Raw genomic sequence first — 132,780 nt, forward strand, 5'->3', positions numbered from 1 at the left:
GATAACAAGATTAATCATATTGTAGATGATAAATTGAAATATATGGACTTTGATGATTATAAGATTAATCATATTGTAAATGATAAATTAGATTAGATTAACAAAATTTATTTTCTCCTATAATCAAGCTACAAATGGAATTAAGATTACATTGTGGGTGTTTGGGAAGGGGCTATTTTAAAGGCTTTTTGGCTATTTTAGTAGGTTTTAGTTTTTGTATTTTGGAAGATAGGATGGATTTTTATTTGAGTTGTTGTATTGAAAAATATGTTTGAAATGATATTTGAGGTTGAAATGACAAATTCGTCCCTAACTTCACTTTTTCCAAAATTGGTCTATAGAGGCAAAAGTGTCATTTTAGCCTGTGGGACTAGGCTGGCCCTACCCTCTGGCCACTGCTGGCTGCTTTGGTTTTTGTTTTTGTTTTTGTTCTTTTGTTTTTTTTATAAATATAAATTATTAGTTTAGGATATTGTTTGAAACTATTTGACTTTTTTTGTATCTGAGACTATTTTAGCCTTAACTTTGGGTTCCCAAACTACCAAGTTTGGAGATACATTAAAAAAGGATTTTTTTAGTCATTTCGAAAGTTACGTGACTAAATGGAATTGGAAATTATGAATGAGACAAAATGGGAAAAAAGTTTTGAAAAATCTAAAATTTTCCGAGATATTGGTTTGTGATTATATATCAATTTTAAATAGTAAATAATAGTCTCAATTAAACTATCAAAGACAAATCGATACAACAATTCAACGTGAAAAAATCACAATTGGAGTGTCTCCAATTGTAATAAAAATATCATGAGCCAAAGCCACAAAATAATCCACTAAGAAGACAAAAAAGAATTACACAAGTGTATTCTCAATTACCTAGCTAGTCCACGCTTTAATTAAACTGAACCCAATGTGTCTCTACCAACACCGTCTTTACCTAGCGAGTCCACAACGTTGATGTTGAATCCACGATGATTAGCCACTCCGGATTCCACCAAAACTTCAGGCTCAAGTTCCCTAGAATTCACCGAAGAACAACTCTCTTTTTTGTGAATAAAGGAAAACAAACAAACTCATGATGATGTTGATATGAACTTCACGAATCCATTGATCACTCCTAAATCATCAAGAAAACACTCATAAAACATCCTTCAATATAAAACACTTTGTATCTTGTTTCTCTTTGAAATCTAGACGACACAAACCCTAAAAACAACGAACATCGCACTTTATAGAAAACAAGATTGCGCAGACAGCTCGAGCGCACATTTCACAGCTCGAGCGGTATGACTAAAGCAGTGCGAAACATATAAGCTAACAGCTTGAGTGCAAATTTTACTGCTCAAGTGGTAAAACTTTCTTTTCAGAAGTTCAGACGTCCTGTAAAAGTATTGGATGATCATTTTATTCACTGGAGTGCACAAATGACCGCTTGAGCGGTCAAATAACTTCGACTGCATTTTTACTTTTTGCTTTGGGGGTGCTGCGCCTCGACTCTGCAGCAGTGCTGCCTCGGACCAGTCATGAGGCACTGCCCGTTGAACCCTTGCGAGCTGATTGGGCAACTTGATCCCTGTACATAGTCAATGAAGTGGCAAACATGAAAGGATTAAGATCACAAACTCCTCTGCAAGACACAATTCGAGTTGGATTTGTATCTAAATACTCATAGCCTTACTAAAATAAAAGATTGAATAAAATTACAACTGAAAGGCGTTTTGTTAAACAAGAATGCTAATAACAAAAACTTAACAAGTTCTAATTATAGGATTTATGGGTAAAAATCCCAATTTATTATGGATAAATTATATTAACCATTTTTTATAGGGCAAACTTCACTTTTTCCCCCTATGGCTTAGGTCATGTGCGAATTACCCCCCTCACTTTCAAATATAACCACATAACCTCCATGTAGTTAATAGAGTAATGTGCATCGTTAACACCGTGAATGGAAGATGTAAAAAGACCAATTTGCCCTTGTATATATATATCGAAGCTTGCTTACCAGTTTTACTTCCAAAAGTCGTGCATCTGAGAAGAGGAAAGTGAAGAGAACTAGGGTTGTTCAATTGAATGATTCAACAAATTAGGGATGTTCGATTGAATAGTTAGGGTTTCAATCGAACGAAATAGTGTATAGATTTGAGAAAGTAGGGCTTCGATTGTTCGATTGTCATTGATTTGGAGATTTACGAAGCAAACGAGGCCCAAAAGTTCACGAAGAATAAGTTGTAAGGTATTTTTTCGATCATTGCTTTTTATTTTGTGTTTCATTCGGTTCAATTTGCTAATATATATATATGTATATAAAATGTTAGTTGATGTACTTTTTGTTGTTGTATACTGTGGTCCCTTAGGGTTTGTGTGCCTCCATTTTTTGTACCATTAGTGGTTAACTTTTTGTCATGGCACTGTGTACGATGCAGTTATTCATATCCTGTTGCTATGGTGGTTTTTTGTATATATAAAGTTCATATACTGTGGTCCCCTATGGTTGTTTGTTTATTTGTAGTGAATGATGTGAGTGTATTACTTTGTTTGTTTATTGTCATTGTGTTTTGTGTGGGGTATGCACTAAAAATGTGAAGTTTATCTCTAATCCTCAGTGTATTACTTTATTTGTTTCCTTTTTCAATTAACTTTTAACTTTATGCCCGAAGAATAGGTTTTTTTAATTTTATTACTTTATGCTTTTATATTCTGTTTTTGTTTTGTGTGATCTGTTCGAGAATTGGGGATTATTTATTATTTTAGTTTATGTTTTTTACATGCATGACTATATCTTTGTTTAGGGTTGTGGATTGTGGTCCTAAAATGTATTGATGAAAGTCTTTTCTACTTTAGGAGTGAATGCTGAAAATGTCAGACAAATTCATAATTGTTCAAATGCACTGTCACGACCCAAACCCGGCCCTATGGGTTTAGCACCGTAACCGGCTAGTAATCCGAGATTACCGAAGGCCTGTTTAACAGTAATACAGTAAAACAGAGTACAGGGCCTGGCGGAAGCCAATACAGTAATTAAACAATGTCCAATGAGCTGTGACAGTCTGTATGCCAAAAAGATTTTTCATGCATTTATACATAAACAGTACAGAACAGTATGCACAATATTTACATTCATTCAAACTAGGAACTCAACCCTAGATAGCGGTACAGTGAACAGTCAGTCTATACAAAACAGTGAAACAGTACAGAAGGGGGAATTCTTAAAACACCCCTAAGCCTTAGCAGATAGGCTCGGAACCTCGCAGTGAGGCACAAAGGCTGGCTTGACAAAACTGGAGTCTAACCCACGCTCCTAGCTCCGATCTGGTGGCTGAGCACCTACATATATATATAAACAGTGAGCTAAAGCCCAGTGAATAACATAATGCGTAAAGAGGTTAAGAATGAATGTCCTTACAGTATGAAAACAGTTCATTTCAATCAGTCATTCAGTTGTTCAGTACAGTAAACAGTCATATGTGGTACATCCGTTAGCATAACAGTAAACAGTAGGTCTAGAAGACCGAATAGTAATGATGGCCATCAGTCAGTAAACAGTAGTGGTTCCAACAAGGGAACCGACAGAGATCTCTGTAACAGTAACAGTAAACAGTAGGTGCTAAGGATGCCACAATACAGTTCAGAATATAGGACATACATTCATTCAGTAAACAGTATCAGTTCAGTAAACAGTTCAGTTCAGTATTCAGAAGATAATCATTTTGAACATATCTTTACACAATTGTTACTCACAGAGTTCGGGCTACAGTAAGCCAAAGCGTGTCTCCCCAGTCGCCAACCCTACACAGTTAACAGATTGAACACACTAAGCTACATAGTTGGGAAGATAACAACTTAATCCCTAATGCCTCGGTGTGTTCTACATCTATATCCTCAACAAGATGCCTTAAACTAGGCCTAAGAATGCCTAGAATGGGATGAGGATGCAAAGATGTACATTTAAAAGCATTTTCAGAAAAATAGAGTCCCGCTCGAGCGCAGGTTTCCCCGCTCGAGCGGACATGCAACAAAGGTACACGCTCGAGCGTACTGTGAAAGTACTGGATGGGTGAAATCTCCGCTCGACGCCCGCTCGAGCTTGAGACATGACTCCGCTCGAGCGCCCGATCCTCCGCTCGAGCGGACTGTAAAACAGTGCAGAGAGATGCTGGATGCTCGAATTCCACGCTCGAGCGTCACTATACCCGCTCGAGCGGAAGTGCGAAATCTGGAAATTCCAGATTGAACCTTCAAGCTCAAAATCAAGTTGTTAACAACTCATACCGATCCTCTTGGGCTCATTTTCTGGAAAACTCTTATAAACATATAGAATATCATAGTTCAAAGCTCAATTTGAGGAATCAAAGCCCAAGGGTTTTCAATTCAAACCCAATTTCAAATCAATTTCAAGAACAATATGAACATGCAACATGCATGAATTCAAACCATTTCAAAGCTTCGATTTGATGCTCTAAAGAGCCAATTCTTTTCAAAACATGGTGAAATCATGGACTTAAACATGATTATGAACATGCATGTAACCTTTTGCCATGAAAACAACTCAAACATCTACAATACAAACATGCATGCATGAAATGAGCTTCAAATCAACAACAATGAACCAAAATATGACTTAGTTCTACAATGAAGCATGACTCATGCAAGAACTAGCTCAATGGCAACAATAAGAAGGTGAGTTTCCTACCTTAGTCTTGTATTCAAGGTTTAGGGGCTCAAATGTGAAATCTACACTTCAATCCAAGCAATTCTTCAAGATGAATTCCAAGTTCTCTCACTCTCTCCCTCTCTTGGTCGGCTAGAGCAAGAAAATGGCTGAGCAAAATGTTGCCTAAGTGTATATTGAGGCTCAAATATGTTATGTTGAGTGGGCCACTAAGGGTGGCAAAATGGTAATTAAGGCAAACTTTGCAATTAACTTATTTTAATCTAATTCAATCACACCTAATCAGTTTTCAGGTAAATACACCATAAAATCACATTAATTACGAGGGTCAAGGAACATCAATCGGTTTCTAATTCGGCCGCCGACAAGGCCTTCAATTAGCAGTTTAAACATATAAGCATGAACAGATAATCACACAGTTAAACAGATAGAATGCAATTTAACTAACATATACTCAATCGATTCGGTTTCCAATTTCAGTCAGTCAGTTCAGTACTTATAATCAGTTCAATTATCAGTAATCAATGTTTAACGGTAATCAGTGGTGAGGGTTATTACAGTCTCCCCTCCTTATAAAGAGTTTAGTCCTCTAAACTCGAGTTACCTTCATTCTGGAAGAAAACAGGATTCAGTGGAAACAGTTCAGGATATCGTTTGGCCATGTCATCTTCCCTTTCCCAAGTGGCATACACGCCACCGTGGTTTTGCCAGTCAACTTTCACTAACGGGATCTCTTTGTTCCTCAGTTTCTTGATTCGTCTGTTTACAATCTGTATAGGCCGTTCCTCGTAAGTGTAGTCATCACTCAACACTACGTGGGTAGGCTCTATTACATGGAAGGGATCCCGGAGATAATCTCTTAACATAGAGATGTGGAAGACGTTATGCATGTGCTCCATTTCAGGAGGAAGCGCAACTTGATACGCCACCGGATTGATTTTCTCAATAATCTCATACGGTCCGACATATCTCGGCGCTAACTTGCCTTTGACTCCAAAACGAGTCTGGCCTTTCATTGGTGTCACTTTCACAAAAACGTGATCACCCACTTCATACTCTCTGTCCCGTCTTCTGACATCTGTATAACTTTTCTGTCTACTCTGTGCAGTTTCCAGTCTCTGTTGTATCAGCTTCACTTTTTCAGTTGTTTCATACACAATCTCGGGCCCGAGCAAAGGCCCATCTCCAACTTCTGCCCAGCAAATCGGAGATCTACATTTTCTGCCATACAACGCCTCAAAAGGCGCCATACCAATACTCGAATGGTAGCTGTTATTGTAGGCGAATTCAACTAATGGCAGATGACTTTCCCAGTCTCCTTGAAAATCAAGGACACACATTCTCAGTAAATCCTCCAGAGTTTGGATAGTCCTTTCTGATTGGCCATCTGTCTGAGGATGATAGGCACTACTCAGTCTCAGTTCAGTACCCAGTGCAGTTTGTAGGCTTTGCCAAAACCTCGATGTAAACTTCGAATCCCTGTCAGAAACAATAGATACAGGCACTCCATGCAGTCTCACAATCTCATCAATATAAATAACGGCCAATTTGTCCGCATTATAGATTGTCTTGACAGGTAAGAAGTGAGCAGATTTGGTTAGTCTATCAACAATAACCCAAATAGAATCCACACTTTTTCTGGAGCGAGGCAATCCAACGATAAAATCCATCGTGATATGCTCCTATTTCCACTCTGGTATGGGTAGGGGCTGCAATAAGCCTGCGGGTCGTTGATGTTCGGCTTTAACTTGTTGGCAATGAAGACATTTGGACACAAAGTCGGCAATTTCTTTCTTCATTCCCGGCCACCAGAAATTCAATTTCAGATCTTGATACATTTTCGTGTTCCCTGGATGGATAGAAAACCTTGAGTTGTGGCCCTCTTGCAGAACTCTTCTTTTCAGTTCAGTATCATTTGGTACACACAGTCTTTCTTGAAATTTTAGTACATTATTCTCAAATTTGAATCCCGGTCTCGGTTTAGATTCTCTTTCTTCGATGATCTTCTTCAAGAAGTCATCCAGTTGCTGTTTCTCTTTAATTTCTTCAATCAGTGCCGGTTGAGCAGAAATAGCAGCTAAGGTTCCACCTTGTTCTCGTAAAACAATTTCAATTTCAGATTTTTCAAGGTCACAAAGTAACTCTTTCTGTCCTGTAAGCAAACAGGCTAAGTTTCCAATCGATTTCCGGCTCAATGCATCGGCAACGGTATTGGCTTTTCCCGGATGGTATAATATCTGTAGGTCATAGTCTTTAATCAGTTCCAGCCATCTCCGCTGTCTCATGTTCAGTTCTTTTTGTGTGAAGAAATACTTTAAACTCTTGTGGTCGGTGTATACTTCACATGTCACCCCGTACAGATAGTGACGCCAGATTTTCAGTGCAAATACTACTGCAGCAAGTTCCAGATCATGGGTCGGGTAGTTCTTTTCATGCGGTCTCAGTTGACGGGAAGCATAGGCAATTACTCTCCCATTCTGCATTAAAACACATCCCAAACCCTTATGAGAAGCATCACTAAATACAGTATAACCATCCGTACCTGAAGGTAAGGTAAGAATCGGTGCAGTCACTAATCGAGTTTTCAACTCCTGAAAAGCAGATTCTCTCTGGTCAGTCCAGTCAAATGATGTCCCCTTCTGAGTTAACTGAGTCAATGGTAGGGCAATTTTGGAGAAATCTTTGACAAATCTTCTGTAATATCCAGCCAATCCCAAAAAGCTTCGGACTTCAGTCACATTTGTTGGTCTAGGCCAGTTCACTACAGCTTCAATTTTCTGCGGATCAACAGAAATCCCATCCTTGCTAACAACATGCCCCAAAAACATAACATGGTCAAGCCAAAATTCACATTTAGACAGTTTAGCATACAGTTTCTGTTCTCTTAAGGTTTGTAGGGAAAGTCTCAGATGTTGTTCGTGTTCTTCTATACTCTTGGAGTAAATCAATATGTCATCAATAAATACAACAATAAAGTCATCAAGGTATGGTTTGAAAATTCTGTTCATGAGGTCCATAAAAGCAGCTGGTGCATTCGTGACTCCAAAAGGCATAACTAAAAATTCATAATGTCCATACCTCGTTCTAAAAGCAGTTTTATCAATGTCATCTGATTTAACTTTCAACTGATGGTATCCGGATCTGAGATCAATCTTCGAAAATACTTTAGCACCCTGTAATTGATCAAACAGGTCATCAATACGCGGTAATGGGTATTTATTCTTTACAGTTACCTTATTCAATTCACGGTAGTCAATGCACAGTCTCAGTGAGCCATCTTTCTTCTTTACAAACAAAACAGGTGCACCCCATGGCGAAGTGCTAGGCCTGATAAACTTCTTATCCAGTAGTTCCTGTAGTTGCACTTTCAACTCCTTCAATTCAGTTGGAGCCATTCTGTAAGGAGCTTTAGAAACTGGTTGTGTTCCGGGAATCACATCAACGGTAAATTCAATCTCCCTGTCAGTCAAATCTCCTGGAAGATTATCTGGAAAAACATCTGGAAATTCCCTGACTATAGGAATACAATTCACATCAGTTGTATCACTATTATCAGTAGCCACAGTCAGTACAGAACACAGATATCCTCTACACCCCTTTCTAATTAATTTAACAGCTTTCACTGACGAAATCAAATACGGAGGAGGTACTACTCCACTCCCATTAAACACGAATTCAGGCAAACTAGGTGGACGGAAAACAACTTGCTTGGTCACACAATCAATAGTGGCATGATATTTTTGTAACCAATCCATCCCCAATATTACGTCAAAATGATCAATGTTCAATGGCAGTAAATCAATAAACAAATGCATATTCCCAACAATGATTTCACATGCGGGGTACATATAAGCACATGTCATGGATCCCCCTACGGGTGATGATACGGCTAGCAGATAGTTCATGGGTTCTAAGGGTCTATTCAATTTCCGTGAGAAAGCATACGATACATATGAATGCGTAGACCCCGAATCAATCAGTACATATGCATTTTGTGTACAAATAGAGAGAATACCTGACACAACGGTCTCGGTATTCTGGACGTCTCCCGGTACTAGGGCGAACACTCGGCCCTGCCTCATGGGCTCTTTCCCGGTAGCTCTGGGGTTAGGCTTTGGTGCTACAGTTGATGCTGCTGCGCTTGGTGCAGCTTTGCTACTAACTTGCGGAGCAGAGGGACAGTCTCTGACCATGTGGCCCACTTTGCCACACCTGTAACAGGCTCCAGATAGTTTATAACAAACCCCTTTGTGCTTCTTGCCACACTCGGAACAGGGTGGTATGAACCCACTCCCTTGGCTGGGGCTAGTTGTCGACCCGGTATTCTGTTTCTTGTTGGCTGGGTTGTACTTGCCTTTCTTGAATTTGAAACCCAGCCTTTTACCATGCCATTCGGTTGTTGGTGTTTCCGATTGTTTCACTGCTGCAATGTTCGACTCGGCCATCAATGCCCGGTCGAGAACACCCACAAAAGTCGGTAGTTTCAAAACATTTATCCGGTCAAGTATTGCCACATTAAGGCCACCTTCAAATTTTCTGGCCTTCTTATATTCAGTGTCCACCATGTGTGGTGCATATCTGGCAAGTTCAGTAAATTTGGTTTCATATTCGGCAACCGACGTGGTGCCCTGTTTCAGTTGTTCGAATTCAGTCACTTTCCTATCCCTGACACATTGTGGGAAGTACTTTTCAAAGAAGGACTCCTTGAACTGAGCCCAAGTCATAACAGTATTTGTATCACGGGTCAACATCCACCACCTTCTAGCCTCTTCCTGTAGGGTGAAGGTAGCTAACAATACTTTGTTTTCTTCTGAGCACGGAAATACTTCAAATAGTTTCTCTGTTTCCAGAACCCAAGCCTCAGCTTTTAACGGTTCAAGGCCTCCCTGAAAGGATGGCGGTTTCATTTTGCTGAACTTCTGGGTCAGAGCAATTATATCCCCATCATTCACATTCACATTAGGTTCCGGCTGAACCGGAGGAGGAGGAGGCTGTTGGTTCTGTTGTTCAAGTCTAGCAGTTATCAGTTCCATCATTCTTTCCATTCTTTCCATTCTTGCCTCAGTAGATGAGGACTCAGGTTCATTTGCATTGTCCATTTCACTATAGGCAGTTATAACAGTTTTATACATAAGCAGTCATTTGTTTCATAGTTTAACACATTAACAGATATTCAGTCATAACATAGCCACACACTTTTCAAGTTCATGAAATGTCCTAATCACTTTTCTAGGACGCCCTATAGCTCATTTGGACACGTGTGTGCGGTATAACTCGTGGTAAGTATTGCTCTGATACCACTCTGTCACGACCCAAACCCGGCCCTATGGGTTTAGCACCGTAACCGGCCAGTAATCCGAGATTACCGAAGGCCTGTTTAACAGTAATACAGTAAAACAGAGTACAGGGCCTGGCGGAAGCCAATACAGTAATTAAACAATGTCCAATGAGCTGTGACAGTCTGTATGCCAAAAAGATTTTTCATGCATTTATACATAAACAGTACAGAACAGTATGCACAATATTTACATTCATTCAAACTAGGAACTCAACCCTAGATAGCGGTACAGTGAACAGTCAGTCTATACAAAACAGTGAAACAGTACAGAAGGGGGAATTCTTAAAACACCCCTAAGCCTTAGCAGATAGGCTCGGAACCTCGCAGTGAGGCACAAAGGCTGGCTTGACAAAACTGGAGTCTAACCCACGCTCCGAGCTCCGATCTGGTGGCTGAGCACCTACATATATATATAAACAGTGAGCTAAAGCCCAGTGAATAACATAATGCGTAAAGAGGTTAAGAATGAATGTCCTTACAGTATGAAAACAGTTCATTTCAATCAGTCATTCAGTTGTTCAGTACAGTAAACAGTCATATGTGGTACATCCGTTAGCATAACAGTAAACAGTAGGTCTAGAAGACCGAACAGTAACGATGGCCATCAGTCAGTAAACAGTAGTGGTTCCAACAAGGGAACCGACAGAGATCTCTGTAACAGTAACAGTAAACAGTAGGTGCTAAGGATGCCACAATACAGTTCAGAATATAGGACATACATTCATTCAGTAAACAGTATCAGTTCAGTAAACAGTTCAGTTCAGTATTCAGAAGATAATCATTTTGAACATATCTTTACACAATTGTTACTCACAGAGTTCGGGCTACAGTAAGCCAGAGCGTGTCTCCCCAGTCGCCAACCCTACACAGTTAACAGATTGAACACACTAAGCTACACAGTTGGGAAGATAACAACTTAATCCCTAATGCCTCGGTGTGTTCTACATCTATATCCTCAACAAGATGCCTTAAACTAGGCCTAAGAATGCCTAGGATGGGATGAGGATGCAAAGATGTACATTTAAAAGCATTTTCAGAAAAATAGAGTCCTGCTCGAGCGCAGGTTTCCCCGCTCGAGCGGACATGCAACAAAGGTACACGCTCGAGCGTACTGTGAAAGTACTGGATGGGTGAAATCTCCGCTCGACGCCCGCTCGAGCTTGAGACATGACTCCGCTCGAGCGCCCGATCCTCCGCTCGAGCGGACTGTAAAACAGTGCAGAGAGATGCTGGATGCTCGAATTCCACGCTCGAGCGTCACTATACCCGCTCGAGCGGAAGTGCGAAATCTGGAAATTCCAGATTGCACCTTCAAGCTCAAAATCAAGTTGTTAACAACTCAAACCGATCCTCTTGGGCTCATTTTCTGGAAAACTCTTATAAACATATAGAATATCATAGTTCAAAGCTCAATTTGAGGAATCAAAGCCCAAGGGTTTTCAATTCAAACCCAATTTCAAACCAATTTCAAGAACAATATGAACATGCAACATGCATGAATTCAAACCATTTCAAAGCTTCGATTTGATGCTCTAAAGAGCCAATTCTTTTCAAAACATGGTGAAATCATGGACTTAAACATGATTATGAACATGCATGTAACCTTTTGCCATGAAAACAACTCAAACATCTACAATACAAACATGCATGCATGAAATGAGCTTCAAATCAACAACAATGAACCAAAATATGACTTAGTTCTACAATGAAGCATGACTCATGCAAGAACTAGCTCAATGGCAACAATAAGAAGGTGAGTTTCCTACCTTAGTCTTGTATTCAAGGTTTAGGGGCTCAAATGTGAAATCTACACTTCAATCCAAGCAATTCTTCAAGATGAATTCCAAGTTCTCTCACTCTCTCCCTCTCTTGGTCGGCTAGAGCAAGAAAATGGCTGAGCAAAATGTTGCCTAAGTGTATATTGAGGCTCAAATATGTTATGTTGAGTGGGCCACTAAGGGTGGCAAAATGGTAATTAAGGCAAACTTTGCAATTAACTTATTTTAATCTAATTCAATCACACCTAATCAGTTTTCAGGTAAATACACCATAAAATCACATTAATTACGAGGGTCAAGGAACATCAATCGGTTTCTAATTCGGCCGCCGACAAGGCCTTCAATTAGCAGTTTAAACATATAAGCATGAACAGATAATCACACAGTTAAACAGATAGAATGCAATTTAACTAACATATACTCAATCGATTCGGTTTCCAATTTCAGTCAGTCAGTTCAGTACTTATAATCAGTTCAATTATCAGTAATCAATGTTTAACGGTAATCAGTGGTGAGGGTTATTACAGTCTCCCCTCCTTATAAAGAGTTTAGTCCTCTAAACTCGAGTTACCTTCATTCTGGAAGAAAACAGGATTCAGTGGAAACAGTTCAGGATATCGTTTGGCCATGTCATCTTCCCTTTCCCAAGTGGCATACACGCCACCGTGGTTTTGCCAGTCAACTTTCACTAACGGGATCTCTTTGTTCCTCAGTTTCTTGATTCGTCTGTTTACAATCTGTATAGGCCGTTCCTCGTAAGTGTAGTCATCACTCAACACTACGTGGGTAGGCTCTATTACATGGAAGGGATCCCGGAGATAATCTCTTAACATAGAGATGTGGAAGACGTTATGCATGTGCTCCATTTCAGGAGGAAGCGCAACTTGATACGCCACCGGATTGATTTTCTCAATAATCTCATACGGTCCGACATATCTCGGCGCTAACTTGCCTTTGACTCCAAAACGAGTCTGGCCTTTCATTGGTGTCACTTTCACAAAATACTCTCTGTCTCGTCTTCTGACATCTGCATAACTTTTCTGTCTACTCTGTGCAGTTTCCAGTCTCTGCTGTATCAGCTTCACTTTTTCAGTTGTTTCATACACAATCTCGGGCCCGAGCAAAGGCCCATCTCCAACTTCTGCCCAGCAAATCGGAGATCTACATTTTCTGCCATACAACGCCTCAAAAGGCGCCATACCAATACTCGAATGGTAGCTGTTATTGTAGGCGAATTCAACTAATGGCAGATGACTTTCCCAGTCTCCTTGAAAATCAAGGACACACATTCTCAGTAAATCCTCCAGAGTTTGGATAGTCCTTTCTGATTGGCCATCTGTCTGAGGATGATAGGCACTACTCAGTCTCAGTTCAGTACCCAGTGCAGTTTGTAGGCTTTGCCAAAACCTCGATGTAAACTTCGAATCCCTGTCAGAAACAATAGATACAGGCACTCCATGCAGTCTCACAATCTCATCAATATAAATAACGGCCAATTTGTCCGCATTATAGATTGTCTTGACAGGTAAGAAGTGAGCAGATTTGGTTAGTCTATCAACAATAACCCAAATAGAATCCACACTTTTTCTGGAGCGAGGCAATCCAACGATAAAATCCATCGTGATATGCTCCTATTTCCACTCTGGTATGGGTAGGGGCTGCAATAAGCCTGCGGGTCGTTGATGTTCGGCTTTAACTTGTTGGCAATGAAGACATTTGGACACAAAGTCGGCAATTTCTTTCTTCATTCCCGGCCACCAGAAATTCAATTTCAGATCTTGATACATTTTCGTGTTCCCTGGATGGATAGAAAACCTTGAGTTGTGGCCCTCTTGCAGAACTCTTCTTTTCAGTTCAGTATCATTTGGTACACACAGTCTTTCTTGAAATTTTAGTACATTATTCTCAAATTTGAATCCCGGTCTCGGTTTAGATTCTCTTTCTTCGATGATCTTCTTCAAGAAGTCATCCAGTTGCTGTTTCTCTTTAATTTCTTCAATCAGTGCCGGTTGAGCAGAAATAGCAGCTAAGGTTCCACCTTGTTCTCGTAAAACAATTTCAATTTCAGATTTTTCAAGGTCACAAAGTAACTCTTTCTGTCCTGTAAGCAAACAGGCTAAGTTTCCAATCGATTTCCGGCTCAATGCATCGGCAACGGTATTGGCTTTTCCCGGATGGTATAATATCTGTAGGTCATAGTCTTTAATCAGTTCCAGCCATCTCCGCTGTCTCATGTTCAGTTCTTTTTGTGTGAAGAAATACTTTAAACTCTTGTGGTCGGTGTATACTTCACATGTCACCCCGTACAGATAGTGACGCCAGATTTTCAGTGCAAATACTACTGCAGCAAGTTCCAGATCATGGGTCGGGTAGTTCTTTTCATGCGGTCTCAGTTGACGGGAAGCATAGGCAATTACTCTCCCATTCTGCATTAAAACACATCCCAAACCCTTATGAGAAGCATCACTAAATACAGTATAACCATCCGTACCTGAAGGTAAGGTAAGAATCGGTGCAGTCACTAATCGAGTTTTCAACTCCTGAAAAGCAGATTCTCTCTGGTCAGTCCAGTCAAATGATGTCCCCTTCTGAGTTAACTGAGTCAATGGTAGGGCAATTTTGGAGAAATCTTTGACAAATCTTCTGTAATATCCAGCCAATCCCAAAAAGCTTCGGACTTCAGTCACATTTGTTGGTCTAGGCCAGTTCACTACAGCTTCAATTTTCTGCGGATCAACAGAAATCCCATCCTTGCTAACAACATGCCCCAAAAACATAACATGGTCAAGCCAAAATTCACATTTAGACAGTTTAGCATACAGTTTCTGTTCTCTTAAGGTTTGTAGGGAAAGTCTCAGATGTTGTTCGTGTTCTTCTATACTCTTGGAGTAAATCAATATGTCATCAATAAATACAACAATAAAGTCATCAAGGTATGGTTTGAAAATTCTGTTCATGAGGTCCATAAAAGCAGCTGGTGCATTCGTGACTCCAAAAGGCATAACTAAAAATTCATAATGTCCATACCTCGTTCTAAAAGCAGTTTTATCAATGTCATCTGATTTAACTTTCAACTGATGGTATCCGGATCTGAGATCAATCTTCGAAAATACTTTAGCACCCTGTAATTGATCAAACAGGTCATCAATACGCGGTAATGGGTATTTATTCTTTACAGTTACCTTATTCAATTCACGGTAGTCAATGCACAGTCTCAGTGAGCCATCTTTCTTCTTTACAAACAAAACAGGTGCACCCCATGGCGAAGTGCTAGGCCTGATAAACTTCTTATCCAGTAGTTCCTGTAGTTGCACTTTCAACTCCTTCAATTCAGTTGGAGCCATTCTGTAAGGAGCTTTAGAAACTGGTTGTGTTCCGGGAATCACATCAACGGTAAATTCAATCTCCCTGTCAGTCAAATCTCCTGGAAGATTATCTGGAAAAACATCTGGAAATTCCCTGACTATAGGAATACAATTCACATCAGTTGTATCACTATTATCAGTAGCCACAGTCAGTACAGAACACAGATATCCTCTACACCCCTTTCTAATTAATTTAACAGCTTTCACTGACGAAATCAAATACGGAGGAGGTACTACTCCACTCCCATTAAACACGAATTCAGGCAAACTAGGTGGACGGAAAACAACTTGCTTGGTCACACAATCAATAGTGGCATGATATTTTTGTAACCAATCCATCCCCAATATTACGTCAAAATGATCAATGTTCAATGGCAGTAAATCAATAAACAAATGCATATTCCCAACAATGATTTCACATGCGGGGTACATATAAGCACATGTCATGGATCCCCCTACGGGTGATGATACGGCTAGCAGATAGTTCATGGGTTCTAAGGGTCTATTCAATTTCCGTGAGAAAGCATACGATACATATGAATGCGTAGACCCCGAATCAATCAGTACATATGCATTTTGTGTACAAATAGAGAGAATACCTGACACAACGGTCTCGGTATTCTGGACGTCTCCCGGTACTAGGGCGAACACTCGGCCCTGCCTCATGGGCTCTTTCCCGGTAGCTCTGGGGTTAGGCTTTGGTGCTACAGTTGATGCTGCTGCGCTTGGTGCAGCTTTGCTACTAACTTGCGGAGCAGAGGGACAGTCTCTGACCATGTGGCCCACTTTGCCACACCTGTAACAGGCTCCAGATAGTTTATAACAAACCCCTTTGTGCTTCTTGCCACACTCGGAACAGGGTGGTATGAACCCACTCCCTTGGCTGGGGCTAGTTGTCGACCCGGTATTCTGTTTCTTGTTGGCTGGGTTGTACTTGCCTTTCTTGAATTTGAAACCCAGCCTTTTACCATGCCATTCGGTTGTTGGTGTTTCCGATTGTTTCACTGCTGCAATGTTCGACTCGGCCATCAATGCCCGGTCGAGAACACCCACAAAAGTCGGTAGTTTCAAAACATTTATCCGGTCAAGTATTGCCACATTAAGGCCACCTTCAAATTTTCTGGCCTTCTTATATTCAGTGTCCACCATGTGTGGTGCATATCTGGCAAGTTCAGTAAATTTGGTTTCATATTCGGCAACCGACGTGGTGCCCTGTTTCAGTTGTTCGAATTCAGTCACTTTCCTATCCCTGACACATTGTGGGAAGTACTTTTCAAAGAAGGACTCCTTGAACTGAGCCCAAGTCATAACAGTATTTGTATCACGGGTCAACATCCACCACCTTCTAGCCTCTTCCTGTAGGGTGAAGGTAGCTAACAATACTTTGTTTTCTTCTGAGCACGGAAATACTTCAAATAGTTTCTCTGTTTCCAGAACCCAAGCCTCAGCTTTTAACGGTTCAAGGCCTCCCTGAAAGGATGGCGGTTTCATTTTGCTGAACTTCTGGGTCAGAGCAATTATATCCCCATCATTCACATTCACATTAGGTTCCGGCTGAACCGGAGGAGGAGGAGGCTGTTGGTTCTGTTGTTCAAGTCTAGCAGTTATCAGTTCCATCATTCTTTCCATTCTTTCCATTCTTGCCTCAGTAGATGAGGACTCAGGTTCATTTGCATTGTCCATTTCACTATAGGCAGTTATAACAGTTTTATACATAAGCAGTCATTTGTTTCATAGTTTAACACATTAACAGATATTCAGTCATAACATAGCCACACACTTTTCAAGTTCATGAAATGTCCTAATCACTTTTCTAGGACGCCCTATAGCTCATTTGGACACGTGTGTGCGGTATAACTCGTGGTAAGTATTGCTCTGATACCACTCTGTCACGACCCAAACCCGGCCCTATGGGTTTAGCACCGTAACCGGCCAGTAATCCGAGATTACCGAAGGCCTGTTTAACAGTAATACAGTAAAACAGAGTACAGGGCCTGGCGGAAGCCAATACAGTAATTAAACAATGTCCAATGAGCTGTGACAGTCTGTATGCCAAAAAGATTTTTCATGCATTTATACATAAACAGTACAGAACAGTATGCACAATATTTACATTCATTCAAACTAGGAACTCAACCCTAGATAGCGGTACAGTGAACAGTCAGTCTATACAAAACAGTGAAACAGTACAGAAGGGGGAATTCTTAAAACACCCCTAAGCCTTAGCAGATAGGCTCGGAACCTCGCAGTGAGGCACAAAGGCTGGCTTGACAAAACTGGAGTCTAACCCACGCTCCGAGCTCCGATCTGGTGGCTGAGCACCTACATATATATATAAACAGTGAGCTAAAGCCCAGTGAATAACATAATGCGTAAAGAGGTTAAGAATGATTGTCCTTACAGTATGAAAACAGTTCATTTCAATCAGTCATTCAGTTGTTCAGTACAGTAAACAGTCATATGTGGTACATCCGTTAGCATAACAGTAAACAGTAGGTCTAGAAGACCGAACAGTAATGATGGCCATCAGTCAGTAAACAGTAGTGGTTCCAACAAGGGAACCGACAGAGATCTCTGTAACAGTAACAGTAAACAGTAGGTGCTAAGGATGCCACAATACAGTTCAGAATATAGGACATACATTCATTCAGTAAACAGTATCAGTTCAGTAAACAGTTCAGTTCAGTATTCAGAAGATAATCATTTTGAACATATCTTTACACAATTGTTACTCACAGAGTTCGGGCTACAGTAAGCCAGAGCGTGTCTCCCCAGTCGCCAACCCTACACAGTTAACAGATTGAACACACTAAGCTACACAGTTGGGAAGATAACAACTTAATCCCTAATGCCTCGGTGTGTTCTACATCTATATCCTCAACAAGATGCCTTAAACTAGGCCTAAGAATGCCTAGAATGGGATGAGGATGCAAAGATGTACATTTAAAAGCATTTTCAGAAAAATAGAGTCCCGCTCGAGCGCAGGTTTCCCCGCTCGAGCGGACATGCAACAAAGGTACACGCTCGAGCGTACTGTGAAAGTACTGGATGGGTGAAATCTCCGCTCGACGCCCGCTCGAGCTTGAGACATGACTCCGCTCGAGCGCCCGATCCTCCGCTCGAGCGGACTGTAAAACAGTGCAGAGAGATGCTGGATGCTCGAATTCCACGCTCGAGCGTCACTATACCCGCTCGAGCGGAAGTGCGAAATCTGGAAATTCCAGATTGCACCTTCAAGCTCAAAATCAAGTTGTTAACAACTCAAACCGATCCTCTTGGGCTCATTTTCTGGAAAACTCTTATAAACATATAGAATATCATAGTTCAAAGCTCAATTTGAGGAATCAAAGCCCAAGGGTTTTCAATTCAAACCCAATTTCAAACCAATTTCAAGAACAATATGAACATGCAACATGCATGAATTCAAACCATTTCAAAGCTTCGATTTGATGCTCTAAAGAGCCAATTCTTTTCAAAACATGGTGAAATCATGGACTTAAACATGATTATGAACATGCATGTAACCTTTTGCCATGAAAACAACTCAAACATCTACAATACAAACATGCATGCATGAAATGAGCTTCAAATCAACAACAATGAACCAAAATATGACTTAGTTCTACAATGAAGCATGACTCATGCAAGAACTAGCTCAATGGCAACAATAAGAAGGTGAGTTTCCTACCTTAGTCTTGTATTCAAGGTTTAGGGGCTCAAATGTGAAATCTACACTTCAATCCAAGCAATTCTTCAAGATGAATTCCAAGTTCTCTCACTCTCTCCCTCTCTTGGTCGGCTAGAGCAAGAAAATGGCTGAGCAAAATGTTGCCTAAGTGTATATTGAGGCTCAAATATGTTATGTTGAGTGGGCCACTAAGGGTGGCAAAATGGTAATTAAGGCAAACTTTGCAATTAACTTATTTTAATCTAATTCAATCACACCTAATCAGTTTTCAGGTAAATACACCATAAAATCACATTAATTACGAGGGTCAAGGAACATCAATCGGTTTCTAATTCGGCCGCCGACAAGGCCTTCAATTAGCAGTTTAAACATATAAGCATGAACAGATAATCACACAGTTAAACAGATAGAATGCAATTTAACTAACATATACTCAATCGATTCGGTTTCCAATTTCAGTCAGTCAGTTCAGTACTTATAATCAGTTCAATTATCAGTAATCAATGTTTAACGGTAATCAGTGGTGAGGGTTATTACATGCACCATGGGGCCCATTTTGTCTTTTATCCACATGTTGTTTATGAGGGTGGTAGGGTGAATGAAATAATTAATTGTGACCTTGAACAAAATGTCTATGTTTGAGTTAAGAGACCTTTATTATGACTTAATTGGTGAAAAATGAGCAAACATAGATATGTACTATACATGGCCTGGTTATAGTTTAGATGTTGGGTTAAAAGCAATGTACACTGATGCTGATGTGATGAAAATGTTTAAGACTTATAAGGGTTTGGATTTAGTAGTTTATGTAGAGAAGGGTGTAGATCCTATTATGGTTTTGTCATCCAATGGTGACTTGTTGTCAGATCCCAATGGTACAGAACAGGGTGGTAATGCCATAGGTGGTGGTGACACAGAACATGGCGGTAATGTCATATGTGGTACTGACACAGAAATTATTGATATAAACTTGTCTGATATTGACATCATAGTTGATGACATTGGGAATGACTCAGATGATAGTGCAAAGGTAGGTGAGAGTGAGGATGTGGGTGAGGGACGTGAGGGTAGTGATACACAACATGAGGGTAATGATACACAACATGAGGAGGGGTTGCAGCATACTATTGACACTGAGTCTGTAGAAGGTAATGAGGCTGATGAGAGTGATAGTGCATAGAGTGAGACTGAATTTGTGGCTAATGAAAACAGAACTGATAGTGATGATTCTGAGGACTTGGACTATATAGTTAGAGAAGAATATAGTTATACTAAGACTTCTGAGGATAGTGCAGAGGAAAGTGATGATCAGAGTTGGTTGTGTGAAGACCTAAAGGGTCCAAATGATAACATTTTTTATGAAACCTCACACAGAAGAACTGAAGGACCACTACCTAAAGTTAATCTACCAGGTGATGTCGGTTGGTATTCAGAGGTTGATGATGATGATGAATTGAATAGTCTTAAAGGGTCATCAGATGAGGCAGATAATGCTAGATACCCAGAATACAAAGAATGTATGATGAAGAATCCCAAACTTGTAGTTGGAATGAAATTTCCCAATCCCCAAGTTTTCAGAGATTGTTTGAGGGAGTTTAATGTGGTGCATAGTTATGATATAAGGTACATCAAAAATAAGAATGCTAGGATCACTGCTGTTTGTAGGCATGGCTGTACTTGGAGGATAGATGCCTCTCTATTTGAGGGAACCCCAACCTTTCAAATCGAAACTCTAGAGGGAAAACACATATGTGGGAGGAATTACAGCAACAAACAAGCCAACTCTAAGTACTTGGAGAAGAAGTTTGTAGATGAGGTGAGAGATAACCCCTCCATTAACATAGCCTCTTTCAAGAAAAAAAAAATTAGAAGAGAGATAATGGTGAATGCAAGTAGGTTTCAAATATATAGGGCAAGGGAGATAATTACAGGGGATTTGGTAGAGCAATATCACAGGATTAGGGATTATACAGCTACAGTTGTCAGGACAAATCCAACCTCACACATTTCAATAACAACTAATCCTGAAAAGACAGAGCCTACATTTGAAAGAATATATTTCAGACTTGGTGCACAAAAAGATGGATTTCTAGCAGGGTGTAGACCAATAATAGGACTAGATGGTTGTCATTTGAAAGGGATTTTTGGAGGGCAGCTACTCAGTGCTATTGGCAGAGATGGAAATGATGACATATATCCTATTGCAATGGCTTTGGTTGAGATAGAATGTAAAGCCTCTTGGTCTTGGTTTCTTTAGGAATTGATGAGTGATATTGGGAGTGTTGAGGAGATGGGGTGGACATTTATATCAGATAAACAGAAGGGGTTGGTTGAAACATTTGCAGAGTCATACCCTATTGCAAATCATAAATACTGCTTTAGACATATGTATAGTAACTTCAAGACAAAATACAGTGGTTTTGTATTGAAAGACCTATTCTGGAAAGTTGCATCAACTGGAAATGTGCATGAATTCAATTATTGGGTGAAGAAGATTGAAGAAGCTGATCCTAAGACTGGAAATAGGAAGATAGTTGTGGAGTGGTAAAGGGAGACTGACCCTGCTTTGTGGGCAAGGTCACATTTTTCTCCAATGAGCAAGTTTGACATCCTTGTGAACAATTTGAGTGATTCATTCAATTCTTATATTCTAGAAGCTAGAGAGTTACTAATAATCTCCATGTTTGAATGAATCAGAAGGAAATTGATGCAAAGGATTCAAGTTAAAAAGGCTGGAATGGCAAAATACAGTGGTAAAATTTGTCCCAATATTCATGACAAACTTGAGAAGTTGAAGGTGGAATCAAGGAACTGCTTTGCAACCTGGTGTGGACACCACACTTTTTCCCGTCCTAAAGACTTGGATGTCATTGATTGAGCGCTCGATGATTGCGCATGGTTGCCCTCGTTTGGAGTCCCCGGGGTTTTTGGTTACGTGCTTTGCTCCTGAGTCTCTGAACTCTCTTGATTTTGTGCTTGCTTTAAGCCAAACCTTGGTGCCCCTTTTGCTTAGAGGGAGAAGTAAGGGTGTAGACCACTTTTCTCTCCTGCCAGCCAGTTTTCTCCCCTATAGACCACTTTTGGTGATCGGTCAGCTAAGATGGGTGGTCGGTCGACCAGCCTAAGTGGTCTGCAGCCTGCCACCACCTTCTCCTCTCTTTGTAGACCCTTTTTCTCTCCTACCAGCCAGTTTTTTCCCTTGTCGACCACCTAAGGTGGTCGATCGACTAGGTGGGGTGGTCTACGGCCTTTTTTCTACTTTTGCAGATATTTTTGGTGCCAGTTATGCCAACTGTTAGGCACAGAATGCATCCTCCCTATGTAGGGAGGGATTCATGCAAGCTTGTGCTTACATTTTCTTTAAAAGGGGAGCTTTCTCCCCCTTCCAAGAGGTTTAGAAAATTTAGAGGCAAAAATTGACTCTCTCTCTCTAGAATTCTCCCCATCTCTCTCTATATTGTGCTCTATAGTGCTTGGAAGTGAGCTTTCTTCACACTTTTGCACACAACCTTTTAGCCAAACACTCCTACCTTGTTGCTGAGGTGCTTGAGGGTCTTGTGGGAGCTTCAAAAGATTGGTTTTTGGCTCAAGAGGGTGCTGTTGTTGTTGTGCTTCAAGGGTAATCCTATTTCCCCTTTTTAAGCTTTGTTTTGATTACTCTCTTAGCCACATTTGCATGCTATTTTAGGCTTAGCTTTCAACTGAAAAAAGTTCTATTTTTAAGTGTTTAAAATGGTTGTTTAAGGCTTAATTTGAGTTAGGGGTGGTTTACCCTCTTTGGTGGCTTGTTTTGCTTTGCTTTGTGCCATCTCTTAAGGCCTTTGGGACCATCTCTTTTTGGCATTCTTACCACTGAAACTCAGAGGAATTTCAGTGGTAGAAAGGTGGTTTTGAGGTCCCAAATGGGTGGGGGTTGTCCCCCCTCCTCTTCTCTTATTTGCATGTGTTGATGGCCCATCAAATGAGCATGTGTTTCTACTTCTTAGTGGCTTTGTTTAAGCTCATTTTTGTGACTTTTCAGACCTTCCATAACTCTATTTTTTGCTGTCTTGGTCACCTCTTGCATGCTTATTGCACTTGTAGTGTAATCCCACTTGTAGCCTTGCAAAGTAGCATGTCTTTGTGCCTTGAATTTGCTTAGTTCAAGCATGTTTTTAGCCATTATTTTCCATGCCATAACTCTGTTTTAGGTTGGTTTGGTTGCCTCTTGCATGCTCCTTGCACTTGTAGTACAATTTTGTTCACTAGCCTAGCGTATTTGGTGTTTTAGCCTATTGATCTAGCATGTGTATGCTCTACTCCAACACATTTTTGGCTATATTTTAGCATTCTTTAGGTCTAATTTGAGTGGTTTTGGTCATGCATACTTGGCTTTGCATAGCTATAGTGTATTTGGCTTTGCTAGCCTTGCACTTTGGGACCTCTAACATGTCATATTTGAGCTTTTTGCATGGCATAACATCATTTGGCATGTTATTTCAGACCATATACCTCTGCCATATTCCTGCATTTATCACTCTTTCAATGTTTTTGGAGAATTGTGCCTTATGTCTTAATCATGAGCTAATTTGTATGCATGCTTGTCTAAGCTTTTGGGCTACCATCTCAGCATGTTTTTCGTCTTATTTTGCCATGTTACAACTCTGATTTTGGTTGGTGGGGTCACCTCTTGCTTGGTTTTAGTACTTGTAGTGTAATCTCACTCATTGGCCTTGCATGCTTAGTGTTTTGGCTTACTACGCTAGCTTGTTTTGGCTACACTCCATCATGTTTCTAGCATTGTTTTGACCTGCCTTAGGACTATTTTGAGTCATCTTAGTCCTTTGGGGCTTGCTTGATATAGCTATGGTGTCAGTGCCTTAGCTAGTCTTGAGTTTTGAGCACCATAGCATGCTATACTTGTGATAGTTTCATGTCTTGGCATCATTTAACATGTTATTTCAGAGCATATACATGTGTCATGTTCTCACATCGTTCACTCCTTAGAGCTTTTGAAAGTTGTGCTTTTGTGCCTTATTTGTGAGCTACCAAAGGAGCATGATTTTTTACTCTTTTAAGCCTTAGTTTGAGCATGTTTTTGCTACTGATTTGCCATGTTGTAGCTCTGTTTTGGGCTAATTTGGTCGTTTAAGCTTGATATTGCATGCCTCTTGTGTTATACTATTTGCTAGCTTTAATGTTCTTGGCTCTTAGCATGCATTGCATGAGTTGTTAGAATGTTTTAGCATCATTTGTCATGCCATTTCAGTGCTGGAGTGTGTGCCATTGCATCCCACTAATTCACTCTTTCAAAATTAGAGGACTCTCACTTTTGGACTTAACCGATTAAGGGACTAATTGGTAATCTAAAATGTGCAAACCAAAATGAATCAAGTAAAACATGGCCAAGATAATCATGTTGTTTGTATTGCATGTGTTTGGATCGGACGTTAATCCAAACACGAGAAATGTGGGACGTTTCATACTCATAGTGATGAAACATGTCACATTTCTCGGTCGCCGACGCCGACGCCCTTGATTGTGCATGATAGGGTGGAGGCCTTTCGAGTCTTATGTGTGCATTCATTGAGTTTTGCGCAAGCTTGATCCTTTGGCCACCATGCATTGAAAATGCTTAGTTGGCGGCTCGAGAGTCAAGTGCCATACTCCTTTGAGCTTGAGATATGATAATGAGTGTGGAAGTGCATACATTTCCTTGTAAATACGCTGTCTTGCCTCTGTTTGTGCTATGTTGCAGCAACAGGAGGAATTTCATCCCTCAAGGTGTTCTTGAGATCAAAAAGAAGCAATATGGGAATCGGTGTAATTTTTAAAGGTTCAAAAGAGCGCAAACAGAGGCGTCTTGAGGCAAGCGGTGGATTTCCGGGAGGACACAACCGAGCATGCATATTTCCCTCGCCTGCGAGGCCATTTATCGCTTTTGTTAGCTAGTTGTAGTTAATTACCTGTGCTGTAATTAATTTAGCTTAGTGCTTTGTAATATTCTAATTAGCTTAGATTCGCTAGTTATCCAATTTGGTTTGTAATAATTAATTAGCTAGAATAGTTAGTTAATTAGTTGGTTTGTAATAGTTAGCTTAATTAGCGTAGCTAGTTAGCTTTCATTTTATTCAGACCCTCCGTCGAGAGAGTAAATGTTGTAATAAGTGTACGTGTGTGTGTGAATGTCTTCCAACCCCACGTCTTTCTCCTTTTTACTTATCAGCTTTTGATGATTAGTTTAGGGCATGTTTTAATTAGTATACCTTATGCTTGCATGTTTGCATCATTCATTTGTATTGCATGCACCGGGCTCGGCGCATCATTCAAACTGCATTGAATTTCAATACTTACTTGAATACGTGTTTCAAAGCATGTTATCAAGTGTTGCATTCATATGCCATCTTAGATAGTCGAGCCTACATAGTTGCATTTTGCATGTGTTGCATTAGGCATCTTAACACAGCTAGGATCATGCATTGATTTCTAACTAGCTTTTGTTATGGCTCGGAGTACTTGGTGAGTCTTTACACTTTAGCATTTTGCATGTGTGTAAATGATTGCCATAACATCATGCTTGCCATGAGGCTATTTGCTTAATTGCTATAACTGTATGAATGCCTGTGGATGAAGGCTTCATTGCTTGAATTGGAATAATTCATCAAAATGTGAGTTTTAAGCCCACTTGAAGTGGCAAATCATCATGTTTTAAGCCCACATTGTTTAGTGGCAAATCCGTGCTTTAGCCTACTTGCGAGTAGTAATTCCAAACCATTTTCGAAAAACAAACATGAGATGTTTTGTTCCAAATCAAGCGATTTAGTCTATACTTGTGTGTTGTGTGCATCACGTAGTAAGTTAGCTAATAAATCGGAACAAGAATACATGTGTTTTCAAAAACAACATATCATATTTAGTAGAGACCGATCCTTTGATCGGGTGAGCGGGGGTGCTCATTTCATGACCTTCCCCCTTCGTACCCAAGTTCCCGAGCCGAGGCAACTTTGGTGATGACGGACACGTGGCCTTAGGCACGAGTCAGGGTTTCCTAAATTTTTCAAAATAAAATATTTAGGTGGCGACTCTGAAATCTGGCAAAACAGTCCATGTTTGGCACTTTTTTTGATTAAAATCGATTTTCCAAAATGATTTGCCGGATTTGGACTCTTTGGTGATTTATCAGTCTTGCATTGCACTTTGTGAGATTAGATTCAGAACCGTGACAGGAGTCTGAACTATAGTAGTTAGAACCCAATTCGCGCCCTCGCACGCGGAGAGAGTTCGGGCGATCTACACCTGGTGTGGACAATTGGAATTTGAGGTTGATCATTTTCAAAGGAGGTACATGAACCTAAGTACTAGGACATGCAGTTGCAAGAGATGGGATTTGTCTGGTTTGCCTTGTAATCATGCCATCAGTGCAATTCAAATCAATCATGAGCAGCCAAAAGCCTATGTACATAAGTATTATAACAAGTCTAGGTACTTGGATACTTATGGATTCATGATACACCCAGTTCTAGACATGCATGAGTATGAGGAAAATGGCCAGAAATTGAATCCACCATAATCAAAGAAATTAGAAGGCAGACCAAAGAAGTTAAGAGATAGACAAGAAGATGAGCCAAGAAATCCACACAAGGCATTAAGTGTCTATAGAAGGGGCACAATCAGAGGTCATGCAAAAACAAATTGCATCCTAAGTCCAAATTGGTGAAGGATTAGTGTATACTTATGCATTCATTTATTGTACACATGTTATTATTTGTTTGTTGTATACTTAATTTGTTTGTTGCAGCAGAAAATGTACTATTGGGCAATCATCTCAACCTGCATCAACTCCTACTCCTGCTCCTACTCCTACTCCTACTCCATCAACAAACATCCCAACAAATGAGGTAACCAACTTTTAATGTTGACTTGTAACTTTCAGTAGGAAACTAACTGGAAATTTTTTTTGCCTCAGATGTCCAGTAGCATCCAAACTAGAAGAGAAGGCCAAGTAGTATCTCAGCCACCAATGAGTACTGCTTCTATTGGACTGAAAAGGATGAGTACTAGGTCATCCACTAAGGTAACTCACTTGTTTATATAACCAACTTTTTAATTTTGTAACTTTTCAGTTTGTTAACTAAAAATGTTGTTGTAGCCCACAAAACTACCAACCCATGGTGGAAAGACATTAAATGGTCCTTGCAAATGACCTAAAATCACAGTTGGTGGGAGGGGTAAAGGTAGAGGACCAATTAATGCATCTGTATCTGGAGTCAATGTTGGAAGAACTGGAGTGAATGCTAATGTCAGAGGGCATATTGTTTCAGTAACTTCTGTATTAGAAACAATCAAAGCAAGGAGATTGCATAAAAAACTAGCAACTGGGTCAAAGTAGACTATACTTATAGTTATGGTTTTTGTATATAGAGTTATGTTTTGTATTTAGAGTTATGGTTTTTGAGAATGGTTTTCAAATGCAACATACTTCTGTAAATAAATTGGTATTGAATAGCATTCTGAATCTCAGTTTTTTTTTTTTTTTGGTTTGGTATTGAATAACATTGTTTGTGTTGGAAATGTTGGTTGTATATTTTGCATTGGAATGCAGTAAAAGAAATTAAGCTCAGCAGGGTTGAATAGCATTGTCAGGATACTTTTGTTTGTTGATTTTTTTCCAATTAAACTCAACAGGGTTGATTTTTTTCCAATTAAGAATTTGTAAGAATTTTTTTCCAGTAAAACAAATTATGAATTTGTTGGAATAATTTTCAATGTTGCAATAAAAAAAATCATACAAAAATCATGTTGCAATAAAAAAAAAAAAAAATTTATTTTCAAGTTGCAGTAAAAAAAAAAAAATACAAAAATCACAAGTTTCATAAACATAATTTCATTTCTTTCAAACATACATCAAGTACATAAAGCACCTTACAAATTCTTACAAATTCATTTCATACTGAACATTAACATGGGGGAAATGAAACACACAAGCAAAACCACCATCGATGTCTTCATCATCATGGTCAGTGCCTCCATCTTCATCAATCTTCCACTAAACTTCACACCTTCCTCAACTCTTGGCTTCTCATCATCAATCTCATCTCTTCTATAGATGGAAGCATATCCAATTGGGTTGTTCCAAGCCCAGAAATCACAACCTCCCAAACCCACATTTTCACAAACATAGTACAACCTACCTTTTGAAGGCTTCTCAGACTCCACGATTCTAATGGCTGCTTTTCTCCCATAACGACATTTCTTGCTCATGAACCTCAACATTTGTCCTTCTCCACCGCCAATGCTTGAAGATGACATTTTTTCTGGGTAGACTACCTACAACTCAACATATAAAGCAACGAAGCAATATAAAAAGCAAGGTAAGCTTTTATGTTCAACCCTAGGGGCATTTTTGTCTTTTCATTGCGAGGGAACATCATCAGTTCATGCCCACTCGCACCACTCTCGCGTGCACTACACAGCTAGTTAGAAAACATGGAAAAGCTAACGGTACACATTACTTCATCAACCACATGGGGGTTATGTGGTTATATTTGAAAGTGAGGGGGGTAATCCGCACATGGCCTAGATCATAGGGGGAAAAGTGAAGTTTGCCCTTTTTTATATTTATAAAGATTACAATAAGTCTCACAAGTTTCACATAAGTACACTAATTTTTTATAGTAAGGTTTAATCGACTAAAACTAATGTGGATGGTTTTTTAAAAATTAGTGTAAAATAGGACAATAACAAATCATTAATAAAAAAATAAATTAAATGATATACGAATAAAAATTTGGAGGCAGTCAAGTATAATTAAATTAAATTTTGAGAAAATTTAATGTAATTATATTAAACTTTAAGAAAAGTTAGTGTAATTTTACCTATTTATTATTGGAGTAAATTATACTTTGCCCCTTTATATTTTATCATTTTCTCACTTTAGCCTTTCAAGTTTGTTTAGGCTTTGTTTGACACGAGTTAGTTTGGCTAAATTAACCAATAAGACAAAATGTCACATTTAAATCATAATTATTTCAATTTCTCTCTCACAATTATCAAAATCAACTATAAAAAAGCCAAAATTTATCCCAAACATAATTTTTTTTAGCCAAGCCAGACTAAATTAGCTCATCCCAAATGAGGGCTTATTTATTTTATTTTTTTCATTCTGGCCTTTAGTGTTTAAGTTGTTTTTTTTAGTTATTTCTAAAGCTAACTTTTGTTCACAATTAAACATAAAATGACACGTTAATTGTCGCATAATATAAAAAATATATTATTATATTAGAGTTTGGATTTATGTGAGAGATGCAAATTATATGTACTAAAATATTTTTATATCACGTGATTGTTAATATGCTATTTTCTGTCTAATTTTAGACAGAAATTATCTTTGGAAGTAAATTGAAATTTTTTTAAGGATTATTTACACTAAGACCCCCTAAACTATTGAGAAGTATCATTTTGACCCTCAAAATTATAAAAGCGTACAAATAGACATTCTAAATTATTGAGAAGTATGACTTACACTCTACACTATAAAATCGTACAAATGCTCATAAACTATAAAAATGTACAAATTAGACTGTTAATGAAAGGGGTCAAAATGAAACACACCAATAATTTAGGAAGTTTATTTATACGTTTTTATTATTTAAGGGGGTAAAGTGATATGTCTATTTGTGAGTTCTTAAATTTTAAAATTTAAAGTGATATTCCTTAATAATTTAAAGAAGGGTAAAGAATAAAAAATGACATATTTACCCTTCAACTTTTACACATATAAAATAATAAAATAATACAGATATTTTCTTTATGTCATTTCAAGAGAAATAATAATCATCTTCTTTGATTTAACTCACACAAAAAATTGAGCTTTTTAAATTTTTTAAAATTTTCATATTTTTTTATTTTACTATTTTAAATATTTTTTTTTAAATTTTTTTTAGATACACCTAATCTAAATATACTTAAGAAGTAGAATATTTTGTGATTTTTTTTAAATACACCAAATATAAAAAAATACAAAAATTTAATACATTATCTTATTTTGTTATATTCAATGGATTTTTTTACTTTTTTTTGTACAAAATTTATACTTTTTAAATATATTTAGATTAAATTGATTTAATCTAGATATAATAGTGGAAATAAAAATAAAAAATTATATTTATATAAGAAAATTTATACAAAAAATATCATAAAAATGTTGTGATAATGATATAAGTCATATTTATGAGTGTTTTGTTTTAAAACCACTAAATTATATCATTGTGTTTAAAAATTCTATATAAAATTTATTGTTTATTATCACTCAATAAAAATATGTTTACGTAGAATTTAATGATAAAAAGTTATAAAAGAAGAAATGATAGAAAAAAGAGCAAAATATTCATTTAAAAAATTTTAAGATATGCCATCAATAATTTAAACGACAATTTAGGGCTGGTTTGGCAACTCCCATATAATTCAAAAAGTCAAAAAGTTACACAAAAAGCAAAAAAGACATTACTATTCACAAATAAAAAATATTAAAAAAATATTTTATATATGTTTTTATAATACAATTCAGAGAGTGGACATGACAACCGTTGTGATTGAAACCAGGCCATTATACACTTTTTTTTGGGGGAAATTTTTTTTTTCATAGATTAAGTTACAAAGTTTGATAGTAATATTGGACCCTTGGGGACCCACTAAGGGTTTCTTTTTCATAATCCGAATCGTTTAATATGTAGAACTCGTCGAGTAATATATACTTGTAAAAAATCACATTGATCGGATATCGTTAATTATATGATCAAATCAGTTTTGTATAAACAAAACGGATGGTGTGATAGTTAACTATTGAAAAAAACTAATCCGATTATATAGCTATCGATATCCGATCAATGTGATTTTTTACAGGCATATAATACTCGATGAGTTGTACATATTGAACGGTTCAGATTATCAAAATGAAACCCTTAGTGGCCCCCACGGACCGACTATCACTGCCCAAATACTTTGCCCCAGAGGAACCAATTATTTTCTGTGCAGACATGCTGCGGCAGCCACAGGCAGCCGAACGACCAATCAAATTTCTTCCACTATATACTTTATTTATATAATTTTTTATTATACATTTTTTCATAAAAAGATAAAAAATTAATTCAAATATTCATTTTTTTTTTTCAACTTATTAATTCAAAAAAATAAAAAGTACATTTATTTAAAACACCCCAAACAATCCTTTTTAATGAGATTACAAACGTCAACAAAGAAATTTGTGTTTAACCGAAACGTCAAGGGTGTCAGTGTAATTTAACCCAAAAAAAATAAATGTAAAGGGTCAACCCGGCTGAGCCGGACTCGACCCGTGCATCTCATCGCAATAAACTGAAGCTGATTCTCACAGTTGGTCTCTGTCTGTCTGTGTCTCTCTTGGAAATGGCGATCTCAAGGCTGGGAAGGAGACAACAGGTAATACAACAGAGACATGGGCTGTGGAGAAATCGAAATCTGAGAGGCTTCGCTTCCGGAAAATCGTTTCGTTTTCTTCTCCTATGCCTTGTCCTCATTGCCATCCTCCCTCCCATTTTCTTCCACTTTAAACTCAGGCACTTTCATCAGGTTTCTTCTTCTCTCTCTCTCTCTCTCTCTTCATATATAAACACACACATATGCAAATGTGAATATGGGGATTTATCATCTTTTATAGTAGTTTTTTAGACTTTTGATTGATCGATTTATCCCAAATGAGGAGCTGTTATGATGAAACATACATATTAAGAGCAAGTTCTTTTAGATCTCATATCTTGTGTGTGTTTAGATTTCATGAATTCGTATAATTTTTTGAGAACCCCAAACTAGAGAAAATTTCATTTTATCCCCCCAAACTTAAACCCTCAAAGTTCGAATAATTTCAATTTTAGCCCCAAAATTTTGAAATAGAATCAATTTGCTCCCTAAAAAAGTTAAAAAAATGACATTTTAGCCTCAAATTTCAAATTATAGATTCTAACTCACCCTCTCTCCTCTCTGCACCTCTACAACTCCGCTGGCAACCACCGCTAGCGGCTAGCACTCCTCCTCCCTCTGCCACTGCAATAACAAGTGTACCTTAACAACAAAAACCACTACTACAATCAATCCTCACCCAATTTCCATGGGAACTCTTCACTCCAACATGTTCTTTTTTTTCTCTCTCTCTCTCTCTCTCCTCTTCCTCTAATTCTCATCTCTCTCACTTCTCTCACCAGCCTACACTTTACCCAACAAGTACTTCATCAACTGTGGCTCAAACTCCGACGTCTTAGTCACCGGTGCCCCCACCCGGAACTTCATCTCTGATGAGAATTTCAGCTCCTTTTCCTTCGTCGGAAAAACCAGCACCGTCACAGACACCAACACATCAAACTCCTCTCCTCTATATCAAACCGCAAGAATCTTCACCTATGAAGCACGGGTATGGATATGGGTACGAGTACTGGTACTAATACGATACAGTAAAATTAAAAAAAAATAGGGTATGGGTACGGCTTGGTACGCTTGTCAAAAAATATTTATTTTTAATTTAGAGTAATGCAAAAATTAGTTAAATGGTTTAATTTGTTAAGGTCCAACCTACAATTAACATTTAATGCCAAAAATAAATATATAAATCAAAATTAAATGTCAATATATTAAATAACTTACAAATCATAGTTTAATTTTAAAATCATGCTAAGTATAAAACAAAAAATAAAAAAGAAGTCTAGTGAAAGGAGTTTTGTTTTTGTAGTAGAAGAAAATATTATTTTAACTGAGGTACGGTACGACTTGGGTACGTCTAGGTACGCCGAAAATTAAGGAAAAAAAATTTGGGTACGTATTTTGTATACTTGGTATGTATGCAGAAGTACCATATGAGGTACTATACGCCAGTAAGTACTCAGTACGGGTGCGACATGTTTTTCGAAGTACCCATGCTTCATAAATCTTCACAAACCCATCTTCATATGTGCTCCAAATTGACCAAAGTGGCCCTTACACGGTAGGCCTCCACTTCTATGCTTTCTCTTCTTCCGAGAAAAGTCTCTCAAATGCCCAATTCAACGTTTTGACTTTTGGGTTTTCTCTGTTGTCGAATTTCAGTGTTCAAAACCCTATTATAATCAATGAATTCATGCTCACCATCAATGTATCCGAATTTATAATCTCTTTCACACCTACCCAAAAATCTTCTTTTGCCTTTGTAAATGCGATTGAGGTTTTTCTTGCCCCTAACATCACAGATGTTTCAACTCAGCCCATTCATGTGAAGAAAATGAAAAACCCAACAAATTAACAGGAAAAATTGTAGGATAATAGGGTTTGGGGATGAAATTCAACATTTATAGAGAGAGAAAGCGAGAGAGAGAGAGAGAGAGAGAGAGAGAGCTTTGGTTAGTGTTTCCAATTTCAATGTCGTAGTTTCTACAACCATATCGCTTGTGTTCTTTGTGGGTAAGCTCTGTTTGGTTCCTGAGAAAATGGGGTAGAAAGTGAGGTAAGTTTTGGATCTTTCTGGCTGAATTGAGTGAAGTAGTAGTATTAGATTAGACCAGTTGAGTGGCAATTAGAGAATTCAAAACTGAACTTTCCCTCTTTGCTTGCATTTTTTTTTTCAGAAACCATTTGGGAAGTAGGAGGGGTTGCAGTGGCGGCGGAAGGAGGAGGGCTAGCCGCTGGCGGTGGTGGCCGGTGGAGTTGTAGCGGTGTAGAGAGGAGAGAGGGTGAATTTGGGTCGGAGAGGGTGAGTTTGGGTCTACAATTTGAAATTTGGGGCCAAAGTATAATTTTTTTTAACTTTCTCTATTTAAATTTGACGGTAAGGGACAAATTGATATGATTTCAAAAACTTTGGGGGTAAAATTGAAATTATTTGGAGTCTGGGGGGTGTAATTGATCATTAAGGCAAAGTTTGGGGGATAAAATGAAATTTCACTCAAAAATCAATTTGATATGTTTTTTTAATAATATCAATTTTATACCTAAACTATATGGTTTTACCCTACCGCTGTCTATAATCGGACAGAAGTTGTTGGTATGGCACTCAAACTTCATTTGCAATTTTATTTTACCTCCAAAGTATCCCAAAATATCAATTAGACCCCTAAATAAAATAAAGTTTAGGGGTTTAATTGATACTTTAGAGATAGTTTGGGGATAAAATGAAATTTCATTTCAAATTTCAATGTCACTTCCGTTTGATTATAAATGGCAACTAATGGCAGGGTAAAATTGATCCAAAATCAAATAGTTTAGGTGTAAAATTGATATTATTAATAGAATTGAAGTTGAATTGATTTTTGAGTGATAGTTTGGGGGGCAAAGTGATATTTCCTCTAATTTTTATGATTCGTCTATTCTTATTTACTATTATTATAGTATTACATGTCAAAATTCTATGAGTTTACTATTATTTTTGGTTAATTTTTTTTTTTAATTTTTTTTTTAATTTTTTTTTTTTGTAAATTTGGGAAAAGTTTCATTTGTCATTGCTTCATAACTGATGGTGTGAATTTTATGTTTAATTCTTAATTTTCTTTCTATTTCTTGTAATTTTTGGGATAAGTTTGTCATAGTTAATTTTTTATTATTGATATGAATTTAATTCAGTTGAACCTTGACTGAGCATACTGGCAAAAAGGTATTCATGTAATTGACTATTGGGACATTAGGTTTAGTTTAGTTTGGTTTGGTATTTTCCTTTCTAGCAAGCGCCAACAAAAAATAAAAAATAAAATAAAAATTAGAAAAATAGAATTGAAAAGGATAGTTTCTAGCAAATTTGTAAACCAAAACTTGGTGTTCTAAAGCTAAATCTATAGCTGTATATAATATGGTTTCACTCTTGATATAAGTTATTAGCACAACTATTTTAGAAATGACTAACTTATGAACTTCAATAAAATCTTATATTAACTAATAAATATGATCAACATTTCAACCAACAAGCCTTTGTTGCAATTAGTTTGGGGTCTGCTACATTGATCCATTATCTTTTGGCAAAATTCAACCATGCTTGACATCTTTCTTTCTTAAATTTTTTATTGTGAACTTGGTGTGAATCCATATAAACTTTGCAATATTGTTGAACAATAAAATTTAAGTCACAACAAAATTACTAAGGTTAAAACAAATATTAATTAAAAGTACTAGGGTTAAAACAAATATTAAAAGAATTCTAGATATTACAACACCAAGGTACAAGCTAATTTGATACTAAAGAAATTGAAATTGATTCTCATTCTACAAAAAGCGTCCTTTTTTTTTGGGTCTACAATTAGAAGTTTGGGCAATTTTAAGACATAATTCAACTCTAGAATATTTTTTTTTTGCTTTTTAAGATTTTTTTTTTAATTTTTTTTTATTTTTTATAACTAAATTTTACATCTTTAAAGAAAGATAACATAGGAAAAGGGAAAATCCCCAAAGTAGCTATTTCTTACCTTCCACATCTCTCTCTCTCTCTTGTAAGGGATTTTTAGGCATTAATTTTTTTTTCTCTCTTATAGTTTAGGCGAGCCTTTCTTCTTTGCATCATTTGGTGTGTGTGAGGTGCACGGAAGTGGAAAGCATTGAAATTATCTAATTTTTTGAACTTGAAATTTTCAAAATTGAAAGCATTATCCCATATATATATATATTTTTTGGGTTTCAAAGATTTAGGGTTGAATTCTTGAACTCCTAACGTTCATGTAAAACATCAAATTGACCTTAATTTTTAAAATTTCAGTGGATTGCCAAACTCACTAGGAGGTTGGTAGGTAGCTTTGGCCCTCATTGTTAATGTTTAAGACCAAATGGCGTATGAGTCATCAACATAATCTTAAATTTCTTGTGACTACTAGAAAACAAGTAGTGAAGACTTCAAAACTCATTTTAACATTTAATATTGAACAACTATTTTTAACTAAAATACCTTGGCATAATAATCATGAACTATGAGTGACAACAATGATCACTTATAAAAAAATCATGAACTATGAGTGACAAAAGGTAGACATTTTGGCATGACTTACAAGTTACAAGTAAAATAAGGTCTAAGTATAAAAATTAATAGGCTAGGCTATAACAGTTGTAGAATTTGGTATTACAGTGTCTTTGTCCTCTACCTCTTCATTTTCTTACAGGCTCACTAATGTTTTCCCATTATTTATTGGAGGTATTTTTGTTGTGTTTCAAGTCTTTCAAATTTCAATAATCTAATCCTACCCTCTCCGCCCTTCTTTGGGTTTCTTTTTTTAGGAGTCTTTGCCATTCATTGTTATTGACATAATTAAAGATTCTTGAACATTCTGATTGAAGTGGGTTGAAACATCTAGGAACATGTTAATTGAGTTTTCCACCCCTGTTTCATGTTGTTTCACTAGGAAGTAGATGATTTTCAACCAATGGACTCATTGTTTCATGTTGTTTCACTAGGAAGTAGATGATTTTCAACCAATGGACTCATCATTGCAAATTTGGGGAGCTAGTTATAACCTTGCAAGACCTATAATTCTCTATTGAATCGTGATAGAATAGAGCGTGTCTTTCAAATATCAACTTGAAATAAATTGATATGAGTCAATGTTATTTTAAAAGTGAAACAAATATTAGTCAAATAGATTTCCTTCTTACTAGGAGGGTTGATAAAGGAACATGTAAAGATTGTAAAGTAATCTTAAGAGAGAGTCGAACTACATAGCATGGGTTGATGGTGTTAGATACATGTATTAAGAGATGGAAGAGGAAGAGTAGGGGAAGTAGGCACCCGCGAATTAGATGGTGAAGCTTGAAAGGTGAAAATGTAGTTTTCTTCAAGAATATAATGATTGAAAGAAAACAGGCTTTGTATAACGAAATAGGTTCTTGGAGAATGTAAGGAGGTTAAAAAAACTTGGTACTTTCTGTGCATGTTGAATACAAAAATCTTGAAAGGTATGAAGTGGAAGCTGAAATAGATTTTTAGTCACAGTGCCCAAATAACCCCGTTGTTCCACAGTTAAAATAATTGAATAGGAATCTTTTAATCCAAGTAAAACCCTCCATCCACTTCTCCTTTTCCGTGTGCACAAAAGCTCACTTGCTCAGTTTATGAACCCCTTTCCAATTACCTCACTCAATCTCTTTGATCAGATTAATTTCAAATTAAATAATTAAAACAAAAAGAATAAATAGAAAGCAATTAAATGTGACAAGTTCAACAGGGAAAACCCATGAACCCAATGCATCTTGTAGTATCTAAAGATCAAGTACAATTTACACGATCCCCAGTGGCAAATGCAGGAATTGTGCCTAAGGGGGGCCAACTTTTATAATTTCAAAAATTTATAAGAAAGTTCTAATGAAATTATACTTAAGTAGTCAAACTATATAAGTTTAAAATTTGATAACAAAATTCTAATTAATTTAGTTAACCAATTACGTTCTAAATAATTGCTTCTATAAGAAAATGATAAGTGGTGGAGATTAAGTATGGTAGTGTTCGGTTTATCGGATGAAAGTGAAATGAAAGGGAAATTCTATTTACACATTATCAATACACACCATCTACTCACTATTTACTCAGTTCACACTACACACAAGGGCTGATTTGGGAATAGGCTTTTAGTAACTTTTTGACTTTTTACGTAAACATGTGCAGAAAAGTAGAGATGTGATGTGACCTAAAATAGATAAAAAGACAATAAGTATGCTATTGTAGCAGGTTGCCAAACAACCATGAATATGCTAATTTTATCTCAATACACACCACCAATTTTCATATAATACCATATTACCCTTATCTTTTCCAACAAGCCCAAACCCTAATCCTAACCCTAACCACTACTGTCGCCGGCTGCCACTCTCCAGCCTTTCTCCTCTCTCTCCTTAGCTCCTCATTTTTCTTCTTTTAAACAAGCCTTAGATCTAGGGTTTGCAGTGGTAGGGGGAGGAGGTAGCTTGAGCGGCAGCGGCAGCCAAAGGGGCGGCACGAGTTGCAAACGAAAAAGAAGAGAGAGAGGGAGAGAGAGAGAGAGAGAGAGAGATGAGAAGAAGATGAGAGGAGAGAGGAGGCATGACAGGGGCTGGGAGGCAGCGGTCGCCAGAGTCTATGGCTAGGAAGGTTGCATCACCCGAGTCAGAGGTGGTGGGTAATTTAATTAAAGGACAAAATTGTAATAAACAAAATTTAAAAGATGGTGGGTACTGAGTAAATGAGTGGTGTGTAAATAGAATTATACAAAATAAAATTATCATTTCATTAGAATATCTATTCTCACGTTTGGTTCACCAAAAATTAAAGAAAAATACTACATTTAATGGAATCATTGTTCACTATATTGTAGGTAAATAGTCCTAGGGAGCCTAAGAATGACCATTCCACTCAATTCCACATTCATTCTAATGAACCAAACATTGTCTAACATAATTTTAATAACTGCATTATCTAAACCAATCACAATTTGTTTAAATATATTTGACAAATAGCTATTACCATCCAAACGCTTCTCCATTTGAAGTAATTTGCATCATATTGACATTTGGATTTCTGGGAAAATTGTGTAGTATTCTTTAAGATTTTTAGGAAACTTTGCAGGGGCGATGGCCCCTCCTTGCCACCCACTGCGTCCACCGCTGATTTTACCTACTCATAACCCTGAGCCATTTTATAGTTCCTATCTTCAACTATGTCTGTTCTAATCTCCTTTGTACTTTCGGTTTTCACTAGTTGCATCGACACACTGACACGATCCCACTCCAAGCCACAATCAATGCACATGCCACCAAATCTATATTTAGTATGAGCTAAAGGAAAGTTTTTGAACACTGACACTCACAATTGACCTAACAAACCTATCTAAAAAATATGAAAGAAGAATTGTGCACTACATGATGCTCTATCAGATTTCCTATATGCTCAATAAATGCTCTGTATGCTCAGTGTCAATACTCAATCCCAAATGAATACGGAAACCAGAATGACAAGAATTTTGTTTAATATATGCAACGGACTTGCATACCGGGACTTGCACGTGTTTGAATGGTGAATACACTAGCCAAGAACAATGTGCAAAATATTCCGAAACAATAAGCCATGCGTGTGAACTGATCAACGCTGTATTCAAATGGGCAATGTACTAAAAAAGTTGCAAAAAATAATGCTGGTAAAATCCATGTGTGTTTATTTTGGCTAAACTTGCTTTTGAATGTGCAAGGTACTGTTCCAAACCATAATTGAAACATGCTAATGCACAAGTCCAAAAACCAATCTTTTGGGTCCTTAAGTCAAATCGATTATTATAGTCCAAAACTAGATTTTCTAAGGTCGTGAACTCATGAAATCATGACCAAATAGACTAACCTAGATAAAACTCTCTATATGATGATAATGCAATCCATGGATTTTACATTTATCTTAAAATAGAGTCTATTTGTCTGAACATAGCTACAGTTCATCTTGAATCTTCTCTACAAAACTGCTCAAGACTCTACTAAGTTAAACATAAAAAATACAGACTCAATCCTTTTGGAATGAAATTGCAAATGCAAAAAATTAAGGGGTCACTAGACATTTTTTCCTCTCCTTGATATTTGAAGTTGCACTAATTATCGTTGTATTGAACTTATGAGTAGTACAATGAATCTTTGGGGAGAAATGCCATGTATCACCGATTTTTTGTCACCATTTTGTATCACAGTCTACATGCCTACTCAAGATTGGCTACCTTGTTTGAAAATAATTAAGTAATTAATGAAGGCAAATGATTTCTTGCCACATACGCTGGTGATATAGAAGGATGAAAACAAAATGGCAATGTATAGCAGCCCCCATCTTTGGGAGAGAGTAAATTAGCACAGATTAAGTGGACATTCAAATTATGGTCTTCTTAGCTCTTGGGGTTCATCAACCGTATCCTCACGATCCAATCTGCTCAAAATTTGTCTCACTTACAGATGCAAGATGGTAGAAAAATGGTAACTTTTCCAGACATTGCCTATGTTACACCTATTGAAAAAGGCCATGCATTTGGCTTCGCCTTGATTCCTTAATAAGTTATTGTTTGGAAGCCATTTAGCATATGCTTTCATGGACAACATATATTGAGAGATTGGTAATATTGTTAAGTCATTCTAACATGTTATAACAAAAAATTCTGGCAATTTAGTGAATAGAAACTAGTTTGGTGTTGATTTAGATAATTGACATTGCTACTGCCATAAATTCATGCTAATGTTGCGCTGTAATGAAATTATTAGTTTTATCAAATTCTTCTTATCGTTGCCTAGAGAATTCAGGATTCCTTATTTGGGAGGAGACTGGAATGTAGTTTATTAATCTTGCTGCTTGTATTAATGTGAAATGATGCTGCATAAGATTGGCATGATATGATGAACTGTACACTGGCTATAATTTAATCTATGTGGCGTAGTGATGAAATGAGCACTTGTATCTCTTGTTGCAGTCTTGCAGTTACCTTAAAGTTTTCCATTACCATTGGCAAACTAGCATATCTTACATTTATCCATCTAGATGTGGTTTAAGTACACTGTTGTCAAAGATACATGAAGGTAGATTTGAGTTATCACTTTACACCTTGCCCATGTTTGTGCAGATACGATTAAGAAAGTGCGGTTGGCTGAATAATCCTCCTTTAGTATGTGCTCATGGTGGTGACTCCACCAAGGCCTTTCCCAACACAGTATGCATTCTTTGTTCTTTTGATTATCTAGTTTAGAAGTTACCTTTTTGTATGGGTTATAATTTACCAAGGGTCAACTATACTTATTTAACGTTTTATTGTTTCTTTCCAAATTTAAGTTGGATTACACTAGATGGTATAAAGCTTAGCCAACTTGACTTGTGTTTTAGGCACCACATATCAATTCCAACCGTTGTAGGATTTGACAATATTTTATTAGGTTCTGGTGTTCATACTGATATTTCAAATATTTCTAAACTGTAAATTGGATTAGTAGATTATTATTTAAGCATGTCAAAAAGGTTTTAGTTCATCTTTTGGCTGACCTTTCTTGTTAGGTTGATCTCTACTGTAGATAAAAATAGATAATTGAGATTGTTCATTAAATTCTGACTTATTTGTTGTAATGAAGTTTGTTCAGTAGCACCTAATACAGCACTTAAACTGAATAGAGTTGTTGAACTTTGGTTCAATCATCTTTACACTAGACACTGTAGGTAGCACAGGTTTGAAGCCATGTAGATATCAGTATGTGTCATAAAGTACTGTTGGAGGATGAAGGATGCCCTTAAAACTATGGAACAAAGGTATTCTTTCAATATATTGTTTCTATCACTTTGTTTTTGCTCTTTTTCTTTTTTTGGGTGTTGAATTGAAATGTCTGCTTGTTCCATGATAAGTTGACTCTTTATCATGTATTGGTTGCCTCAAGTTTGAGCTCGTCATATGTAGACTATTGGAAGGGCTTTAATACAGCGTTGTTTCAGGAGCTAGGTTTCTAGCTTCCTGTGGAGTATATAGGAGTTATTTATATAGTTATTTATGTTTTTGCAGAGCACTGCTTTGATATGGAGTTTGATTTTTGTATCTGCATCTTCGTTTGAAGTTGTGTATGTGAGATTCCATGCAGTATCCATGGAAAGAAATTGGAAAAATGGTATCTTGCATGCATTATATGCAAAAGGATGTGTCTTTTGTTAAGAGACAAGCAGCTCATTTTCGGCCCTTAGCCTTTCTCAGGAAGTACGTACTTGTGAAGAGTTCTTGCTTTTATTTTTATTTCGTGTGGGATGAATTGGAACCAAGGTGCAAACTTGGGAAGTATAAAAACCATGTATTCTGTATACATCCAGGGCAAAAGTGCTGACACCACTGGGGGTGTGAAATGAAACCAAGAGTTGTACAAAATGCACAAAGGCGCCCAACTTTTACGAAAGTCAATTGTGACAAGCAATAACAATATCAACAACAAAGTTAAAAAGTTTACAGAGAGCATTCTCTTCCTCTTTCTTCTTGCCTTCGAAAATATTTCTGTGTTTCTCCTATTCCAAATTTTCCTAATAATTTCCGAACATAACCTTTTCACTTGAGGCATCCCTTCAAACCCCATCCTTGGCAGCCTTAACTACTCCCCCAATAGAGAGGTATCCAATTAACCTGCATAAAGTGGCCCCCTCCTTTTCCCTTCCTCTTTATCCCCAAAGCAAACAATGAAAATAAGGACAATTGAGAATGCACCTTGATCCATGAAATGGTTCCTGCAAGAATTTAATTTCTGGATGTCAAACAAACTTTGTTGATGGGTCTCTATCGGGTTAATTGTAAATGATGTTGGATTTAAGTTGACCATGTATTTTTAGTGTATATGAAATCAAACCCCAAATGGACCCCTCACTTTTGATGTTGTCTCAGCACTTACACCACCATACCACTGTAAGAATTCTGAAGAATTTCTGTATATTCAATTGTGTAATACAAAGAGTACAACCGTGTTATATAGATCTAATCTAAAAAAGGAAATAAGAATAAACTTATATTTTCTTACAATCAATATAATATATTTACATAATTAGCATAATATTCTCACACCCCCGCTCAAACTCAAGGTGTTTTAGCAGAAAACACTGAGAGTTTGCCAAGAAGGAACTGAAAATGAGTAGTGGTGTGAGTCTTGGTAAAGAAGTCGGCAAGTTGAAGTGTCGAAGAGATGAAAGGAAGTGAAATGGAGCTAGACTGCAGATGCTGACAAACAAAATGACAATCATTCTCAATGTGCTTCGTCCACTCATGGAAGACAATGTTATTGGCAATTTGAATGGCACTGTGATTGTCACAGTAAAGAGAGGTCGAAGAAGACTGAGAGACACCCAAATCAGATAAGAGACAACGAAGCCAAACAATCTCAGTAGTGGCATGAGCCATAGCACGGTACTCAGCCTCGGTAGTGGAACGTGCAACAATAGTTTGTTTTTTACTCTTCCAAGAAATCAACGAATTACCAAGAAACATGCAGAAGCCAGAAGTAGACTTGTAATCAGTAACATCACCAGCCCAATCAGAATCAGCATAGGCCACCAAGTCCACAGGGGAAGTGGTAGACAACAGTAAGTTTTGAAATATAGTACTCTGGAGATAGCGAATAATGCGAACCAAAGCGGTCCAATGTGGAGAACGAGGGGCAGAAACGAACTGGCTAATCACATGAACAGCATAGGCAAGATCAGGGCGAGTGACAGTTAGATAGACTAAGCAATCCACGAGCTCTCGATATAAAGTGGGTGTTTGGGAAGTGGGTTTTTTTGTAGGTTTTTTAGTTGTAGGATTTTATTGGAGATTTTTTTTTTTTGTGTTTGGGAAGATAGTTGGGTTTTTTTGTGGTTGGATGTGATGTTTGTGAGAGAAAAGTGAAATGATTATGGGGTTTGATGTGATATTTTGTTTGGATTAGTTTTTTTTTGGTTTTGTAACCAATTTGTCTTTTAGTGAAAAAAAAACCAAAAAACTTCCTTTCTAAACACCCCCAAAGTAGGATCATCCAGAGGAAACCATCAGTAGTGTTAAGCTTCACGTTAAGCTCCACGTTAAGCTCAATGGGGGTATCAGAAATCTTAGTGTTAGTAAGATCGGCACGGTGAATAACCTTATTTGCATACTTAGCCTGAGACAAAAAGTAGCCTTTAGGAGAAGAAGCTACCTCAATACTAAGAAAATACCGCAAGGGGCCCAGATCCTTCATTTCAAAGGTGCAGAAGAGATGTTGCTTGACCTCAGAGATAGCAGAAGAGTTAGAGCCAATGATGATTATATCATCCACATACAGTAATAGGGCAACCAAACCAGTAGAGGTGTGAAGGAGAAACAAAGCAGAATCCTAACCACAAGGATGAAAGCTAAGCTGAGTGATAGCGGCCTGAAAGCGAACATACCAAGCACGAGGGAATTGCTTCAAACCATACAGAGCACGCTGAAGATGACAAACCTGTCTAGACGAATGGGGAAGGCCAGGGGGGAGACACATGTAAACCTTCTATGGCCATTAAGAAAAGTGTTCTTAACATCCATCTGATAGAGGCCAATGACGAACAGCAGCAGTAAAAATTAAAGTACGGGCAGTAGTCATCTTGGTAACAGGGGTAAGGGTTTCCTTATATCAATACCATACTCCTATGAGAAACCTTTGGCAACCAGGCGAACTTTGTAGTGCTCAAGAGAACCATTAAAGTGAGTCTTGATTTTATAGACCCATTTGCAACTAACCAGATTTTTGTCAGCAGGCAACGAAATTAGCTCCCAAGTAGTAGTCTTCTGCAAAGCAGACAACTCATCCTCCATAGCTCGAACCTAATTAGGATCCTGACAGGCCTCCATGTAAGACTGGGATTCTGAAAATGAATGAATAGCAGACAAAAAGGTGCAGTATGAAGGAGAAAAACATGTTTTAGCAAAACCCAGTTTGACTGCCTGTTTACGGATGCGAAGAGGATACTTACGGTTAGCAAGATTAGTGTCATCAAAAGCAGGGAGATCAGTAGCAAGGGTAGAGACAACTGGTGGAGGGACGAGAATAGACTAACAACGGAGGAGGAGAATGAGCAGGTGGGGGAGGAGGAGGGACGAGAATAGACTAACAACGGAGGAGGAGAATGAGCAGGTGGGGGAGGAGGAGGAGGAGAAGACGACATAGACTTATGGGGGTCAAGGGACAGGGACTCATTAGGTAGGGTGGGACAAGGAGAAGAGAGAATAAGCTCATGGGGAACAACAAAAATGTACTCATCAAGAGGGATCTCAGAAGGAAATGAATCAATATAAACCAAATCCTCTTTGGAAACTGGGGCTGTGAAAGGAAGAAGCTGAAAGTAAGGGAGACGTTCAAGAAATGCAATATGGCGGGAGACATAGGCGATGGGAAACAAGGTCATAACATGGATAACCTTTCTGAGTGAGACTGTAACCCAAAAAGACACATAAGACAGATCGGGTACTTAGTTTGGTCCAATCTTTACAGGCTAAAAGGGCAAAACAAGTAGACCCAAACACACGAAGGACGGAGTAATATGGAAGTTGAGAAAATAGAGCCTTATAAGGAGATCGACCAGAGAGAAGGGGAGTATGTATACGGTTGAGAAGAAAACCAGCAGTAAGAACTATCTCACCCCAAAACGGAGCTGGATCATAGGCAGAGAGAAGGAGAGTCCTAGTTGTCTCAAGGAGATGACGATGTTTACGCTCAGCACGACCATTTTGGGAAGGTGTATCAGTATAGGAAGTTTGGTGAAGGGTACTCAAATTGGCCAAATACTCACAGAACTCAGTTTTAAAATATTTCCCACCCAAGTCAGACCGTAACAATTTAATAGTAGACCCAAGCTATGTAGTGGCCATAGACTGAAAAGTACGATATATCTGGTAGAAACTTATGAGTCATAAGATAAACCCAAATGTAACGAGTGCAGTCATCAACAAATGACACATAACATGCAGAATCCCCGTTGGTGAGAACAGAAGTACCTAGACATTAGTATGAACTAAAGAAAACGGTGTATCAGATATAGAAGTACTTTTACGGAAAGGTAAGACTGTCATTTTGGCAAGTTTACACCCTAACACTCAGTAAGTTGACTAGGAGAAATTTTACTCAATATACCTGACTGAGCTAAAGGCCGTAGGCAGTTAGCATACAAATGCCCTAATCTAGAATGCCACAAATAGAAAGGACTTGATAGAGAATCTAACTGAAAAGAGGAAAAGACAGTCGGAGAGGCAGATGCAAGCTCTCCACCACATAGAGGTCTCTAACTCTACGGCCGGTCCCAATCTGCTGCTTGGACATCCGATCCTGCACAGAGCAGATAGAAGAAGAAAAAATAACATCAAAACCGAAGACATCAAGCTGACTGATATATAATAAACTGACAGATAACTGAGGAACATAAATGACCCGACAGAATAGAGATAACAGACATAGTAGACCGTAAGACAGACCCAACTGATATAATAGACATATGTTGGAAATTTGTGTTAATGCATATAATAAGATAGTGGCATGTATATAATATGATAGTGGTGTTGGTGGTAGATAGTGGCATGTATAGAATATGATAGTGGTGTTGGTGGTAGATAGTGGCATGTATAGAATATGATAGTGGTGTTGGTGGTAGATAGTGGCATGTATATAATATGATAGTGGTAGATAGTGGTAATATATAATATGTAAGTGGCATATAATGGGTTATAATGATGTTTGTAATATCTCCTATATAAGGAGTGTCATTTGGTCTTGTAAAATAAGAAGTTTTGAATATAAGAGAAATATATTCCTTCTTCCTCATATTTTCGGAGTTCTTCTTCCTCATATTTTCTAAGTTGGTATCAGAGCAACAAAAAACACAGCAGCCCTAAAACCGTCATAGCCATGTCGGAAGTCACGTCCGAAACCACTTCAACCCCTGCCGCTGCCATTCCGGTGAAAACGTCCAACTCTCACTCTGTCCAAATCACCACTATATGCCTAAATGGTGATAATTTTCTCCGCTGGTCACAATCTGTCCGGATGTATATCCGTGGGTAAGGAAAGATCGGTTACATCATTGGTGACAAGAAGGCTCCTGCTGTTAATGATCCGCTGTTCGACAGTTGGGACGCTGAAAACTCCATGGTTATGACATGGTTGGTCAATTCCATGGAGGAGGATATAAGCTCTAATTACATGTGCTATCCTACTGCACAAGAATTGTGGGATAATGTTAGTCAGATGTATTCTGACCTAGGAAATCAATCTCAAGTTTTCGAATTAACTTTGAAGTTGGGAGAGATTCGTCAAGGAGATGATTCCGTCACCAAATATTTTAATTCGTTGAAAAGGTTGAAAAGGTTGTGGCAGGATCTTGACATCTTCAACACATACGAATGGAAATCGGTTGACGACTGCAACCACTACAAGAAAACTGTGGAAGACAGCCGTATTTATAAGTTTCTTGCCGGCCTCAACATTGAGTTCGATGAAGTGCGAGGAAGAATTATTAGCAGACCTCCTCTCCCATCCATTGGCGAAGTATTTGCCGAAGTCAGAAGGGAAGAGAGCCGAAGGAGCGTCATGCTTAAGAAAAAAGGTACTGGTGAATCAATTGAAATTTCTGCTTTAATTAGCGATGCTGCGGCCAACAAGGCTGCAAATTACCAGCGCAGGTTTGATGATAAGCCACGGGTCTGGTGTGATTTTTGCAACAAGCCTCACCATACACGCGAAACGTGTTGGAAGATCCATGGCAAACCTGTCAACTGGAAAAGCAGCAAACAAGGAGAGAAGAATCGTGGCTTTCCTACCGCTAATGAAGCCGATTCAGGTCCCTTCAACAAAGAGCAGATTGATCAACTCTTAAAGCTGATAAAATCCAACTCCTCATCCGGTACTCCTAGTGTTTTGTTGGCACAAACAGGTAGAAATCCTAAAGTCTTCTCTTGCCTAAACTTCTCTCTGTGGATCATAGATTCCGGTGCCTCCGATCACATGACTAGTTTTTCCCATTTATTTAGTACCTATTTCCCTTGTTCTGGTCATGACAAAATCAGAATAGCCGATGGTAGTTTTTCACCTATTGCAGGAAAAGGATTTATTAAACTAACTGAGAAAATTAATCTCAATGCTGTTCTTCACGTCCCCAACTTAGCCTGTAACCTTTTGTCTGTCAGTAAACTATCTAAGGATTCTAATTGTCGTGTTACATTTTTTGAATCCCATTGTGAATTTCAGGACCAAAACTCGGGGATGATGATTGGGCGTGCTAGAATGCTTGAAGGTCTTTACTACTTTGATGAAGTACCTGTTAGTAATAAAAAAGCTCAGAGCTTTAATAGTACTAGTTCAATCTCTGTTCGAGAAAAAATAATGCTATGGCACTATAGGCTAGGACATCCTAGTTTTCTTTATCTGAAACATTTATTTCCAGAATTTTTTAAAGGGATTGATTGTTCTTCTTTTCATTGTGAAAGTTTCATTTTTGCAAAATTTCATCGCTCTACTTATTTGCCAAAACCTTACCAGGCTTCCAAACCTTTTTATTTGATTCATAGTGATGTTTGGGGGCCTTCTAAAATCACTACTCTTTCTGGTAAAAGATGGTTTGTTACATTTATTGATGACCATACCCGCTTATGTTGGATTTATTTGATGAATAAAAAATCTGACGTGAAAAATTTATTCACAAATTTTTACAATATGATTGAAAACCAATTTCAAACCAAAATTGGTATTTTACATTCTGATAATGGAACAGAATATTTCAATGAGCAGTTGGGTGAGTTTTTGGAAAAAAATGGGATTTTTTATCAATCTACATGTCGGGATACCCCTCAACAAAATGGCATTGCAGAACGAAAAAATAAATATCTACTTGAAGTAGCACGCGCTATAATGTTTTACATGCATGTTCCTAAATATTTATGGGGTGAAGCAATTTTAACAGCCTCTTATTTGATAAACAGGATGCCTACAAAGGTGTTAACATACAAAACACCTTTCGATTGTCTCAAAACTTTTTTTCCTGACACGAGGTTGTTTTCTGATTTACCCGCCAAAGTTTTTGGATGTACTGCCTATGTTCATGTTCCCAGTCAATTTTGTTCAAAACTTGACCCCCGTTCTATAAAATGTGTTTTTTTGGGTTATTCCTCAAACAAAAAGGGGTATAAGTGTTTCAATCCTCAAACCAAGAAATTTCATGTGAGTATGGATGTGTCATTTGTGGAAACAAAATCCTATTTCCCCAACACTTCTCTTCAGGGGGAGACAAGTGGAGTAGAAGACCGTTTTTGGGATATTTCTATCCCGCTCCCCAATGTCATTTATCCTACACAAAAACCACATCTGTCTGATAATGATCACTTAGGAAAACCAAGTTCTATGGTGCCTAGTCAAGAAGATTCTTGTTTAGGGGGAGAAGTACTACAAAATGATCTAAATCCTGAGCTTCAGGTTTATACTAGGAAGCGATTTCATCTGAGGAATAATGACCCGAATGTCCATCCTAATGACCCGAATGTCCACCCGAGTTCTGGCATCGAAATTTTAGGTAATCCTATTCCTTCTATTTCCGACCTTGATGTTCCTATAGCAATTAGGAAAGGTGTCCGAAATTGCATTAAACATCCTATTGCAAATTACCTCTCCTATCAAAGACTGTCTAAAAACCATATAGCTTTCACATCTAGGATTTCACACTTGTTTGTTCCAAGGAATATACAGGAAGCATTGGATGATCCGAATTGGAAATTAGCAGTCATGGAGGAGATGAATGCTTTAAGGAGAAGTGGTACTTGGGAGATAGTTGATCTACCCAAAGACAAGAAAACAGTTGGGTGTAAATGGGTGTTTACGATAAAATGTAACGCAGATGGAAGCGTTGAGAGATACAAGGCGAGACTGGTGGCTAAAGGCTTCACTCAAACTTATGGGATCGACTATCAGGAGACGTTTGCTCCTGTTGCTAAAATAAATTCCATCAGAGTACTGTTATCTCTTGCAGTAAATTCAGATTGGCCTCTACATCAACTTGACATTAAAAATGCATTTCTCAATGGTGATATTGAAGAGGAGGTGTTCATGAGCCTAACTTGAAGTTACAAGCTGCTAAGGCTGAAGAAGTCAAAGAGAGGGACCAATATCAGCGACTTGTCGGGAAATTGATTTACTTGTCTCATACGCGGCCTGATATTGCCTTTGCAGTCAGCATGGTAAGTCAGTTCATGCACTCACCAGGGGCAGAGCACTTTGAGGCCGTTTATAAGATTTTAAGATATTTGAAAGGAACTCCAGGGAAAGGCTTACTGTTCAAGAAACATGGACATCTTCAAGTTGAAGTATACACAAATGTAGACTGGGCAGGAAGTGTTACAGACAAGAGATCAACATCCGGATACTGCTCCTTTGTAGGTGGGAACCTAGTTACATGGCGGAGTAAAAAACAGAATGTGGTAGCTAGAAGTAGTGCAGAAGCAGAGTTCAGAGCTGTTGCCCATGGAATCTGTGAAGTAATGTGGATTAAAAGAATTCTTGAAGAATTAAAGCTTTCTCACCCGACACCTATGAAGGTCTATTGTGACAACAAAGCAGCTATATCTATAGCTCATAATCCAGTTTTACATGATCGCACAAAACATATAGAAGTGGATAAACATTTCATCAAGGAGAAAATCAATGCTGGTATAATCTGTATGACCTACCTTCCAACAGGTGAACAATTAGCTGATGTGCTAACGAAGGGACTACACAAGAAGCAATTTGATAAGCTGACTAGCAAGCTGGCTATGAAAGATATCTTCAAACCAGCTTGAGGGGGAGTGCTGGAAATTTGTGTTAATGCATATAATAAGATAGTGGCATGTATATAATATGATAGTGGTGTTGGTGGTAGATAGTGGCATGTATAGAATATGATAGTGGTGTTGGTGGTAGATAGTGGCATGTATATAATATGATAGTGGTAGATAGTGGTAATATATAATATGTAAGTGGCATATAATGGGTTATAATGATGTTTGTAATATCTCCTATATAAGGAGTGTCATTTGGTCTTGTAAAATAAGAAGTTTTGAATATAAGAGAAATATATTCCTTCTTCTTCATATTTTCGGAGTTCTTCTTCCTCATATTTTCTAAGTACATACTAGACCCATTAGCAGCATTAACAGTAATAAGAAAGAGAGGGGGAATACAATTTTGAAGTAAGAAGAGATGAGGAGTCATATGATGAGAACCACCAGAGTCAAAAATCTAGACAGACGGAGAGATACCTGAAGAAGACCCAAGTAAACCTAAATAAAGAGAGGAAACAACCGAAGCAGACGAGGAGGGTTAAGAGGTAGACAGTATATACTGAAGTTGACTAATCTGAGCCCTCAAGGAAGCCAAGTCAGGAGCAGGAGTCGGAGCAGATGTAGTGGAATTGACGGAGGGACGAAAAGTACTCAGAGGAGGAGCTTGAGATTGGGTTTGAGAAGACGTGGCAAGCAGACATCCCTTCTTGGGACAGTGATACTTCCAATGGCCCTTCTGATGGCAGAAAGTACACTTAACTGAAGCCAGAGATATCATAACAACTTGAAAGCTAAGGGGTTCAAGTGTAATAAACTCTATATAGAACAAAATAGCCAAACCGAGGGTAATAACCAGTGTAAAACAAAAATCTGATAGGGCAAAACAAAATAAATCCAACATCACAGTGTAATAACCAGAAGAGTGTTGGGTCTCAACATAAAATATAATAACTAGTTGGGGTCAAAATATAATAATTAGATTTTCTTGAAGCCGAAGGAAGCAGTCTGAAGTCGAGAGAACCAAATTAGAGAAGAGAGAGAGATTGAAGCCAAGAGAACTTGAAGCCGAAGTCGCGTTTGATGGAGGTTGCGTCTGAAGGTCACAAACCAGAGGAGTTGCGTACTAGATGGGTTGCATTTCCAACCCTAAATGGTTGCGATTCCGGTGATAACAGATCTGGTACAATCGAGACTCTAGTGACTGAACCAGGGAGAGAACTCGGACGAAGGTCATGCAAGAGCCAAGAGAACTTTGATCAATCAGAGAACTTCGAGCTTCGTGAACACGACCAGAGAGAGAGAGAGAACCTTGAGAATACCAATCATGATTTTGGTGCTCTATGACTTGCGACTCAGACGGATAAAACCAGAGGGCTGATTTCTGAGAGACGATCGCGATGAAGAAGAGCACCTATGATCACGACTCAATGAGATTTTGATGAAGAAGACGACACAGAGACAATTTCTAGGGTTTCGGCTCAGAGACAACTCTGATACAATGTAAGAATTTTGAAGAATTTTTGTATATTCAATTGTGTAATACAAAGAGTACAACCGAGTTATATAGACCTAATCTAAAAAAGGAAATAAGAATAAACCTATATTTTCTTACAATCAATCTAATATATTTACATAATTAGCATAATATTCTCACAACCACAATGGCTTTGGCAAGAAAAGGTCCTTTTCTGCATTTTATTATTTTTTGTCTTATCCATTTGATGCCTTGCACTAGATTGAAGTGGGGTTACCTTTTGGGTTTTGTGGTGGAAGTTCTTCTGACCATAATATGGTTCTTTAATCTTTGATGACTCTTCTTTGTCATTATGAAACTAGGAACCCTCATAGGAAAATGAGGATTCATGCTTATGTTTCTTATCTGTACTCAGCCAGGTTGTGTTGGATTGGAGACAAACTGAGTTCAGTTATAAGGCTTGGTGATGGAGAACTTGCATGCTGTAAATTGGCATGGAAATTTTTATTTATTTTGCCCTATATTTATTTTCTAGGGGTAAATACACCAATGGCCAACAAGAAATAAGTCAATGTAATAAATAAATGATACATTGGAATAAGCAAATGATGGATCAATATGAACAAATGACAAAGCTAATATGTCAAATACAAGCAACTTTGGATAAATTGTTCCCTCATGTTTTAGAGGATAATTTAGGAATTCCTCAAGATTATAATCCAATGGAAATACTTTATCCAAATGTTCCCAAGCACGAGAAAGGTAATGCGGATTTGACAAACTTCAAAAGAGTTCGTTGCAGTGCAAGAAAATCTCACGTAGAAAGTGGTTTTGCCAAAAGAAGAGCGTCCTATTGACCCACTACCAAATGATTCTTCAATCAAAAGTTAGGAAGTGTTGATTTTATTGGAGTTGAAGATTTTCTTTACGCGATCAATCTATAAGTCTATTAGACCTCGTCAATACCTTGAGAATTGAGATAAGTTGGCTTAGGAAAAAAAATAAAAATAAAGAAGCTAGCCTATTCAAAGTACTTGATTTGTTGGCATGGTCTAGTTCAATATTTCAAAGCAAACTTGAGGTCGAGTTCTTTTCTCAATCGGAAAGAATGATGAGGAACATGGAACCTCTAAGTTGGCATGAAGATTTTATTTATTTTGTGAATTTATGTTTTAATAATTTTGTTTATTTATTTTTATTTATAATTTAATTAGGATCTTGTGATCTTAATTTTCTTATTTCATTGGGGATTAAGTTTTCTAATAATATTATGATTTAGTCTCTTATTTTGAATTAGGGTTTCTAGCCTATAAATATTAGGTCTTTGCATTGTAATAGTTAGCTTTGGAATAATATTGAATGTTTGAGGTTGTGGCCGTTGTGTGTAGGCTATGAAGCATGGATACTTCTAAATGGGAGTTGTATCTATATCGTATTCATATTGAATATCGATACTTCTTCGATATACTCATGAATATCTTGATATTAATTTTGTTTAATTTTGAGAAGTAGCAGATATTTTTGGGATACTCTAGGTCACGTGTCCAAAATATTTTGAAATTGAGATTGCAATAATTTTTGCATAACATTATAGAAGAAGAAACCAGTGAAATTATTGTTTGGTTTTTCAATTTTCAAGTTTTCAATTCATATTTTTTTGTTTTTAGTTAATTTTTTAATAAGTTTTTTTTACCTTTCAGATCCACGTAATCTTGATACACTTAAAAAGTATAAATTTTGAGAAAAAATTCACTAAATACAAAAAAAATATAAAAATTCAGTATATATATTGTATTTATTGAATTCCTTTAGATTTATTCACAAATATTTTACTTTTTAAGTACATTTAGATTAGGTGCATCTAGAAAATAAAAAAAAAACAATTGACTAAAATATGAAAGAAGTTCACTAAAGACAACAAAACACGAAAAAAAGAAAAAAATTATTTTTGAAAGCTCAAAACCAAACGGAGTAGTATCTTACTTTTTCAAAACTTATTAAATTGATTTATCCTTATAAATGTGTCACATATGTATTTCATATCCTTACATATTACTTTTTCAAAATGTATTGAATTGATGTATCCTTATAAATGTGTCATATTATATGTATTTCATATCCTTATATATTACATTTTGGAAAAGTAAGATAAATTAGAAAATATGATTAGTTAAACAAGCAAGTAAACTAGCATACAACACTTTTGCATATAACACATCTAAGTATGAGAGAGGAAAATATAACGGTAAGAAAAACAATTTAAACTTTTTATTAAAATGAAAATTTCAAAGGGCTTATAAAATAAGTAATGGTTGGCCATTGGCTCTTAAACTAATACCTAATTTTTAATTTCTAGATAATGATCAATTATTTTTTGTTGACCTTTTGTATAATAGAATACTAAAAATTATAAAATTATTTTTTTCATAGAAATATCTTGACCGTACATCCTATTTTTTTTTAAAGTTTTGTCGTATCGTTGTATTTGTATCCGTATCCCTACCTGTATCTTGTATCATACCCGTATCCGTATCTGTATCCATGTTTCGTAGTGTGTAGGGCTATGGTCCTTGCTCTTCTCTCTCTTTTTTCCTCTTCTCTTTTCGTGTAGTGCTCTTCATCACTTGGAGTACTTGCAGATGTGTTGGGCTTGCAGTTCTTACCCAAGTCTTTGGGTTAGGTCAAGTTGTTTGGATTCGGGCATAATTATGATTTTTGTCTATAGCACTGGTGTTTTACCTTTTGTAAGAGAGAGAGGAAAAAAGGTAAAACACCAGTGCTATAGCACTGGTGTTTTACCTTAATAAAATACTTCTCAAGTATGTTTTGTAGTATAGGATACCAAGGATAGGGGTTGCAGCAGTTGTAAAATAGTAGTAGAAAGTTATCTTGCAACTATCAAATTAATATATATGATAATGTAATCAATGAGATTGAGTGAGAAGCATGAAACCTATTAGAGTCATAGCTACTTATTGTAATTTTAAATAATCTTGTTCCTTAAGAAATTTATTTATTTTTTGGTGATTCCTGTCTGGTTTGTCATCAATGAGCATTATATATATATATATATTTTTTTTATCTAACACATATAAATATTCTTTTTCATATAAAACATGTTTAAAAATATTACATAGGGATGATAGAGAGATTGAGTTGGACTGTCTTAGGCCCCATCTGATGTGCGATGGACTATTGGTTTTGTTGGAATTTTCAGACCAAAGTCCCATGCAAGTTTCAAAATTGTATCCTAATCTTGCCTATTGGTTGGGTTTGGCTCTTGTTCAGCTTGCACATTTGTTGCTAGGATGATGAATCTTATGCATTCATTATGTGAATGGGAGAGAAGTAGAAACTTGATTCATTAATAGAACTTCGTTAAGTTGAAAATTCATTAGGCTGTACTATGTAGTCCTGTAATATTGAGTATTCTTTGACATTCTTAAATGAGTGAAGTCTGCAGCTTCTAATCAAGTTGAGTCTGTTACTACCTAAAGGATCTAATTTAATAATTTTACGTTGGCATACTCTGTTTAAGAGTTTGAGCTCAAATTTTCCATTTTTTCCAACAGATGGCTGCATACCATACTGCTCTCCATTCACAAGTAGACTGCATTGAGATTGATGTTTCTCGTTCTTCAGATGGAATTTTGTTCGCTCTTCATGACAGGTATATGTATGCTCTCATCTGTCTACAGAAGGTTTAAACAATGCCTGCATCCTAATTTTGATTTATACCATGAATAACCTTTTTTTTCCTTGATAAAAGGCAATATTATTAATGAACAAGCATCAAGCTGATGTGAAAGAATACAGAGGAACAACCAACATTGATTTATAAATTAAATTCATGATGAGCTCTCCATGATTATACTTTTCTGTAATACACTTCCCATATTATTTCAATTTTTATTGCTGTTGCACCCCCCCTTTTTTTTCTTTTTTTTTCCCCCTTCAACAATAAAAAGTAAATTTATAAATGAAAATCTTTAATTATTTCTGCAACACTTCAGTTTATGATATGACTTTTTCCTTGTAGTAGCATGCATGAATGCCAAGATGTTGAAATCTGATTTTAGTCTCTAAGTTGTTTGACTAACAATGTTGTGCATTTGTTGAACTAAGTGGATAAACAAATTATCCTAGTTGTCAATCTTCTAGTCTAGCTTCGTAGGATCTCCAGTCATGATGATATTGTGCCGAAACCTTAAGCCTTGATGGCAAACTGATGCAAGACAACCCCCCCATTGAAAAAGTATAATTTCTTCTTAATCGGATTAGGGTAAAATGGGGAAGGAAATAGATGGGTGAATGTTAATGGAGAATAAATAAAAAAAGGAAGAGGAGTTAGATTGATTCATCCTGCCTTGTATCAAGAAAAGTCCTAGATCTAGAAAAGCCACCCAGGGGCTATTGGGAATCTCAGAAGTGGTTCAGACCAAGTCTCATCTCATTTTATTATCTGGTTTACAGAAAAACCAACTCAGTTAATTTGAAGAAGAATTTGTTTTCTGCCAACTGATTTGAAGTGATTTACCAAACAAAGGCCAACATAAATCTAGTCAGCATTATCCTCAGCTGACGTGATTCTTGAGAATAAGATCAACCTCCTAGTTTCTCATGCAATCACACATAAACAATGTATATAACACATCATTAGTAAAATGGCTTGAAAAGGTCTTTTCATTCAATTCCCTTTCATAAGAAAAACTAATACCCTATACATAGGGCACTTTAGGAGTTCACTTTATATACAAGTCTTGGTGAGAAAAGAAGTCTACTACATGACAAGGAGGTGAGTAGTACCTGCTAATGTGGTTAACTTAAAATTAAGTAAATCTTCTAGATGTTGACTAAAATCACTAAAATACTGACGAAAACTCATAAAATTCATTATGCATTCTGGTTTAAATTTAGCAACAATATTGTTTTTAAATTTTTTTAACATTTTGACGAAATCAAGCTCTTTGTGCTCCACCTTCAAATTAAACCTGTTTTCCAGATTCTTTATCCTTCAATATATATATATATATACCTTACCTTCTTTCTCCTCTCTTATAGCCTGCATAGGAAGACTTGTCTGAATGCGATGTGAACCAATTTTTAAGGGTTGTTATTCCTTATCTGATTCCTACTTATAAAAAAAAAGTTATTCCTTATTCGATTCCTATGCGGATGAAATACATAGTAAAACGTGTAAACTTGTCTTTTATATTGGCCTTTAGAATTTGTAGGTTTTTGGAAAACATATCAGGAAATTTTTAAAAGAAGAAAGTAATTCTTGAGCATTTATCTTGTTGGAAAGAGTTTAAGACTTTGAGTTATGTGCGATAAGTCTATTTACACGTCTGGCTGTTCAACAATCTGACTAAACTGTCCGAACCGAGAACATTTTGGATGGTTTGGCTGAAAGGAACGGTCGGCTGCGGTTTAAAAATGCACCAGATCTCGGTTATACGGTTGGACATCAAGTTTGGAGAAGAGGAACTGCTCAAAACTGATCCGACCAATTTTTATATTAAAATACTTTAACTTTGCACATATCTCCATATTATGTACTATAGCTGTCTCTGTTGTCACTTTTTTTTTTTTTTTTTTTTTTTTTCAGAAGTTTACCTTTTGTCTGCCACTATTCAAATCTTTTCACATATCTCCATATTATTTACCGTAGTACACTTGTCATGTCTATGACATTTTTTTTTATTTAAAAAATTCACCCTTATCACTTTTTCATCCACTGTTCCTTTCATCTCCCCAATGATATGATGATAAAACCAATGTTAGAAACCCTATTCATCTTCTCTCTTCCTCTTCAAGCATCTTTAAGTCCCATCTTTCCAACAATACGATAATGAAACCAATGTTACAAACCCATTCCAGTGTTTTTTAAAGGCTCAAGGCGCACCAAGACATTGAAGGTCTCTTAGGGCCTAGGTGCAAGGCGACGTGTGGGCTTTATTGAAGTGAGGCACACAGTCTTAGTAAAAAAATAGATAAATTAACATAGACTAATGATTCATAATACAATGTGTGATGTCATGAATTAATTATTTGTATTTTTTTTTTCTAGCAGAGACTCAAAACAAAGACAATGACATAATTGCAAAAAAAAAAAAAAAAAAAAACAAACAAACAAACAAGCAGAGTAGAAGAAGAAGAAGGAAAAGAAGACATGTGCTTGCTTATACAAACTGTTGCTATTCTCATTTTTGCATTATTCCATGTGTGAAGCAAAAAAGAAAACAGAGAAGGAAAAAAAAAAAAGAAAGGACAGGAAAAAAAACCTAGCCTAGCAACAGACAACAAAGAAGAAGAAGAAGAAGAACTCTACTCAGCAGAAGAGAGAGAGAGAGAGAGAGACACACACACACACAACAAGTTTTCGAGCAAATACGAGTGGAGATTAGGGCATTTCGATCGATTTGGGGCTAGGTACTCTTCTATATAGCTTAGAGTTGTAATCCTCTGTAATTCGAGCTTTTAAAAGCACGATTTGAGCCGTTAGATTCATTCAGAGATCCAAAAATAAAAGTCGCGCCTAGGTATGCGACTTGAGCGTTTTCTCACCTTGACAAGTCGCGCATAAGGCACACGTCTCTTTCAAGTCGCCTCGCCTTGGGTACCTGCGGACGCAACTGTTGCGCCTCGCTACGCCTAGCGCCTAGGCGTCCCTTTCACTGTAACGCCCCAATTTTCAAGCCCAAATGATAATACAACAATCATGGCTCTTTAAAGGAAAAACCAATTATACATTCCCACACTTGCATTACATGATATAAATAATCCTCATGCGATTATATATTTAATCCAATAACAGTTAAATAAACAAATAAATACTCCCAAGGGTTTATAAGATTTTAAGGCTTAAGCCCGGTTATAGGAAACGGTTATTCAAACCCACACAAATATAGCCCTTGGCTTACAATGAGAGTCACAACAACATGAGAGCATTATGCTCCCAACACACACATTTCCACGCCCTTAATTTGGCGGAATCACCACGTCTTTTCTTGCACAAAAATCCCATAGGGTGAGTATAAAACCCAGTAGGAAATTCTAAACAAAGTATATACATTTTGTACAAGTCTCAAGAGGTGAATACACATGCCATGCTATGTTCTTTTGAAAGTAAAACATATCTTCATCTTTTGAAAACCATCATGCTCAATGATGCTATGCAACTTCAATTGCTTAAAATTTATTAGTTTAATTTAAGGGGCGGTAAATACAATTCTGGTAATCTCTAGGTACGTATCTGCAAGTAGACTACACAAGTACTACCAATTTGTCATTTTTACCGGTATTAACCGGAAGGCTCGACACCTATCCACGCGGATTTTTCGGTCTTTCACCTCGGACATTCAGGCTAACTTATCAATTTCATCTACACTACCTTTCAAGACTTACCATTGTATTTACCCCAAAACCATTTCATGAAAACTCGTTTCCCAACATTCTTTTCTCCATGCAAGGTTTTCAAATCAACGATCAAATCTCGACATAATCAAATGAATTGATATGCCTATGTGATGATTAAATGCAATACAACATTTCTTCCATTTTCAATCATTCCACACAATAATTCCATTGTGAACAAATCTCCCATTTCTCTTTCAAAACAATAATATCACAAGATGAATATATATAAACTTTGATTTCCAATTCATCCAAGAAATAACATAATTTTCACATTTAGAGCATTCTCAATAATTTAGTCATTTCAAGACTACAATAACATTTTGAACAACAACTTCCAAAATCAATTTCTTCATATTTCATGAAACCCATCATTTGTATAAATATAAATCAAGCTTTTCCAAAACATTCCTCCATTTTGACATCCAACGAAATATGGCTATTTTATCTTATGAAATCTCAACATCTTTTAAAAACTCAAACTTCAAGGTTTTCTCACCAAAACCAACCATCTCCAAGAAATTTTGAAGAAATCTCCCCAAAATCAATTTTCATCAATCATTATAGCTCAAAACCCTCAATTTCTATTTTGAGAAGGAAAAGAAAGTAAACCCACTTTCAACATCACTCATCTTCTTGAATCAAAAATTAATTTTTCAAAACTAATCAAATGATGATTTCAAAAATCATCTAGATCTTGTAAAAATATATATATAACTTAGAGAACATCCCTATCTCAAGTTTTGAATGAGAAAAGAGGCGAAACCCCAAACCAACGGTGTTGAAACTCGATCTTCACCGTACACAACGAACTCTCGAGATGTTAACCGACTTTGATGAAGAAACAATGGTAAAACTCTAATGGATCTTGAGAAATCAAGGTTTTTGATCTAGTTTGTGCAGGGAAATGTAGAGAGAAGGAAGAGGAAATGTTTTTAGAGAGAGAGAGAGATACCACAAGAATGAGACACACTCAGCCCAAAGAGAGAAAAGAAGCCAAAAATTCGGATCTCACCTACTCCAGCATGTGTGGCCCTCACCCCCGCACGTGCGGCGCTCCTCCCCTGCACCTCTAGTCGCACCTGCCTTTTTAGCAGCCTGCTTCACCTTCCTCCCTTGTTTCCCGCATGCGCGACTTGGCCTCCTGCACGTGCGGCCACTCTCCCACACGTGCGGCCCAAGGCCCCGCACGTGCGGCCCTAGTCCTCGGCCCGGAAGTCCCTTGGTTCAACTCCCGACGCTCCGGACCAACCTCGCACCCTCTGGAACAAATGAAACCAAACACTGGAATCAACAAGAACAAGAATTTTTGAAAAAACTTCCGAACACAACTAACTCGAACAATCAACAAGACTCCAAGTCTAACCGTCACTCTAACAGGGTAAACCGGAAGGTAAACAGAAAGGAACAAAAGACGCACAACGAAACCAGTCATCACATTCACAACATTGACCCATTCATCTTCTCTGTTTCTTTTCAAGCATATCCCTTAAGTCTCTCATGATCGCTTCTATTCTGTGTCTTAAATGTCTCTTCGGCTAAGTGGCAATAGCATTTGATGTTGGCTGATCAAATGTCTAGAGGAGTACTGGCGACGGCGAGCAATGTTATTACCAACCATCACCCAATCGGGAGTCTCTCTCTCATTTTATTTTCTTCACTCTCATTTCACTCTTCTAGATCAGTGATTTTTTTTCATATCTTCACACAGATTCTCTCTCTCTCTCTTATTTTCTTTCACTCTCACTCTTCTAGATCTGTATTTATTTTTTTTCATATCTTCACTCAGATTCTCTCTCTGAAATCCTTAGATCAATATATGTGAATTGACTGTATTTTGACCGTCAATTGAATGAAAGGACGGACAGTTTCGAATAGACTTACGGTCGGCAATGGTTGGTTGGATCTCCAAACTGAATGATTTGGAGTGCCAGTTTCCTCTTTAAACCCGAACTGCCCGACCCATGAACAGCACTAATATTGGCCTATAGAATTTGTAGGTTTTTGGAAAATATTTCAAGAACTTTTCAAAGAAGAAAGGAATTCTTGACCATTTATCTTGGACAGAACTCAAGAGTTTGAGTTATGTGTGAGAAACCTTCAATTGGAAACTTGTTTTGCAACCCAGACTACAGTACTGTATATTTGAATTGGAGTGTTATTATCCTAAACTGTCTTCATGTATGTTATCATTGAAGTTCTTTGGAGACTTGATTATCACATGACGCAGGCAGGGACTTGCAGCAGATATCAGGGAACAGTACGTCCAAGGTTGGGCACTTGAGTGTGAAAGAGGTAAAATTTTTGATTTACCTATATTGTATACAGACTTCAGTTGTTTCTTGTATCCTGTCATTAGAAATATCTTATGCTTCATGCAATGCTCTATTTATTTGTTTTTCAACCACACTTCATTTAGTCTAGTCATCATTTATTTTAATAATTCCTTTGGATGAAAATTCAAATAGGTAAAATGTCAACCAGTCTAACGTAAGGTGCTGAATATGAGGAGTTACGTGGATAAATTAGTTGGAAAAGTGGTCCTTACAAATTACATCTTTATAAGGAGAAGGTTAACGCAAATATCAGAAATAGCGGGCTGAGCGTAGGGAAAAATCTTGGACAAACAAAAACTACTTGTGTTTAAATATAGACTTAAGTGGGCTATATGATCCTGTGGAAACTTGAAGGGGAAAAAATACAACATAATAATAATAAAAAAAAAGTATGAAAAGCAATTGATTTTTGTCTCTTCTGTATAATTAACTCGTAGGAATTGTTGATCCATCCCTAGAACAGTTTTTTGGAACCATAGAGACTCTTGACGCTGGAAATATTGTATAGTAGTCATCATGTTGTTGTTCTCTTTAGTTGTATACGTGTGGCATCACGTTGGTAACTTGTTAATAATAATTTATTATCAAAAACATAAAATAAAATGAAAACAAGGGACTTTTACCCATTGCAAGAACCAACGAAACACTTTTAGACTTTGTAGATAACTCTTCACTAGGCAATAACTAAGGATCCCATAGATAACCTGGTCGCGCAAGGGACATATTCTAGTAGATTCAAAGTGCCTTTTATGTCTAATGGCAGCAGATTGTTTGGACATAATGACAAATTTGGTCTGCTGAGGTAGGCAAAAAAAGCGTTGACTGACTAGCTAGACAAGGGCCTGCATCATCCTACTATTAATAAAATAGTCAGCTCTCAACTCAAAAGCAATTTTTAACATTCAAGTTTATTTTATTTTTTGGTTGTATTTCTCATTTTTCTAGTCCTGTTCTTGATTGGCTCTAGGGAATTTAGTAATATCAGTACTTGGGCTTCATTTTTAGTAGTGGTTGCTTTATACTCAGATGCATAAAAGCTTGACAAACAATCAGAAATACGTACAGAAAGATTTTATTTAAAACTGTGATACTTCATTATTTGTTATACTATCTAGGTTCCTACATGGTTTCAACTTTATACAAGTCAATTGTGAAAATTTATAAAGGACTTTTAGTTCCAGCAATTCCTTTTGCCTTTCAGTATGGGAATGTAACTTTTTTCTTCCAGCTGTGTTCTATCCTGTCAGCTACATTACCTGATCTTAGGGCATTGATACAATACTTGTAACGTAGCATGGCTGCCAGAGAATTGTTGAACTTGTAATGGACAAATAAGGGTCCATTTGATCACATTACCAGATTTCGGTTTGTAGAAAATGGGAGAAACATTTTTGTTTTTCTTGTTGGACAAAAGCAAACAAAATATTTGGTACAAAATTGTTTTCAAAACAAATATAATCAAAAACAAGAAAAAGATTAAAGCAATCCAAATGCAAATCAAAGATCAAATTGATAGAGAGAAGACAAATGCCCCAATTAGGGGTAAAAACCCCAAGGGCTAGAGAGAGAAACCAAGCTCTACTCCGATCACAATGTGTATTCCTTTAATCCAAAACAAAGTAAAATGGTATTGCATCACCTATTATAGATTATGACTAAGCTACAACTAATAGGCCACCTAGTCATAAACTTTAGGTATTTATTCTACTACATCAGTACTCCCCCCTCTCTGAAGAAACTTGTCCTCAAGTTTAAGCGGCCACCAAGTAAACTCAATGTAACACTACTCATGTAACCATAAGTGAGGAACAGGTGCTGCGTTTCCTTGCTCAAGAACAAACATGATTCTCACAACTTAGCCATCTGCAAATACAGCGAACTTCATCCTTGCTTCCTTGGCTCAACAACCATATGTGTGTCCATAATCTCTCGCAAAAAGTCAGACAGACCCCCACTTCGAATCCCTTCACCTCTAACCTGCATATGTGCTGAAGCGTACTCATTAGTTCAGAATGAGACCAATGGGCTGGTAAATGACATCTTCCAAAGCTAGGCTGAGAAACAGTGACACAATGATAGGATGGATGATGCTTCCACTAGGCAAAACACATGAGAATAACTGATCACGAGCTGGAATTTGGCATTGCACGCCTTCTTTCCTGCCTTCATTCGAACACAACGTACTCAACTCAAAACAGCTTCCTAGAGACGAGCATGAAAGGAGTCCCAACAATAAAGCTTCAAATAAATTCTTTGAAGCTGTCAAAAAATATCAAAGTCGATTTTCAATGACAATTGATCAACTCATTTGTTTCAACTCATCTCTTTGATTATGAGTTTGATTTCGGTTAGCATCATTACTCCTTCCAATTGAGAAATTCATCTCAGTTTCTTAACCAAAATTCGCAGTATAAGCTCTACCTTGGCCATCTCATCTTCCTCGCCCTCTATGAACCATCACATAGGATATCCAGCACTTGGAAACACACTGTCAAAGTTCATAGTGCTAATATCACAGCCAAAATGATCCCAAACCAGAGAACTTTTGAACATTGGACACACAATGAAGAACTTGAACCAGAATTTCAAGTCAGTCACAGCGGCAACAAAATTGAACCAGATTCGAACTATCAAACCAGAACTCAAGCAGAAACTGGAGACTAGAGTCGAATCCTTCCAAAATTGAAGAACCAAATTCATGACTGATATTCTAGAGCTTCAGATTCGAGTTTGGATCTCTTGTGGCATTTCAGATTGAAGTTCGGATCTCTTCAACTCCACTTCAGGTTAGCTCTTTGATTCCAGATCTGTAGAACTGGAGTCAATCAAATGAAGATCCATAGAACTGGAGGCAATCAAATATGAATCAGAGGAGCCGATTGAACAAGAATTAGAATCGATGGGGTCAAATCGCACCAAAGTCAAAACAACAGAAAAAGGAATTGAAGTACTCGACTTCCAGAAATGAACACAAGACTCAATTTCAGATTTGCAAGTTACTCACAATTTAAGCCTTCATGACAACCTTGAGAGAACAGCCAGTTTTTTTGAACAATCCGGAAGAGTTCGTAACTCTAAAACTCAACTTTAGATTGTGCGGAAGGCTAGTTCGCACAAGATCAAACACCAAAATAAACTCTTCAACTTCCAGAGTTTGTAATCAAACCAAGAACAACAGCAGGTTGGACTGATTCACTCCAGGTCGCGAGTTGATTGCAAAGGTTCGCAAAGTTGACTCAGAACTGCAAAGGTTTGCAAAGTTGACTCAAAACTGCAAAGAAGATTCACTAGTTGTGAAGGAAGCCCAAGATCAGATTCTAAAGAGTCTGGATCTGTATTTCAGAGTTGACGAAGGGTTGTGATGTCTGATTCAACAACAAACTAGAGTCGCAGGACCAAACACAGATCAAATCTCTATCTGCAAAGTCAGATCGCAAACTCAGTTCATGATTGGATTCACAAGCCGACAAGAACAGCTTTGCGAAGAACTCCAACCAGTTTGCAAAGAAAAATACTTCTATCGAAGGTGTCAATCAACTCACATGTGGGCTGCGAAACTGATTGGCAAAGAAGACCCATGATCTAGAACCAAGTAACAACTCTGAATCTAGGTCAAATCAGAGTGGAACATCAGTGAACCCATATGCTCAATTGATGCAGATGATGAAACCATGACCAGCCAAATCAGGCACAGAATCTCAAACTCTGATACCAAATAATGCAATCCAAATGCAAATCAAAGATCAAATTGAGAGAGAGAAGACAACTGCGCCAATTAGGCGTAAAACCCCCAAGGGCTACAGAGAGAAACCAAGCTCTACTCCAATCACAATGTATATTATTTTAATCCAAAACTAAGTACAATGGTATTACATCACCTATTTATAGACTACCACTAAGCTACAACTAATAGTGTAAAAATATATGTATTATTGATTGATGAGTTGATGATTGATATATGATTCTGTTACAATTGATTGATTATATAGATGTAGGTTAGGTGGTGGTAGGTGAGGAGTAGGTGAGTGTAGTAGGTGAGTGTGTGGTAGGTGATGGTAAGTGTGTGGTAGGTGTAAAAATATATGTATTATTGATTGATGGGTTGATGATTGATATATGATTCTGTTACAATTGATTGATTATATAGATGTAGGTTAGGTGGTGGTAGGTGAGGAGTAGATGAGTGTAGTAGGTGAGTGTGTGGTAGGTGATGGTAAGTGTGTGGTAGGTGATGGTAAATTCTAACAGCCCCCCGCAAACTCAAGGAGGATAGAAACTAACCAACTTGAGTTTGGAGAGAGGAACAAAACAAGAAAATACATCAAAAATAAAATAAAGATAGGAGACACTGTATGGTCGTGTCAGACCGTTGGTGAAGACACTGAAAGGTGGTGCCATAACGTGGTAGAGGACACTGGATGGTGGTGTCATAACGTTGTAGAGGACACTGTATGGTGGTGTCATAACCATGTAGAGGACAGTTTATGGGGTCATGTCGGACCGTTGTAGCAGACAATGTTGTGACAGTTGTTGTGACAGTTTACGGAGTCTTGCTGGACCCTTATAGAAACTAACCGGAATCAATGTCGGGACAGTTTACAGAGTCTTGTCGGACCCTTGTAGAAACTAACCGGAATCTATGTCGGGACAGTTTACAGAGTCTTGTCGGACCCATAAAGGAGCTAACCGGAATCAATGTCGGGACAGTTTACAGAGTCTTGTCGGACCCATAAAGGAGCTAACCGGAATCAATGTCGGGACAGTTTACAGAGTCTTGTCGGACCCCTTAAAAAAATCGCATCCTCAAAAGGTGCGCCCAATTTTTCAAAAAGGCGTGCCATCAAAAGGCGTGCCCAATCCATAAAAAGGCGTGCCATCAAAAGGCGTGCCCAATTCATCAAAAGGTGTGCCGGACATGATGGCGAGGCACGTGGGCGCCTTGGCTTGCGTGCCCGTTTGTCGGCTGGTGGCAAGAGGCGCGCGATGCGCGTGGCTGCCTTGGCTATTTAACCAAGGTTGATGCTGAGGCTGAGGCAGAGAAAAGCTGCGAAAAACCTCTGAAAAAAACTTCGTTGTGCTGAGAGAGAGAGTCTGAAAAACTCTTCGTTGTGCTGAGAGAGAGAGTCTGTAACACTCTGTTGCGAGAGATATTCTGTAACACTCTGTTGCCCAGAAAATGGCCTCGTCCTCGTCTTCCCGTGGACTGCTCACCCTCTTTCCCGACCTTAACGAGTCAACAAGAGAGAGAACTGGTGCGGTGGCACTGGAACCTCAACCAAGCGCCCCGGAGTTTGCCCCGTTGAACTTTCCGATGCGGTCTGTGGAGCAAAGAATGGCAGTGCAATCGGATGTGGAGGCCAATCAGTATACTTTGAAGGCATGTGTGGAAAGCATGACGGCGGTCACAAATTTGTCGAACCGGCTGCAGAGTAGGACAAATGAGGTGCAGCATTTAAACTCCCAGCTGGCTCTGCTCCAACGCATGTATAAGGATGCGCGAGCAGAGATAAGCGTGCTAAGGGCAGAAAACAAGGAGCTGAAGCGGAAGGCCACCGTGATGTTCCGATTTGGAGGTCCGCCGTATGCTGCAGTGGAGGAGCAGGGAGTAGTGATCATGCCCAGTGGAGTGGGAAACACGGAGGCAACACCGTCAAGGACCGCCCAGGACGGAGGCAAGAAGAAGAGACCGGCGGAATAGGCGAAGAAGTGAGGTCGAGTAGTGGCCGGCCGCAGAAAAGAAAACAAAGCTGTTGGTTTTTTTTTTTTTTTTTTTTTTTGTAAAATGGTGATCGGGGTGAACCCCGACATAAATAAAATAAGTTTGGTGTGCAGTTCTTCCGCTTCTTCATTCGGTTTGTTTTTTTTTTTTTTTTTTTTTGGAATCAGAAAAATATATATATATAGATATATATTCTATAGACTCTAGTGGAAGGAATGATGGGTTTACAGCACATTGTGGAAGATGTGGTGTCTGACAAATAAAAGAAATTTGGTTGTAAAGTAAAAGAAACGTGCGTGTGATAAGTGTGTGAATGGGGTGTTGTTTGAAGAATAATAAAAAAAAAAATAAAAGGTGTCTGCCATGTGCATGCGTGTGATGAGTGCATTTTATTTATTTATTTATTTATTTTTTATTTTTTTTTAATGAACATTTGCATAGCTGTCCACCGCTCTCCTGGAAACATCTGTGTGTGTCACCCGAAATAAAGAGGGCTCGTACATTTCTACAGAGAGAAGATGACAAATCCATGGAAAGTAGAGGGAAGGCCCTTGAAGGGGAACACTGGTACGCGATTTCGGCCTATGTATTCGTAGGGAATCAAGCGAAGAACCACCGCTACAAAGGCAGTCACGAGTAAGATACAAACTGAGATTGTGGTTTCGATCGCTGATGTTGAACGCGGCGCCGGAGGAGAGAGACGAGGCCGATCCACCGACAAACATTGCTGATGGACGAAGAGGCCAGCGGAGGTCATGACGGTGGGGTCGACAGCATCGACGGCGCAGAAGGCGGAGACGACGTGGGAGGCGGTTTGGAGGCAGCGGAGGCTGAGGATTCGGAGTTGGGCCAGATTTCCGATTGTGTTGGCCGGAATATGACCCACGAGGACGGCGACGGGAAGGCGGAGAGAGAAGACGAAGGAGCGAGTCGAGTCGCAGACGACGCCGACCCAGTTGCAGGCCGAGTCGGAGGCGTTCCAATACTATAACGGATCAGGATCCGAACCCGATTGGGTCTGTGATGGTGGGGCTTCTTCGGCCATAGGGATTCGAGTACCGATACAGACGATGAAGACTCCGCACGAAGTGGTGAAGACATGCGCAGAGATAGAGAGGAAGCTTGTGTGTTGGAAGATGAGAGGTCCGGCGGGCGGCCGAGGCGAGGCTGCCGCCCGCCGGTGAAGCGAAAATACGAGGTTCTTAACTTGGCTCTGATACCATGTAAAAATATATGTATTATTGATTGATGAGTTGATGATTGATATATGATTCTGTTACAATTGATTGATTATATAGATGTAGGTTAGGTGGTGGTAGGTGAGTGTAGTAGGTGAGTGTGTGGTAGGTGATGGTAAATTCTAACAAATAGGCCACCAAATCACACTTTAGGTATTTATTCTACTACATCAAGGATGTTTGGTGATATGCTAGAGGGGGCAGGGGTTGCCAGAGGGGATGGGTAGGGAGGTGGAGTGGCTGGAAAAAGTTTCCAGACAGGGAGGGAGGAGTGGCCAGAAAGGTTTGCCAAAATGGGAGGGAAATTGCCAGAGGAGGGGGGAAGAGGTGAGGGAATGAAAACTTGTTTGAAAAATAAGTGAACACATGTCCCCATTTTAAAAAATGTTTATTTTTATTTTTTTGACTGCGAAAAGAATTACCAAACGTGTTTTGGTTTCTAGTTTTCAATTAAAAAATAAAAATAAAAATAGAAACTAAAAAAACGTTACCAAACTAGCGGGCCCTAAATATGTTGATGTTGCTTTCATATATTAATGGAAAGAGATAAAAGAGAGCATGGGAGTAGAGTGAGAACATGGATGGTTAGAGAGGGAGACACAAGAAAGGAGATAAAAACAAAGAAGATAAGAGGGAGATAAAGATGTTAAAAGAATTGAGAGAGAGAGAGAGAGAGAAGCTCTTTTAAATATTCAACTTAAATTCATCTTTCGAAAACTAATTTCGTTTTATACCAATAAGGCCAATTTATAGGCTTCATGATCCCGATAAAACACATAGGTATCCTCTAATATTAATATTCCGTCACCTAGAGCCTCTAAAAAGTCTTCATAGAACAAAATTATGGCTGTATTAAATCAAAGACTCCTAACAACACTAATCACTTATTGTAGAATGCACATCAAATTGACTGCATCAACTTGACTTCGCAGAATGACTTCCAATGGACTTGATATAATGATGTAAAAGCTTATTTTCTATGCTAGTTTACACATCTGGTATTGAATTTTAAACATGTGAAACTTTGTTTATTATATCTGTTTCTAATTATACAAGGGAAACATAGAAAGTTCTTGTTTTAATTGTTCAGAAAATTGATTAGATCTTCTCCTTTCTACCCTGCACTATCTGCATTTAACTGAGTTATTTGGAAGATATATATAGATATATATTAATATTCAGCAAGATTACATTCTAGTTTGTGGTTGTAGATTAAAGAATTGGATCATGATCAAAACATTCCTACCGTTGAAGATGCATTGAAGGTAAGTTCTTGATTCACTTTGATCATTTCCATTCACTTGAATCAAATGACATGGTACCATTCGCTATGTACATTGTGTTTAATGATTTTCTCTGACTCCGGTTTCACTGTATCTGCTTCAGTTGATATCCAGTTCTGTTAGACAGATAATTCTTGACGCAAAAGTTGGGCCACCATCATATGAAAAGGGTCTTGCCAAGGATATTCTTTCTGTGGTAAGTTTTTAACCTTTGGCATTCATAATATGCGCACAGGGCCTACCCTTGGACTTTAACGCATGCTCTTACACTTTTCATCCTAAGCTTTCATGATGTGAATAGCATGTGCAAGGCATGTGAGTGTGTGTTAGTGGCGATGCCCATGTCTATAAATGGGTGATGTGGTGTCAAGAAACTGACTTTTGAATCATTTGTAAAAGAATATTTTCTGAGATTGCTCAGAGCTTCTCTTTATAGAGCTCTCTAGAGTTACTCTCTCTTCAGACTTTGATCCCATCATTTTATCATTGCATTGACCAATTGGGCCTACTTTTTTCCATCTATCTAGCTTTACTTATACACTTAAAAAACACAAATGGTATAGTTTATCTTTAGCGTCTATAAGATAATTTTCCAATCTTATATTTAACTTATACCACAAGTGGTCGTGACCAGGCGTGATGGCAAGTTCTATTTGCCCCAATGCTATTGGCCAAGTTTGAGTTGCAAAAACCTCTGCACAAAAAGTAAGCGTAAGATTGGCTACCTATTATCTCTCCCAGTCCCTACTGTGCATTGGGTACAATCTTTATATTTAAGGGGGAACTACATGTAGTTGGGAGTTGGAAAAAAAATTACACACACATGGAGGTGCAAGTGTGTATGTGGTGGGACGCAAATGAAAGGTTGTGGGGCCCTGCCATGTGTTGATAATTTTTTTCCCCAACTCCCACATGCATGTAGTTCACCCTATATTTAACGTATACCGCCATAAATATTGATTAGTTTAAAAAATGCAAGAAAGCTTACAATTTGGAAATGTGTTTCCTAGAACTATATCAGCCATGAAAATAGTTGCAATTCTAATTACAATTTTTGTAGGAAAGAAGAAATATTACAAGTCCAAGGAAATTTAGTAGTGTATCTTAATTGATTTTTTGCTTGAGATGTTTTTTGTTTTATTTTATTATTATCAATTAGATTCTTTTGAGTAATTGGCCCAATTATGCCTTTCCCTTAGAGAACTCCCATTTTGTTGCTTTTCACAAAGCTATTCTCCATTTGATGTGTTACTTCCTTGTTCCAAAGCACGTTGGATTAATGTTGTGACACAGTCTTGGATAGAACTCAACCTCAAAACCCAACTTTTGAAGTGAGGTTGCCTTTACATTTATACATTACACATCCCTTTGTACCCAGGTGATGTGGGTCTTCGATTCCTACCCTTCCGCACGTCTAGCAGGCAAGGCTCAAGATGTGACCTGACCTATCCTTTTGGCACGTCCAACTCTAATATTGGTAGAATTCAACTCCAGAAGCAAGCTTGCGAAATGAGGGAGACCTCACACTTTTACATTTCATCCTTTGTACCTAGGGGATGTGGGATTTTGTTTCTCAAGTGTATCTTGTTACATAACTCGCTATGAAGTGTTGACTTGGCTAGTGGCTTTGCTATTTGCAAAAAATCGCTATTTGCATCTAGGTGTTTTGTTATTTACATGAGTCATTGTGACAAGAAGTGCTTTATCCGTTTCCACACAACTAGCGGAACAAAAGTTATAAAGAAGTAAAAAAAATTTCTCTCGACATATTTGTTGTGTAATTGTGTAAGCATAAAATTACTGATGCCATAGTAGAGGTGTGAAATTAATGCACTAATTGAAAATAAGGTAATGGTGGTGGAATGTAGTGATTATACTCATGTCTTCTGATGGTTGTAACTTGCTTTTCTTTCTTTTTTTAAATCATTTATTTTTTTTTTTTGCTTTTCTATGATAATGATATGTGGGTTGTTTGTAAATTCAAGTGGTTTTGCATCGTTGTCTGGTGAATTCTAGATAGAAAGATTCAGAAACAACCATCTTTTATCCTTAAATAACCTTAAGAGCTACTTCTTGCTATGGAAGCCTTAGGAAACTACTAGTTCCGTAGTTCTCTATGTGGGTCATGTCAACAGAAAAGTGCCATGCAAGATGCCGTCTAGGCTTGTGAGAGATTAGGCAAGGGTTGCATTAGATTAAAAACTATAATTTGAAAAAATCCATACAATGTGTAATCGATTTGAAGGGGCATTGTTTTGGCTTGAAATCTTTCTTAGGCATACCTAGGGAATAAAACAGGATAAATTTATGCGAGTAAATTTAATTGTTGTGACCAATTTATTGTTTTACATTGCATGATCAAATGCTTTCAAGGGTTTTGATGATCCCTATTTTGTCTTTTGTTCCCTTCAGGCTCTTAAGACTTAGTATAAATACCATCACTTTTCCAGTAACAAACATTTTATGGAGCTTTGATCCCTTAGCAGTATAGATATCTCGTGAAAATGAATCATCATCATTATGGTTATTGTTGTTTTATGTTTGTTATATTTGTTCTATATGTTGAGTTGCATTATTGGAAATATTGTACATGTAACGAGAATTGGGAACATCTTATGTCTTTTACTTATATGGATAAGTCGACCAGGTGGTCAAAGGTTCACAAAGAGTCGCAAAACACATCAGAGGCACCAGGGACAAAAGGCATGGCTGGGAGAGAGATAGACTAGTCCAACCAAGATAGAGAGAGGGAGTGTAACGATCAGAACTTTAAATCTATTTTATTATTCACGTGTTCTGCCATGTTTGCATTTGGTTGCGATTTAAAATTGTTGTCAATTTAGAGCTTGACTATTTTGAACACCGTGGAGTTAAATTTTGAACTAGGATGTTTCTTGTTTAAGATTGATCAAAAATCCAAAATTTTGGAAACTGCAATATGATCTCTTTACCCTATTTTGACCATATCTCCTCCTATAGTTGAAATTTTGATGAGAGACCACCTCCATTAAAAACTAGACTTCTAAAGCTTTAATTTAGACACGAAATTTATCAAATTCAGACACCGGTAGATGGAGATATGCTCATTTGAAGTTGAAATGGTGAAGTCTTTTTGGGATTGTGAGCCCAACTAGATGGAAATTGTGCTTGGGCGCAAGTCGACAAGAAATTTGCTTGGAACATTGGACTAGTGTGCTTGTCCAGAGGATAGGGATTTAAAATTTTTTTGAGCTACATGGCTCATTTTGGGCCACATTATCTTACTTTTGACCTATAAACACGAAACTACATCAGATTTACCCTCATGACTAATCCACACATGCTCTATATATTTGTCTCCTCTCTCTCCTCTCTTGATATTTCCTCCATTGGGCCAAGCTCGGATCTTCAAGGAGTGAGGGTTGATCTTGTTAGATAGCTTAATATACATTGTTGGGCTCATTTCCTAATAGCTTAGGCTTTTGGAAAAATTGGTGATTTAATATGGTATCAGAGCTTTGGTTGAAAGAGGTCTTGGGTTCAAGTCTCTCTATTGACATTTGATATTTGGTCCCCATTTGATTTCTTCGTTGTTTGGTTGTCTGCTTCTCCTTCTCTTTGGTTCTCTATTTGTCTCTCCACATGCAAGACGGGGTTGCACGTGAGAGAGGGTGCTAGATAGCGTGATATACATTGTTGGGTTCATTTCCTAATAGGTTAGGCTTTTGGAAAAAATGGTGATTTAACAGATCTATGGGCCAAGACTTAAAGTTGGAGAGCTCAGCAAGGGCTTCAACCTCATTGTTTTGGGTCATCATTTGGTTGAGTCTCATTCTCTAGGGTTTCAGTCTTGTTTGAGGTAGGGAATTTTTCTTCTTCCTTTGTACATGTTAATATGTTTTGCTTAGTTTCTTTGCATTTCTTTCCATGTTACAATGCCATAATGGTTTGGAGGGATGATTTCTTGATTGACATTGATAATAGCATGTTGTAGTTATGTATTGTTACGATTTATGACATATGCGAGCATATGGTAGAGTTAATTGAAGACTTGGGTAAATTTAAGGGAAAAGTCCAAAAATGTTAAGACCCTAGAAATTGTGAAATTGAGGGTTTGGAATAGTTGATTGGAAATCTTGAAATTGAAACTTGGGTAATGAAAGTGTACATGTTAAGAGTGCTAGAAATGCATTTAATTGAGGATCTTGATGGTTGGATGTGATACCCTGATTGCGTGGGACATGGGAGTTGGGTGGATTGTATGAAATGGGCTTATTTCTCATAACTTTGAACTTGTGAGTGTGATGCACATTCGAGAAATGTGGCTGAAATTAAGAACTTTAAAACGAAAGGTATTGCCTTGAAATAATAAGAAAGGGTCTACCATTGAGAAGGAATCATGAATTAAAATTGATAAGTTGGATGATGGGTATATGCGCACTCCCTTAGGGAGGAATTTTGTCATGTTAGGCCCACAGTGCAAGTTGTGAATATGTATTGTTGAAATTGGGTATCAAATGAGATTAATTATGACTGGATTATAGGTCCCCCTGATAGTAACCAATCGGTAAATTCGGAATGGAATGTATCTGATGGGATTACAAGTTCCTTTGGTTAGCAACCAGTAAAGTTAGAATCGAACTTGTCGTTGGCAAAATTATGGGTCCCTCTGGTAGAAACCAGTAAAGCTTGAATTTTACTCGACTTATGCTAAGGCAAGGTGTGAGGAAGGTACGAAAACCCAAGAAATTGGTAGACTCGTTCTAAAGTTCTCAAGGACTTCTACTATAGATTCCTAATCTAATACATCCCTCTCAATTCAACTATTAGTTCTTTTTAGCTATTTGACTCATCACAAATTCACTTATAGACTATTCTATGAGTGTTTTTGCCGCTCTAATTGTGAAGGTGTTTTTGCTTCTTTGATCTACCCTTTTACTCATTCATTTTGTAAGTTTTTTTTTGGTCTTATTGTTAATATCATGGTTATCAAAATCCCGATCCGGATTGCAGGATCTTAAGATCCTACGATTCTAGTTGGGGTAAACGATCTGAATTGTACTAGGATTTTAAATTTAATAGGATCTTAAAGTGACTACGATCCTAATCATAAAATTGTGTACAATCGCACTACGATTCGAATATTACGATCCCGATCCTACTAAAAAAAATTCTTATTATTTATTTCTTATATATGTATGTATATGTGTATATTTATATAAGAAATTTGACTATAAACTCTTTCTCCAAACACCTCCTGTAATTTATGTTGAAATAAAAGGTGCATTATGCAAAATTTATCATTTTTCTTTAATGATTTTAAAATTATTTAAGATACATTATCATTATGGATAATTTTTCATTTTATTTTATATTGAAAGTACAATATTATAATTCTCGATCTGATTTTACATTCCGATCCACAAGCTCCTTCCAACGATCGTACATTACGATCCCGATTTTAACAAAAATAATTAACTTTTCCAAAGACTTCCTTATTAGAGTGGTAAAATTTACATTTCTTTTATTGCAGAACTTTTACAAAAAATAAAAACTCAAGTGCTAATCGACTGGGTAGTTTTATACTATCTTATTTGTGATGCAAAAATTCTTTTGAAGCTGTGGCAATATATATATTTATTGTATTTGATTTGTTAATAATTGTCTTGATACTTTTAGTTCGGTCCCCCTAACTTCAAAATCCTAGCTCTGCTGTATAAGTATGTGAGTGTTGATCGTTGCTTTATGTGATTTGTCTTGAGTTGGTTTGCTTGGTGTGAATGGTTGGGTGCCGCAATCGAGTACCATGCAATTGTGAAGCGAAGTCGCACATCGCCTAAGCATTAAAGTAATGTTAAGCATATAAGCGAGAGGCCACTCTCACCTCAATAGCAAGCTTTTGGGGCTGAGTTTTACCCAAGATTTTGTAACATGATATCAGAGCCGGAGTACTCAAGGATGGGTAGGGGTACGTAGTGCTATCGAGTGAGCATGCTGGGCGTGAGGGAGGGTTAGAAGCGAAGTCCCACATCACCTGATTACTAAAGTAATGTTAAGCATATAAGCGTGAGGGCAACCTCACCTCAATAGCTAACTTTTGGGGTTGAGTTCCACCCAAGACTGTATAACAAGCGGGAGTTGGTGTAATTTTGATGATAACTGGAGAAAGGGATGAACTTGTATAGTTAACCATAAATTGAATTGGGAACCAAGTAAAGAACTTGTCAGAAGTGGATGGTTGTCCATAACATTTTGAAGATATATTGATAGTTGACTCCAATGGATATAGAATGGAACATTATATGTTTATTCTAATTGTGAAGTGAAGTCCCACATTGCCTGAGCACTAAAGTAATATTAAGTATATAAGCGTGAGGGCACCCTCACCTTAAGAGCTAGCTTTTGGGGTTGAGTTCTACCCCAACACTGATGTTTCATTCATGTAGTCATACCTTTACATGTGCAGTTGTCACCATAATGGCATGTAGGATTGTAGAAGATTTTTCTTACTGTGCATGTTGAGGTCACCCTTTAAGTTTTCAATAGCCAAGCCCAAAAGGGCAATCTTGATACCTTTTGTGGCAAAGCTTATGTAACCAATGAGGCAACTAGCTATTTTGAGAGCTTAATTGTTGTGTCCTAAAAATTGTAAAAGTTGAAGAGCAAAAATATGAAAAATGTAGCGTAGGGTTGGAGAAGAGAGAACAAATATGGGGAAGAAGTGAATATTATACGTATGTTTTTAGGCTTAACCCAAAAAAAATAAACCTAAACCATCAGCAAATATTTATATGAGATACAATGACCATACTACCCTTACTCAACATAAAAACTAATGCATGGACACATTCTAACACAGAAGATTTAGGAGTAGGTTTGGCTTCAGCCATGAAACCGAAAGAAGGAACACACGAAACAACCAACAAGCAGTAGCAGAAATACCAAAACAAAGTTGGAACAGCAAGTAGCAAGGCTAAAGAGTGATGAAACACCCAGGAAAACAGACCCAAACACCAAGGTTGAACACAGGTTCAACACAGCAGCAAAACAGAAGGAGAACAGGGCAGTTTTGGCTCAAAAAATGGAAAATCCGACACATCAGCAACAAAAACACAAAACAAACTCTGGGAATCTCCTCCTAGGGCATTTTTGGCTCCCAAGGAGTGATTTCCAACAGTCAAACAACTCTGGGTAAGAAGATTGAGCACAGTTCGAAGGAGGAGCAGCAAAGTTCAAAAAAGATTCAAAAATAAGAAACTCACAGCAGATGGTTCCAAAACAATCCACAAAACTCACTATGAACATCAGGAGAAAGAGGCGAGCATGAAGGGCCAACCTCGTCCATAAGGACTCTGATTCACGCTGATGTCATCATATGGAAGATGACGTCGGCACTCTGTTTTCACCTCTGAAAAATCTCGAGAGTCGGATGAGCTCCTGGCAAGGTTAAATTGATGCCTTGATACCAAGTTGAAGTGCAAAAATATGAAAAATATTGAGTAGGGTTGGAGAGAAGGGGAGGAGAAATAAGGAGAAGTGAATATTATTGAATGTATGTTTTTAGGCTTATGAAATAAACCTAAACCATCAGCAAATATATGTATGAGATACAATGACCATACTACCCTTACTCAACATAAAAACTAACACATATACACATATTCCAACAATAAACACTACATTTACTTTGTACTTTTGTTTTAAAGTGTGATGTTATGTGTTGGAAAGTAGATGGGCGTGGATGTGGGATGGTTCTAACTTTTGTGGGGTTTCTGCCCTATACACTATAGGATTTGGAGTTTTTATATGTGGTTTCAGAACTTTTAGTCCATTTAACTTCTTGTATATTTTTTTGTCAAGGCTTGCTATATAAGCCTTAGATGATGTAAATTTATGAACAGTCTATTACATTATTATGTGTGAATTTAGGCTGTAGGTATGTATGTATCTACAGGATGGGTGTGAGGTCACTTAACATTGTAATTTGGGAAACAAAGAAAATGATTCATTTTTCATAAAAAGGAGATTTTATTGAAAGAAATGTAATTTGATAAATTGTTTTCCCTGGAAAAAGACCACATGTGAACCTTTTGTCATTAATTCATAAAGATTCTCACTTGTTTAAATAGAACTAGTTCAAATAGGGTTATAGTTTACATATCCGGGTCATCAGACCTAGGGCGTGACAGGTAGTGGAGAACTCAAGGAGAAGAGCTCATTCTGAAATGATGCATTCTAAGTTTGAACTGTCTTGTAATGGAAGTATTACCTTCTTTTTATAGGAGGTGAGCATGATTATAACTAATTGTTTGGAATGATGTATTTTTACGAAGATTTTTAGGATTACATGTGGGGTATAACGTCTTGGAGAATCTTCCATGTCTAGTTTCCGAGCCACAATACCCCAGAGTCCTGCGATGTATGCCGAATATTTCAGTGTTACCTAGGTCTTACCTCTTGAGCTAGGCTTGTGAGTTGTGCAATATGATAACTGCGGTGATGGAGCAGTATAACTACCATAACTAAGTGATGAGATGTGTGCTATGACAACTGCGGTGATGAGACTAGTAGTAAGACTACCACAATTTTGAAAGGCTAGATTCTCGACTCTTGTGGGTTGTCAAGTTGGCAGGCTTCGTAAGGGTGAAGTCTTAGGACTTAAGTATACACAAGATGTTGTGAGTCCTTTAATCTCATTCAGTAAATACCAAAGATGTGGATTGTACATTGTTCCTTGACCTGTAAAGCCTAACACGTGTAGGTAGGTCTTTATATCAATGTGCAAGGAACATATTGTTGCCTACGTGCCTACGTCACTTGGCGGTATTGGAGATATCTACAACTTACCCCTCTTCTCCATGTGTTTTTGACTGAGTAATTCTCAGAGATTAACCTGTAATGTTTTACATGTTTTGGAGTAACCTTTCACATAATAATGATTTAAACTATTTTAAGTTAAATGCATCCAATCTTTGTGCGTAATTGTAAGTGGAGTTTTAAGTTGCTAATGGTAGAAGAAGGTTATATCCTTGAAGTGTTTTTCTTAATTTTCTATGCATTTGGGATTGAGAACTTGTAAATATAACGTGTATGGTAAAATTGCATGCATTCATACAATCAAAATTGCTAGGTTGGGCTTTTTATTGCCTTTTGTAGTTAATGCGTTTGGAAAGTTGCTAAAAAAGTTGCTTTTTTGTGAGTGAAAAAGCTGATGTGACATTTCCTTTTTAGCTGGTGACCAAAAGGCTTGGTGGCGTTTTGGCTTCTTTTTTTTTCATTATTTTTTATTATTATTTATTTATAGCAAAAGCTCACTTTTTTAGTATGTTGCCAAACGCCCACTTGATGGTGCAATTGATTTTCATTGCATGCTTTCATTGTTGATGCAGATTAGGCAGAATGTAGGCAGGGAACAAGAATAAGATACATTCACAATCATGAAATCTATGCACTTTGAATATCTAGAATCTTATTTCCAGAACTTCATTGGCCTGATAGTTGGTTTGGTATCCATTAATGTTGCTAATCAACTCATGGTGTTCGTTTCCATGGTTGGTATCTGAAATTAAAAATAAAAAAACATGGCAACATTGAAACATAAGGGATGTGCTCACCCATGTCCCGTAGCTTGCCCTGTCGACTGTAAACATTGCTCGCTTAATGTGAATGAAGCCAAATGTAGTAAATACCTTGTCTACCTCACCTAACACCCTGACTTAGCAGTACTAACACTATAATGCCCCTTAAGATAATGGCAGTAAACTATTGGAACTATGAGAACTTGGTGATTGATTCTTCACAGGACCAAGGGAAGGGCAAACTTCTCTGGTTCCGTAAAGCACAGTAGCTCCACGCCCCAATTAGTTTGAAACTATGCACACCCAAATTCTGTTGCACTTCATGTTTGACTATATGTTTTGCAAGTTGAAATGCTGTTTATATCTGCTGACCCTGCTTCTAAGTATGTAACTATGAGGCTTTCTGTTGAAATTTTATAGGTTGAGAGAACACAATGTAAAAATTGCGTTGTTTGGGCTAAAAGCGACAATTTAGCAAGGGACGTAATGAAACTGTCTCCGGATGTTATGGTAAGTACCAGTTCATTGTTCTCTTGCCTCTCTCTCTCTCTCTCTCTCTCTCTCTCTCTCTAAACAAGCAACTGCATTGGAGATATACAGTTTGGTACTTCATTGCTCAAATCCTTCATTATGCAGTGACCTTGTTCTTTATTCTCATTCTAGATAATGGATTGTAAGGTCGCTCTATGAACAATAAAATTATGTTTGAGAGCAGAATATTTTACCCTTAAGTGCTTTTGTGCATTGAGATTTTTTTCTCTCTCCCTCATATGGTGATTCTATGAAGCCCTAGCCCCACAAGTGCAGTTCTTGATTAGGTAAGGTCTTAATACATTTTTCTTTATATCATTTATCAATCTGAACTATTAATAATGCTACACTTGCCACATTTTTATACCATATTATGCTTACCATCTTGTCAATGCAACATAGTGTAGCATTACTCCTGAACTTTTCACATTTAATGCATATTATCCTGTGTGAGTTTCGTATCAGTGCTTTAGGTTTTGCCACAATGTTTTTGCATGCTCAAATTTAGAGAGATCTGTATGTTTAAATTAATTGATTATCTGTGACATGAGTAACTTATCTGCATCGCCTAACCAATCCATTATTACCGTTGCTTGAAGCTAACATGAAGGATTCTTTGAGTTCAAAGTTATAATATAAAAATCAATAGTAAAGATCAATTGAAAGTGGTTGTGAAGTCTACTGTTGGCCTGGAAGCACCTGTGTCAACTCCTGAATTCATTTTTGAAGATGCTAGTGTCATCCTTCTATCAATCAAAGGATCTCTTTTTTGGGGCATGTTGGTCCAACAATTAATTTTGCTGCTTCAGAAAAATTGAATGATACAATACAATATGAAGAGCAGAAGCCTAAATGTAGTCGCCTTCAACAAAGATGATGAGGCAGCATAGGTTTCATATTTTCAATTTTACAAATTGACGAAGTATTCTATCAAACACTAATGCTGTGTTTGGTTGGGGGATTTGGGGAGGGATTTGGAAATGGAAAGAGAAAAGGTGTGTGAAACTAGGTGAAATATAGGCATGTTTTATTTACATTTCACCTACCTTTTCCATTTCCCTTTCCAAATCCCTCCCCAAATCTCCCAACCAAACACAGCATAAAGCACTCAAAATATAGGGAGACAAAGTAAGAGGACACTACAGAAAGACATTTTGGAGAATCAGTTTAGCATGGTCAGATTAGGGAGTTTGACTAATTTGAAGATTAATGATATAGTCTTTGTTTGTTGTATAAGTAATTTTGTTAGGTTTAAGAGTCTTCAAGGGTAATTTGGCAATTTCAGTTATTTTTACAGTACTCCTTGACAGGTTGCTAGTTTTCAGCTTTTCATAAGCTACTTATGTGCTACTTGTCACCTAGTAGGTTATTTTGTGATTAAGTAGTAATCTCGGGTGACCATATGTGGAACTGTGAGTTCTCCTTTTTAAGCAGTGAATGAATTTCAAGTAGAATTTTGTGGCCTTTGTATTTTGTATGATTAGATGCCATACATCTTTCCGTGGTCTAATTCCACAAAAATCTAAATCAACGAGTCTAGTTCTTCTTGATCTAATTGGGGACCCAAGCCATCTTTCTTTTTTTGTTTTGTTTATCCAAATTTGTCACTCTAGATCATTCACATGTTACTTGTTAGAGCATATTCTCCCTTGTCACATCACTAACATATGCAAAAGATAGGTTTACATATATGCCACAATTTTCCCCCGCAAAAAATGGGAGTAGATATGCTTGGCTGGGCTTTCTGTGCACAGCCTCATCTGTATGATCAACCATTTGGGAAGCAGATAATCTAGTGTATGAGTGCCGATATGGACATGTATAAGCTGGGGTTGAACCGTTGACGTTCAACTATCATCGGCTGAACTTGTCTTAGGTAGGGTTTTGCAATTTGCTTTTTTAGCAGACCTTTTTTTTGTCAATTTTTTCTGTCTTTAGTGAACTTTTTTTAATTTTTTCCAAAAATTTTCACTTTCAGGTTCTATTAGACTAGACTAGCTGGGAAAAAAATTGTTTTTTTTAAATTTTTTTTAAAAGTAGTCCACTAAAGACAATTTTAAAAGGTTTACTCCCATTTTTTTGTTTGTTTGTTTGTTTGTTTGTCTCTAGTAAAACTCTTTTTGGATATTTTTTTCAATTTTTTTTCTTTTTAGATCGTTTTAGACAAGATAGACTTGGAAAGTAAAATCTTTTGACACAAATATTACCAAAATAAAATAAAATAAAATCATTTAAAACAAAAGTTCAGAAAAAACATTTTTAGCTTTTGCCGAATAGAGAACCCATCCCTTGCATAAAAGGCTACTTGGTTGCACTGATGGATCAGTGGATGCATTACTTACATTTATTAATCCATATAACTGGCTGAAATTGAACTTATTTGGATGAAAATTATTGCATAAAAACCAAAGTTTTTGTATACTAGTTGGTGGTGCTGAGATTTTGACTTTATTAAATACAATAATGTATGTTACTGGTGTATGGTGGCTTTGCAGGTAGGCTACATTGTCATGAAAGATCCTTCTACTGGGGCTAGAAATAACTTATTGAGGATGAGAGGTGCTAGTGTTGTTGGTGTCTTCCACCCTTTAATTGACGAGAAACTTATGAAAATACTTCATGGGTATGTCTGAATATTCAATTAATTTCATGTGTTTGTCTGTGTATATACATACATGCACACCTGCATATAATTACATGCATGACAAGCTAAAAAAATTTACAGGAGAAATAAGAAGGTATATGCGTGGACAGTGGACGATCAAGTCTCCATGAAGAAAATGCTGTATGAGAATGTGGATGCTGTTGTTACTAGCAATCCCACTTTACTTCAGCATCTTATGCAAGACATTAGAACACAATGTCTTGAGGAAGGTTTCTCTTTGTCATAACCATTACTCAGAAAATCTCAACCTTGAACTTTTACAAATATGAAAATCTTTCTGTTCTGTCCCCTATTTATGTGAATATCAGGAAAAAAATTGTTGTATATGGTATATTTTTTTTTTTGGGGTACATCGGAAAGGATTGTATATGGTCTTCAATTCATTAATAGCTACCTTAATTTCCTTTGCAATTAATTTTAGTTTGAGGAATACTGCAAACTTGCCGAAAAAGTAGGTGCCTTGTCATTTGTCCAACATTTATGTTGGGTTTGGTTGGGAGATTTGGTAAGGGATTTGGAAAGGAAAAGGAAAAAGGAAAAAGGAAAAAGGAAAAAGTGTGTGAAACTATGTAAAATGTAGGTATATTTTATTCATATTTTACTTATTTTTTTCCTTTTTCTTTCTCTTTTCAAATCATTTTCCAAATCCCCCAACCAAATACAGGAGAGGGAGAGAGCACATTTTTTGTTCTTCATTGCTATTATAAAATGTTGTCACATGTGATGAATTGCCTTGACACAGTTTATGAAATTAGCGACTCTGTTGGACATGAACATTGTACCTTTTGGTCAATTTCTTATGGCCCTTTTTTTGGGTAATTTGTTTTTAGTTTGGACCTTGTAGGGGCCATTACAGTAAGAGAATACCGGTTTGAGTTTGAGAAATGTCACTTTGTAAGTATTTCAAAATTTAGGGTTGTATTTGAGTAGTGTTAAAACTCCTTCATAATGAAATTTTTATGTATTAAGAATAAGTTTTAGTGATTAATTTGCTATATTAAACTTTAAAATGATATAATTTTTGATTTAGATGTTGGTTCTTAATAAAATTTATATTTTTAGAATTCTCTCATCAAGATCTATCAAACAAAATCAAGGTTGAGTATAAAATTCTTAAAAAAAAAAATACTATCGAAATTGACATAGACAAAATTTTACTTTAGAGTAAGGCAAAATCGAAGCATCATTCAGAGTAAAATTTTATTTTGTTTCACAGTAAAATTTACTGTCGATAAGCATATCAACAATCAAAGTTTGTTGTCGTTAATTAGAGTAAAATTTTACTTTATAAAAATTAGAATATATATTAGATGAACGAACAAAAAATACAGATACACAACCTTTCTAAACTTGTAAAATGAAATAGAAGTGGGAAATTGTTGAATTGATAAACAATGATGTTAGCGCAAGCTTAGGGTTGGTTTGGCATAACCTAAAAAAGTCAAAAAGTCAAAAAGTCACTATCCTATTTAAGTCACATCATCTTATTTAAATCACATTATCTCTCTAACACATCACATCAAACCTAACCCCAACCCAACCCATATAAGCCAATAAGTCAAAAAGTATATTTTTTTAGAACATTCCAAACCAATCCTTAGTTTAAGATACATTAGAAAAAATAAACAATGATTACATTCTCTTATCTATTTCTTCAAACTAGACAATTAAATTATGGCTTGCGAGCTTCCCTTTGGTGATTGATGAATGAAGAAGACCACAGATTTTGAGGCTTTCAAAAATAATTCAATAACACTACCAAATCCCAAACAGAGAAGGATTTCTCCGATAGTTACAAACTAAGGAATCCTTGTTGATGCAAATTTCAAATTTATGATATATATATATATATATATATATGAATAATATTGTCTAAGAAAAAAAAAATTAATATTTTACTTTATTTTTCTTCAATTAGGCACCTCATTCTTAGGGGTTTATGAATTAAAATAAATTGGACTGTCCTTTTCACTAAAGAATGGCTCAATGGAAGAGTTTTGGCTAAATTTTCCTTTGTATTTGGTAATTTAATACATGGCTTATTTCACATTACATAAATAACGTAAAATTAATGTTAGATAATAAAAAGATTTCATTGATAAAATACTTAAAAATAAACTACCTCTCTAAAATTAAAGTTAGATAACATCTTAATAATTTAATATAAGACTTATTTCACTCTACATAAACAACGTAAAATTTATCATTTTAAGCAATACATTTATTATTTGAATTTTTTTAAAGTTGAAATAAATGGATTTATTTTTTTCCCTAGTAATTTGCATTACTTATTTATTCATATGTAAAAAAATTATTATTTTATCTTCTCTCAATCATATACTATTATGAAATTTTAATTTTTATCTTTGAGTCATTAAATTTCTAATCGATGCATATTTAAAAAAACACAAGTTAATATTTCTTACGTAATTAAAAAAATTAAAAATTAAGTATAGAAGTAAAAAAAATATAATTGTCTCACAATAAATTAAATTTATTTGATAGGGAATGAAGGATCACAAAAATCATTTGAGAATAATAAACAATTCAAATAATTTATCATTTCTTACACCTAAAATTAAAATTAATCTTTACTTGAATGGAAAAATTATTTGAGAATAATAAAATACTCAATTAATTTGTTATGTATGATAAATCTATTTCGCCATCTTTATTTATCTCATTTAAACTGTTTTTATTAAATTAAATCTTAAAATTAATTTCTCATCTTCATTCATGGTTGAAACATTATTTTATTTATTGTTTATAAAAGTTCAAAAACTTCTTGTGGAAAGATATAGAATCAAGAAATTACAATTATATTTTGCAAAAATTATGAAAAATAAATAATAATTTCATATATATTTAATAGGATAAATTAAATTTAGTGCATTTAAGGTTAAGATTAATGTTGATGATGAATGAGTTTGGTTTAATTGTCAGAAATCTCAGCAAAGGTAAGCTTTTTTTTTTACTTTTACATTTTTTTTTTTGTAATTTTTTTAATAATGTAAGAAATATTAACATGCGTTTTTTTTTTAATTTATTTTTTATATGCATCGATTAGATATTTAATGACTCAAAAATAAAAATAAAAATTTGAGTAATATATGATTGAGAAAAGATAAAATAATTTTTTTTTACATGTGAATAAATAAATAATGCAAATTATCGAGAAAAAAATCCATTTATTTCAACTTTAAAAAAAAAATTCAAATAATAAATGCATTATTTAAAATGATAAATTTAACGTTGTTTATGCAGAATGGAATAAGTCCTATATTAAATTATTATGATGTTATCTAATATTAATTTTAGAGAGATTGTTTATTTTTAAGTATTTTATCAATGAATTTTTTTTTTCATTAAATGTTTTAATAATGTCTTACCAATTTAAGGGTTTTATTGTATATTGTATGAAATTTAAGAATTTTATTAAATAATGCTAAAATATATATGGGTCTTTAATAATATATATATGCAAAACCTTAGGAGAGGCAAAGTGTAATTTACCCGTGTTGATAATGAATGAGTTGATTTATGGGTATTTTTGCCTTTTGCCGTTGGTACAAACTTAAGGAGAATCTTAATAATAGTTTCAAAAGTAAGGAATGTTAGTATAATTATTGCAACCACAAGAGCAATTCTTATAATTGTCAAAAAACTCTGTGAAAGTAAATGTAATTTATCTTTTTATTTTTTTGGTTGGGACATTAACTTTTGAATAAAATTATTGAAATAAAAAATTTAATTTGGAACAAAATTATTTGATTTGTTTGTATCATTAATTACAAATTGATGTAAGTTGACAGGGTCTTCAATGAACTTAAGTAGCCCATGTATCATTGTTTGTATCATGGTCGTCACTTGAGGGTTAATATAGATGCTGTCATTTGTCATTATGGCCATTAACTCAGTCGAATCCACTTAGGGGTGTTTTCGCAACAAGTCAAAAAAAAAAAAAAAAGTAAAAAATCAATTTTTAATTCATTTTAAATTACATCACCTCTCACATAAAACAGTGAAAAAAGTTTTAAAAAAAAATCTTTTAACCATCTTTTCAAAAAACCCTTTTTTCAATATGGCTTGTTTTGGAAAGTTGACTTTTAGTCACTTTTTTTGGTTTGTAGCAAAGGTTAAAAGTTGGCTTTTTAAAAAAAAATTTCATTTGAGAAGTTGGTTTTTAGTCAATGATGAAATTACAATTCTACTCCTCATGGGTAAAAATATGTTACATGAGTAAAATTGTAAATATTTTAAACTAAATGAGGATAGTTTAGTCATTTTATTATCATTTGACATCATAAACAAATATTAATCAAAAAAGCCAAAAGTCACTTTTTACCAACTTTCTAAATTATTTGTCTAAAAAAGCCAAAAATTTGATTAAAATTCAAAGAATCACTTTTTACCATCTTCCCAAAATAGGCAACGTTATCTTCATCATGTGTCCATGCAATGATAGTGTAGTCAATAAACAAAAATAAAATATGCAATGGAAACCATGCCCATTATCCGAATATGCAACATACAAAACTTGATATTAATTTAATTATCAGTATTCTCATTGTCCAGTTATTACACAATTATATATACATGACATGTGATGTTGTAAGAACAGTATAAATAAACATGCAAATGCTCCACGAGTTACAATCAACAATAAGAGAGCCTTGCGCTTACAAAATAAGGCTTAAGGCCCATGGCCAAGTTACCAAAATGATAATGATTCGATGATGCAATAGTAATTACAGACAGATCATTAAAAAATATGTTCCAAATTTTTCTGTTGTAATTGATCCATATTGTGAATTTAGTTTTCAAACCTCAACTTTTAGATAAGGATTTCTAAGATGTAGCGAATAAAAGAACTGTCTACAAAATTAAAAATAAATATATAAAAATTACAAAATAGCAATTCCTTCAAAAACATTCAATCTCTTTTCCAGAGAGCATTTAATAAAGTCCAGACAAGATAGGTGAGAAATTAGATTCTTCTTTCTTTTATTTATCCAAACAAAATAGTGAGAATCATAATCATTTCATTTCATTTCTCACCCCACGATCAAACGGAGTGCAAGTACTCAGAAAGTGAAATTAGTTCATAGTTATTTCCCTGATAAACATGGTGTTAGCTTGCGAATGACAAAATCGCTCAAATGCTTCATAGAGAGCAATCCAACTGAGAAATCCAACATATTTTTGTCTATCACATTGCAAGTCTACAACAAAATAAACAAATTGGCGAATCAGCAGCAGTGTCCCTTTCGTATGTAGCCAATCATCAAATCGAGAAAATCAACACTTTCAGAACTACTCTCATAGACCCCTGCACAAGTTGAAATCAAACACGTGAGCACAAAAGCAACTAGTCTCCAAGATTTATGCAAAATTGGATTTTCTATACCATGCAAACAAAACCATAGAGATCTTCCCTCATAGACTAAACCAAACCAAACCAAGCCTTAAAGAACTAAATAGAAACAATAAAGGCCAAGGCAAGAAGAACAACAGAGAGAATTTGAAGATACTGCCCAAGGGACCATGGAAATAATCCTTGAAAAAAACTTAGGATTGGTGGGCTCAAATTTCTTGAGATCTGTCTTAATACACGCAGACGCAAAATGAGAGGAGGCAATTATGAAATACGAATCCACAGCAAAACTAATCAGGTGTTGTGAGAGTGTGGTTTCTCTCACCTCTCTATTCAAAAACAGCAAAAATAAAATAAAATAAAATAAAAGGACCATGAAATATAAATCCATAGCAAAACCAATAGCAAGTGCATAAAATAATACAGTTACTGACTCATAGGAGTGATTGTGTCTTTATAAAACTAATTATAACTGCTAATTCCTTGTATCTACTTACCAGCACCCACTCATGGTCATCCTATTCTGATCTTGCAGTCCAAATGTGAAATATGGAAATTTATTTATAAGATTAGAACTAGGAACTTTAGATATTGATATGGACATAAAAAATAAACCCAGAAACAGCAAATTCAGAGGTTCTAACCTTTTAACTAGATGCAACAAACCCTACAAACACCAATCACGTGCAAAAGTACAAGAGCTAGTAGAACCAGCAAGATGAGATTGATCAGGTTTAAATTTTAATACAAAAATTATGTGTGTTTGCTATCAGACAGTTGATGACAATTCAGGCATGCAATCTGCCATGGAAATATTAGAGGGATACCATCAACAGCTGATAAAGAGCATTGCTTCATATGACTATATTAAATTCCTTTCAAATGAAGACTACAAATTTGCAGCATTTACACCTCATCCCACCCCACCCCACCTTTTGCCACCTAAGTCGAGGTCAAGGGGGTGATTATTCAGTAATCCAGGGGTACGGCCATGTGGTACTCTATGGTAGTATGATTGGTGAAGAAGATGAGGTATTATGATTTTGTGTTGCTTGATTGAGGAACATGAGGGGGCATAATGAATGATGATTGGTGAGGGAGCATGGCCACGTGGTATTCCAGGAGTACCTAATAATTTGCCCAAGGTTAAGGGCACATATTTACGTGTTTCCATGCGTGCGCGTGTAGAGAGAGAGAGAGAGAGAGAGAGAGAGAGAGAGTACACTAATGAAAAGCTAGTCTATAGGCTACAAACATAGGAAAATGGAACACACAAAACCCCAGTAAATAAACATAAGAGAAATTTTGACCGTTCCAAGAATTGTTCCTAGTATTGAACACTAATCTGCCCATAAAAAAGGATAGGTTACAGAAATAAAAAGCTAAAAACTTAGCTCCCTGCTAGGGACTATAGTCTATGAAATTATTAATGTATGATAAAAGCATGGAGTTTCATTAACCTCTGCCTATGGTATAGGCCTGTGCCTACATAGTTTGAAATAAATGCATTTAGTCGACTCCTACCACCTTTTCCAGTACAACCGTTTAGACTTCACAATTAAGCTAGCTGACACTTACTGCAAATAATGTACAATATAGACTCCAAAAATATTTGCTAAAAATCTTGCCTCATATAAAAGAGCAAAGTCAAATACAAGAAAAGTCCAAAAATGGCAGATAGACAAAGCAGGACCAACTACCAACTAGGTCAGCTTGGCAATTGAAATTCAGAAACTGTTGAATCTAATTTTGTACAAGAAAAAATGGCATATCCAAACAACTTAATTCAGCAAATTTCTAGCGAGAGTAGGCCTGGGTTAATCTTAGGATTCATAGGAAAACCCCCTGCGACAGCACCATAAATAAAAATATAGAGCCAGGTTGCAATAATAATGTAAAGCAAGGTTCAGAAGCATTATTCATTCTGGTAAAATTTTTGGTTCAAAGTGTGAGAATAAACTATTGTCTCTTGAGGAAATAAGTTACAGTCTTTCAACAAGCAGCCTAAATACAGCATGATTTCATTCTTGGTACATTTACTATCCTTCTTTGTTTTGTTGTTTTTCTGGGGGTAAAAGGTGAGCATAGAAGAGAAGAAAGATTTGAGAGCAGCTACCACATCAGAACTTGTAATATGCCAAGAGCTCTTACAAAAAGTAAGCAGAATACCCATCAGGACTAGGGGCTTTGTTATCGCAAAGCCCAAAAACAACAGATTTAATTTCAGCCTCAGAAACAGAAGAAATAAGCAAAGGGAGATGAGATTCAGATAAACAAGGTTGAATAAGCTCAGCAACTTTGGCTTCCCCATCCCTAGGATAATCAACAGAAGAACAAGCATATTTTTGAAATGAGAAGTAATATTCATCATACTTTTTATGCCTATTACCATCAAAATCATCTATAGAGAGAGGATCTTGTTCTTAGCTCTGTCAATTTTCACCTTCTTATGAAATTAGGATGCATTTTGATCCCCAACTGTTATACCATTATACCTGGGCCTTTGGTTTATAAAAATACTCCTCAGCAAGAAGAAGATCAACATATGCAGCAAGGCAGTCTTTTCAGAAGCAATAGCAACAACATGATCAAGATTAGATTGAACATCAATTTGGAGCTTTTCTAACTGAACTTTGGCTTCAGCAACTCTAACTGAGATATAACTATAGTGAGTCTTTTTAAAAGATTTAAGAACTGCTTTAAGGGATTTGAGCTTAGAGACAAGTTGGTACATAGGACTAAAAATTAAAAAGATTGAAAGGCATTCAATCATGTTTTGCTTCAAGCCTAACCATAACAATTCCAGGACTGTGATCTGAAATACCAGGAGGAGGAAAAAATGTCTGTGACACGGTCAAGATGCTAAGCCAGGCCTCATTGACCAAAATACGATCTAGCTTTGTAAATAGAGTATGTCCATCACTATCTTTCTTTATTGTGGAAACCACAAGATGATAAAACTTAAGAATGATTAATTAGCAAGTTAACTTTGCAAGTATGATTCACCCAAGTAAACAATAAACACAAGAACTTTTTACTTTGAACTGCTAAATATTATTGATGTTGTTCATAATTGTTATTAGACATATTATTAATAACACGACTACTTTTACACCTATTGAACAAGAAAAAAAGGTGGGTATTTGTAATCACACATAAGGAAATGCCCCAAAAGCAGTTCTACAAGTATCAATCCCACAACACAGACTAAAAGGATTAGTCTAACCTTTAGAAAGGCAGAGCTGCAAAGGACCTTAACTATTCCTCATCTAAAAGGCTCACACAACGTCAGGGGGAATACAAAAACATACATTATTTTCTCTTTTGAACAAGAAGGAATGGGCAGTTCATAAGGGTCAAATACATCACAAAATCCAAAAAAAAAAAAAAAAAACTAGTCTAACATTCTAATGCATGTAGGCAAAGTAATAACAGAGTACCAAGAGCATCTCCAATTCTTCACCAATTCTTTCATCAAATTCAAATTTGATGAGTAAAGAGCTAAATGTGATATCCAATCATTTCATCAAACTTGTATCAAATTAAGGAAGAGGCAAAATTTTCACCAAATCAAGGATGAACCAAATCCTTCACCAAATTTCCAAGAGTCGCATTTTTATTCAAATTTGATGAAATTTTAAAAAGAGCAAGCATTGGAAACAAATTTTTAGGATAAGTTTGGAATTTTTCAAAAAAGATTTGATGAAACAAAGAGAGTAAGGATTGGAGTGTTCACATCAAGCTTTAACCAAAATTTTCACTTGAATTTGATAATAAATATATTAAGTATAGGAGATGCTCCGACAATGCAACTCTAGCTTGATCAGCAGCATGGTCCATGTAAGTTTCTTAATTCATTCTAACCTTGTTTGATTAGTAAGATTAATAAGGAGGGGATTAACAATCCATGGAACTAGTGTATGATTAGTTATCCAACTAGATTAGTAGAACAAATAATTCCCCCTTGTCCACGTTTATTTTGTAATGCATATTGAAATATATTATCACAATTATATGTTTGAATTGCATTATTAGTTGAACGATTAAAAATTCGCCAATTTTGTTAGGTAGAATGTCCATCAAAATCTAATCTGAATAACACTAAATTGCAACCAAGCATTAGAATGTGAGTCATATAGATTAATAACCTCAATCCTAAGCTATAGTCCGCTTGATCATACAGGCTCTCTAGGCCTTGTTTGATTAACGGGATTAATAGTGAAAGAATTAATAATCCCATGAATTAGAGTAGGATTAATTATTCAATTAAACTAGTGCGATAACTATTTATTATGTCTTCATTTTAATTTTTTTCGTTCATAACTATGATCCCAGCCCCTCTCAATATTAAAAATTTGCCAATTTCGTTTGCTATATATGTAATTCGGTTAATAAAATTTACAATCAAACAGAGGACCGTGAATCCATGGACTAACAATCCCAATCCTATGCTATAATTCTACTAATCAAACATGCCCCTATGTTATTGTTTCTTGGCACATGCATATATGTAAAGGTTACTAAAATTGATAATATATGTGAATCAAAGAGCCTGCTTTGAGGTATTGAGTGGTTTCGAAACTAAAGAAAAGCTTAAATCAGAGGGATTTGTCAGTAATTACCTGACTTTCTTGACGAGGATTGACTTGAGCTTGCGAGCCAGGTCTTGAGACCGAATCTTCCGCTCGAGATTCTTGCGAGCCAAGACGCGCTTCTCCGAGTTCTTGAGGTGATGAGTCTGCTCGCGCTTTATCAGCCGTTCGATCCCGCTTGATTGCATCTTCCTCTGCATGAACACCAACGCCTGTTCCAGGTTTCCATTCCGCACCTTCACTCTAATCCCCCGCCATTGTTGAAGCTCCCAACTTGGGGAGCTCAGCGCTACACCTGGTTGCCCGAAGAGAGTCGATGACACTTTCCTCGCAATCGAATTCATTTCTAGGGTTTTTCGTTTCTGTCTCCAGGGTTGTCGATACGAAACGAAACCAGTAGCTCGAGTTCAACAAAATCGCAGGATAATTACATTTTAACCCCCAAATATGTTAATTTGTGTCATTTTTGGTCTATAATGTTTTTTTTTTTTTAACCTAAGTTCTCAATTTATAAAAAGTATTTTAATTTATTTTTTAAAATCTATGTTCTAGCTCTGAATGAATTTCAAAAATTAAATGGAACACTCAATTTTTAAAATTTTTTTAATACAATTTTGTTTCCTAACTAAATGATCAAAATGGCCAAAACTCTAACCTCAACCAATAACACTATTTGTAGCCAACAATCGAACTTCGACCATCTTTACTGTCGCCATCACTATCATCACCGATAGGCCCACACTCTCATCTTCAACTTCGCTATCCCTAACCATCTCTTCTACAACTCATTATTTATCATCATCTTATTCTTTATCGTCTTTTACTTCGAACCCCAATCGTCGTTGTTGTCACCGCCCTTCCTCTTTTGTTTTATCATCGACAGATGCAGTAATAAGGGTGCTCACTACTTCTTCTTCTTCTTCTTATTATTATTATTACAATAGTTATTTTAACAAATTTTTTTAAGACTAGCTACATTTAAACAACTTTTGGAGACTCTTTAAACAATTTGTACACATAGATAGGTAAATAAAATAAAGAGTAACGTTAGAGTACATAGATAAAAAACGAATTAGATAAAATAAAAAATTACCTTTTTAGTATGTTAACTAGTAAAAAATGAAAGGTATGGCTGGAGTTGCTTTTACTCGAGGTTTGATTTTTTTTAGTGATTTTTTAATTTTTTAACTTTTTAATGAGGTAAAAAAAGTTTATTTAGGAATGACTTTTTTAGTTTAATGAAAAAAATAAATGATTGATGTGTATGTTGAGGGATGGCAATGAGTAGGATATGGGTCAGGGCCCACTACTCGACTTGACCTCACCACACCCTCATTTTCGCCGCTTACCCCCTACTCCCAACCCGACTCTCATGAAACTCTTCCTCACCCCCTCCCAAACCCACAAATGTATTCCCCACCTCCGACCCTACCCGATTCATAACACAATCATAAATTTAACAATAATATAAAACTCAATAGTTAAAACTAGAAAATAATATTTATAATTAAAATATATATTATATTGTACATATATTAAAATTATATTTCATATATATATATATATATATAACATAATAGAAACTCAATAATACAGTGTATATATATTATATATATTTTATAAAAATTCAACAATATACTATACACATATTATATATTTGTTACTATATTTGCGGATTGAGTAGGGTTCAAGTAAAAAATACTCTCCCTCGTTCCCGACCTGAATTCAATCAAAATTTTCAAAAACTTTCCCAAATCTAACCTTATCTTATTCAACAACTCCCAAAGCCATCTCATTAGGGGCGGGGAGAGTTGGGAACCTAGCGGATTAGGGTATTTTGTCAACCTTATGCTTAACTATTTTAAATTTTTTTTTTTTGGGACTTTTTTAAGTCTAAAAGACTAATATTTATTTTAAAATATGTACTTTCAACTTTCAAAATATGTAATAAGGTGAAAATGTACTTACAAAATTATAAATTATTGTCATAAAACTATGTGACATGGGTCATTTTTGTATCTAAAATTGCACATTTAGCACCCGGTTTTTTTTTGGCGCATATTGACATTGTAAGGCTGGAACAAGATTAAAATAAATTTTATATATTTGGGATTAAATTGACAAAAATTAAAAAGTAAATTACACTGTTAATCTCTATTCTTTGACCTTTGTGTCATTTTAGTCCCTGTAATTTTAATTGGATCAATTTTGACTATGAATTTTTTTTATTATTTTGTCTCAAATTGGTCAAATTGCTTCTAATCGTTAGCATTTTTTTTTTTAATGGTAAATGTGCACATAAGTGGCATGTATCATACTTTTAGGAGCAAAATTGTTAACTTGTTTAATTTAATGACTTAACCTCAACCAATTCAATAAATTTTTTTGTCAAAAACCCTATCGACATTATCAATTCGATTAAATTAATGCAAAATCTAAAATTAATGGTCAAAATTGAGTCAATTGAAACTGTAAGGACTAAAATAACACAAACAAGAAAATATAGGGACTATCAGTATAATTTACCCAAAATTAAAATATTGAGAACCAAAATGACTAATTACTCATACTATTGAATAAAAATTGTAATTAATCCAAAAATCAAGTATACATACTACCTTTTCCATAAAACGACTTCTTTGTCGCTAATGGTAAATCCAAAACGGTGGTAATGGTATTTTAGATAGGGATGGCAATTTGAAACCGGCCCGACGGGGACCCGACCCCCTGATCTCGAATGGGACGGTTTTTCCCCGAAAAAAACTCCCCACGAGCCGGTGATGGTATTGAAAATTGAATCCCCAATCATTTTCGGACCGGGGACGGGGATAGGTTACCCGGCCCCGGCCCCGGCCCGTCCCCGCCCCGAATTTCCCCGCATATTCCCCGAAATATTCATCATATATATATAGAAAAATGTTTGGGGGCCCTAATTCTGTGGCTCAAATGTGGCTCAAATGGCCAAAACGACGTCGTTTTGGCCATTTTGATGTTGTTTTGTACTCAAAACGACGTCGTTTTGGCCATTTGAGCCACATTTGAGCCACAAAATTTGGGCCCTCTACCATTGCTGATATATATATATGTTAGTCTGTCTCTCTCCTCTCACCTAATTCATTTCATTTCATTTCTTTCTGAGTCTCAAACTTCAGCCTCTCTTCCTCTCTCTCTCTCTCTCTCTCTCTCTCTCTCTCTCTCTCTCCATTCGCAGGTGGTCTCACGAGGCTCAACCTCAGCCTCTCTCCCTCTCTCTACGCAGGTGGTCTCACGGCGGCGAGCTCCCTCCTCTCATCACCGCCGATCGCCGTCGCCCATTCTCTCACGGCATTGGCGGCGAGGCTTAACCTCAACCTCAGCCGTTGTTCCTTCTCTCACGGCATCGGTGGCGAGGCTCAACCTCAACCTCAGTCGTCATCCCTCCATCTCACTCACCTAATTTTTTTTTTTTTTAGCTCAGATCTGTTTCGATCTGTTCTATATATGTTAAATCTAGTGTTGAATAAATATTTGAGCTCAGATCTGTTGAGTATAGCTCCGAGTTCTGTTGATGATGATGAAGAGATATGATTGTTGTTGTTGTTGATATATATGTTAGATATATGTTGAAGAGATCTGAATATGTGTTTGTTGACAGATCTGAGCTCAAATTGTTGTTGTATTTTATTTTTGTTGACAAATCTGAATATGATTGTTGGTGTTGTTGTATTTTATTTGAGCTCAAATTGTTGTTGCATTTTTTTTTTTTTAATTTTGGTCAGGGAATTTACGGGGTCGGGGAAACCCGATCCCCGTTAGGGGACGGGGGTGGGGGTGGGGGTGGTGAGAGACTCCCCGTCGGGGATCGAGACCGGGGACGGAGAAATTCCTACCTTCGGGGATCGGGGACGGGGAGTGTGATCCCCGGCCCCGCCCCGCCTCGCCCCGTTGCCATTCCTAATTGTAGAGAAACATTAGAGAGAGACAAGAGACTACTCCAATGGCCTTCTTCTCACATATATGAGTTTTTCGGATTTAATCTCAGATCGATCTTAGATTTGACTATGTTGGTTGCTAATCTAAGATGGTGGAGGTTGACGGTAAAGACGATGGTTGACAGTAATAGATCTTTAGATGGTGGTAGCTAGTAGAGACAATGACTAGCTGATGGTGGAAATGGTGAGGACGGTGAAGACTTCAACAACTAGATATTGTGCGTGAAGGTGAAGACTTCAACTGCTAGATATTGCGCGTGAAGGTGAAAACTTCAACTGCTAGATATTGTGCGAAAGAGAGAGGGGGAGAGGGAGAGGGGGAGAGAAAGAGAGAGAGAGAGAGAGAGAGTGTGCTGTAGAAGATATGGGTAAGTACATGTCGAAGTTGTATTTTTTCACAATAAAAAATGAGTCTAATTAATACTTTTGACCTCTAATTTTTTTTTTTGGACCGTCACTTACAAAATTCAAAAGTATCTTTCTAAAACTATCACACCCACCAAAATGCACACCCCTTAACACACCCCCTACAAACCCATCATCTTTTACTGTTGAACTTTCACCGTTGATCTCAAGCTTCCTCTCACCATCAATAGAGCTTTGCCATCAATCTCCCCATTGTCCTTTTCTGCCACAGCGATCTCTTATCACCGACCTCTATCCACCATCGATCTCTTCGCCGCCATGTTCGAACATGTGTTGCCGAACAAATTACCCATGTACCTATGTTTAGACTTATGTTACAAAACAATTTATACATGTTCAGTCACGTGTTACCGAACATTATAAAAACGTAAAGTTTTGCATCTGTAAACAAGTTTGACCCTTCAAAATTTAACAAATAAAGATAAGCATGCATCAACCAGTTTGATTACCAAATAAAATTATAGTTCATCGCATTACCAAAACATAAGTATGCATTAAGGTTACATATCCAAAGTGCCGAACATATAAATAAAAAAGTTCGATCCAAAGTGTTGAACATATATGAATAATGTTCGGTTAGACGTTGTTGAACTAATGCCTTTAATTCAGCCTTGTATTGCCATTTGTTTGACATACATTTGGGAGTTCAGTATTGAAAAAAAGTCGAACCATTTCACAAATTTTTTTTTTTGGTGTGTTTTTGAAAAATATATTATTACAAAGTCAACCTCTACCAAGCTACCAACATCATCCAAGATTTAAACCTCCTTTAAGCTTACATTTTAATGCTCCATTCGTCTCATGGTATTGGAATTGTCAGAAAAACTTTTATTCATTATCATTGTTGGATAAGTGTGTACTGTCCAATAGTTACCGCCAGAAGCCGCTAGAAAACTAGTTGCCGAAGGGTTTTGAAAGTTTTAAGGGTGTGTAGGTTTTGAGAATTCTGAAGTGTATGGGTGGTGATGGAGGTAGGTTCTCTTATAAACCCTATATTATGAGTGAGTTTAATTGTGGACGGGGTGCCGCAAAATAATTCATATCTTTTTTAGTAATTTCATTTCAAATTGTTATTGTAATAAAAATAAATAAAAGAAATGGGAGTACAAAATTTTAATTTTGGGGTGCCAATAGTAGCATTCTAAAAAATATGAGGACAAATTTCTCCAATAGTCCATATAATTTTATCTGAGTTTCAATTTGGTCCTTATTGTTTCAATTGCAACACATTTGACCCTAAATTTTGTATTTTGTATCAATTGAGGACAATAAGAAACAACCATCTAAATTTTTGAGGGAAAATTATCACATGTAGTGCAGTTTTTTGAACAATCACATGTAGTGCATTTGATGTGAATATTTATTAGGGTAAATTTGACATTTCACTCCCGCTGAGTCTTTTTTTAATTCCATCAAAAGCATTCATGTTAAAAAAAAAAAATTGGGGTGTAACGAGGAAGAATTATGTGTAAATAAAGTTATCTTTATGTTATATAATTATCCATCTAATTATTAGTAGTAATTTTACATATTTATCTTTTTAATTTGGATTTAATTTAACATATTTTCCTTCTCAATTGAAAGAAAAGTGGGCGTGATACAGCTTCCCTAAATTCTAGTATTGCCCTTAGTCTTTCTTTATCATAAGGTTAGATCGGCTGGTCCTTTCCAAGGATTTGGATGGAGGAAGCACTTACTTTTCTTGCACCAGTGCTTGCCGCTTATATGGGGCATTGTTGATTCTAGCGGGTCTTTTTCTTTGTGGTTTCCCTGTGTTTCTTGGTGTTTTGTAACCACCCCCCCCCCCCCCCCCCCCCAAAAAAAAAGAAGTGACAATTGAATAATTAAAAAAAGAGAAGGGATGCCTTGGGGTTAAAGTTAACCTTAGAAAATTATTAATAGTCATAAAATATTATATGATATTGTTGATATATAAAATTTGCAAAATACATTAAGTTATTTTATGCCTCTCAAGTTATTATTGTCAATTAAATTTTTTGTTAGGTCATCAATTGGGAAGATGGTCAAAAGTAGATTTTTTGAACTTTTTTTTTTGACTTTTTTTTATAAAAAAAAAAAAACGTATAAAAAATGTGAGAGATAATGTGACCTAAAATTAGTTAAAAGTTGACAGTTAACTTTTAACTGTCTTCCCAAATTGAGCCCAATATAATGATATTATTACATAGATACTATTCGTGACTATTGAGTAAGAGGATAATAATTATTATTTTATATATAGATGGTCATATTAAAAAAATAAATAACAAAAACAATAAATGGATGATATATAATATTTTTTTATTGAATAATTGCTTGTTAAAGGTAGGTCTGGGCATAGGGTTATCCGAACAGCCCAATCCACCCAATTTGAACAAATCTGCATACAAATAGGCAGTTTCCTAGGCACAATGCTAGTGGATGCAGTTTGATATATGCCATGATTACGGGTTGCGGTGGGTTGCAAGTTTAATCCGCACCCGCAATAACTCGCTTGCACTTAGACTTTTTTTTTTAAACATGAACCGTTGATTTCATTCATCTTATTCTAGATATTTTTGTCCAACACACCAAACCCTAATCTTGCAAATGTTTTTATTTTATTTTATGGGTTTGAATTGAATGAAGTTTGACAACAATTTATTTTTATTTTATTATTGCATTTTGAATGAATGTAAAAGTTAATGAAGAATTACTTTTAGGTAAGCTTAGAATTTTGAATGATTTTACTTCAATTGCATTGTTGAGTAGTAGATAGTGAATAAGATTGATGATTTAGTTTAGGATTTTAAAAGATGTGCTTGTGTTAGTTTATGATTTGTTTTAAAAATTTAGGATTTTGAATGATTTGTTTGTGTTAGGAATTGATTTTGTTATGTTTTTAATTTTAGGGATTTTTACAGGTCAGTCTTATTTTCAAGGGTTATTACCCAACAAGTCCTTAATAAAGACTCTTTTACCTATAGGTCCTGAACATTTTTGTTTATTCCGTTTTTGCCCTCAGATTTGTATACTCAGATCTGAATATTTTTGGTGCTTCAAGGGTTATTACTCTCTCTCTCTCTGTGCACATTTCTCCACCAACGACCATCGACATCTCCACCATTGCCGACCACCACTGCCTCTATTGTTGTCATTGCCGGCGACCTCAACCGGCATTTTTTTCCACTTTCACCATTGTTTCTACCTCCACCGACGTCTTCGCCTCCATCGCCACTGACGTCTTCACCTCCACCTCCACAGACGTCGTCGCCTCCACCTCTAGATCTAGGATCTAGGCTCTTTGCTGTCGGGTCTTTTCCCTCTCTCTCTCTCTCTGTGTATATTGGGGAAGATGTAAGTGATAAATCTGTTCAAACCAGTGATAAATTTGTTTAAACTAGTGGTAAACCAATGATAAATTTGTTCAAACCAGTGATAAATTTGCAGTGTTGAGTTTAGGGGTAAAAATAGGAAACATTTTTTGATTTTTTTGAGTAGGACCTGTTGGGTAATAAGACCAGTCCATAGGACTTGCCCGTAACTCCCCCTTAATTTTATAAGTTTTAATTTATTAATTATTAATGTTGGAGCATTTTAGAAAATGGGGGGAAAAGAACCCAAAATTAATATTTACAAAATGAGAAAAAAATTAAAAAAGGCTCAAAAATAAATTTTTAAAGGAAAAAGAACAATTTGCAAACCGCCCGCAATCGCCTGCACATCCGCAAACCCTATCCGCACAAACCGCAGCCTGCACTGCGGGCTATTGTGGGTTGAATTTTTCCTAAACCGCATACATGTGGGCTAGTAGCAAACCGTTCAAATCCGAACCGCGACCACCCCTAGTTAAAGGTAATTTTCTGGTGTGCAAAACACGCTATATGCAACCTACATAAAATTACTTAAATTTTCACGAAATTATACAAATAATCTCATAAAAATACGTAACTTGAATACAAATTAATAGAAGTTTGTAAAAACTTACGTGATTGTTTACTTATATAAATTTGTAAAAATTTATATAATTTTGTTTAGAGTTACATACCGTAAACATTACCCACCGAAAAAATTTGGTACTGTTGTTAAGTCCTAAAATATTGTTAAAGGTGACTTTTAAAATTTCAATTCTTTATAAAATCTAACCCCAGACATTAATGAGTTAAAGACAATTCATGATGTAAAAGTTGTGGTTCAAGTAGTGGCAGAGGCAGAAACTTAAATTAGGAGGGGTACTTATTAATTACAATTTCTTTTTTTTTTTCATAACCAACAATATGAAAATAATAATATTTTTTGAATTAATATTAAGTACAAAAACTTAAATAAATTATTACAAAAGTATTTTTCTTAAAATTTTACACGTAACTTCGAATAAAATCGAAAAGAAAGTATTGTGTATAACTAGTATATCATGGATAATATAAAAGAGTCATATATTTAAGTCTTAAAATAAATTATATAATGGTAAGATAAATTAAATTTTTACAAAATTTGAGTAAAAATTTCATATAGTAGTGATATTACGTCATCATTGACATATGATATCACCAACTACCAATAAAACAACATATGAAAGGTAAACTTCACATGCAAATATAACTAACACTCTAGCAACTTTTACATATATATTGTGAGATTAATTATATTTACATATCAATAATGATGGATATTACTTTTATATTGAGATTTTTTCACAAAATTTTCATAAATAAAAATATAATTTGTTATAGTCCATTCATTTTCAATACAACAATCACTATTGATCTTATAAATTTAGAAATGCCATTAACATTATATTCTAAATATTATTTTGTTTAAAATTTTATTTATATACATATGTAAAATATATAAATAAAAAATTGGAAATCTAAAACCCAAGGGAGACATGTGATCCCTGGCCTCCATGTGGCTTACCCCACTAGGTTCAAGTTCTCATTGCAAGCGATGTGATGATGTCATAAAACGCATTTGGTTGGTTTCGACTGAGGGCTCTTTCAGGAAGCGGGTTAAAAGTTACTTCTCAATTTTTAACCCATTTTGGGTCACATCACCTCTCACATATTTTATTCACAAAAAGACAAAAAAAGTCAAAAAGTTAGCTTTTAACCAACTTCCTAAAAAACTTTATGGGTTTGTCTTGCTACCACATGCCCAATTGAATCAGCAATACATGCCAATTGTAAGAGCAACTCTTATGTCCAGTCAAGCTTTGAATACTTTTTGGGTAAATTACATTTACATTTCTTGAAATTTGAATTTAATACATATCATCCCTTAACGTTTGAGAAATTACACTGACTCTCCTGTTATTATAATTAATATCGGTATAAAAAAGACATTGAATTCATACACTCTCTTTACTTACTTTGCTTTACTTCTATTTTTTTTTTCTTTCTTTTGCTTTACTTTTTTTTTTAAATGTTATTTCCTCTGTTTTTTACCAGGAGTTGTTGCCTTTTATATAAGTAGGAGAGTTCGTGAAATAAGACTATTAACCACAGAGGTGGAAATGTAATTTCTATAATGTCAATGGATGAGATGTAATCGGACCTAACCTCAATGGGTGTCACTGTAATTTACCCATACTTTTTTTATTTTTTTTATTTTTTTGGTATTAAAGTGGGCCTAAGCCTAGAAAACAAAACTACAATAGAGATCTACGAACGGAGCCACCTCCAAGTACATCATTAGCTAACAAAGGGATGACAGTATCTGATGTGTTACAATATCTAGGAGAAAGAAAAAGAATATTATATTGAATGTTATAATAATGTATACAAGACTCTTTTATATAGGAGGAGAGAAACTTAAGTATGGTAATGAATACAATATGGTATATATGATAGACAAAATATATAATTACTATATTTAACACTCCCTCAAACTCAAGTAGGGATACCAACTTGAGTTTGGAGAGAGAAACTAAAATATGAAATAAAACTAAAAATAAAATAAAACATGGATAGATTCAAGGAAAATAGATTGCAAAGTCTAAATGGGAGAGCAAGGGTGCTTGAGATAGATCAGAGGCTGGAGCTAATGTTGGGAGACAATTTTTGATAAGGTTGTGCTGGACCATCATAAAAGAAGCTAGAAACAAAGAAATCTCAACCAGATGACAGTTTTTAGGGTTATGTTGAACCGTTGAAGAATAATTGGATGTTGAATTAGCAACCGTGACACACACATAACTTATGATGTTGTACTGAACAATGATGGCAATAGATGAAGAAATGTGCTAGGGGAGGCTTGGAATGATGATACTATTCGTAACTATTGAGTAAGAAGATAATAATTATTATTTTATATATAGATGCACTACAAAAAATTAAAGTTTTAGAGAACAAAATTTAGGGACAAAATTATTTTTTAGGGACCAAATAATTTTGTTGCAAAAAGTATCGTTATTATATTTTTAGCAACAAAAATTAGACATTAGTGATGAATTATTATCCTTTTGGGACAAAATTTTGTCTCAAAAAACAAACAATTTTGAGACTAAATTATTTTGTCCATAAAAGTCTATTTATTAGTGACATTTTTAAAATTTTGTTACTAAAAGTCTTGTTTTTGACTTTTCGGAACGACCTTTTAGCGACTATCCTCATGACGATAGAAATTGGTCCCTAAATGTCTTTTGCAACAAAATTTTCACTGTTAGAGACCAAAACATTTGGTCCCTAAAACTCTTATATGTTGTAGTGATGGTGATATTAAAAAAAATAAATAATAATAATAAACAAATGATATATAATATTTTTTTATTGAATAATTGCTTGTTAAAGGTAGGTCTGAGCATAGGGTTATCCGAACCGCTCAACCCACCCAATCCAAACCGATCCGCATACAAATGGGCAGTTTTGTAGACACAATGCGGGTGGATGCAGTTTGGAATATGCCATGATTGCGAGTTGCAGGTGGGTTGCGAGTTTAATCTGCACCTGCAAGAACCCACCCCCACTTAGACTTTTTTTTTTTTTTAAACATGGTCCATTGATTTCATTCATCCTATCCTAGATATTTTTTCCCAACACACCAAATCCTAATCTTGCAAATTTTTTTATTTTATTTTATGGGTTTGAATTGAATGAAATTTGACAACAATTTATTTTTATTTTATTATTGCATTTTGGATGAATGTAAAAGTTAATGAAGAATTATTTTTGGTAAGCTTAGGATTTTGAATGATTTTACTTTAATTGTATTGTTGAGTAGAGATAGTGAATAAGATTGATAATTCAGTTTAGGATTTTGAAAGATGTGCTTGTGTTAGTTTATGATTTGTTTTAAAAATTTAAGATTTTGAATGATTTGTTTGTGTTAGGAATTGATTTTGTTGTGTTTTTAACTTTAGGGATTTTTACAGGCCAGTCCTATTTTCAAGGGTTATTACCCAACAGGTCCTTAATGGAGACTCTTTAACCTATAGGTCCTGAACATTTTTGTTTATTCCATTTCTGCCCTCAGATTTTTATACTCAGATCTGAACATTTTTGGTGCTTCAAGGGTTATTACTCTCTCTCTTTCTCTCTCTCTCTCTGCACATTTCTCCACCAACGACCATTGGTATCTCCATTGTTGCCGACCACCGCTGCCTCCATTGTCGTCATTGCTAGTGACCTCAACCGGCATCTTCTTCCACTTTCACCATTGCTTCCATCTCCACCGACGTCTTTGCTTCCATCACCACTGATGTCTTCCCCTCCACCTCTACCTCCACCGTCGTTACTGACCACTGCCGCCTCTACCTCCATAGTCGCCGTCGTCTCCACCTCTAGATCTAGGATCTAGGCTCTTTGTTGCGGGGTCTTCTCTCTCTCTCTTTATATATTAGAGAAGATCCCAATGATAAATTTGTTTAAACCAGTGATAAATTTGTTTAAACTAGTGATAAATTTGTTTAAACCAACGACAAACGAGTGATAAATTTGTTTAAACTAATGATAAATCAGTGATAAATTTGTTTAAACCAGTGATAAATTTGTTTAAACTAGTATTAAACCGGTGATAAATTTGCAGTGTTGAGTCTAGGGGTAAAAATAGAAAACATTGTTTGATTTTTTTGAGTATGACCTGTTGGGTAATAAGGCTGGTAACTCCTCCTTAATTTTCTAAGTTTTAATTTATTAATTATTAATGTTGGAGCATTTTAAAAAATGGATGGAAAAGGGCCCAAAATAAATATTTACAAAATGAATAAATAAATAAAAAAAAAGGCTCAAAAATAAATTTTTAAAGAAAAAAGTCCAATCTGCAAGCCGCCCGTAATCTCTCTCTCATCTGCAAACCCTATTCGCACAAACCGCAGCTCGCACTGCGGGCGGTTGCGAGTTGAATTTTTCCCACACCGCATATATGTGGGCGGGTCCAAACCGATCCGCAAACTGTCCAAATCCGAACTGCGACCGCCCCTAGTTAAAGGTAATTTTTTGGTATGCAAAACACACTATATGCAACCTACATAAAATTACATAAGTTTTCATGAAATTATATAAATAATTTCGTAAAAATACGTAAGTTGAATACAAATTAATGTAAGTTTATAAAAACTTACGTGATTGATTACATATATAAATTTGTAAAAATTTATATAATTTTGTTTAGAGTTACATACTATATACATTACCCACCAAAAAAAATCCGTACTTTTGTTAAGTCCTAAAATATTGTTAAAGGTGACTTTCAAAATTTCAATTCTTTATAACATCTAACCCCAGATATTAATGAGTTAAAGTCAATTCATAATGAAAAAGTTGTGGTTCAAGCAGTGGCGGAGCTGGAAACTTAAATTAGGAGGGGCATTTATTAATTACAATTTCAATTTTTTTTTTCATAACCAACAATATGAAAATAATAATATTTTTTTGAATTAATATTAAGTGCAAAAACTTAAATAAATTATTACAAGAGTATTTCACATAAAATTTTACACTTAACTTCGAGTAAAATCGAAAAGAAAGTATTGTGTATAACTAGTATATCATGGATAATATAAAAAAAAATCATATATTTAAGTCTTAAAATAAATTATATAATGGTAAGATAAATTAAATTTTTACAAAATTTGAGTAAAAATTTCATATAATAGTAATATCACGTCATCATTGACATATGATATCACCAATTAATAGTAAAGCAACGTATGAAAGGTAAATTCCACATGAAAATATAACTAACACTCTAGTAACTTTTACATATATATTGTGAGATTAATTATATTTACATATCAATAATGATGGATATTACTTTATATTGAGATTTTCTCTCAAAATTTTCATACATAAAAATATAATTTGTTATAGTCCCTTCATTTTCAATAAAACAATCACTATTGTTCTTATAAATTTAGAAATGCCAATGACATTTTATTCTAAATATTATTTTGTTTAAAATTTTATTTATATACATATGCAAAATAAAAAAATAAAAAAAAATTGGAAATCCAAAACCCAGGAGGGCACATGACCCCCTGGCCTCCATGTGGCTTTGCCACTGGGTTCAAGTCCCCATTGCAAGCGATGTGATGATGTCATAAAACGCAAGTGGTTGGTTTCGAATGAGTCATTGCAAGCGATGTGATGATGTCATAAAACGCATGTGGTTGGTTTCGAATGAGTCATTGCAAGCGATGTGATGATGTCATAAAACGCATTTGGTTGGTTTCAACTGAGGGCTCTTTCAGGAAGCGGATTAAAAATCATTTCTCAACTTTTAACCCATTTTGGGTCACATCACCTTTCACATTGTTTACTCACAAAAAGACAAAAAAGCAAAAAAAAAGTCAAAAAGATAGCTTTTAACCAACTTTCCAAAAAACTTTATGGTTTTGTTTTGCTACTACATGCCCAATTGAATCAACAATACATGCCAATTGTAAGAGCAACTTTTATGTCCAGTCAAACTTTGAATACTTTTTGGGTAAATTACATTTACATTTCTTGAAATTTGAATTTAATACATATCATCCCTTAACGTTTGAGAACTTACACTGACTCTCCTGTTATTATAATTATTTAGATAGAATTAACGTTGGTATCAAAAAGACATTGAATTCATACACTCTTTTTACTTACTTTGCTCTACTTCTTCTGTTTTTTCTTTCTTTCTTTTGCTTTACTTTGTTTTTTAATTTTATTTTTTATTTTTAAAATGTAATTTCCTTTATTTTCTACCAAGAGTTGTTGCCTTTTATATAAGCAGGAGAGTTTGTGAAATAAGACTATTAACCACAGAGGTGAAAATGTAATTTCTATAATGTCAATGGATGAGATATAATCGGACCAAACCTCAGTGGGTGTAAGTGTAATTCTTTTTTTTTGGGTAAGTGGTGTAAGTGTAATTCACCCATACTTTTTTATTTTTTTGGTATTAATGTGGACCTAAGCCTAGAAAACAAAACTACAATAGAGATCTATGAACGGAGCCACCTCCGAGTACATCATTAGCTAACAAAGGGATGACAGCATCATATGTGTTACAGTATCTAGGAGAGAGAAGAAAAATATTATATTGAATGTTATAATGATGTATACAAGACTCCTTTATATAGGAGGAGAGAAACTTAAGTATGATAATGAATATAATATGGTATATATGATAGACATAATATATAATTACTATATTTAACACTCTCCCTCAAACTCAAGTAGAGCTACCAACTTGAATTTGGAGAGAGAAACTAAAATATGAAATAAAACTAAAAATAAAATAAACATGGATAAATCTAAGGCAAATAGATTGCAAAGTCTAAATGGGAGAACAAGGGCGCTTGAGATAGATTAGAGGCCAGAGCTAATGTTGGGAGACAGTTTTTGATGAGGTCGTGCTGGACTATCATAAAGGAAGCTGGAAACAAAGAAATCTCAACCAGATAACAATTTTTAGGGTTATGTTGGACCGTTGAAGAATAATTGGATGTTGAATCAACAAACGTGGCACATACATAACTTATGATGTTGTGCTAGACGATGATGACAACAGATGAAGAAGTGCGCTAGGGGAGGCTTGGAAGGGAACCATGCGCGCCAAGAGACAGCTTGGAAAGGAACAAAAATGCACCAAGGGGATAGATTAGGAAGTGCGCCAAGGGTGCGACTTAGAAAGTGCACCAAGAGAGGCAACTTAGTTAGTGCGCCAAGGGAAGCAGCTTAGGGAGTGTGCTAAGGGGGCGGTTTAGGTAATACGCCAAAGAGGGCGGCTTGGGTGGTGTGCCAATGGGGCAACTTTGATGGTGCACTAAGGAAGGTGGCTTAGGTGGTACAAGGTTGAAAAGGGATGATGATTAAAATAATAATAATAAAATAAAACAAAACAAAAATTGGATTTTTATTATTATTTTATATTGTGAAGTGGAAGATGACTTGTAAAAGAAAGAGAAGAATTGGGTTTGAAAAGATGGAGAAGTAGACCGAAGGAAAACAAATCCTTGGTGATTGAAAAAAATGGGACTAGCCCATGTGATTGAACAAAAGCAAAATGGCAGCAAAGCCAATGAGAAAGACGGTATGATATAAAAGAAGGGCCACTGAAAACATATGACAAAGTGGTCGAAGTTGTAGGCAGCCACAAAGCAGTAGGCCACCAGATTAGGTGGCGGAGACAAAAGAGTTGAAGCTGTAAATCGAGACAAAAAACAAATATATGACTCGAAACACCAGCGAGCAACAGGCCCGGCCCTGAGATTTCTGGGACCCAAAGCCAATAATCAATTAATAAATTTTTGGGGCCCTTTACATTTTTTTTTTCATTGAATGAAAAAAAAAAAATGAAGATAAAAGACAAAATTTGTGTCAAAAATACTTAGTATTACATTACAACAATTAATAAGTGTCGTTTGATCCTTGCTCTTCTTGCATTTTTAGAAGCAAATAAATTAATCATACTTGCATAATCTATTTTTTTGCAAAATCATTTTCAATGAATAACAATGCTAATTATTTTAAATGGGCCTTTCAATTTTTTAATGGGTCAATTTATTTTAAGTTAGTTTGGGTCTTCCTTAATTTTTTTTTTTAGATTTAAAATATACCTAATATATTACAATAAACTATAATAGGAGGACCCTTTTTTGGGTCTATTTTCAATGGATTACAATGTTAATTTTTTTGAATGGGCCTTTTAATTTTTTAATGGGTCAATTTATTTTAAGTTAATTTGGGCATTCTTTAATTTTTTTTTTAAACTTAAAACATACCTCATATATTACACTATACCATAATAAAAAGGGCCCCTTTTTTAGGTCTATTTTGAGGGGCCCTAGGCCATAGCCTTGTTGGCCAATGCCCAGGGCCGGCACTGGCGAGCAACGAAGGCAAAGTTGCCCACCTCTCGCCAGTAAACTAGAAAGACAGGCCGAATCTTTTAGCTCTAATACTATGTTACAATACTTAATAGGGAGAAGGATAATATTATATTGAATGTTGTAATAATGTATACAAGACTCTTTTATATAGGAGAGAAGAAACCTAAATATAGTAATGAATATAATATGATATGTATATAGTTACTATATTTAACAAGGTGGATGTCGTAGAACAACATTCGTAGCTCACAAGTGCCTAACAGACTTAGCTAAATAATCTGCACAATTATTGCGCATCTGCAATGTGGAAAAAAAGAATATTATAAAAATAATAATAAAGAAAAATACACACATAGTATATATTATTTAATTGGTAAGTATCTTCATTATCTAATTTATAATCTTGATTTTGAGTCTCATCCTTATTTTAATATAATTTTTACATAAACACCAATTATAAGAACATTTTGAAAAAATTCAAAATATGTTTAAACTAATTTCTCATACATGTCGCATTGAGAATTGTTGCTACTTAACATTGAAAATGAATTTATTTTGAGAAAAATTTGGTAAATTTGGGTAAGGGTGTGGTTGTGGTTATTATGTTGACCTGTGTGTCATTGGCGAAAGTTCGGAAACATGCGTAGTTAGATGCCGATCCTTTCGGTTAATACCAGTAAAATGGATTTGGTACCAATTGTATAGTTTACTGGCAGACACGTACCTAGAGATTTCAGTGCTTGTATCCACTGCCCTATTTTCTGATATAAAAGGATTATTTTCATGAATTGACATATAATCTGGCATTGCATGGTTTTGAGAGGAAATGTAAAACGTTTTAACACTTGGCATTGCATGTGCATTCACCTTCTAACTTTGTTAAGATTCATACACTTTGTTAGAGTATCTCTACTAGGTTTTAGCTCATCCTATGTGGAAAATAACTTTCAGGTGCTAATGATATGCCTTTGCCAAGGACATAGCTTGGGAGACTTGGAGCCAAGAGCTTCCTTTTGTGATTTGTTGTAATTATTTTTGTATAAGCCCTGGGCTTAAACTGTATTGAGTTAAACTCACTTTTGTTATACCAAAGCATCGTCTTGGAAAAATGTAGCCATTAAGGCACTAATTTATCTATTTAACTTTTATTCCATTTCCTTCACATGCAGCATATGCTACAAATTCAGGGTTAAGGTTTACGAATGTATATTCGCATATGCCGTCTATTGTACAATTTACTGATATTAATGGAAGGTTATCATTCTGGATGTATGGTTATTTATTAAATATTGTGGGATGGTTTATCGTTATTAATTCGGAGCGTTACACTAAGTGTTGTTTCCTCTCCCTCTCTCTCAAATTAGCTCAAGGATGATGAAGTATAGGAGTGTAGAGAATGTTCTTGAGCTCACATTTGCCTTATATAGGCTTAATTAGCTTAGGTTAATTAATCTTGTTTAACCTTGTTAATCTAGCTTAACTATAATTAATTTATTCTAATTATTTGGATCCGAATCAAATTATAATTAAATTTGTCATAAAACTCTAAAAATTCCTCTGGTTCTATTGACCTAGTTAGTTTCATGCTCTAACGCCGTTAAGGCCTTCAATTTTCTAAATGAAACATAATTCTCAACAGATATTTCTACATCAAACAGATATAAATCCAAATATTATATGAAACACACAATTAACATATAATTCCACCTTAAGCACTTAATTAACAGTCAAAAATAGTAATTAATAGCATATTACGTATCAGGGTTATTACAATTTTACAATCTTATAATTTAATATATACATGATATAAAATCATTATATTGTAATCCAACTACAACATATTTATCTTTAATTTTTTTAATAAATTATATGTAATTTCTATTTCTACATATTTTTATTTTCCAAATGAATATAAAAGAAAATTAAATAGTTAGAATTACTTTTAATTTTATGTTACTAATTTTTCCTATAATTGAACTATTATTTTTAATATCAAAATGAGTATTTATTTTACAATTTTATAATTTAATATATATCATGCAAAATTATTATATGATAATTAAATTTTTATAATACAATAGAATTAAAATTATCAAAATATACAAATAATTTAATTAAAATTAATATATATAAGTATTCACATAACAATTTTATAGAACGATAGCGCCAATATTATCAAAATATATAATTAAAATCATACTTTAATTTTAATTTTAATTTTTAAAATTAAAATTATTTTTTATAACAAACATTATACCATCAAATATATATTTTTTTTTAAAAGAAAAAAATAACACGTGCATTGTAATTGTAATCATCATATAACTCCAAGTTTTTGTGTGACGTGGGGCTCAACCACCCCTTGTTTTCTAGGAAGGGTTGAGACAACTTAAAATATATTATTTATTAAATTAAATTAAATAGACTTAATTCTTGCCATCCCAGCCCCTTCACTTGTCCATGTGATTTTTTGTCAAAATAGATAGGGTGCAACTTGGGCAGGGTGGGACAGGTTAGAAGGTTGTCCAAATCTAAATCAAGTTGTGCTGAGATGTCTATACCCGCTCATGTCTGAATTGCAACTTGAGATTGTCTTCCCAAGCCCAACCCAAGTTAAATCCGAATTGCTTGAGTTGCTTGAATTATTCGAATTGTACATAAATTTCACTTTTTTTTTGCAACTAATTATTTATTTATTAAAATTAAACTCTATTTATATATATATATATATATTTATAGAAAATCATTAATAACATCAAAATAAACAATTCATATAATGTAAGAGGGATGCGCTATGGTAGTTTTTACAATTTATGAGTGAGAATAAAAAAGTAAGATTTTATGTTACTTGTGTATATAATAAATATTCAATATGATTTAATAATCTAAATTACTTCAATATCATGTAATGACTAATAATTTATATGTATATTTAATATTTTTATATATCTATATATGTATAATTTGCTCGGATTGTTTGATACATTTGTCCAAACCCGTCCAAATTTAATTTGGGTTTCTTAATTTTTGCCCAAACCCATACCAAATTCAAAAATATATTGTTCAAGCTCTAAAAAAATTCGGGTTGCGCGTGAATTGCTCAGATTGAGCCCGCTCAAGTTGTGCCCCTAAAAATAGACACAAACCGCTATACAAATAGTCTAATTAAAAAATAATTAATTTTTTAAAATTTGGTTCAGACTAATGAAGTAGACTACATATTTAGGGGTAGTTGGGAATATTCTAAAAAAGTACATTTTTTGACTTTTTATAAAAAAAAAATGTATAGAAAAGTAGCAAAAGTAATTAGAAAAGTAGAGAGAAGCTATTGATAAATATAACCTAAATAAGTGTATGTATAAAAAAAAAAAAAATTACACTTTCTTAATAGTTTGATCCTTCACCCATCAACCCCATCTTCGTAGTAGCTTCCTCCATGCGCCCCCCCGAAAGTCTCTTCTATCATGCAGTCTCATTCACATTTGCACTGTATTTAATATATATTTTATTTATATTACACTTGATTTTTTTTTTTTTAAAAAAATATCTACTTCAATTCCAAATATAACTTTAGAAATTACTTTTCAAGGCACATACAAATATGATCAATTAGCTAAGTTGTGATATTATTGCTATCATAAATCTAACAGGTGAATTAAGGTAACATTTCTCTCACCGTAACTCAATCCTTCGTATTTAGAACAATTAAGTGATATAAGTGATTTGACCCTAATTAGTTTAGAGTAATTACACCCTTAGCATCAAATTTTACTTTAGTCTTTATATATGAAATTGTGCCAGTTATGCATTTCTAGTTAAGTGTCAATATCCTCTTTTCGTTACTCTATTATTTTAATTTTTAACAGAATCAATCATGTGACAAGTATGTATCTATAAAATGAAGGTAAAAGAAAAAAATTATCTCCATTTTCTGTCAATGCACACCTTGTCTGGTCGAGAGGCTAACAAAATTATTCCCTCATGTGAAATGTTGACTGTGAAAAGTGAGTCCTATACATATACCCACGCTAGGTCATAGGATTTTGTTTTTAGATCTCACGGAGAGGACGCCCACCATCATTGATCCGGTCTAGTCTATAAGTCCTTTGATATCATCTCAACTCTTTAGCGGTATGATGCTAAGTGCTAATAAAGTCTTCAAATATTTTTAAGTGCTTGGTATTTTTGTGTGTAATTATAATGTTAAAAACTTCAATTAATATATTGAATTGTGTATGCAAGTTATGATATTTATAATATTGACTACTACAAATATCACAATTAAATTATGTGAAATTTACACACAGCTTTCATTTTAATAATTTTTTGACTTTTTACGAAAAAATGTACAGAAAAGTAGAGAGAGTGATGTGACAACTTATAGTGACTTTTAAACTTTTTGGATAAAATATGTAGTTGACAAATGATACCTTAATTAAGGCCAAGTTTGGGAACACCCCAAAAAGCCAAAAAGCCAAAAAGTTACTCAAAAAGTTAAAAAGTTATCACTATTCACCAAAAGTCAACAATTATGGCTGCACAACTCCCAATTCTAATTTTCTCCTACAAATCAATTTTTACAATTTTTTATTACATATTTTTCCATAAAAAGTCAAAAAGTTAACCCAAACATTCATATTTTCAATCTCAACTTTTTAGTCTAAAAAGACAAAAAGTGCACTTATTTAGTCTTCCCAAACTTGGCCTTAGTCTTAGATAAGATTTCTTATTCCTTCAAGTTCCATTAATTTTTAATAGATAAAATTACTCATCAAACAATTGTTGTTCATCATTTGTAATTGTTTGTAAAACAAGTATGGTGATGTAACATTTGTTTTGATTTTCAAAATTTCAATTAATCATAATTTTTACAATATATATTTATTTATTTTTAGAAAATTTATATTTCTAGAATCAATATAATGAAATCTATCAAACAAGGTTAATATTAAATAAAAAATTATATAAAAATAAAAAAATATTTTTTTATTATAAATTTAGAATTTAAACCATTTTTAATAGTAAGTTTTCTTAACTTACTTAACTAACAATATTTTTTTAATCTAATTTTTTCAATTTTTTTAAGTTGAAAATGAGAATATTTTCAGCTTAAAACTGGAAAAACTAGCTCAGTTTTAAAACTTAAAAAAAAATTGAGAAATTTCTAAAAGACTAAGAATATTCTCAGTTATTACTGGAAAAATTTTAGAAATTTCTCAATATTACTGGATAGTTTTGCTAACTGAGAAATTGTTAGTTTGTATAGCTAAAAAAATAATATTTCATTTTTATAAAATTTTATATTCAATATTGGTCTTGTTTGATAGATCTCATTGTGTAGACTCCAAAAATATAAATTTTATTAAAATAAATGTAAATTTATGAAATTTTTAAGTTTTGAATTAACAAAAGAAAATTAAAAATGCTATATCAACAATGCCATTACAATAAGAGAAAATATCTAGTGTTTTTTAGGCGTTGTTTGGGGATTATCAAACGACTTGTGATTGGTGGAAAGGTTAGGCCCCACAATTTTGTATTGGGGCATGAAGCATAATTCTTAGTGATTGATGCATAACATTGTCATACAGGGGTGCAATTTGGGCTGGCTCAACCTAAGCAACCCAAGCCCAGTTTGAATTTTTTTAGGGCTTGAGCAAGATATTATTGAATTTGGTACGGGTTTGGGCAAAATTTCAAAAGTCCGAATTAAATTTCAACGGGCTTGGGCAAATACATCAAACAACCCAAGCAACGCCTAAATTGTATATATAGATATATAAAAATATTAAATATGGATATAAATTATTAGTCATTACATGATTTAAAAGTAATTTAAACTATTAAATCATATTGAATATATTATATACACAAGTAATTCTCACTCATAAATTATATAAACTACCATAGTGGCATCTCTCTTACATTATATAAATTATTTGTTTTGATATTATTAATGGTTTTCTTTAAAAAAATGTAAATAGAGGTTAATTTTAATAAATTAATAATTTAGCTGTAAAAAAAAAAGACTAAAATATTTGTGCAATTTTGGCAACTCGGACAATTCGAGTTTAACTAGGGTCAGGCTTGGACAAACAATCTCTGGTTACAATTTAGGCCTGCATGGGCCTAGGCAGGTCTCAGCAACACTTGGGTTGGGTTTGGACAATCTCCCAACTCGATTGAACTCACCCGAGTTGCACCCCTATTGTCATGTGGTGTACTTGTAACTCCTAATAAGCACTCAATAAATTGACACTTCTCAATTCCTTCCACCTTTTAATAAGGGTAAAACAGTCATATACACATAAATATTTTGAAAATAGGACTTCATGGGTTAGAAAACATTAAGGATGACTTAATGGAACACCAACTTTACCAATAGGACTTTTAAGTAATTAACCCTTAAATTATTTTCAGGCACAATTAAAAAAAAATAAAATTGGTCATAAACAAATAATGCATAAAGTGTAACAAATGATTTAAGTAATAATCAACCTTACAACGAATTATAATTAACATCATAATGAATTATAATCGAGTCATAACTAAATCATAACTAACACCATAATAAGTCATAACAAAAAACTACAAACATCATAATTGGTACATATGATACACACCCCAAAATAGAGTGTGAAAAATCTAGAAACCCTAGATGTTGATTTGTGATTATGTACCAAGTTTAAGCAGGATATAACAATCCCAATTAAACCATCAAAGACAAATCAACGCAACGATTTTACGTGGAAAAACTACAATTGGACACCTCCAACTGTGATTAAAAAAACCACGGGCAACAGCCACAAAAACAATCCACTAAGAAGATTTAAAGGAATTAAACAGGTATACTCTTAATTACCTAGCGAATCCACGCCTAATTGAACCAATCTCTATGTGCCTCTTCCAACCCCGTCTTCACCTCGGAATTGTCTTTACAATGAGCCACTCCAGAATCCACCGAAGCTTCAGGCACGAATTCTTCAGAATCCACCGAAGAACAACTCTCTCTTTTGTATAACAAACAAAACCTTTGATGCACTCTCTTTTAAACCATGAGTTGAATATTCAATAAAAACATCAAAGAAAGCCTAACAAAATATCTCCAGATATAAACCTTAAGATCTAAAAAGAAGATCTGGAGAAGTACCCTTAGCTTTGGAAGAAAACCTAGCATTTGTAGAAAACCAAAAGTAATCCTAGATTTGGAAGAAAACCAACTCCTTAAGAAATCTGGATTTTAAAGCTCGCTCGAGCGAAGCTTTTCTCGCTCGAGCGAGGAGCTTAACTTTCGTGATTTCTACTAGTACCTTGGCTCGAGCGAGCAATCAACTCTTTCAGGTTTTGTGTGGATGCAATCTGTCGCTCGAGCGAGAACTCCTTGGCTCGAGCGAGAAAGCCTTAGCTCGAGCGAACAAGGGCGGACATGCAATTTTGAATGCAATTTTGCATTTTGCTTCGGCCGCGAGCTGACCGGGTAGCTCGACCCCCGTAATAATTAACGAAGTGGCAATCTTGAAAGTATTGACATCACAAACTTTTCTGCAAAGCACAATTCAGGTTGGATTCGCCTCTAACAACTTATAGCCTCACTGAAATAAAAATGCGAATAAAATTACAACTCAAAGGAGTTTTGTCAAACGGGATTGCCAAGAATAAAAACCTAACAGAGTGTGCTTTATAGAATTTCCTATTGAATTATATAAAAAGATTGAATTATTTTTTGAATGCATACATTATTTATGTTGACAAAAATAACATTTCCAAAAAAAATCGTAATATATAAAAATATAGAAACAAATCTCATTAAAATTTTCAACATAGGCCAAAACCTTCAATTCTGATGTTGAAGATGGCCTCTAATTTACTAATGAAAATTGTTTCAAATCATGTTATTGGATCACTTTGCAAAGAAGAATCGAGGAAGATTGTGAATACATTCAACATCCAAAATCTAAAACTTAATTTTTGAAATCCCCAAACAGATCATTGGCTAAAACCTACCTAATGGTTTAAATAACAAGAAGAAAAAAAACAAACATATCACTTCTTGCCCTTTTATATTATTTTATTTCATTGAGTTTATTTTCTTCCAGGGGAGGTATAATATGCTTTGCTCCAATCCCAGTAGAGTTTGAGGGTCAAGATCAACTACCCCTCAAGATCAACTACTCGACTGGGACCAATACTGTTTTGAAATTACTGGTTACACCATTTTCAATGATTCACACCCACTCCAAGAAAACAGGGTACATAACACGGAACTTTTTGTGACGGTGTAGGTGCCGTTACCAAAAATGGTTTTTTGTGACGGCGTGTAGGTGTCGTCGCCAAAAATGGTTTTTGTGATGACGTGTAGCTGCCGTTGCCAAAAATGACCTTTTGCAATGGTAGTGACCCCGTCGCTAATAAATGTACAAGAAAAATACAGGAACATTTGCGACTCCTGGTGTACTATCGCAAATTTTTTTTTTTTCTTGAGACGGGAAACAGTTACTGTCGCAAATAGTGAACAATTTGTGACGGCAAAAGTCCATTGCAAACTAAGTCTTGTTAAAATGGCGTCGTTTTATTTGTTAAGATTTATCATTTGTGGCGGTTTAAATATGCCATCGCAAAAAGTGAATTTCCTCTCCCGCTCATTTTATCCCATTCACGGTGAAGTTTTCCTCTAAATCCCTAAAAAACTTTTGAAACCAAAATCCCCAAAATCCCTAAAACTTTTGAAACCAAAATCCCCAAAATCTTGACCTCTGGGTTCCAGCATTCAACATTGCCATACATTGAAGAGGGTGAACAGTGAGTGAGCAGCAGCGAGTGACGGCTAGCAACGAGGGTGAACGACAACGAGGGTAGACGAGGGTGAATGATGACGAGCAGCAGCGAGTGATAGCCTTCGCAAACCCTTCCACTCTCAACTCCCTCCTCCTTCCATCTCCTCCTCCAGATCTCACTCCCGTCGGAGTTTCCTTGTCAGAGCTATAAGTGCTCTTTGTCTATAAATTTTTCCTATATCTATAAATTTTCTGTGCGTATACACATTTTAGATTCGTATTCATGAATGGGTATTTCATTTATAATCTGTTGCTATTTCTTTTTATTTTAAGATTCGTATTCATGAATTCATCTAATTTCTTTAATTTGTTAATTAAAGTATTGGTTAGTCTGCTGATTTATGTTTTAGTGAGTTATACATCAATATATATATATATATATATATTTTTTTTCCTGTTTCGAACTTATGGTGCTTAGTTTAGGTTTATTATTTTCTATACTCTTAATTTTGTTACCAGCAGATTGTCTGTCTGATGAGGATTCCTAGTTTGTATGTCTCTCTTTTAAGTTTGATTGCAGAAATTGGGTTAGAAACATCCATTACCATCTTTGGATTTTTTAACCACACACTCATTCCTCTTTGATGCAATATGATTGACCTGCTTGTGATCCGATGTTACAATTTTTCTCTAATTAGTACCAAAAAATTGTTTTTAAATTGAAGTTTAATCAGAGTAAAGACAATAGTTTAAGTTGTTATTCTTTGGGTTAATGATGCTTTTATGATGATCCCAAATATATATATATATATATATATTTGGTGACAGAATGTGGCTAGTGCCTGTCGCAAAAAAAAAAATTTGTGACAGAAATTTTTGCCGTCTCAAATAAAACTTTTAGCGACGGTAAAACAGTGCCGTCGCAAAAGGTCTCCATTTTTTAGATATTATATGCAATAGTAAAATGCCGTCGCAAAAGGCAACATTTGTCGTCGCAAAAAAAAAGGCGACGACATAATGCCGTCACTAAATTTTTTTTGAGATGGCATTGGAAGTATTAGCGACGGCATTTTGCAATCGCAAAAACTCGAAATTTTAGTAGTGACCATTGAAGTAGACTATATTTTTAATTGCCGAGAACGTTGTTTAATATGATTCCATTCATTTTGTTGATAGTGTTAGACAATCTTTATTGTATTTGGAAAAACAACATTCTCTTCAAGCACTAAACACCAAATTTGATTTAATAAACAATAAAATTAAAATGACATATTCTAATTTATTACTGAAAAAAAATCACAATTTGGAAAAAAGGGAAGAATAAATGTGGATTCTGAAAAACGAGAAAAATACTTACAAAATATTTTTTTCGAAATGATCAAGTCCAGTGTTTAACATTATTTCCTTAAGAAATATTCGTCCTTCCTACAGTGTTATCCAAATCTGGACGTCTATCTCTCAGGATAAAATAATCCATGACAAAAAGTAGCAGCGTTACAAACTATTTGTCCAGCGAACATATGTTTATACTATCTTTCAAAGGAAAATAAATGCACATAAATGCAAGGAGGAAGAAGGAAAGAAGGCACAAAAATTCAATGCCTTGTCTATAATACAATTATTTTTTTATTGTTCCACTAATTTATAATTTTCCCAATTACAAATATATGAAATATAAAATTTCCAATATTTTCTGTATAATTGTAGTGGTTGAAATTTACATTACTAATCATTCCAAGTGAGTAGTTCTGTCTTGAGAAGACTATGCAGCCAGCTTGGCTATGAAACTTTCAGATTAAATGGATAGGCATCTGGTTAAACAAGACAAAAGTTGGATTTGGAATGGTTTTTGCGCATAATTGTTGCATGGATAATTAGGTTTATTTTAGGGTCAATTTTAATTTAAATCCTTTACTTTTTAAAGCATATCAAGTAAAACATATTTGTTAAAAATCAATTTGATCGAATATCAGTAGTTTTTTCATCAAATAACATTTATATTTATTTGTACTTTTTAGTGATTGTTTTCCATGTTAAAATTGATTGCGTTTGATTAATTCAATTGTTTTTTTTTTTTTATCAGAAAGAAAATTTTTATTGCAAAATCAATAAAAAAATCAGATCAATTTAGTACAGCGGTATCACAAGATCTCAAAAAGAGATAAAAGCCTCCATGGAAGGAAGGATCCAAGTCTCCATAGAGGAAGAGAAAAGACCCTCACAAGGGAGGGAAAGAAACCTTTACACAGGAAAGATTATTACATCAACAAACTAAAAAAAAATAAAAAATCAAACAGAAAAAAATCCATATCCAAGTCATTACCAAACTAATCCAAAATTGCACTACTCCGCAACATTCAACTTGGAATATGAAGATCCTATCTCTACTGGTTAAGATAGAACATTGAGGTTGAGATGGTCGCCTAACGTGAAACAAACGCGTTATCCAATGTCGATTTTCAGACTGTGAGAAAATCTAAAACCAAATCTTAAAATCTTAAACTCGAGAGTAGAGAAGATAAGGCGGTAATGGCCAAATTGGTGAGACCAACATCAAATCTAGAGGAGGATTGAAAAAAGGGAAAGAAGAGTGAGATTGAAAAAATGAGAAAATCACCACAACCGTCTCCCTTTTCCCTTTGGAGGAAAATTTAGAGAGGATTAATTCAATTGTTAGATAGATCAAATTTACGTTTGTAAATATTATATTGTACCTATCCTTGTTCTATTGAGAATAAATAAAATATTATTTATTAATAATTAAGGAATTTTTAATTTTAAAAAATAATAATAGTTAGTTGACCTGACTTGGCAGTACTTTTTTTTTTTTGGGGGGGGGGGAGGGGGTAGTGTGAATCCAATTTTTGTGCTTGTGCATTCCCACTTTCTCAGCATCTTCATGTATATGCACCCTTTCCCCCTCAACTTGAATTTTTATTTTGTTTTATTTTATTTTATCAGTAATACTATAAATTTAAACTTAGCTATTCAGAAATTATCTACAATTATAATCTTGTGATTCAGATTTATGTTACACATGAACTCTATAACCATTCTGGTTTAGACTTGACACGTTTATTGTTTGGATCTGGGATTCCTTGTCTTGAATGGTTGTTCATATATTTATTCATCTTATTCCTTGTTGAGTATGATTGTTGGAGTCTCGTTGTTGCGTTTGGAATATGTTGGGAGTTAGTTTTTCAAAAGAATTACTGCCCCGAATTTGGCTTGTTCACTCGAGCGAACTTTCTTGCACTCGAGTGGTCTTCAAGAACTTCCAGTATTTTTGCAAGTTTGCAAAAATATTAGGAGTGTAGTGTTCTTCGCTCGAGCGGTGTTTCTTGTGTCGAGCGATCTTGGCTTGAGCGGTCTTTCTTGCACTCGAGCGGTTAGCCTCTATTTGCAAAACTTCTAGGAGGGTGCCATTGTGCGCTCGAGCGGTCTCACTTATTGTGCCTGGTCGCTCGAGCGGTGTTTTGATTGCTCGAGCGGTCTGTGTGTGTATCAGTCTGTAAAAGTCACTTTTTGGATTACTTTTTCATCTCTCTGTTTCTCTCTCTCTCTCTCTCTCTCTCTCTCTAAGCATTTCAAAACCTTAGATCTTCACTCTCTCTCTCTCTAAAACCCATACTTAAACCTCAAATACACCATCATCCGTCGGTTTCTACACCATTGTCCTTTGGAAAAAAGGGTAGAACTTCCATTTGAGCGGAACAAAATTCATTTTTGACTTCATCAAAGTTCATCCTTGCAGTTTTTTGTCTTCTAGGTTCGAGGTAGGGGTTTCTTCGACATTTTGTATGGTTTTCAACTTAGTTATTGTCTTTCTAAAGAATATTGTGATTTGGGGATTTTGGATAAAACATAGGGTTTGGATTTTGAAATAAAAAAGAGGGATTTTCAAATGAGTTCTTGAAAATGGTTGTGGGGTTGTAAATGTGATTGTGTTATGATAAAATGGTGGATTTCTATGCTTGGAATCGATTTTTAAAGAAAAAGGGGATTTTTTCCCTAAAATCTTGGATGTTTGATTTTGTGAAAGGAAGTGGAAATAATGTTGGGTTTTGTAAGAACATAATGATGATTATGTTGATGATAATGGTAAAGTTGGATATGTATTGTCACTCTCATCTCAGAAATTATGAAATTATATCTTTATTGGGAATTATCTGTTTGAATAGAGATATCTATTTTGGGTTATCGGTGGAAAATAACCATGATTGTTATAGAAATTGCATGAGAATTAGGTGAATTGAAACTAATTCTTATCCGCATTGCATTGAGCATTGTTACATACTTAACATTGAAAATATATATTATTTTGAGAAAAATGGATAAATAACTTGGTGAATCTGGGTAGGGGGTGCAGTTGTGGTATTATGTTGGCATGTGTGGCCTTGGTGAAAGTTCAAAAACCTGCGTGGTTAGGTGCTGATCCTTCCGGCTAGTACCGGTAAAATGGCTTTGGTAGTGCTTGTATAGCTTACTGGCAAACTTATGCCTAGAGATTCCTAGTGCTTGTATCCACTGGCCTATTTTCTGTTATAAAGGAAATATTTTCATGAACTAAGATATAGCCTGGCATTACATGGCTTTGGAAAGCGATGTATAATGTTTTGGCACGTGCATTGCATATGCATTCACCTTATGGCTTTGTTAACATTCATACACTGTTTTAGAGTATCTCTATTGGGCTTTGGCTTACTCTATGTGGCCGAATGTCCTACTTTAACTAATTATTAAAACCCTAAATGAATGCTACTAATTATTACAATACAAGCAAATGAACTAATTAATTACAAATACAAGTGAATTAGCTAACTAATTATGTACAAAATGCAAATCAAAGGAGGTAAAATAAATAAATCGAAAGAGAGGCAAGGAATCAAGCGGATAAGGGCAAGAACATCCTTTGGAAACCTTCACTATTCACTGCTGGAAGCTACTCTGTTCGTAGTCTGAAAAACACTATGTTTCAAGCCTCAAGATCTACTCTGTTTCACTGGAAATGCACTATGGCCGTCCAAAAGAAGGGGTCGGCTATAGCGATCCTGGTTGTCCCTTTACTGTTCTGTTGTATTCCAAACTCAGTTCCGTGGAGTTGGTAGTTGTATCTATCATATTGTCGTCCTTTAATTCCATTTGTTTGAATTTTAGGATGTGTTGGGCATGTTTCGAACAGGTGGGTTGAACCTTGATCTAAAATCTTGTTGCCAGGTTTTTGGTCGTTCCGCTCGAGCGGGCCTTGTTGCGCTCGAGCGGAGATTGCACACTCCCAGTATTTCGTATCCCTGCAAAACTTCTGCATGTGTGATTTTTACGCTCGAGCAATCGCGCTCGAGCGGGTACTCTGGCGCTCGAGCGGATAGTACTTTTTGGTGTAAGTTCTGGGAGGGGAAAATCTACGCTCGAGCGGATTGGTTTTCGCGCTCGAGCGGATGTACTTTATTCTTTTGTCTTGGCGCTCGAGCGGGCCTTCTTGCGCTCGAGCGTACCTAGTTTTTTGTTCTTGACGCTCGAGCGTTGTGTTCTCCGCTCGAGCGAGAATGTCGTATATCAGTTGGCAGCTGGGCATTTTAAAATCACTTTTACATTCTCTCTCTCTCTCTTCCTTTCTAAAAAGATATTTTGAGAGCTCCTCTCTCTAGAAACTCCCTTCTCTCTAGGGTTTGATCTAGTCAGAGTGTCTCCCTATCCTCCGGCCTTTGTAAAAAGTGTGTTGATCGTCGAGGGCTGCATTTTGATCCGTGGATCTTTGAGTTTGGAGCATTTTGATTTTCTTAAACTTCCCCGTTTGAGCTCTAACTTCGAGGTAGGGATATCCTACTCCTTCTCATGAGTTTTGTCTTTGAATTTTAGTATTTTGATGAGTTGGGGGTTGTTGGGTAATTTTGAGAAAGTTTGGGCCTTTATGTAATTTTACAAAAGTTGGGGTTTTGTTTATATAAACTTATATGCATGTTTGGCATAAAGAAATAAGATCAATATTGGTTTGTTGGTGAAAATGGAACCTTAGGGTTGTGATGTTAATTATGGGAAATGCTCTAATTACATTGATAAATTAATTGGTATAATTAATTTGAAGAAAAGAAGAATTAAATTGAGAATGTTGGAATTGGATGTGTATGGTATTAAATGGTGTAGTTTGATTTGTTCATCGCTCACCTAGTTGAAATGTTGATTATATATCCATTTGGTGCATTTATTCTCAGTATAGAAATAACTGCTTTGGGCTATCGATGGAGAATAGTCTTGATTGTTGTAGACACTGCATGATGATTAGGCAAACTAAAACTAATCGATTGAGTATGCTATTGAATATAGCAACTGGAATAATACATTAATTCTATGTATTGATTGATTGCATGTGATCTATGTTTATATACATGTGTTGTGTGGGAGGAGATAGGGGATGTACTCCACGGTTTAGGGGAAGATAGGGGATGGACCTCTAAACCAGATTTTGTGTGACATTGATACAGCACTACAATGTGTATCAAGTGTTGATTATGGAAGTGTTTGAATTGATTTGATATAGCACTAAAATGTATGTCGTTATCAATTGTAAAGTGTAGAAGTGATTCTATGTTATGTTGATACAACACCGAAATGTGTATCTTTCGCAAAGTGTGGGAATGGTTTATGTGTTATTGATATAGTATTAAAATGTGTATCCCTTATGAATTTTGAAAGTGTTTTAAAGATGAGTCTAAATCTCATTAAGTTATTTGGCTAGGTGTTGAGCCTTGTTTTCAAACTCAAAGTTGGAAAAGACATGGGAAATGAAATGTAACATGGACTTAATGTCATGAAATCGAAATGTGATATATGTGGATGTATCTGTGTTGACCATCTATCAACTGCTAATCTTTTAGTCATTGTTCATGGCTGGTTTAGTGTATTTCTACTGGGCTGTGGCTCACCCTTTATAGGATATCATTTTCAGGTACAGGTAGCATGCCACCTCCAAGGACATAGCTTGGGAGGCTAGAGGCAAACAGACTGCTTTGTTATTTGCTTTCTTTTGTTGGATTACATGTAAATTCAAGCCAAGGGCTTAATATGTATTGAGTTAGTACTCTTCTTTTTTGTAACCAAGTGTTAACTTGGAAAGCTGTAAGCCCGTAGGGCATTTGCTTTTGTTGTTAACATGTAATACTTTTGTAAGAACCACTCAGATTAATGGAAAGATGGTTTGTTTCTTTGTATCATTGCATGTCTAAAGAGATGGGTTTTATGTATTTTTTTGAGGGCGTTACAACTTGGTATCAGAGCATACCGGATTCGAATACTTTGGGTACGTGGGAAGTGATTAGTATCACAATGGGTTTGTCTCGCTTGTTAGAGACTTATGCATGACATTATGTGTTTATTTGATAATATGTTTATGTGACTACTTGGGTATGGGATTTAGTTTCTAGGATGTTGATTGGATTCTTGGGTTTCTATGAGTCTTGTTGGCAAAGCACTTGATCAATGCTGTTTCTAACCGGAACTCTAGTAATTCCTCGGGACTATCATTATCCGGAAATGAAATTCGTAAGTGCTTATGTGTTTATGTGCTTACGTGGAGTGAATTACAGTTGTCCATGTATTAGGACGCGAGTGTTTAGTTTTGGCACATTTATGAATGTGCTAACGCTCTTCGTTACCTTTATTAGGATGTCAGGACGAGGACGTGGTAGACGTGGCAGACGTGGTAGACGTGGCAGACGTGGTAGGCAGGAGATGCCTTTATCGGATGATATTCCGGCACAGTAGGAGGGGGTTGGTCAAGAGGCTATGGGCGCTTTAGCCCGAGGGATAGCCGATGCTTTGAGGGAGTCTGTGGGTATTTTCCGAGCTGAGAATCTGGTTCAGGCTCCAGTTCAAGCCCAGGTTGTTGAGGCAGGGCCTTCCTTCTTGAAAAGGGAGTTCTTCCGGTCCAACCCAGACGAGTTTATTGGGGATCCGAAGGAGCCACTGAAGGCTGACGAGTGGTTAGAGCAAATGAGTAAGACGTTCGAGATGCTTGGCATCGAGGACGGAGCGTTGAAAGTGACCTTGGCATCCTTCCAGCTTAAAGGGGGTACGGGTCAGTGGTGGAAATACATGAAGGGCCGTATTGCTGGCACATGGGAGGCTTTTGTGGAGGCTTTTCAGGAGAAGTATTTATCTCCAGCAGTCAGGCAGAAGTTGAGAGACCAGTTCTGTCAGCTTTTGTAATTGAGTTCTTCAGTAGCCGAGTATGAGGCTGCTTTCACTAGCTTATCTAGGTTCGCACCTGAACTTGTGGCGTCCGAGGAACGCCGCTGTATCGAGTTCGAGAAGAGGTTGAGGCGCGGCCTCAAGATGAGAGTTGGAGGTTCGATGATCTGAGATTATGGGCGCTTGGTTGATGCTGCAGCCCATATGGAGATCGTGATGCAGGAAGAGGAGGGACAGAGAGGCTCCAAGAGGAGCCAAGATGGTCAGGGTGATGGCAGGAGACACATGGGTGCTAACCCTCAGCAGTCTCAGGGTGGTGTTGCTAGGTCGACCTTTCCAGTGCCGAGTGCAGGCTCGGGGAGAGGTAATCAGGGGGAGTTCACCTGTTACAAGTGTGGCCAGTTAGGCCACAAGGCTTCAGTTTGCCCACAGAGGGGAGGAGGTCAGAGAGCTGCTTCATCTTCAGCTAGACCGCAGAGCCAGAGTCAGGGCAGGGGTCAGCCCTTGTCTTGTTATCAGTGTGGTCAGCCTGGGCACCTGAAGAGGTTTTGCCCACAGTTGAGTGCCACTTCGGGCGCGTCTGGTTCTAGACAGATGTAGGGTTTTCAGCCAGTTCAGTCTGTGCAGGCCTCGAGGGCCAATCTGGGAGCTTCGTCGTCCCAGTCAGTGCAGCAGTCGTTTGCTCTGAGGGGTGAGCAGTTGGATCAGGGGCCTACAGGGCGCGTGTATGCTGTTACCACGCAGGACCTAGTACCGGCTCCATCAGTAGTGAGAGGTACCTTTCTGTTTTGCAACTCGGTTGCTAGTGTATTGATTGATACGGGTGCATCTCATTCTTTTGTATCTACTGCATTTGCATCTGTTTTGGAATTGGAGTTGGCACAGTTAGCATCTCCTATATGTGTAGTATCGCCTGTTGGTGGTGAGTTGATCTTGAAACAAGGTGTTAGGGGTTGTGATATAGAGGTCGCCGACCATAGGCTTCCCTTTCCTTTTGTTGTCATACCCATGAAGGGTTTTGATGTTATTTTGGGTATGGACTGGCTATCGTCATACCGGGCTGTTATTGATTGCTACCGCCAGAGGGTCACAGTTTGTACCTTAAGCGGGGAGTTTCCATTTCTTGGGGGATTGGGTTGGTAGTGTGTTGCCACCGATGTATGATCCACGAGGGCGGAATAAGCTTAGTGGTCTACTTGCTAGCTTTATGAGTGGTGAGTGTGATGAGACCCAGATTGTATTGTCGAAGGTGGTTTGTGAGTATTCAGATGTTTTTCCCGAGGATCTCGTTAGTTTGCCACCTCACCGAGAGATAGAGTTCTGCTCGGCACAGCGCCGATTTCTATGGCACCTTATCGTTTTGCCCCAGCCGAGTTGAGTGAGTTGAAGATTCAGCTCCAGGAATTGCTAGATAAGGGTTTTGTTTGCCCTAGTGTTTCGCCGTGGGGAGCACCGACCCTCTTTGCTAAAAAAAAAGATGGTGCCTTGAGACTGTGTATAGACTACCGGAAGTTGAATCAGGCTACGGTCAAAAATAAGTACCCTATGCCCCGTATAGATGATCTGTTTGACCAGTTGAAGGGTTCCCGTTGTTTCTCTAAGATAGACTTGAGATCGGGTTACCACCAGTTGAGGGTCAGGGAGGAGGATATTCCGAAGACGACATTCCGTACGCGGTATGGCCACTATGAGTTTCTGGTGATGCCGTTTGGGCTCACCAATGCACCGGCAGTCTTTATGGATTTGATGAACCGGATCTTCCGGGAATTCTTAGACCGTTTTGTAGTCGTTTTCGTGGACGACATTTTGATTTATTCGCCTTCAGAGGAGGAGCACGGGAAACACTTGAGAGTGGTGCTTGAGTTGCTTAAAGCCCATAGGCTTTATGCCAAGTTTGGGAAGTGTGAGTTCTGGCTAGGAGAGGTCAAATTCTTAGGCCATGTGGTATCCGGGAAAGGGGTATCTGTTGATACATCCAAGGTAGAGGCAGTGTAAGATTGGGCACAGCCTAAGAGTGTATTTGAGATCCGCAGTTTTCTGGGATTAGCTGGGTATTACCGTCGGTTTGTGAAAGATTTCTCCAGGCTAGCTTCGCCGTTGACTAGATTGACGCGAAAAGGGGTCAAGTTTGTGTGGAGTGAGACTTGCGAAAAGTCGTTCCAAGAGTTGAAGGTTAGATTGACCACCGCTCCGGTTTTGATTATTCCGGAGAGAGGGTTGGGTTATGCGGTTTACTGTGATGCCTCACGAGAGGGTTTGGGTTGTGTGTTGATGTAAGAGGGGAAAGTGGTTGCCTATGGCTCACGTCAGTTGAAAATACACGAGAAGAATTACCCTACACCTGACCTAGAGCTAGTAGCAGTGATCTTTGCCTTGAAGATTTGGAGGCACTACCTTTATGGTGAGAGGTTCGAGGTGTTCTCGGACCACAAGAGTTTGAAGTATCTGTTTACACAAAGAGACTTGAATTTGAGGCAGAGGAGATGGATGGAGTTCATTGAGGACTATGATTTTGAGTTGCACTATCACCCGAGAAAGGCCAATGTTGTGGCCGATGCCCTTAGTAGGAAATCCATTAGTGATGTAGCTTGTATAGCCATCCGGGAATGGGAGATGTTGGGTACACTTGGCGAGTTTGATTTGCTTCTGGGCGAATTTGTTGAGGTTGCGGCCTTGTTTTCTGTTGTTGCGCAGCCTACACTTGTGACACGAGTGTTAGAGGCACAGAGAGTTGACCTTGAGGTAGAGTCCCTCCGAGAGAAGATCTCCAGTGGGAAAGTTGAGAAGGGTTTGACGGTGTATCCCGACTAGAGTGTGAGATACCAAGACCGTTTGTTTGTGCCGGAGTCTTGCCGAGAGGAAGTACTCCGAGAGTTCCATCATTCACGCCTTGCGGTGCATCCGGGAGGCACTAAGATGTATCGGGATTTGGGTCGCCAGTTTTGGTGGCGGGGTATGAAGAGAGATGTGACTGTTTTCATATCGAAGTGCCTTACTTGCCAGCAAGTAAAGGTCGAGCATCAGAGGCCAGCGGGTTTGTTGCAACCCTTGCCTACTGCCGAGTGGAAGTGAGAGCATGTCACTATGGACTTCGTTGTAGGTCTTCCGAGGACTCAGCGGAGTAGTGATGCCATTTGGGTGGTTGTAGACCGGTTGACTAAGTCAGCGCACTTCATTCCGACCGTAGGAGGCGACCTTTGGTATTCGAGGTGAGTGATCATGTCTTTTTGAAGATATCACCTAGGCGGGGATTGATGAGGTTTGGGAAGAGTGAGAAGTTATCCCTTCGGTTTATCAGTCCCTTTGAGATCCTTGAGAGGATTGGGGAGGTTGCTTATCGTTTAGCTTTACCACCGTAGTTGTCCGGAGTGCATGACGTGTTTCATGTGAGTATGCTTCAGAAATATGAGCCGGATCCATCCCATGTGTTGGATTGGACTGACTTAAAGGTTGATGAGGATGCCTCGTATGAGGAGAGACAGGTTCGGATCTTGGATAGGAGGGATCAAGTCTTGCGAGGCAAGACCATTCCCTTGGTAAAGGTTTTGTGGAAATATCGTGGAGTGGAGGAAGCCACTTGGGAATGTGAGGCGGATGTCCGTGAGAATTATCCAGACTTGTTTGTTGATGTGTAACCATGCATTGGTAATTTTGTAATATCGTTGAACTTTAAGAACATTATATATGTCTTAAGTTGTAAAACATTGTGAATGTTTTGGTTAATGGAAGTTTGTTTTAACATTGCATATGTTAAGTATATTGTGGAAATACAAGCATGATATTAATGTTGCATGTGTTAAGAAATTGTGGGAAACAGGTTGAAACTGGTAATTTTCAAAGGAATGCCTGTTGATAATGCAGGCTGTTATGTGTAATGTGAAATGCCTCTTGAAAGAGATGGGATTGACCGGTAATGGGTCGGATTGTTTAATATTATGTTGTAATATTGTTGAGAATGGAGAAAACCTATTTTTGAAAAACTTGTGTTTAATTTCGGGAATGAAATTCTTTAAGGGGGGGAGGTTATAGCGATCCCGGTTGTCCCTTTACTGTTATGTTGTATTCCGGACTCGGTTCCGTGGAGTTGATAGTTGTATCTATCTTGTTGTCGTCCTTTAATTCCATTTGTTTGAGTTTTAGGATGTGTTGCGCATGTTTCGAACAAGTGGGTTGAACCTTGGTCTAAAATCTTGTTGCCAAGGTTTTGGTCGTTCTGCTCGAGCGGGCCTTGTTCTGCTCGAGCGGAGATTGCACACTCCCAGTATTTCATATCCCTGCAAAACTTCTGCATGTGTGATTTTTACGCTCGAGCGGTCGCACTCGAGCAGGTACTCTGGCGCTCGAGCGGATAGTACTTTTTGGTGTAAGTTCTGGGAGGGAAAAATCTACGCTCGAGCTAACTAGTTTTCGCGCTCAAGCGGATGTACTTTATTCTTGTGTCTTGGCGCTCGAGCGGGCCTTCTTGCGCTCGAGCGTACCTAGTTTTTTTGTTCTTGACGCTCGAGCGTTGTGTTCTCCGCTCGAGCGGGAATGTCGTATATTAGTTGGCAGCTGGGCATTTTAAAATCACTTTTTACATTCTCTCTCTCTCTCTTACTTTCTAAAAAAATATTTTGAGAGCTCCTCTCTCTAGAAACTCCCTTCTCTCTAGGGTTTGATCTAGTTAGAGTGTCTCTCTATCCTCCGGCCTTTGTAAGAAGTGTGTTTATCGTCGAGGGCTCCATTTTGATCCGTAGATCTTTGAGTTTGGAGCATTTTGGTTTTCTTCAACTTCCCCGTTTGAGCTCTAACTTCGAGATAGGGATATCCTACTCCTTCTCATGAGTTTTGCCTTTGAATTTTAGTATTTTGATGAGTTGGGGGTTGTTGGGTAATTTTGAGAAAGTTTGGGCCTTTGTGTAATTTTACAAAAATTGGGGTTTTGTTTATATAAACTTATATGCATGTTTGGCATAGAGAAATGAGATCAATATTGGTTTATTGGTGAAAATGGAACCTTAGGGTTGTGATGTTAATTATGGAAAATGCTCTAATTACATTGATAAATTAATTGGTATAATTAATTTGAAGAAAAGAAGAATTAAATTGAGAATGTTGGAATTGGATGTGTATAGTATTAAAGGGTGTAGTTTGATTCGTTCATCGCTCACCTAGTTGAAATGTTGATTATATATCCATTTGGTGCATTTATTCTCAGTATAGAAATAACTGCTTTGGGCTATCGATGGAGGATAGTCTTGATTGTTGTAGACACTGCATGATGATTAGGCAAACTAAAACTAATCGATTGAGTATGCTATTGAATATAGCAAATGGAATAATACATTAATTCTATGTATTGATTGATTGTATATGATCTATGTTTATATACATGTGTTGTGTGGAAGGAGATGGGGGATGTACTCCACGGTTTAGGGGAAGATAGGGAATGGACCTCTAAACCAGATTTTGTGTGACATTGATACAGCACTACAATGTGTATCAAGTGTTGATTATGGAAGTATTTGAATTGGTTTGATATAGCACTAAAATGTATATCGTTATCAATTGTAAAGTATAGAAGTGATTCTATGTTATGTTGATACAGCACCGAAATGTGTATCTTTCGCAAAGTGTGGGAATGGTTTATGTGTTATTGATACAGCATTAAAATGTGTATCCCTCATGAATTTTGAAAGTGTTTTAAAGATGAGTCTAAATCTCATTAAGTTATTTGGCTAGGTGTTGAGCCTTGCTTTCAAACTCAAAGTTGGAAAAGACATGGGAAATGAAATGTAACATAGACTTAATGTCATGAAATCGAAATGTGATATATGTGGATATATCTGTGTTGACCATCTATCAACTGCTAATCTTTTAGTCATTGTTCATGACTGGTTTAGTGTATTTCTACTGGGTTGTGGCTCACCCTTTATGGGACATCATTTTCAGGTACAGGTAGCATGCCACCTCCAAGGACATAGCTTGGGAGGCTAGAGGCAGACAGACTGCTTTGTTATTTGCTTTCTTTTGTTGGATTACATGTAAATTCAAGCCAAGGGCTTAATATGTATTAAGTTAATACTCTTCTTTTTTGTAACCAAGTGTTAACTTAGAAAGTTGTAAGCTCGTAAGACATTTGCTTTTGTTGTTAATATGTAATAGTTTTGTAAGAACCACTCAGATTAATGGAAAGATGGTTGGTTTCTTTGTATCATTGCATGTCTAAGGAGATGGGTTTTATGTATTTTTTTGAGGGCGTTACATCGGTCGACCTTAATAAGTGGTCGGCCGTACATAGGCTTGGTTGGCCGCCTACTGGTTCTAGGGGAGAATCTGTTGCAACAGAACTGGAACAGAGCAAAAACATGGGGGTTTCCAAAGGATGTTCATCCTTCCTTCCCTTTCCTGTCATGAAAATCTCTCAAGGAGAGAATAGATTTGCTTCACAAATCATTAAACATTCCAAGGGTATTTAAATGATGATTAGTGAAGCAAAGAGATGGCAATTAATGGAAACAAAGCTAAGGGTAAACATGAAAGATACAATTAAAGACATGGCCAAAAACCCATTGAATCTCATGGAAACAAGAGCAAGTGAATACTCAAGCTTAGAGATAATAGGTTTTGAAGAAGCCATTCTTGAAGGCAAAGCATATACATAAGAGGTTCCATCATTAAGAAGACCAAAGAGACTCATCTTTCTACTCATAGAAGATGGATTGAAACCTCTATTTCCATGCTTCAAAGGAAATAAAAGAGACTCTCTAATAGTCTTGATGAAGAGCTCTCATGTAGCTTTAAAACAAAGACAAAACTAGACTATGTAAAAGCAAGAAATGAAAACTATGGAGAGATGATTGCAAGCTTATTTTCCTACTCATGGAACATGGATGA

General features: G+C 36.1%; 1 protein-coding gene, 2 long non-coding RNA genes and 1 other non-coding gene across 11 annotated transcripts; 3 read left to right on the plus strand and 1 right to left on the minus strand.

The window, feature by feature from the left end:
- Positions 1-31,068: 31,068 nt before the first annotated feature.
- GDPD4 (PLC-like phosphodiesterases superfamily protein) lies at positions 31,069-82,712 on the plus strand. 8 transcript variants are annotated; one of them, XR_014329486.1, is made up of 12 exons: positions 31,370-31,422; positions 40,398-40,484; positions 40,973-41,071; positions 41,319-41,507; positions 55,125-55,222; positions 61,203-61,263; positions 69,473-69,526; positions 69,648-69,740; positions 79,522-79,611; positions 82,128-82,255; positions 82,358-82,615; positions 82,658-82,712. XR_014329486.1 is itself a non-coding variant. In XM_028198063.2 (9 exons), exons 1-9 carry the CDS (start codon positions 31,240-31,242, stop codon positions 82,521-82,523), a joined length of 960 nt encoding a protein of 319 aa, XP_028053864.2. In that variant the 5' UTR covers positions 31,069-31,239; the 3' UTR covers positions 82,524-82,712. The 8 variants fall into 8 exon arrangements, 1 of the variants encoding a protein (XP_028053864.2); XR_014329484.1 differs by lacking the exon at positions 41,319-41,507 and having other exon boundaries at positions 31,147-31,422; XR_014329485.1 differs by lacking the exon at positions 40,973-41,071 and having other exon boundaries at positions 31,228-31,422.
- Positions 65,240-65,645, plus strand: LOC145790620 (uncharacterized). Its single transcript, XR_014329488.1, has 2 exons — positions 65,240-65,374; positions 65,512-65,645. It is a non-coding gene; the product is annotated as an uncharacterized LOC145790620 (long non-coding RNA).
- Positions 82,713-87,203: 4,491 nt separating the features above from the next.
- On the plus strand, positions 87,204-87,591 carry LOC145790621 (uncharacterized). Its single transcript, XR_014329490.1, has 2 exons — positions 87,204-87,276; positions 87,323-87,591. It is a non-coding gene; the product is annotated as an uncharacterized LOC145790621 (long non-coding RNA).
- Positions 87,320-92,999, minus strand: LOC114258178 (uncharacterized). The gene is made up of 2 exons (XR_014329489.1): positions 92,294-92,999; positions 87,320-87,626 (listed from the first exon to the last, which is right to left on the minus strand). It is a non-coding gene; the product is annotated as an uncharacterized LOC114258178 (transcript).
- Between the last annotated feature and the right edge of the window lie 39,781 nt (positions 93,000-132,780).

The sequence above is a fragment of the Camellia sinensis genome, chromosome 5 (assembly GCF_055761805.1).
Source record: "Camellia sinensis isolate YWXY chromosome 5, ASM5576180v1, whole genome shotgun sequence".
NCBI lineage: Eukaryota > Viridiplantae > Streptophyta > Magnoliopsida > Ericales > Theaceae > Camellia > Camellia sinensis.

Coding starts and splice junctions, on each gene's coding strand:
- GDPD4 (XM_028198063.2), top strand. CDS start 31,240: ATGGCGATCTCAAGGCTGGGAAGGAGACAACAGGTAATACAACAGAGA. Junction 31,423..40,397: donor AACTCAGGCACTTTCATCAG/GTTTCTTCTTCT, acceptor ATGTTTGTGCAG/ATACGATTAAGAAAGTGCGG. Junction 55,223..61,202: donor TTGTTCGCTCTTCATGACAG/GTATATGTATGC, acceptor TGACGCAGGCAG/GGACTTGCAGCAGATATCAG.